Here is a 144,179-nt window from a genome sequence, read left to right as displayed (position 1 = left end):
CATTCTAGTCTCTATTTCTAGGAGTTTGGCTTTTTTTCAGATTCCACAGGTAAGTGAGACCATCCAGTATTTGTCCTTCTCTGTCTGACTTATTTCACTTACCACAGTGCTCTCAGGGGGACCAGGGAGCATTATTCCACACCCCATGCTCTCAACCAGTGAGCAATTTTAAAAATAAAGTTAATTTGGTTTCCCTCATTACAAAATTAATACATAGTTAGGAAAGCAAAAAGGAAAAGAAAATCACTCAAAATTCTCTCCCAAACAAAATCAAAATTAACATTTGGCATCTTACTCCTAGCCATAATTCTACAAGTTTGATTTTAATATAGTTGTGATCATACTGTAAGAACCAGTCTGTGTTCTGTTTAACACTTTTAACACAGGCATTTCCAATATCCCCAAACTTTTGATACTTGTTATCATTGATTTGTTCATTATTATTACCTGAGTAATGCCTAGTATGGGTCGGGTACTGGTGTGAGGAATTTCTATGTAGTCATTCCTTTAATCTTTACAACTCCATAGAGGCTGTTCTTAGCCCTATTTTGAATGAGGACACTGAGGCACCGCTGGTAAGTGACAGAGCTTGGACGTGAAGCCAGGCAACCTGGCTCCAGAGTGTATGCCATCATCTAACTGTGGAAGCAAGGATTTAAACTGTTTATATCTGAATCAATTGCTAAAAACCATGTGGAGAAGCACTAAAACAGTCTTTTAATAACTATTAAGTTGTAAGAAAATTTTCTACAAATAATAATAATGGTAGTTAATGGGTTGCTTATTAAGAAGGCAAATTTTGCATATAATTAGATAAAGCCCGGAAAATACAGGAGAGTATTAATAGTCACCATTTATAAAGGGCTAACTGTATACTTTTACAGACACTGTCTCTAATCTGCATCAACCCTGTGAATTGGTTGCTCTTACTCTGTTCACATCATGTGGAAAGGAATCCAGAGAAGAGTAATTTGCTCAAGATCACAAAGCTGATCTGTGCTGAAGTGAGGTTCAAACACAGATTTTGTTCATTTGAACCTTAATCTCTGTGCCAAACTCCAGAGCTATGTTGTCTAATACTGTAGCGCTAGCTGCGTGGCTGCTGAACACTTGAAATGAGGCTGTGGTGAAGTGTGCTGGAAGGGTAAGATATACACTGAATTTCAAAAACTCACTACGAAAAAAGGAGCGTAAACTATTCCAGGAATTTTCATATGCGTTACACGCTGAAATTATAAGAGTCTGGATTTACATTGCGTTAAAGGAACAATATGATGACAATGAATTTCACTTGTTTCTTGTCATGTTTTTAACGTGGCTACTAGAAATTTCAAATTACACGTGTGGGCCACACTGTATCCCTGTTGGATGGTGCTGCTGTAGACCAGCACCTCTTCAACTTTAACGTGCAGATGAGTCACTTGGGGATCTTAATAAAAATGCAGATTCTGATGCAGGAAGGGCAGGGTGGGATCTAAGGGTCCGCGTTTCTAACAGGCTCTCAGTGAGGCCAGTGCTGCCGGTGCAGGTGGAGCCCGTTTAGGAGCAGGTTCTAGACGGGAGGGAGGTGGGGGGAGAGCAGTGTTAGAACCTCAGCAGCACTCGTGTTTGGGGGCTAAAAGGAGGCTCTGATATGGGGAAGGGGAGAAGTGGCCTCAGGGTCCTTGGGGACCTGGAGGCACAGTGTGTTGTTGGGGAGGCCAGGATGGAAGCATGACAAGGCGACAGAACCAGCCGCCGCGCATGCGAAGGGACGAAACGGGGCCCAGCTGGTTTCTCAACGAAAAGGCCCCTGCTGAATGCAGCCGGGACAGTTTCTGTGAGTAAAGGAAACTGCTTTTACAGTGCTGGGGATTTTACAATGTTGGGGAGTAGGAGAAGTGGACCAAGTCACTCTCTTTTCGGAGAAAGAGGAAAAACAGTAGCCAAGGCCGCGGTCAAGGGCAAGTGAGAGAAAATGGGAATATTATGGGGACACTGGTTTGGTTTTGCAGGGATGAGGCATGAGTCTAAGATTCATGCAAAAAGGCAGGAATGCGATGATGTCTGCCCACAGAACACAGGCAGCTTCTCTCCTAAATAGACAAACATGTTTACTGAATGTCAGCTGTGTGGCCACTCCAGGAAGAAATGTGACAGAGCTTCAAGCCTCAAAGGTCTTGTTGGCCCCTGTCCTTGATGAGTCGAATAACCCAGAGACAAGGTCTTGGAGCTTAGAAGGAAAAAGGCAATTTTTTTGCTTTGCTGGGCAAAGGGGACTCACAGCAGGCTAGTGCCTTCAAAACTGTGAACCCACCTTGGGGAGGGGGTTAGGGTGGTCATATAACCATAGCTCAAACACTAAGTCTTCAATAACAATCAACAGAATCGTTTTCTCATCAGAAGACTTAGAGCGGCATCATGATGCCTCCAAGCGACCAGTTCTGTAAAGGCTAGTGGTTGTCACTGTTTGCATCTCTTTATCTTACAAGAACACCCAAGGTGTGGTCTTCTTGGTAATTCAGGTTATTTTGTAAGGTTACAGTCCTGTGACCTTCTCCTTGGAGAATGACTCAAAGACCAAGCATGATTATTACTTTCAATTACTGGAATAAAGTAGAAACAGTAAGATCAATAGCTTTAGTTTAAACAGTGGGCCTGAGCTGTGGGTAGCAACCTGTTGGTCAGGTTTGTTGACCGTTCTAAGGGCAAGCATAAGAATAAGCAATCTGGGGGAAGCTACAGCTGAGTGGTAGAGTGTGTGCTTAGCATGCAGGAGGTCCTGGGTTCAGTCCCAAGTACCTCAGCTGAAATAAGTAAATAAACCTAATTACCTCCCCCCCTCAAAAAAAACTAAAGCAAAAATTAAAGAATAAGCAATCTGTTAGCCTAAGTGTGGCCATTTTATTAATCCTCCTTCAGTGTCACAGTCTTGAGTACATAGAGACCTTGAGAAGGCAGTGCAGCCAGCATGGATTAGTGATGGGCAATCATTTTTACATGAGGCCCAATTCAGGAGAGATGTGTACGGTCCCCAGTTCCCCTTGCAACTACCTTTAAGCATTCTTTATTTCTCCATCATGGAAGGGGTTCATTTTTAGACTAAAAATTCACAACCTCACTCATAGCACCTGTTGCTGGTGGATGCAACCGGTGTTCCAGGTTCTTGTCCCGTCCCAGAAAGAATTCAGAGACAAGACTTAGAGGTTAAAAAAAGTAAGGTAAGGATTTATTAAAAGATGGACAGTACACTCTCAAGGGGACAGTGGGCAGGCTCAGGTGAGCGGCTGCCCTGTATTTCTTTGGCGAGTTAGCTACATAGGGTGTAAAAATGAATGGGCGGAATATTCATTGAGGAGGAAAGGGTTTGGGGTCATATTCCCTGATTATCATCCCAACTCCACCTTCCCAAAGGAAAGAGGGATTTTTTTCCTTACTTAGTCTGGATTGGAAGTGTCATGGCGTCGGTGTATGCTGGGTACTTCTGATCTGCAAGGTTAATTTTATTGAAATGAGGGTATAATGAGCAAAAGGTTACATTCGGACACTGGAAATTCCTGCCTTTTCTCACCTTTCTTTGTTTCCAGGCCACCCAAAAGGTGTGATCCCTTATCAGCCCCAAGTTTCCTGCTTTTCTTTCTTTGCCCAGGGACCCCTGGTGCTTACATGCTGTGTGGTTCCCTGCATTTGGCCTGTGCCCCTCCTTTCTGCCCAATTCCTGCCATTTGACCTATGTCCTCCTTTCTCTGCTCATATCTAACTATCTGCCTGCTCTAACACACCCACTGCAGTGACCTTGGTGACAACACAACGTGCTTGAAGAAATGTCATGTGAGGTGACACTCATGGGGTTGGTGAAGACTTTACGATATAGATGCAGGGAAGAGAGCTGGGATCAGGATATAAACATAGACCAGGAGCAAGCAAAAAACTCTGGCCCCTTGGAAAAGTCTACATTTGGAAAAATCTATGTTTGGTGGCAACTGGAGGAAGGGGGCTGACCTTTGAGTGGGAGCACGTAGCGGGTGTGGAGTAAAGTGGCCATGTGCAGGGTCACAGTGAAGGGGAGAGGGGATGCTGGAGCCAAAGAGAAATTTCATCCTCCCTTATCTCCTTGGCCTAAAAACAATTAAAAGAAAAACCTGTGTCAATCTCGACCCAGCCCATCTTCGGAATAAGTTCTGTAGTCCTTTAGCTTGTTCCAGAGATTCCCAGAAGAGTTAAAGGTCAATTCTCCTCCAAGTCCATCCAGAAATCAGCCCACCTGGGGTTTGCGTAATCATTGAGCCATTGTGTCTCATTCTTATGCAAATATTCAGAAGCACAGCAATCAAAGAACCAGCCCCAGGGAGTAAACTAGCTTTAGACACACAATGAAGATGCTTTCTTTGCTTCATGATGTAAGAGGGCCTATCAGAGCACAGAATCATGGAGTTCATTAGAGATTGAGGGACGCCTCCAGTATGTCGGTTTCCTGGGGCGTCAACTACCGTGTAGCCCTGGCCAGCCCTCCTCCCCTGGCACTGTGTATCCGTCTTCCTCCTCAGGGCAGTCTCAGCCATTTTAAAGCAGCCTAGGTCAAATAAAGGAAGACCCATTCCAGTTCTTTCCTTCCTTCAAGGATAGGTATTTACGCAGGCAGAGGTGGTATGTTTAGAAGTGGCTCTTTTAAGACGTCTCTAGACAGTGATGTTCTACCTTCTGTAATGACCTGTCCAATACATCTAGGAAGCCTTTCAATAGTTTTCTGACACCTTAATAATTAAGGCCCCTGGACCTCACCAAGGTGGCTTTAAAAGCCTTTGCTTTCTTAAAACTTTCCTGCCTGAAGCTCTGCCTCACCCGGGTAAGCTTTCTTCCTTCAGTCTCCTCCCCGCCTTCAAAGCTCACCTTCGTCTCCAAAACCCTGGCTCCAGTTTGCCAGCATGTAGAAGCTCTGTGAAGCCTTGGTCCTTCTATGAAGTGTGTCTGACGTTTCAACATTCTCCAAAAGGCACCCCTAGTCCTCATGAATGACTTTCTCTTCACTCCTGTGGTTACTTGGTAGCACATCCACTCACACTCCTTAATTCAGAAAATAGTTATGAAGACTTACTGCATGCTGGAGATTTTTGTAAGGTGCTAACAACTCCAAGATGTATAAAGCGGGCAGTCCTATTCCCATGGAGCGGTTGGAGATAACATGTAAACATTACTGTATGGTAGGTGCTATTGTTGAAGGTGATACAGGAAAATGAATGTGGGGCAAGAGGATGGTCATGTCCCAGGTCTCAGTTGAGTCCCTGGGATGTACCCGCCAAGTGTGGGTCCTTGGCTTTGTGCAGGAAAGAATTCAAGAGTGAGCCACAGTTGAGTAACTGTAGATTTATCCAGAGAGATACATCCTGCATAGACAGAATGCAGGAGGTTTCAGAAGGCAAGAGAAAGGTCACGAGGTGGGGAATTGGGTGCTCAGTAGACACACACTCCATAGACGGAGTGTGGTCTGTCTCACTCGGAAGGCAGAGTGGCAAAGTCCCTTTTGCCATATGAGGTAAGAGTCACAGGTTCTGGACGTTAGGACATTGATGTGACTAGGGGTTAATCAGCATATGACAGTGACCAGCATATGAGGTAGTTACTGGGTTCTTGAGTTGAGCCCCCACTGAGGTTGGTAGGACTGAACCTCTTCACCTGAAAGGCAGGGAAACAGTGTTGAGGAGAACAACCTGGAGCCAGAGTGCCCAGAACCAAAGCTCTGCTACTCACTAGTTGTGTGACCTTGGGTAAGTTACTTGATCTCTCCGTGCCCCCTAAGTTTCCTGGAATGAGCTAATGCGTAAAAGCTGGTAGACTAGTGCCAGTTACACAGTCAGCCCTCAGGAAGTGTTCACTACTTGGGATAGCCCACAGGGAAAACCTGGGGATGCCCTGAACCCACTTCTCAGCATGAGGTTGTGTCAGCAGCTCAACCCTGAAGACGCTAACTACACTGGGCACCTGAAGTCTCGCCTATTTGTGGGAGACTGAGTGACTTGGTGGTGGTGAAGGAGGACTCCGTGTTGCTACTCAGAACTCATCTATTGAATCTGTCTTCAGTATCAACATCTCCCCATTTTAGATAACCTTTCTACAATAAAAGTCAACACTAAAAAAAGCACTTACTGTATGCCAGGTGCTAGCCTAATTACTTTCAGTATTTGAATCCAAGTAATTCTCACAACAACCCTGAATTATAGGACTTGTTATTATCTCCCTTTTATAGATGGAAATCTTAGTCTCTGGTCCTCAATTTTCCTTGCAGAAACAGTCTAGCCAAGAAGCTGTCATTGGTACCTCTGCTGTAGGACACTCAGGGCAGCCACTGTGAAGAATCATTTCTCAACTATCCCTACATCTTTAAGTCACTAGACCCCAGGCCGTTTCTGGATAGGCTGTGCCCACATATGACCACATGTGCCCACACTCATGAGGAATTGAGGACAGATCATATCTGGCTCCTTTCAACACCCATGATGGAGGCTAAGCCATGCCTTCAACCAAAGCTCAAATAATGGATAACTTGCCCCTGTGTTAGTTATCTTTGCTGTGTAACAAATTACCCTAATTCACAGCAACTTAAAACAACAAACATCTCAGTTTCTCTGGGACAGGAACTTGGATATGGTGTTGCTGGGTCTTTTGGCTCAGGATCTCTTACAAGGAAGCAATTACGTTGTCAGCCAGGAGCATTGTCATCTCAAGGCTCAACCAGGTGAGGATCCACTTCCAAGCTCACTCATGTGGCTGTTGTCAGGCCTCTGGTCTTTGTCGACTGTTAGAGTCACCCATTTCTGGCCATGCAGGCTTCTCCATAGGGCTACTTAGACCAGCAGCTGGCTTCCCCCAGAGTGAAGGCTGAGATAGAGAGGAGTGTAAATACCTCCTCAATGCAGTATTTTGGAAGAGAGTAGAGAAGAGCAGAAAGAAGGAATTAAAGTAGGAGGCAAGGGCAACCCAGAGGACTGGTGAAAAGGCTTGATCTTCAACTCTTTTTTTGTCTTTCTATATGGTAAGCAGATTCAATATGGAAAAAAAATTATAGCTTAAAACTAAAGGAAAAATAACATAGTCAAAGATCAGGAATCCACCATGTAGCAAGAAATGAATAAATTCTCAATATGAAAAACAGGCAAGCATCATCTTAAAATGGATAAAACTGAAGAATTTGAAGAGTTGCCATGGGATACAGGATCATTAGAACAGATGGAAATCATCAATGATGCTATGCAGCAGGTAGTGAGAGGGAAGTTAACCCCTGGAAAAAATGAGTCAGAGTTTGAAGCCTGTAGGTTGTGACATACATTTTAATGGAGAAAAGTTGTACCTTTCTGTTTCAGTGTTAGGGTTCACAATTACAGATGCTCTCAGGAGCCTTCTGTATGTACAGAATTACTTTCCATATTCCTTGAATCCTGTGCACTAGTCGCTTTCAAACTCTTGATGTGAACAAAGAGAAATAAATTTTACACAGCAGCTAATGTGCACACACACACATACAACTGAAGTACAAGTTTTATGAAAGAAATACACACCCCCACTATGCACAATGCCCTCATATTTTCATATTCTATTATATGTCATTTAAAAATTCTAGTCAAATCCACTACACAGATTTCATGACCCATACAATATGTTGTGACATGCAGGTTGAAAAATACTGCTCTGTAAGACTTTCCCAGTTTTATCCTGAATTACAGGGAATGGTTAGAGTAAAGACAAGAGCCCAAATTTAAATCACAATTTTACATCAGCTCATTTCCTCATAGGAAAAAGAAGGGAATCAAATGTGAAATATTTTCTTTTAAAGATTTTTAAATGCGTGTAGTTGAACCAAGCACTTAATTTTAAAAAAATCCGTCTTTATTTCTCCTTTCTCATTTCTTATTTTGTGTGTTATGCTTTCTTTTTTATTTTTTAGGTTAATTAGTAGTTTATTGCTTTTCAAAGGATCAGTTCTTGGATTTACTAGTTCTACCACTTTTTAATTCTCTAATTTGTTAATATTTGTATTTGATCTTTGTATCTGTATTCCTTAGGTTATCCTGTTTTTCTTTTAAATTTTTTAACTTCAATGACTAATTTATTATTTAAATGTATCTTATTTATTGGTTATCTATAGCTAATTATTGCTAGTAAATTACCCTAAAATTCGGTGACTTAAAACAGCATACATCTATCATCTCACAGTGTCTGTGGGTCAGAACTCCACTGAGCCCTCTGCTTCACCATCCATCACAAGGCACCAATCAAGGTGTCAGGCAAGGACAGACACAGTCATCTCCAATCACCTTCTTGTACACCAGAAACTAACACAACATTGTAAATCAACTATACTTCAATAAATAAATAAATATATATCCTTTTAAATTGTTAACATAGTCCCGAACTCAAAAGATACAGAGAGCATACAGTGAAAAGTCTTTCTTACCAGCGACTCAGCTCTTTGAAGTAATCAACATTACAGGTTTCTCTGTGTCCTTCTAGAGATAGTTTCTGCATATAAAGCAAAATCATATACATCTCCCCCACCCCTCCGCCCATACAAGTTGCCTTTTGTCTGTACTTCCCACACTGTTCTACACCTGGCTTTTGTCATTTAACTATATATCCTGGAGATCATTAAACATCAGTACATTAAATATTAGCTTCTTTATTCATTCCAATGGCTACATACTGTTCCACTATATACAGGCACTGTGATTTATTCAGTTAGTCCTCTGTTGATGTTTGGCTTGTTTCCATTCTTTTGCCTTTATATAAACTAAGGTGCAGAATAACCATGTACATGTATCAGTACAAGTATGTCTATAATGTAAATTCCTGGATGTAAAATTTCTGAGTCAGAGGGTTTATAATTTTGTATTGTAATTTTGAAAAATGTTGATAATATATCCTTCAGCAATATTCCACAGAGACTGCACCAATTTAGAGGAAATACATTTTAGCACAGTTTTTCCTTTATCTCCTTTATACTACATGCAATGCCTGTGAAAAAGAAATCTGAAAATAGTGTTAACCCCAAAAGATTCTAAGGGAGTGGGTTTTCCAAAAATGATATATTTAATATTGCAAAATATAATCCTTATGTTTCAAAGACTTACTAGATGTGGCTGGAATTTTAGTTTAATTCTTGTAAAGTCTACTGTTTCTCCCACTCTGAAATCTTACTATTTGGCTTAATTTTTTACTTTGATGATGTACGTATTTCTAGGTCTGCTATAAACAACTGAGTACAAACTCAGGGAGGTAGCAAATAGTTCATCTGTTTCACAGGCCTGAGCCCTGGCAGAGGCAAAGAGGGAAAAGGGCTTTCAGCTGGACACTCCTGCCGGCTTTTACCGTCCTTAAAGCAGTTTCCGTGCCTGAATAAGACGGAAAATTATTTTCCAGTCTTAAATTGGGTGCCAAATTTATTCTTCAAATTGCTCCCTTAATCTTTCAGTTTCATTTTTCCCAGAGAGGTATGATCAGGGCAGCCAAATCTTCCCAGTCAAATCGGGGTTGGAACTTGATTGCTCCCACAGATAGCTGGTTTGGACAAACTCCCTGCAAGGTGATTTCATTAAGTGGCCAGAAACATCAGAGAGCTGGTACTAGGATCTGAAGCTCTAATCGTACATGTAACTTCAGTCTTTCTACAGTGCTAGCAACTAACAGACAAAGGCATGAATCACCTGCAGGGACTTCTTAGAAAAGAAAAGACTGAGGAATCAAATTCCAAGACTCCTCAGTGTTGGTCTCTAGCCCACTTCCCAAGTTCTTCACTTTCATTCTCTTTCCTAGTCTACTCTGGTCAGGAGTGTGGGCTTTGGTGCCAGACACACTTCAGCTCACATCCAAGCTTTGTCCTTTGCTGGTCTGAACTACAGATGAGGGACAAAGTGTCCTCACTGATTAAACTGGGATCACACTGCCTTCCTTGGTGTGTTGATACAAGGATTAAAGGAAGTCAAGTTCCAATGAGTGTGTACATGTCCATGAATGACTGAAAAATTTTGCTGAACACTGGAATTTGACACAACATTGTAAAATGATTATAAATCAATAAAAAATGTTAAAAAAAAATAAAGGAAGTCAAGTTCATGGGCACAGTGCCTAGCACAGTCCTGACAAATAAGCCTCAGTAAATGTTAGTTTTTCCTGTTATCACCTTGCTACCTCTCTGACAATGGACAGAAACTCATTCTTCTGGAGCTTATAGTCTTGACTAATATTAAATTAGGGGGAAAAAATTGTGATAAGGTAATCTGAGTGGAAACACCAGGCTTTAACTGGGCCTCACTTAAAATTTAGAAATTTTGAAATATCTATTCCTTGCTAGGTGGTAAGATTTCAAACCCTCAGAGATACATTTTGCAGTGTTGACAGCCACCCTGTTAGGAAATCCATGCCTTTGGGGTCAACTGTGGCAGGTTTTGTAATCTAGTCAAAAATATAGTTTATATGTAAACTTGTCACAGTCTTGTGAAACAATTTATATACAAATGAAATTTTTGCAAAAATCAAGTTCAGGTTTCTCTTCTTTCCTCTCCCTGGAGAATATAAAAGGCAGCTCTCAAGGAAAGGGAATGGTTTTATCATAGAGGGAGACTTTGGAAATTCTCTGAAACAAATGGTTTCTAGACTTTAAAAGCACAAATATACAGTAATGAATGATTTTACTCTGAACTCTTTATTTATAGATGTGTAACAGGGACCACCTCATTTAACCACAGTGGCAGGGATTGTTTAGCTGTTCACCAGATGTGTTCTGTTCTCCTGGGCACACACCTAGACTGTATTTCCAAACCTCCCTTACACTTAGCTGTGCCAAGTGGCATGTGGTCAAAAGTGATACATAGCACTTCCAGGTCTGGCCCATTAAATCTCCTCTGTGTTGTCCTCCATGCCCTTGAACCCTCCCAGCTGACAGGGAGGGAGATGGCTCCCAGGGCGATCTTGGGAGCCACATTTTGCATGTGGAAGGAGCCTGGATCCCCGAATCACTACTTGGAGGAAAACCCCCTAACCAGGAACATCTGCATTAGATGATTTTGTGAATGAGAAATAAGGTTTTTGTGATGAGCTACTGAGATTTGGGGGGTGGGGCAAGATATCTCTTATAGGAGCTAGTATTACCAATACAGGCTTAAACACAAAAAGCCAATTCAAAGTCCTCAAATGTCTGTATCCCAGTCTCCTTCTTTCCTCCCTCCCTGCTTCCCTCCTGCCTTCCTCTCTTTCTCTCTTTCCTAGTACTAATTGATCATCTAGGACATTCCTTCCAGGCACTGTTCTAGGCACTGGGGATTTAGACGAATAAAGCAGATAAATCTTTGCCCTCATGAAGCTCACATTATAATGGAGGAGACAGGCAATAAACAAGTAAATAAAATGGTTGCCAGCACTGAAAATTGCCTAGAAGAAAACTAAGGAGGGGGTCGATACAACTCAGTGGCAGAGCGCGTGCTTATCATGCGTGAGGTCCTGAGTTCAGGTCCCAGCACCCCCATGAAAAACAAATAAAAAATTGAAAAAAAAAAAAAAAAGAAAACTAAGAAGAAATAAAGAGAGAGTGACAGGGAGGATATTTTAGACAAGGTAGTTAGCAAAGGGCTTTCTGAGGAGGTGGCATTTGACCAGAGACCTGAATGATACCAAGAAGCTAATCATACAAAGATCTAAAGAGACGAAGAACTCCATCATTTCTCTGAAAGCAGTCATCTGTAGAAGAAAAACAAACATGACCACCATACAAAAAGAAAAACTAAAATGATTCAGCTTAGCCGAAGATCAGTCAAAGAGAGATGGAACTCAAACCCCGGATTTACGTACTCCTAACCTGACTTTGCCCTTGGTCAAGACTCTTTAACATCATCTGTAAACTTCTCTTTCCATTTCTGGCTGACTAGTGCCATACCTCCCAGTCCCAATCTGAAGTTTGCCCATGTATTCAGGCAACTCAAAAAAATACAGTCATATGTCAGGCTCCATCCTTAGACATTTATAAACACTGGGAGCTCCAGCAGGTTATCTAATTTCTCCAGTTTTTAATTTCCTCAGCTTCATAAATGGAAAGTCCTAGTAACTAAGTTACTTCACAGGTTTGTTCTTTTAATAGATGAGATTGTACATGTAAAATGCTAGCACAGAGTAAGTGCTAAAGAAATGTTTTTATAAAGGTCAAGTTAACCTGCTGCACACCATTCAAAGCCCATCTATCAAATACCCAAGTCCATGTTCTTCTTTTTTTTTTTTTAATGGAGTTACTGGAGCTTGAACCCAGGACCTCATTCATGCCTCACTCTACCACTGAGCTATACCCTCCCTCCACCCAAAGTCTATGATCTTAAACACTAAGATATTTCTGCCCTTTTACTGGCACATTCCAATTGATCTGAAGGGAAAGGATAGTCTTCCCCAGAGCCTTTGAGTTGGAGGCAGCCGGCAGTTGGTTCTAGTATGCAGGAAGCTTTATGTTAAGGATGCTTTTACACAAACAGCTGACCTGAGATACCCATCCAGCTGTCTGAGGCAAGATCACCACCAGCCACTGTCCTATACAGCCCCATCAGGTACCATTCACATAGAACTGTAAATTACAATCTGTGGGTTGGGAAATCAATCTCTGGGTCATTGTTGGCTTCTTTAAAAATGTTATTGAAATGTAACCTAAAAGCAGAAAAGTGCATACGTCAAAAGTTGAACTCAGATTTTTACAGAATAGCCACAACTGTGCAGCCAGCCTGACACGAAGAAACAGAACATTGCTAGCATCTCAGAAACCCTCCTTACACACCCTCCCAGTCACTACCTCCTTCCAGAGCTAACCATTACCCTGGTTTCCAGCACTAGATATAAGTTTTGTCCTTTTGGAATTTCATAAAAATAAAATCATATGGTATGTATTCTTTTGTATTTGGCTTCTTTTGTTCAGCATTGTATTTGTAAAACTCATCCATGTTGTTTTGTGTATCAATTAGTTCTCACTGCCATAGAATATTCCATTACATGGATAACTGCAACATATTATTTAGTTGGGTGGGTACGTCTCAGTGGTAAAGTATATGCATGCACGAGGTCCTGGGTTCAACAGTTGAAAAAAAAAACAAAAGCAAAAATACCTAATTACCTCCCCCCTGCTCCCCCCACAAAAAAAAGAATGCCCACTTTATCATGCTCATAGATGCTATGAGCCAGGAGTTTGGAAAGGGCATTGTGGGAATGGTTTATGTTTGCTGCAGTGAGGTCTGGGGCCTCGGCTGAAAAGACTCAGTGGTTGAGAGTGAGATGACAGTGGCATCAGCACACATCTGGCACCTGGGCCAAGAGGACTCTAAGACTGAGTACTGCCCATTGGGTCACCTATATGTGGACTCTCCTGGTCACTTGGCTTCCTCACAGCATGGTGGCCTCAGGGCAGCTGGACTTCTTACATGGTAGCTCAGAATGCCAAGCATGAGTGTCCCCCGGAAGAAAGAAGAAGCTGCGGGCTTTTTCTAACGTAAAGGAGGGAAAGCTCTTTTGCCTCTACTCATCTTAGGTTCATTTGAACCTAAGCCCTGTAAATTAGACTGACAAAAAACCAGATTAACAGAGAAAAACACAAGTTTATTAACATGTGCATTAAAGTATATATGGGAATTCTCAGTGATGAGTATCACAAAGGGCAGTTAGAACATGGGCTTCTAGAGCATCTTAACAAAAGAACAAAAATTTTTAGAGAAGTAACAAGACAAAAGAAAAGGACCACAAGTTTTTAGGACAGAAAATTGTGGTAAAATAATATATGGGGAGGTAAGGGCTGGGCTGATAGGTCTACGGTTATCTCTGGTAATTAACTTCTGTTCTGCCTGGCAGAGAGGAGAGACAGGAGACACCATCATAGATTTATCTCCTGTATTTAGGCAAGTAGGAGGAAGGCAGAGAGCTTTTCTGATATGTGCTTTTTTCTCAATTGCCTTTGGCTCAAAGAATACTGTCAAAGTGGTATATTATGGGGTGACATGTCCTTCTACCCTCCACTGACTTAACTTTGGAAGTCACATGGCATCGCTTACACAATATTTTCTTGTTCCAAATGAGTCACAAGCCTGCCTGGGTTCAAAGGGAGGAGACCGATTCTATCTCTCCTAGGGAAGAATCTCTAGGCTATATTATAGGAAAACATGCTACAAGTGAGGTTGTCACAGCCATCTTTGGAAAATACAATCTACTTCTGTGACCATTTTTGGTCATTTTCATGACCGTCTATACATTTCTGTTAGGTATGTATCTTGGAGCTCAACTACCGGGTCAAAGTGTATATGTATGCTGAGCTTTGGTAGATAATGCTAAATAGTTGTTTTTAGCTTGTGTCAATTTATACTCCCATAAATAATGTACGAGAGTTCCAGTTGCTCCATATCCTTGCTGAAAATTGGCATTGTTTTTCTCAGTTTAGCCATTTGACTGGGTAGACAGTGGCATCGCATTATGGTTTAAATTTATATTTCTCTAATGACTAATGAAGTTGAGAACATTTTCATTTGTTTATTGGCTATTTGAATATCTTCTTTTGTGAAGTGCTGGTTCAGAGGGCCAATATTTTTTTTAATGGAATAGAATAGTATCATCAGAGTATATCATATGATAAACGTTAACAACAGTAGCCAAGATTCTTTGGTAAATCACTTATTTGAATTACAAATGCAAAATACAAACTCACTATAAAAGGTTCAGATAATACAGAAGTACAGAGACCGAACGAGAAAAGCCCCCTCTATCAACTCCCTACGCTCCTCAGCCCCACATCACTTCCCTTAGAGGAGGCGTTGGCATTTTTGTGTACCATCTTTCAGCCCCTTTTCTATAGCATGGATGCCTCATGGTTTCTTCCTTGTTTTTACCATCAGTACCTTGTATATTTCTCAAGTGTTTATTTCATTATATTTTGTCTTAATGATTTATTATTTTTTATGAGTTTATATTTTTATTTTTGTTTTAGGTTCCACATATAAATGAGATCACACAGTATTACTCTTTTTCTACCTGATTTATCTCATTTAGCATAACGCCCTCAAGGTCCAACCATGATGTTGCTAATGGCAAGATTTCATTCTTTTTATGGATAAGTGACCATTATTCCACTGATGAACATTTAGGTTGTTTCCATGTTTTGGATATTGTAAATAATGCTGCAGTGGACATGCATATATTTTTTTGAGTGTTTTTGTTTCTGTCATATAAATACTCAGAAGTGGATGTGGAATCATATGGTAGTTCAATTCTAATTTTTTGAGGAACCTCTGTACTATTTTCCAAATGGAATAATTTGTTGTTTTCTTCAGGGGCAGCTTCATGGATGTGTGAGCTGTGCAATCACATGGGGCCTCATAATTAGAAGAGCCTTGTGCTTGATCTAATGCTCTGCAGTCATTGTCCTGAAATTTGCAAAAATATTTTAACAAGGAGACCCATATTTTCATTTTATACTGTCCCTGATTTTTAGGCTTATCTTTCCCCAAACTACAAAGACAGGAACCTAGAGCAGCGACCTGGTCATGGATGTCTTTTAATTCCTTACAGCACCTTGGGAATACCCACAGTAAACCTTTGTTACTGCAAAGGGAAATTTTCTTCTCTCCGAAGGACTTTTTTCTTATTTGTTGTTTTGTGAAGCCATACATAGATATCATTAATGATGATCAACAAACACACACAGAATAATCCAGAGCTGTTATTATTGTGGTGGAGTCCCATTTTCTCTCTGATTTTTGCATGCTACTCTGAGCTTCATTTGTTCCAGGAAAGGAACAAAGAAGAATACCATTCTCTGTTTCTCATTTAGAGAGATCTATAAACACATTCTTAAGAAGCAAGAACTTCAGCCCCTTGCAGCCTGCAAGTTCCGTGTTTCCACAATATCTGTACTCAAAGAAGTGTTGTGAGCCAGGCACAATGAAGTTCATGTTTTCAGGCAAGCAGTCAGCAGGAGCAAGTGAATATGGAATGGAGCATATAGCTGTGATACTCAAATTTTTTCATCCATCCATACTTCAGTCAGTGATTCCTCTGGTCATTTCAGGTGTTCAATGTTCCTTGAATTTCAGTCATGGGAAGATTTACCATGATTTCTGTTGGGGAACAAGGCAGCCCAGTGTCGCAGGCAGTAAAAGAATTTACCAAAGACAAAGAAAAGTTTAAAAGACAAAGAGAAGTTTAATAGATATGCTGCTGTGGACCACAGTGGGCCACACAGATGGGAGGTGTCTGTGTGGGCACTGAGGGGTAGTTGCTGAGGCCTTTTACCAGGGGGAGGAGTTGGTGAACACAGTGGATAGGGGGCTGTGCGATAGCCTTGCACACAGCTCTTTGATTGGCTGTAGCTGAGGAAAGTTTAGGGTCCTCGAAGGGTGGTGGGGTTTATGACTCTGATGAGGTGGGCTGAAACAAACCAGCCTGAGTTATTGTAAGATTAGGCATTACCCAAGGCTATCCAGTAAAGAAGGTACTTTTATCTTCTGAGGATTCGCAGGCAGATATCTAACAGCACAGGAATGGGGGTCATTGGACTTTGAACTACACCAGTTGGCCCCACAACTTTCTGAAAAAAAAAAAAAGTTAGATTTCAAGTTGTTCCAGTTAACTTTTGAGAACAGCTTATTTAAGATCAAATGCTCGACTTTTCCAAATTTATATTTGGAGATTGTTTATGTTTTTTTAAGCCATACCCCTGAAGTATTAAAAGAATTTTTCCCCAATTTTTATATTACTTAAATTTTAATGCTTTTTAAGAATGTATCTTCTATGTTATTTTTAAATAGAGTAAACTACAAATTCAGGGAAGTAAAATAGTAAAAATTTAATATAGTATTAATCTTATCATTTAAAATGAAATTTCTGTTATTCATTCAATCATTCATTTAACAAAGGTCTGTAAAAGTCCCACTATGTGCCCGGCATTATTTCAGACATGGGAGCATCCAGCAAGTTCTCCACATGCATTATGGTGGGAGAACATGACAATCAATAGAAATAAGGAGAAGATGGATAAGTAACATAATAGAATGTTTGATTTGAGCTAGTGATATGTGATATGAAGAAAAAATACAAATTTAGATATTTATTGATATGAAAAGATCTTCAGAGTACAGTTGACCCTTGAACAATGTGAGTTTAAACAACATGGGTTCACTTATATGTGGATTTTTCAATGAACATGTACTACAGTACTACACACTCTGTGATTGTTCGAATACATTGATGTGGAAACATAGATGCAGAGAATCATCTGTAAAGTTGTACATGGATTTTGACTGCACAGAGGGTCAGTGCCAATAACCTGCAAGGTTCAAGGGTCAACTGTATATTGTTAAAAAAAAATGGGAGTTGCAAAATAATAAGGCACAGAGATCTCAATTTTAGGGATATGTAGCTGTATTACCAGAATGAGAAAGTTGAGAAGTACACTAAAATATAAGGATATAAAATACTGAAAAAAAAAGAGAGAAAGAGAGAGAAAGAGACCATTTGAACTAGGGATCTATTTCCTAATATTAAGAACAAGAAAAATGGACCTTAATTCTCTGGGACCTTCAAAACATCTATCAGATTTAATGGCCACATAGAGAGGTATTTTTCCTGATGGCCTGGAGCCATACTGACAAAAGTAATTGACAAGGTGATAAGTAATCTAAGATCTCTGGTTTGCATTAATGTGCTCCCTTGCCCATATCTATGGTCAAATTTTTATGTTACCTGGAGCAATGCTTTGCGCTTAGTAGGTGCTGCATAACTGTTGCAAACTGGCAGGAAGGAATATACGAACTTACTGTCAAATGGAAAACAGATGTGACTACTTTGGAAATGTAACCAAACAGCTTTTGAGGTACCAGGAAGGAGTGCATTTGCAAATCAGGAAATACTCAACCCTAGGAAGCAGATGCTGGTATGCTTTTGGTCAAAATATCTTTTTCATAGAAAGCTCTGGGGTCACACTTTTACTTTGGTAACTATCAAAATGTTTAATCTGTCCAGGGAATTTATTTCCAAAATGACATTCTGAGTGATTGCTTCCATTCACAGCAACCTGGGGTTTGCTATAATTGCCTTTGATGTCTGTTCTGTGGCTTTTCTCCCTCTCCTAACCCTTGTCACTGACAATTACCCTGGGAGGCTGCTCGTGACAATGGAGACTATTGCCTCAATGAAAGTATCCACGGAGCCAGAGGCTGCAGACACTGCTGAAGGTACACTGAGAACTAAGGGAAATCCCAGGGGTTTGCTCACACTGAAATACATGATTTTCTTCTCTACAGTGTATGTCCATTGTCACAAGATTTTGGGCAGCAGTTCCATCTCAGATCTCCATTGGATCCCCAAGCTGCCTCTGTTACAGGCAAAGTGATTCTTAATATTGCAAGCCTGAAGCTGGGGAATTCTGAGGACAGATAGAGAAAAGAGAGGGTCCTGGCTAGTGTGATGACAGTGCCCTAGAGGCTGTCTTCCATTTCTGCCTTCTACACCCAGCAATCTTTCTTGAAGGATCAAGATATTTTATTAGCTGCCAGAGAGAGAAAGGAACTAACATTTGCTGAGTAATGAGTATGGGCTACTGGCTGAACAGATCGGTCTTATTCCTACCATATATAAGACGTATTATCACTTTCCTTTGCATATGAGAAAAATGGGGCTCCCTTAGGGTATAAACTTGGATCTCTTGACCCTAAATTCACATTCTTTCTACTACTAGGAGCTTTGAGAGAGTAGGGAATGGGAATCAAGATTACTGGCTTATTTGGAGCAGTACACTCAGTAAATGACACCAGGACAGGGCTTCATGGAGATGAGCATAAAATAGTATAATCCAATACATTAGTTTAATTATATTGGAGCAAAATACTCCCCTTTAATGCATCCTGATTTGGGGGAAACACCTGAAATTTTAAGATTATTGAAAGTACCTCATTATGAACTTTTTAACAGTTTAGTATGTGTCCTGATCCTCAGCCCATCACACCACAACAGTTAGTTAAGAACCATGAAACAGAGCCAGGACCCTGTGTGGCCCTCCAGGATTCAAGTCCTTTCCATGTCCTCTGTTTCTATTGATAGGAAATATGCTTCATTCAGCCTCCTAGACCTTCCCTGAATTCCAAATGGTGGATTCAAAGAGTTGCTAATCAGGAAAGGAAGGGAATGCAGGAACAAAGGAGGAGCAGTCAAGGAACAATCCTGCGTCCTTGGGGCATTGTCCTTGTTCCTCCTCAAGGAATATACATAACAGTATCTTTGAGCTCTTCTTCAGGAACTAAGGACCACCCCTCCCCCATGTGGAAGATGGCAACTTCAGGTTGGAGCACGGCCCTGTTACCTTGCCACCAACCAATGAGAAGAAAGTCATAGACCCTGTAGCCCTCACTCCAAATTTTGCCTATAAAAACTTCTCCCAGAAAACCCATCAGGGAGTATGGGGTTTGAGGCACAAGCCCCTCATTCTCCTTGGTTGGCCACGTTTTGGTTCATTTGGCCTCACTGTGTCTCAGGCACATGTACTTGCATTTGCATTTGGTCACAGTCAGAAGCTCCTTTTTCAAATCCTAATTTTCCAGCTTTCCACTGTTGGCCACTTCCTGGAAAGGTATGCAAAAAAGGCCAGCCATACTGGATAAAGTTGTACTCGGGGCTCCTGCTGCCTTCCATAATTAGTCACGTTTCAAATATGCCCAAGTAGGGGAATAGGGGAGCATAGCTTAGTGGTAGACTGAGTGCTTGCCATGCACAGGGCCCTGGGTTCAATCCCCAGTGCCTCTGTTAAGGGCGGGGAAAATAAAGCAAAAACAAAAATACTCAAGTAAGATAAATTATACTCATCATCATGAACTTCTCAATGTCTTTATGAGCCCAGTCCCAATATTATTTAAAATTGACAAACTGTTCCTGATAAATGATACTAAAATGTACTTGTAAGCCTGAAAAAGAGTTGTAGGTAGAAGTGGTTACAAAGAATTCCTTGAAACCAAGAAGTTCACAGAAAGGAAATTTAAATTGTCAAACTCTTGACTATGTGGAATAGTATAAGAATAAATTGTCATAGAGGACACTTGGTTGTCTACAAGCAGTGAAAGATGAGTTTTTTAGAAACATAAAAAGAGTTTTTAAAGTGTCTACTATTGATTCTGGAAGGAAAAAAGATATGGCAATAGAAGACATTTCACTTCTTCTGTTTGACTCATATTCTTGGAGATGACTTTGTCTGAGGGCTGAGTTTAAAATAAAGAATGTGTCCTTTCCATTGTCATTATTTAAGACCTTTTTTTTTTTTTTGGTTTAAACAAAAGAAATTTATTGTCTCACAGTTTTGGAGGCCAGAAGCCTGCAAGCAAGATGGCAGCAAGTTGGTTCCTTTTGAGGGCTGTGAGGAAGAATTTGTTCTTTGTCTCTCCCCTACAAATTTCCTCTTTTTTTAAAAAATTTTTGAAACATTTTTTATTGAGTTATAGTCATTTTACAATATTGTGTCAAATTCCAATGTAGAGCACAATTTTTCAATTATACATGCACATACATATATTCATTGTCACATTTTTAAGACCTTCTTGTCGATGTGAATGTTCAGTTCTCTGAAAAGAGTTGAGTACTTAAAAAGGACCTTAAACTCTGTAGCAAGCCACTTGAATGAATATACCAAATGTCAAATCTGATTTTGAAAAAACTGATTTTGGAAAACATTTCCATAGTAGTTTTGATTTTCTCTACTTCTGAGCAAAAAGCTCTTGGATTCCTGAAGTTTTCCTAAGTTCCTTTTATCTCTTTCATAACAGTGCTTCTTAAGTTTTAATGTACATTGACAGCTTGTCAAAATAAAATTTCTGATTCAGTAGGTCTGGGTTGGGCTTCAGATTCTGCATTTTTACTAAGCTCTCAGGTGATGACAGTGTTGCTAATTGATGTATTACACTCTGTGTGAAACTTCAGATCACAGAATTCTTAAAACTCAGTGGGACCAGGTCTCAAAAGCAAGAACTAAATGGAAGGCTTTTCATAAGGGGAAATTTAAGAATAAAAAGAATACAAATAGAAACTATCTTAAACCAGGACTTACTGAGGGCTTTACCATGAAGGAACATTGATTTTTTGTTTGTTTGTTTTGAGGGGAATAATGTTAGGTTAATTTAAATTTATTTATTTTATATATATATATTTTAAATTTTTATATGTTTTTAAATGGAGGTACTGGGGATTGAACCCAGGGCCTCATGCATGTTAAGCAGCAGCTCTACCACTGAACCATACCCTCCCCTCCATGGGCTTTTAATGAGGAGGAACTTGACTAGATTGGTTTACTATCACTCCTTTCTTACTAAATAGAAGTTTATATTAACAACACACAAGCCTCTGCTGGGGAAAATAGTCAGATAATGGCAGTAAAGGCCTAGCAAAATCTTTATCTCTCCCTATCTCCCTACCTCCTGACAGTTAAGTGGAAGTTGAGAAATTTCATAAGCACAGGCTAAGAGATACAGTCATTGCTCAAGATATATATGATCTCAAAGCTACAAACTCCCAGGCCTTCACAGTTCTGTAGAATACAAGAAAAATTCTGTAAAGAAGCTTCCTGTCCATAACAAACTGCAACATCTTTTCTGATTCTTTTTAAGCTTCGGTATCGTTGCAGTGTATCCTCATAGGGTCATCATGAGAAAAAACTGTATAGTCCAGACAGAGATCGAGTTGAGACAGGATGGAAGAGGGCAGGGCACAGCTTTTTAAGGAATGACAGCAGTTAACACCAAAATGGTGGAAGGTTCAACTCCCAATTGGCCTCGAGGATTGAGATGGTGGGAGGTTTGACTTCTAGTGGAACTTGAGCTTCATTATATGCTCATTGTAACATATTAGTGTGATCAATAACATGCCCACAGGTGCCATGAGAGTCCCAAGGCTAACCACAAAAGGTCAAAGAGTGGGTGGTGGCCAAATTGCTGGCAATCCCAGCCCCTTCCCCAGGGTATCTGGAATGGTCCCACCTGTAGGCATGTGAAGATACTGAGCCCATAAAAACTGGCAACACCATGCCTGGCAGCCCTTTTTCGCTCCCTCCTCTTCAGAGATGGCCCGCACTCTGTCTATGAAGTGTGTACCTACTTTTACTTTAACTTGAGCACCCAATTCCCACACCTTTTCCCTTGCCTTTCTCTTGCCTTACACTCTATGCAGTATGTATCTCTCTAAATAAATCTACCTTTACTCAGCTGTGCCTCACACTTGAATTCTTTCCTGCATGAAGCCAAGGACCCATACCTGGTGGGGCACATCCCAGGGGCTCCACAAAGACCTGGGGCACGGGCCTCCTCACGTCCCACATCCATTTTCCTGCATCTGAGTCACCCCAATGGGAAGGATTCCTGAGCCCTTACTGGGCCAAGCAATTCCTCTGGGCTCTCATAACCCTAATGCCTGCTTTGATCATGACACTTAATATCTTGCATTTAGAAATCGTATAAACTATTTTCTCACCTAAAATATCTCCTTAGAAAAAGTAATAATAAAGGTAATCTTTACTGAGCACTTACTTTGTGCAGGCATATTCTAAACACTTTTTATCTCTACAACAGCCTTATGAAGTAGGTGCTACTATCCACCCCCATGTTACAGATAAAGAAACTGAGGCTCAGAGTTGTAAAAATCGCCCAAGGTCATTGAGCTAGTTAGTGAAAGAGCTGGGATAGTAACCCAGGCAGTCAGGCTCTAGAACCCACATTCTACTTGAGTGGAAGCTTCCCAAGTATTCTGTCAGTAGTTCTATAACATAGCACAGTGTGGTAGCGGGCATCTGTTTTTGTTGGATTTCACTTTGGTGAAATCATCTGAATCATGCTAAGAATGTAATAAATGCTTGTAGAGTCTTAATCTCTTCTCCCAGAAGTCTCAGGTACAAATATAGCTACAAAGTATAAGTTTTCTACTTGTGCTGTCTTCACATCTTCAGCTTCTGTTCAGCCTTCAACCCATACAAAGCCAGCCAGGTGTCTGTCCTCATCACTCTACCCAAAGTGACCTTTTCAAAGTCATGGCTATCTTCCATGCTGCCATATCTAATATATACATTCTACTCCTTAGACATAGCCTCTCAGCAGCTTTTGACCCAGGCTTCTGGTTTCTTTGACACTATACTCTTTTGTTCTCTGATGTATCTGTTCCCTCTCCAGTCTCCTTTGCTACTTCTCCTCCATGGGTCTCTAAATATTGGAGTTCCAATTTGGGATTGTATCATGTCAACTATTCTGTGTCTGTCTTTATTTCTTCTCTCATTCTTTCCTCCACTCCTTTTCCCATCCCCGTCTATCCTCATGACTTTAAATATCTTCTTGGTGATACAAATGACTCCTAAACTTACACCGTCAGCCCAGGCCTCTCCCCTGAACTCTAAGCTTAGAGCTTCTTTAACATCTCCACTGGGATGTGCCATGGGCATTTTCAACTCCATATGTTCAAAACTAAACTTCATTGTCACGTATAAGCAGAAAAAAATAAGCCCCATAAGCTGTGGCAACTGGGCCAATCTTTTGCCAGAGAAAAGGTCTTTTCCCGCATAACATTGACTACAAAGGAGAAACTCAGGGGTAAGGAAAATGATATTTTTAGTTGCTTGTTCAAAGTTAAAATATGGGGGTGTAGGATATGGCTCAAGTGATAGAGTGCATGCCTAGCAAGCACAAGGTCCTGCGTTTAATCCCCAGTACCTCCTCTAAATAAATAATACACCTAATTCCCCCCCAAAGAAAAATTAAGTTAAAAAAAATTAAAAATCAAATCTCTGGCCGTGAAAGAAAACCATAAATCTTGATCCAAAGTTATAATATGGCTCCCACAGAAATGTGTGTGTATATGTCTGCCTGAAAGATTTGTCTAACTTATCAGTAAAGGAACCAGCAGATGATAAAGCTGTTTCAAAGAACATTTGATAAGTAGAGACCAGGAAAGACACGCTAAATAAATTTGCTAGGTGAGAGACACAGCTAATTAATGTCCTACCGGGAAAAAAAGACTCTAAATAGCCATTTGTGGTATCTTTCTGCTGGAGAGGAATCAGTTGCCTCTCTACCAAACAAAAATCTACAAGCTAACAAGTACCTTCACAGATCCTGGGCCTAAACAATATCAAGTAGCATAGCAAAAGTTGTCATTTCCTTAGAGAACTGAATCATCCTTTGGCGAGCCTGTTAAGATAGAATTCAAGCATGACATTGGAAAAACAGACAGCCTTCTTTTTGCCTATTTCCGTGTTTTGGATAATTTTTCTTAATACATGCAGAATATTTACACATTTTATTCTTTTCTTAACTTTTTTTATTGATTTATAATCATTTTACAATGTTGTGTCAAATTTCAGTGTTCAGCACAATTTTTCAGTCATTCATGGACATATACACACTCACTGTCACATTTTTTTCTCTGTGAGTTATCATACCATTTTGTGTATATTTCCCTGTGCTATACAGTATAATCTTGTTTATCTATTCTACAATTTTGAAATCCCAGTCTATCCCTTCCCACCCTCCACCCCCCTGGCAACCACAAGTCTGTATTCTCTGTCTATGAGTCTATTTCTGTCCTGTACTTACGCTTTGCTTTTGTTTGTTGGTTTGTTTTTGTTTTTGTTTTTTAGATTCCACATATGAGCGATCTCATATAGTATTTTTCTTTCTCTTTCTGGCTTACTTCACTTAGAATGACATTCTCCAGGAGCATCCATGTTGCTGCAAATGGCATTATGTTGTCGGTTTTTACGGCTGAGTAGTATTCCGTTGTATAAATATACCACCTATTCTTTATCCAGTCACCTGTTGATGGACATTTAGGCTGTTTCCATGTTTTGGCTATTGTAAATAGTGCTGCTGAGAACATTGGGGTGCAGATGTCATCCTGAAGTAGGGTTCCTTCTGGATACAAGCCCAGGAGTGGGATTCCTGGGTCATATGGTAAGTCTATTCCTAGTCTTTTGAGGAATCCCCACACTGTTTTCCATAGTGGCTCCACCAAACTGCATTCCCACCAGCAGTGTAGGAGGGTTCCCCTTTCTCCACAGTCTCTCCAGCATTTGTCATTTGTGGATTTTTGAATGACGGCCATTCTGACTGGTATGAGGTGATACCTCATTGTAGTTTTGATTTGCATTTCTCTGATAATTAGTGATATTGAGCATTTTTTCATGTGCTTTTTGATCATTTGTATGTCATCCTTGGAGAATTGCTTGTTTAGGTCTTCTGCCCATTTTTGGATTGAGTTGTTTATTTTTTTCTTATTGAGTCATATGAGCTGCTTATATATTCTGGAGATCAAGCCTTTGTCGGTTTCACTTGCAAAAATTTTCTCCCATTCCGTAGGTTTTCTTCTTGTTTTACTTCTGGTTTCCTTTGCTGTGCAGAAGCTTGTAAGTTTCATTAGGTCCCATTTGTTTATTCTTGCTTTTATTTCTTGTAGGAGAAAATTTTTGAAATGTATGTCAGATAATGTTTTGCCTATGTTTTCCTCTAGGAGGTTTATTGTATCTTGTCTTATGTTTAAGTCTTTGATCCATTTTGAGTTTATTTTTGTGTATGGTGTAAGGGAGTGTTCTAGCTTCATTGTTTTACATGCTGCTGTCCAGTTTTCCCAACACCATTTGCTGAAGAGACTGTCTTTATTCCATTGTATATTCTTGCCTCCTTTGTCGAAGATGAGTTGACCAAAAGTTTGTGGGTTCATTTCTGGGCCCTCTATTCTGTTCCATTGGTCTATATGTCTGTTTTTGTACCAATACCATGCTGTCTTGATGACTGTAGCTCTATAGTATTGTCTGAAGTCTGGAAGAGTTATTCCTCCAGCCTCTTTCTTTCTCTTCAGTAATGCTTTGGCAATTCTAGGTCTTTGATGGTTCCATATAAATCTTATTATGATTTGTTCTAGTTCTGTGAAATATGTCCTGGGTAATTTAATAGGGATTGCATTAAATCTGTAGATTGCCTTGGGCAGTGTGACCATTTTAACAATATTGATTCTTCCAATCCAAGAGCATGGAATATCTTTCCATTTTTTAAAGTCTTCTTTAATTTCCTTCATCAATGGTTTATAGTTTTCTGTGTGTAATTCTTTCACCTCCTTGGTTAGATTTATTCCCAGATATTTTATTACTTTGGGTGCTAATTTAAAGGGGATTGTTTCTTTACTTTCTTTTTCTGTTGAATCATCGTTAGTGTAAAGAAATGCAACTGATTTTTGAAAGTTAATTTTGTAACCTGCTACCTTGCTGAATTCTTCAATCAGCTCTAGTAGCTTTTGTGTGGACCTTTCAGGGTTTTCTATATATAGTAACATGTCGTCAGCATATAGTGACACTTTTACCTCTTCTTTTCCAATCTGGATCCCTTTTATTTCTTTCTCTTGCCTGATTGCTGTGGCTAGGACTTCCAGGACTATGTTGAATAGGAGTGGTGATAGTGGGCATCGTTGTCTTGTCCCAGATTTTAGTGGGAAGCTTTTGAGTTTTTCATCATTGAGTACAATGCTGGCTGTAGGTTTTACACACTTTATTCTTGAGCACACAGTTTATAACAAATGGACAGAGCTGGGATTTTGATTTCAAAGCTCATGCATACCTCTTATTTAGAAGGGGTACTATGGAGATTTTCAGGGCGGACAACGGAATATCCATTACCAGGACCATGCTCTTAGAACTCTGAAGATTAAGCTTCATTTTTGGATTTTTTTCAAAGCCTACTCTCTTGAGTCTTACTGAGTTTTCTCTTCCCCCAAACCTGGCAAATATCTCAAGTTTATATCATTCATTTACCAGTTTACCCAATGTTTTATTTAATGTTATTTACCTTTATGTGCATGTCCAGTTTCCTCAGATAAGCATCTCAAAAGGAGGTTTTTTTCTTAATACATTTGCTGAAGTTACAGCTCCTTGGATATGCTCGACAATGCTCAGTAAGGATTAACAGTAATAGGCCATATATAGGTGAAAATGAAAGCTAAAGATGTTGATAAAAAGAAGACTTACTGTAAAGTAAAATAACATGGAAAAGTTAATTGTAAGAAGAAGTCTAAAATTCATCTAGAAGGAACAGGATATGTACTGATACACTAAGGAGGCCATACTTAACCTTACCTTGAGAACAATTCCTAAGAATGGGAATTTCCAGTGATAACGTCCTATAGGAATTGTTTCATAAGCAAATCACGTATTCAATCAGCAATTTATATTGAGTATCTGCTGTATATTAACTCCTGAGATACAGATATGAGTAAGTCAGAGATGGCCCAAACTTTGTGGAGATTATAGTGTACTGAGAAAGGCTAATACTAATTGCATGAAGATAATTAAATTACTATTAATAGATTGCATGTAAATAAATAGTTTACTTAAAAGTAACATCTGACAATATACCTGACTAGGAATCCTCAAAACTGTCAAGGTTATGAAAAATAAAGAAAGTTTGAGGAACTGTCATCACCTAGAGACATAACAATGAAACATAATGTGGTATCCTGGATGGAACTCTGGAACAGAGAAAGGACATTAGGCAAAAACTACAGAAATCTGAAAAAACTATGGAATTTAGTTAATATTAATGTATCAAAAGTAACAATTGCATATTGATTCATTAATGATAACAAATGTGCTATTTTAATATAATAATAGGGGAAACTACATTGGGCTGAATGTATATGGGATATTGTACTATCTGCTCAATTTTTCTGTAAATCTAAAACTGTTCTAAAAATAAAGTCTCAAAAAATTGTAAATATTTTCACTGTAAATAAAACAAAAATTATTTATGATAAACACTGAGAAGGTAAAACACTAGATGTTGAGTTCCAGTCAAGATGGTGGGGTAGTAAGACCATGAGCTTGCCTCTCCTTATGACTACAATGAAATTGAATGCTAAACAACCATCGAAAAAAGACTGGAACCTAGCAAAAAAGATCTTCTGCAACTGGAAACATAAAGAGGGAACCACAGCAGGAAGGTAGGAGGGGCGTGCTTGTGATATAATTGGGCCCCATACCCCCTGGGTGGGTGACCCACAAGCTGAAGATTTGTTCAGTCACAGAGGCCCTCCCACAGGAGTGAGAGCTCTAAGCCCCACGTCAGTCTCCCCAGCTCAGTTGCTGGCATTGGGAAAAGAAGGAGACCCCAGGACATCTGGTTTTGAAGGCCAGGGGGATTTGGCTCTGGGAATCTCATAGGACTAGGGTAAATGGAGATTCCATTCACTTGAGAAGCCCACACGGAAACTCATGTGCGCCAGGTCCTAGGGCAGAGGCAGTGATTTCACAGGAACCTGGGCCAGACCTGCCTGCTGGATTTGGAGGGTCTCCTGGGGACATGGGGGATGGCTGCGGCTCACTCAGGGGACATAAACTGGTGGCAGACATTCCGGGAGTGTTAATCTACATGAGTTTTCCTGGAAGCTGGCAACTTGATTGGATCATTAGCACCAAGATCTAGTCCCACCCAACAGCCTGTAGAGAAGCCTCAGGCCAAACAATATACAGGGTGGGAACACAGCCACATCCATTATCAGACTTCTTAAGCCACAGAGGCCTCTAGACATGGCCCTACCCACCAGAGGTCCAGGACCATGCTTCACCCAGCAGTGGGCAGGCACTGGCTCCTCCTGCCAGGAAACCTGGATAAGCCCCTAGTCCAGCCTCGTCCACCAGGGACAGATAGTAGAAATAAGAAAACAGTAATCCCACAGCCCATGGAAGGAATCCACAAACACAGAGAAAGACAATATGAGGCCACAAAGGACTATCTCCCAGGCCAAGGCACAAGATAAAATCCTTGAAGAGGAAATAAGTGACGAGGAGATAGGTAATTTATCTGAGAAAGAGTTTAAAGTAGTGATGGCCAAGGTGTTCAGAGAACTCAAGAGGAGTAGAGATGCACAGAGTGAAGTTTTTAGCAAACAGTTGGAAAATATAAAGAATACCCAAACAGAGTTGAAGAATAAAATCACTGAAATGAACAATACACTAGAAGGAACAAAGATAGACTAAATGAAGCAAAAGAACGGATCAGTGAGCTAGAAGACAGATTAGTGGAAATCACTACTTCAGAACAGAAAAAAGAAAAAAGGATAAAAAGGAATGAGGATAGTTTAAGAGAACTCTGGGACAACATGAAGTGCTCTAATCACATTATAGGGGGTCCCAGAAAGAGAAGAGAGAGAGAAAGGACCTGAGAAAATTTTTGGAGAGATAATAACCGAAAACTTGCCCACCTTGGGAAAGGAAACAATCACCCGAGTCCTGGAAGTGCAGAGGGTACCACACAGAATCACCCCAAAGAGGAAAACACCAAGGCAAATAGTCATCAAGTTGACAATTAAGGATAAGGAGAAAATATTAAAATTAGCAAGAGAAAAGCAGTGGATAGCATACAAGGGAACTCCCATAAGGTTATTAGCTGATTTTTCAGCAGAAACTCTACAGACCAGAAGGGAGTGGCAAGATATATTTAAAATGATGCAAGGGGGAACTTACAACCAAGAATACTTGTTCCAGCAAGGCTCTCCTTCAGACTTGATGGAGAAATCAAAAGCTTCACAGATAAAAGCTGAAAGATTTCAGCACCACCAAATCAGCTTTACAACAAATGTTAAAGGAACTTCTCCAGTCATCAAACCATAAGAAAAGAGGACGAAAAGAAAAGAGAGAGAGAAAAAAAGAGATCTACAAAAGATTGCTTTGGCTGTTAGGGGTCTTTTGTGGTTCCTTATAAATTTTGGAATTGTTTGCTCTAGTTTTGTGAGGAATGTTGTGAGTATTTTGATGGGGATTGTGTTGGATCTGTGGACTGCTTTGGGTAGTGTGGCCATTTGAGTATTGATTCTTCCAATCCAAGAGTGCAAGAAATCTTTCCATTTCTTTGTATCACTTCAGTTTTCAGAGTATAGGTAACCTCTTTGGTTAAGTTTATTTCTAGGTATTTTGTTATTTTTGATATAATGGAAATGTCTCTGCCAGTTACAAAATTCTGGTTTTTGAAGTGAAAAAAAAGTGAATGAAGGGCCACAAATGGCAAAATATCATTTTTTATGGGTGAGTTGTATTCCATTATATATATATAAAATGCTGCATCTCCATTACCTATTCAACTATTGATGTACACTTAGGATGCTTCCATATCTGGGCAATTATAAACAATATTGCTGTTAATAGCAGGGTGTATGTATCTTTTTGAGTTAATTCTTACTTTGTGGCTGGCTCTATTCCTTTGATAACTATGTAAGTTTAAAGTGCTAAAGCTCTAAACATTCTTAGAGGGGGAGGGTATAGCTCAAGTGGTAGAATGTGTGCTTAGCATGCAAAAGGTCTTGGGTTCAATCCCCAGTACCTCCTCCAAAAACAAATAAACCTAATTACCTCCCCCACCCCCACCAAAATAAAATAAATAATACAATAACAAATAAATAAAATATATTTTTAAAAAAATAAACATTCTTAGAAACAATGAACAGTACATACATGTACATTTTAAAATATATGTGCAGTAAAACAAAAAAGATTTATCAAGCCATGAAAGACACAGAAGAAACTTAAAAGACATATTACCAAATGAAAGAAGCCAGTCTGAAAAGTCTACAAACTGTATGATTCCAACCAAATGACATTCTGGAAAAGGCACAGCTACAGAAACAATAAAAAGGTTATGGTTTCCAGGGATTTGGGGAGAGGGACAGAGGAATGAATAGATGGAGCACAAGGGATTTTTTAGGGCAATGAAATTATTCTGTACGGTACTATAGTGGTGTGTACATGTCATTATGCAATTGTCAAAACCCATAGAATGTACATCAAGAGTGAACCCTAAGGTAAACTATGGACTTTGGTTGATAATAATGTGCCCGTGTTGGTTCATCGATTGTACCAAATATGCCACCCTGATGAGGGATGCTGAAGGTAGGGGAGTATACATGTGTGGATGGGGAGGGCTATGTGGGAACTCTGTATTTTCTGCTCAATTCTGTTGTGAACCTGAAATTGCTCTAAAAGAATAAAGTCTACTAAAAATTAAAAAAAAAAAAACATCCCAGAGAAACTACACACACACACACACACACAAAATACTAGATGTTTGTTTTTAGAGTCTCTAAAGGTAGTGAGAAAAGATTTCATGTTTGAAAAGGAGAGGCAAAGGGAATTCTAAGACTGAGGAAGTTAAAACAAGCTCAGCTTTGCCACATTTAAGAGCCTGGGGCAAAGATGATAATGTTGCCGTGTCCAGACTCAGTCCAAACTCATTCTACTCGCCCCAGGACAGGCCAGTAAATCAGGAGAGGAGGTGTTGGGGCAAGGAATAGCAAATTTATTCGGAAAGCTAGCAGACCAAGAGGATGGCAGACTAATGTCTTGGAGAACCATCCTGCTCAAGTCAGAATACAGGCTCCTTTTACACAAAAAAACAAGGGAGAGGGTGTGGTTGATTGTTGCAATCTTCTTGCTGCAGGCATTCTTTGTTCTTGCAGCCATCCCCGTGGGCCAGGTCATGGTGTCCCTGGAAACCTCCAACAAAACAAAGGTTATTCTCTACTACAATAAGATGAGGCTGTGACAGCAGGCCCCAGATAGGCCTTGGATACTGGGTTAAGAATTTTCAAATTTATCCTAAAACCAAAGAACTGTCCACTCAGTAACCAGTAGTGTCAGCATGGCCATGTGAAGCTCTGCTGAGCACTGGCCCTATAGCTAAGAACGAAATAATAAAGCCCCTGTCCTAGTGAAGGCCCCACAATTTGTGGCATGTGCTAGAGGGAAGAAGATGGGGAAAGGAACTGAGGACTGAAGAGCCTTTAGTTCTACCCTGAGATGTAGGCTTTTGAGCAAGGAACGACTTGACCTCCACACATTATTTACAAAACTTCACTTAAGCTGCTACTCTTTTGATAATCCATTTCCTCACATCAGCCAAAGTGACCTGCAAACAGAATCAGACCTGGTCATTCTCCTGCTCCTTCTTTAAACCCTCTATTATTTCTCCTTGCAGAGACAAAATTCCAAACTCCAGAAACACTTAAAGAAGCCCCTAGACACTAAAGAAATTTCAGTAAAAATAATGTCAATCTGAAAAGAAAATGTGATTTTTCTTGAAACAGGTTTTTATTACAGTGATTACAGGGGCAAAAAAATTTCCTCTCCAGATTAAACCTGGGCCCAAAGGAATCTTAAAGTTCAATTTGAAGGGATATTTACAAACATTTACAAACCAATGTTCTTAGTTGATCTATTCTGTCAAACCCTTATCTCCATTAAAGACCTCCCTCTTGTAAATGGGAAATTTGTTTTCATTGTATTCCTGAGCAGTTTGTGAAACATCCTCTTCGTTTCTTCCACACTGACTTTTTCTAACCTTCTACCCTCCTAGAACCCTACTTTGAGGAGATTACCTCCAAGAAATTCAATTAGGTCTTTTTATATATAACCAGATTTGATAGGTTTTATATCTGAGCAAATTTTGCCAGAATCTTCCTAGGAGACACAACTGAGTAAAAGCGATAAATAAGTATTTCATTTTTACAACACAATGAAGACAATTTCAGAATGAAAATATTTATTTTTGTTTTTTGGAATGCTGTAAAATTTTTAATGGAATACTGGAAAGTTATTAAAAAGAATTATTAGACAACTCTGCATATAATAACAGGTTTAAGATATTTTTAAAAAGTTTCAGGAAAGAATGAAATAATTTTAGTTTAAAAATATATGTTTATATGTATATTGCATATAAAAAAGAAAAAATCTCACACATGCAACTATTGACACTATTCTTGAGTATGAGTAATATGTGAGATTTTAGCTTTCATATTATACATTTCTCCAAATATTTGACATTTTCTACCAGTTTGTTTAGTTGCAAATAACAAAAAATTAGAGTCTAATATTTATAAAGTATATAGTACTTTAACATTTAAATCTGTATTTATAGAAACTAATAAAATAAAACTAAATTGTTGCATTATCATAAAATGATAGCCAATGATTAGATTAAAACTTCTCTCTAGGTGTGAATGACCCATTTTATTTGGACTTCCATTTCAAGGTAACCTGCACTTGCTGACAAATTATAAGTGATTATTCTGGGGGGAAAAAAAAAGATTTTGCTGACATTTTGCAGCTTAAATTGAGAAGTCTACCTCCTTAATTATAATTTCCACTTCCTGCTTTAAAAAAAGAATGGCTTACCCAGTTCCTACTCCTTATTAAGCCAGCCCAGTTTAGAGCTCACCAATAGTTGCTCTGCTCACCACCCATTCTGAGTAGGAAAAGACAGATGACACGTGACCGCAGGCCAAGTTAGTCTCAGGGAATATCAAATAGAAAGGTCAGCAACCGAGTATTCTAAAAGGTCACTGAGAACTGAATTTCCCTCCTCCCTCACTGTATCGCTCCCCATATGTACAACTCTGTGGGAAGCTGGTTGAATGGATTTCCTGCAAGAAGTCACTGTCTCCCTTAGTAAGCCTATCTTGACCCAGGCTGGGTTAGGTGCTCCTTAAAAAGACTTTGTTGACTGCCCCATATTTATTCACTCATTCTAGCACTATAGAAATGCATTATAATATTTGCATCAAATTCTCCCTTCCCATTAAATTATGAGCTTCTTTTTATCCCTAAAGCCTGTCAGGGACCAGTTATTTGCCCAGAAATATTTATTTGAATGCCCATTCTCTACCAGGCACAGTGCTAGGTGCTGCAATTACAAGGTGACTAAAACAGTAAAACTGACATGGAATTTGTAGTCTGCTAAGGGAAATCAGTTGTTAAATACATACACAAGTAACTACTTATTTAAAATAGTGTTTGGAGCCACAAAATCCAAGTACTAGGTGCTAACAAGCACCTATTGGCTTAGCAGGACTTAACAGTTCAGGTGAAGGCTTCCTGGAGGATGTGACATTTAAGCAGATCCCTGAGGAATGAGAACAAGTTGCCCAAGCAGAGTGTGTCTGTGTTGGGACAGGGGTCAGTGCTGAGGCCCAGAAGGATCCTCCAGGTGGTTGGAACAGCACGTGGAGGTCTTCTGAGACAGGAAATGGCCAGTGTGGTCGTGCTGGTGGGAGGAGAGGTAGCAGCCCAGGTCAGGAAGCTCCTTACAGGACTTGTTAAGCAGCTCAAACATGGCTCTGAAAGAAATGTGAAGGCACTGAGGGGATTTTAGCAGAGGAACGATGTGATCAGGTGATCTTATTTACATTTTTATAGTTGACTTTTTAAGGCTTCTGGATGAAGAATGGAATGTAACGAAGCAGGAATAGGTAAAGGGACATCAGCTAAGGCAAGAGGTACTAGTGGCTTAATGAGTGTAGATAGACTGAGTGATGGAATTTTAGAACCAAAGTATAGGATATAAGGCCTGGAAAGTTCCCACAGATCCCTTCCAGGTTCCAGATTTTATATCTCAGACAACAAGGAAACAAAATCCCAGGGTGGCACCATGAATTATTCAATGCTACACAGCTTATTCATAGCAGAGCTGGAACTACAAATCAAGTGTGCGTTTTTCTCGTTCTGCCTTTTTTCATGGACCACCTCATATGCCTCAGCAAGTTTGTGAACTTTAAAAAAAAGCAGTGCTTTACTAAATTATTGTTATAAGAACTTAATTACACTATTGTCTCTACTTTGTATGTTTGAAAATGTTATAATAAGCAGTTTTATAAGAAGCAGTGCTTTAAAACTGTTGGGGCATAGGTACAAATTCAAGGCCTTGCGTGTAGCAATGGAAACCATTCCAGAGCTTCCCGAGGCTCCCATACTCACATGGCGCCCTCTGGGTCCCAGCCTGGTAGACTCAGCTGAATGGTATTTGGGCTGATTGCCAGCGTCAGAGATAATGCCAGATTGCCGGACACCATGGCATTTGCCTGGGGCAAGACACTTAATGTTTCTTTGAATCTTCTGTAAAATGGGAGTCCATAAGGTCAAATGACAAAAATAATGTGAGCTAACAATGAATCTGTGCTCTATTCAAAGGAAAACAATCCATGGATTGGGGAATACAGTGCCTCACAAGCAGAAAATCACTCTTCCTGAGGGATTTTGGGCAAAAGTGAGTTTTTTTTACAGAGTTTAGAACAGGCAACAAGAAAAAGGGCATGACTGGCTGAGAGGTTGGGGGTTTTCTTTATAAGCCTAGCAGGTCCTGTTTTCCAGGGTAAGGTGAGCTAGCTAAAGCTGAGTTGGAAGATTGTGATTGGTGTGTGTTAGGATTCCTCAACAGTGAGGCATTTCCTGCACATGCAGGCTGGCTTAGGTTTAGATTTGTTACCTGGGCCGGGCTTCTGGGTGGTCTCCATTTTATGGGTCCCCATATGCCAATTATCTTTATCAATATTTCTTATGAAGGGGTTGTTGTGAGAACAAAATGAGACTGCGTTGGTCCTACATTCCCTGGTCACTGAACGTTATTTTTTCTTAACTCTTCCTTGAAATTGAGTAATCAATATTATTACAGCTGTCTGCAAAAACCACCAAGGGTGACCACATAGTTGTCTATTTATGATTTATACTACATGTTAAAAATAAACTTGAAGTTCTGGGTTTGTATTCTTTAAGTCAGGGATTATTATTCATTCAATAGATTCCAAATGTAGAAGGCAGAGATAACAGTTTATATTCACTAAAACAATTAAATGGAAGGTGGGTAAATGGGGAAGTAATCCTATTGACCTTCAGTTAAAGGAATTAGCTTTAGCTGTTAGTTTCACTTCCAAAGTGGCTGGTGTGGCAGACCTTCCTGAGGACAGTGATCAAGGAACTCTTCAAACAGCACCCTCTATTTTGTCTTCTTACCCAGTTTTTCTGCATCATGTAGATTCCTTCGTGCCAGAAAACATTCAATTAGTCATCTCCATATTTTCTCTCCTTTTAAAAATCATTTTTTCACCCTAATCTTACATTAGTGAGGGAAGATTCAAAGGAGTAAGCCTGACACATTGTAAGTACCAAATAATTGTTGAGTGAATGAAGCAGTTCATAAGCAAATTTGAGCCATATCATTTAAATATAACATTATAAGCAGCGTGATACAGAAATGCATATTATAGAAAGTGAAAGTACTCTCCCGTAAGCCCATTCCACAAAATCATCCTGGTTAATATTTTGACCACTAGTTTTACTAAACACACTGGACTGAACCCTTTTATGTGTCACTATGTCCTGTGGACGGTTATGTTGGGTCAAAAGCTTTCTCTGTGTGTGTGTTTATTTTGGCAGGGCCAACCCATTCTCCAAAATAGTTGTAACAATTTTCAGTCCCCCAAACATAGCGTTGTAAAATGGTCTATGATTATTTTTTTTTACTTTAAAAATTCTTATTTTCTAAATTATAAAAGTACACATCCTTTTGAGAAGATTCAGAACAATTTGGGAGCACATAAAGTAGAAAATTAAAGTATTTCCCACCCTCCATCCAATTATTGAAATTATTTTACAACAAACGAGATGACAATATGGTCAAAATAGTAATCTTCCAAAATCAATTTTAGTTTTTTTTTTCTTTTTTCCCCAGCATATGTAAACAATCTGTGTCACTCCTAAGAAATTCTGGGCGAGACCTGCCTAGGTCTCCTGGGCATCAGGTACTCTTGCTTTTCAAGGCCTTACCTCACATCCTACCAATCATCCTCACAGGCACTCATATATATATACGTGTATTAGATAAATTATACAAAAGAGTAGCAATTTAATATTTTTTCTCTTAAAAATACTTGACTATAGGTAACTAATTTATCAGCTATGATTTCTCAGTAATTGTTCTGCATACTCAGGATTTCTTGGGAAGTGAGAAAATTTAGCCTATAGATTAAAAAATATATATAAAGACATTAATGTATAAATTAAGTTGACATAATGTGCTTATAGTCTTTTCATTAGACTTTTGTCAATTTATCTTATAATTCCTTTTTCAAAGCTTGGAGCATAAATCTTTGTGGGGATGGCTGATCAGGCTTAGAAATGATCATACCGGAACAGAAAGACGTGGTTTATACTTCCTACACAAAACTATTTAGTCCGGGAATTCATTCAGAAAAATACTGTTGAGGGGGTACAGCTCAGGGGTAGAGCATTTGACTGCAGAAAAATACTGCTGAGGCAGAGAGGGTATAGCTCAGTGATAGAGTGTGTGCTTAGCATGCAAGAGGCCCTGAGTTTAATCCCCAGTACCTCCATTAAATAAGCACATTTTGTGTGTGTGTGTTTTTTGAGGGGAGGGGTTGGTAATTAGATTTATTGATTTATTGATTTCTAATGGAGGTGCTGGGGATTGAACCAAAGATCTCGTGTGTGCTAACCATGCACTCTATCACTGACGTATACATTCCTCCCTTAAATAAGTAAGTAAATAAATAAATCTAATTACCTACCCCTCCAAAAAAACCCAACAACAACAAAAAAGAAAAATACTGTGGGGGGAAGGTATAGCTCAGTGGTAAAGTGTATGCCCAGCATGCACGAGGTCCTGGGTTCAATCCCCAGTACCTCTATCAAAAGTAATAAATAGATGAATCGAATTACCTCCCACCTAAAAAAGAATTAAAAAAAAAGAAAAGAAAAATACGGTGGAGCTTAGTCTGGATGAGGAAATTTTTGCAAGATACTACTGCTTGTTTGGTGGCAGACAGTACCAGAGACGGAACAGGAAAGTGACTTGGCTTTTTACAGGCTCCCAGTCAGCCCACTGGCTGTGCCTATTTCATAGTAAAGAGAGGACAAAGAAGCAGAGTTTTCTGTATGAAGATTTCTCTTCAGAAAAGTCAAAGCAATGAAGCAGTGTCACACCTAACACCAGTGGGTCTCAACCAGAACAATTTGCTTGCTAGGTAGGGTTGCCAGAAGAGGCAAATAAAAATACTGAATACAGCATGCAAATACTGCATGCAACATACTTATCAAGAATTATTTGCTGTTTATCTGAAACTCAAATTTTACTAGGTTGCTATACAAGTCAACCATATCACTAGGAGACATCTGCAACGTCTGGAGTCACAGTTGGGAAGGACGGGGTGCTTCTAGTATCTAGAACGTAGAAACCAGGATGCTGCTAACATTCTGGAATGCAAGAACAGTGCCCCCACAATGAAGAACTGTCCAGCCAAATATGTCAGTGCTGAGGTTGAGAAACTCTGACCTAAGGTAACTGGCATAGTGCTGTTACTTAGTTTAAATACGATATTTAAGGCATTTGCTGGATTGACCATGTGTGTTACAGGTTATCAAATAATTATACTCATTATAATAAAAAATTCAAATTTATTACTTGAAAAATTCAAAATTATTACTTGAAAGCAGAAGTCTCCTGTCATCTCACTTCCCAAATCATGTAAATAGTCTGAAATATTATTCCAGATATTTTTTCATACCAATATATACCCTTTAAAAAATTGAAAGCTGGCTCATACTATGTGATCTGTACTGAAACCTGCTTTTTAAAAATTGCACAATGTGCCTTAGATATCTTATTATATATAGTACTATTTTGTTACTTTTAGAAACCAAATGTCTATGACTATATTCAAGACCAGTTCCTATTGATGGACATTTGGACTGTGTCCAGTTTTTTCCAATTGCAAATATTGCTGCAATTGCCATCGACATCTATCTATCTATCTATCTATCTATCTATCTATCTATCTATCTATCTATGGATATATATGTATCTTTAAGGATTTTTGCAAATATTTCTGTAGAGTAAATTTGTAGAAGTGGAATTGCTGGGACAAAGGGTATGCACAATGAAGTCTTCAAGAATCTAGGCAAATTACCCTCCCAAGAGGTGATATCAATTTACACTGAAACCTACAATGTATGAGACTGTTTAGAGATTTCTTAAGAAGATTATTAATTTATTTACTGTACAGTTTTCCTCTACTAGAACTGAAAAAAGCAATGGAACACCAGCAAAAAAACATTTTCAAAAGTTCTCATTGTGGCCTCAGATCTAGTCCCTAATCTCCTATGCTCTTCTGCATCTGAAGGCACCTGGCCTTTGCCAGCTTTATTTCCTAGGCTTCTGGTAAGCCAGCAGCTGGCTGGGTTGGCTAATAGGAAGTACTGGCACGACACTGGAGCGGTCAGGAAGGAATTCAGGTATTTATTTCTCCCCCTGTCCTGGGAAGCATCTTAGCAAGGACAGTGGTGTCTCCTTCACTCTGGCTCCTCCATGGCTCCACGTTCTACTAAACAGGCCATGGTGATTCCAACTTCTGTTGTGTGTCTCTTAACTCTTTGGATGCCCTTTTGGCTTCTAAATAATCCCATCACCTCTGCAAAGAATCCCTTGCCTCAGATTTCCTGTTTTAAATACTTAGAAATGAGTTCATTTTCTTGATAGGATCCTGAGACACTCTTTATGTCAATGTTCTAGCATTATTTTCTAAACATATTTTCTTCCACATGCTCACATATTTTTACATTGTCATGGCCATCTTCCTTCCTTTTTCTTTCTTTCTTTCTCTCTTTCTTTCTTTCTGTCTGTCTGTCTTTCTTTTCTTTCCTTCCTCCCTCCCTTCCTCCTTTTCTTTCCTCCCTCCCTTCCTCCCTCCCTTCCTCCCTCCCTTCCTTCCTCCCTTCCTTCCTCCCTTCCTTCCTCCCTTTCTTCCTTCCTTTCTTCCTTTCTTCCTTCCTCCCTTTCTTCCTTTTTTCCTTCCTTCCTCTCTTCCTTCCTCCCTTCCTTCCTTCCTTCCTTCCTTCCTTCCTTCCTTTCTTTCTTTCTTTCTTTCTTTCTTTCTTTCTTTCTTTCTTTCTTTCTTTCTTTCTTTCTTTCTTTCTTTCTTTCTTTCTTTCTTTCTTTCTTTCTTTCTTTCTTTCTCCCAGGACCTTATGCATACTAAGCATGAGCTCCACCACTGCGCTATTCCCTCCCCCCACAATTGTAATTGGATTGTAATGCTCTGGTTTCATTTTTCAGAAAGACTTCATCACTACTTATGTAAGACAGCACTGGAGAAAGCCAAGCCCATACTTAAAAGGGTGTCTGTTCTAGATGGATGCCAAGCACTTCATCTTCAGTCCTGATATGCTCCAACCCCAGCTGGTTGGCCAATCTGCTTTACTTGACTTTCTTGCATCCCTTCTCCTTCCTGCCTCTTCATCTTTCAGCAGAGGAGCAGCCTTCCTGCCTCCTGGGATGACATATTAGGGATTAAGGTAACTGATACCTAGACATTCAACTCTTTCCTTGTAAGTTGTACCCATGGGCTGCTTGGTTTCCTGAAATACATACTCTACCTCTTCCTTGAAGCTTTACCTAGCTAGAAGCCTTTTCTCCTCCAAACTCTTAAAGCTCTTACTGTTTGTACTTTTACTGAAGTAGGGTAAATTTTATTTCCCTAATTAGATTGCAAGCTGGTGAAATTTAAAACCTATGTTATACTTCTTTACTTGCCCTCCACTCTCTCACCACCTTTATGCCTTAAACAGAGAAGGTGTTTGATAAACACCTGTTGAATAAAACAGTTTTAAGGATAGGAAGTCACTTTTTAAATATAAATTGGTAGAGACTCTATCAGGAGGAAAACCAACATTCTTAGAAATAACATTTTGTGAAGTGATTTTGAACATTCCAAAATAATGCAAATAACCAAAATACTGCCACAAAGAAAATGAAATGAATTTCTATTGTTTATAATTCTATTTTTCAGGTTTCAAGTTTATTGAAATATAATTTGTATTTAGTGTAATTTGCCCTTTTAAGTGGTTCATGTCTATGAATTCTGAGAAATTTACACAATTGTGTAGCTATCACAACAGCCAAGATATAGATCTTTCACATCAGCCCCAAAATTTCCTTGTGTCCTTTTATAGTCAATCCACTTCCCACAACCACCAGCCCCTGGCAACTAATGGTCTCATTTGTACCTCTTAGCTTGTCTTTCCCAGAATGCTATATAATTGGAATCTTAAGGTAAGTGGCCGTGTACCTGGCTTCTCTCACTTAGTATAATGCTTTTGAGATCCATCTATGTAGTTACATGTATCAGTAACTAGTTCCTTTTTAATACTTCAGGGGTCAGTCATACATACTCACTGTGGCATAAAAATTATCTTTAGCAGAAGGCATTTGAGTTCCTGAAATCTCATTTTCCTAAAAGGAGAACTATAAAGACCTCAGTTGTCATAAATCCCCTTCCCTGGGATCCACCAGGGATGACTGACTCTTATCATGGGTGATGAAGTCTCCACACATCTAAACAGACATGGTCACAAAACTATCACATCTCCTGTCTGTCCTCCAGAGGCCCAATTATCTTCCCAAAAACTCATTTGTTTTCCCAAGAGTGCCCTTTCTCCTTCCCCTTCTCTTATTGAGAACTGATTTGTTTTCCCATTAGTGTCTTTTTCTCCTTCCTCTTCCCTTTGTTAAAATGATATATAAGCCCCAAATTCTAACTTCTCTTTGAATCACATTTTTCTGTGCACAATCTACATACTTCAACAAAAATATGGTGATTAAATATTATCTTTTGCTAATCTGTTTTTGTCAGTTGAATTCAAAACAGCCCAATCACTAAAGAGAGTACAGGAAAAGTCTTAACTCCCTGACACTTTATTCTATTGTGTGAGTATATTAAAATTAGTTTTATCCATTTGCCACATAGACTTTTGAGTTATTCCCAATTTTTGGACCCTTCCCTACAGGGTCTTTACATGGCATAAATGTTTGATTCTGTCCAGCTAATTCCTGGAATGGTGTATCTAGATAATGTATTAAGTGTCTCTATAGGAAACTTCAAGGCTGTTTCCAAAATGGCTGTCTCAGTTTGCATTTCCATCAACAACATATGAAGTTCTAGTTGCTCAGCATCCTCATTAGCACTTTATATTGTCCACTGTTTTAGCCATTCTGGAAGGCTCAGTGATAATTTGAAGACAAATATGGAAAATACACAGTTCATTCATTGATTGATAAAAACAGTGCCTGGCTTTAGCTTTAGTTGGGTTGATACACTTTGCTGCACGTTTAATTTTGTTGACTGTGTCAGGAATAAGATCATGTGGAGAATATAACATGGTTCCTTATCTCCAGGTCCTCACAGTCAGACATGGAAAAGAAAGTATGTACACAAGTACCCTTCCCACGGCACTTTGGGAACACAGACTAGAAAGATTTTGCCTCTTTCCTGGAGGAAGACAAAGGCTACCGGAAGTTATCTTTTGAGTCAAGTCCCCTTTCACCTAAACTGTGATGAGTTTTGTAGGTTAAAATGTCAATCCTGGGTCTTCAGTATTTTAAAAAGTGATGGAAGTCAATAACATCTCACCTAGCCAGAAGGTAATTAATCTTAACATTAAAAAATTCTTAAGAGTAAGTAAAACGTGGATCTGAAGGGACTTCTTACCTCAAATACCCTGTCTGTATAGCCACTGACCGAAGTAGGTCTTCAGGCCCAGGGAAATAAAAGATATTTTCAGAAAGGGGTGCTGCTGGGACCAGGCAAGAACAGAGGAAGACTGGAGAATTTGAGAGATGTGGAAAGAGCAGCAGACAGGTTGAAAATCTGAGCCCCTGGGTTCTCTTTCCAGCTATGCCCTAACTAGTTGTACAAACCTGGACAAGCCAAATGCTTGCAGGCCCGTCTTCTTTCATCTATAAAGCAAGACCTCTGACCCCTGAGATCTTCTTCAGTTGTGACATTTTGTGGTCTGCACACCATAGGGAGGGAAATTCTGGGAAGAAGGACAACAGGGAAGGCCAGAGCAGAGAGATGGAATACAAGCGAGGGGCAGGGCAATGCAGATGATGGGCTGTGCAGGCAGAGGGGGTGTGGCTTGTATGTAAACAGGAGCAAATGGACAGACCCCTAAGGCCCAGACAGACTGTTAAATTCCACCAAGGAAAATCCAAGGAGAGATTGGTGTGTGGAACTAGGAGTGTGTTAGGAATATAATATGCAGAAGAGCAGGAAGTGAGATTTTCAACAGGAAGGCAGCGCACAGGGACCAGTGATCTAGGAGTATTTATTTATCCATTCAATGAATAGTTATTGAAAAGGAGATATTTTAGGGGCCATTCAAAGAGGCAGACCAGCATTGATCATGAGAAAAGTCTGATGGGGACTGAACTGGGATACCGATGAGGGTATGGAGGGCCCCACTCTGAGAGACTCTGATACCAAGCTAGGATCCTATGAATTAACACACATATGTTGAGCAACTACCATGTTATAGACACTGGAGATAAAGACCAAATTCTCTGCCCTTCCAGAGCTTGGTTCTAGTAAGAAAGGTAAACAATAAAAGGGTAAATAAATAAAATGCATGGCATGTTTGTTAGGGATAAATGGTAGCAAGAAAAACAAAGCAAGGAAGGACAACAGAATTGGATGCAAAGGGGAGGGGCTGAAATTCAAAAGAGTGTGGCCTCTGAGAAGGTGACCTCTGAACCAAGGAGAGGAGGAGATGAGCAGCGTGAACAGAGAGGTACAGGAGAGTCTTTCAGAAAAGGAATAGAAAGCAGAACAAGGGACCTGAGCTGGGAGAGTAGCCAGGGTTCAAGGAGGCCAGTGAGGTGAAGGGAAAAGGAACAAGGGGAAAGTGGTTCAAAATGTGGTCTGGGCTCTGCGAGAAGGCAGGAGGAAGCCCGGCTCATTCTGGGGCTCCCTGGCTCGCCTCCCTCCCTTCTCTCAGCATTTAGGGAGCACCTCTGTGGCTTAAGCTGCAGACACTGTTGTGAGTAAGACACTGTGTTCCATTTCCTGAACCAGAGCAAAAGCTCAGGGCCCAACTGGCAGCAGGGTAGACTAAGGTGCCATCAACAGAACTGGACCAGGGTCTTAAATCCCTGTCTTCAGACATCATCAGTCTTGAAGCCAGTGGGGCTCAAGGCCTACTGGTGGGTCTCCCCACAGAGGGCAAAAGAAGCTACAGAGGGGGTAAGGGTATAGCTCAAGTGGTAGAGCACATGCTTAGCATGCATGAGGTCCTGGGTTCAATCCCCAGAACCTTCTCTAAAAATAAATAAACCTAATTACCTCCCCACCAAAATAAAAAAAAAATTAAATAATAAATAAATAATATTAAAAAAAAAGAAGCTACAGAGAAGATCCTGGGGCTCCCAGATATATTTAACTAAAAGATATACAACTTGTAGAAAATACCTGTGCAAGATTCAAGCTTTAACAGAATAAAATGCACTGTAGATTTCTAAGCTGCTGAGAATTTGAAGTATCACTGGTCTAACCTCTTCATTTTTCAGACAAAACTCAAGATAAGTGATTTCTCAAAGCAACAGAGGGAAGGAGAAACAGTTTTCTAGCCTACCTGGCCAGTGCACTTTCTAGTCTATCACCACTTCTTTCTTTACCTTCATCAAAAGTTTCAGAATAAGGTCGTAGATAGCAGAAAGCACTATTTTAAATTATGTTGTAAGTTTACTGTTAACTAAATGAGAAATAGAAACTGTCCTGACTCAGAGAACAAGAATTTTAGAGTCAGAGTTCAATTGTACAGGATTGGTTATGTCAGGAAGAGATCCCTGGAGGTGCAAGCAGTAACAGGTACTACTGGAAATGTAACGTAAGGAACATGGGAGAAACGCCTGAAACATAAGTCCCTGACAGACAAAAGTCATCTCACTCCAGTGACAGTTAAGAGTGAACCTGAAACCCAATAGCATCAGGATGGAGATACTGTACCCTAATTTTTAATCAACACAAACGTTGAGTAAGATGAAACATTTCAAGCAGATTATTGAACTTCAGTGTAACATTAATGTGGGTTAAGTAAAACTAAGTTCTTTTCTAGAGAGAAAAATGAAGCATGATTAGGAATAAAAAGCACATAGAAGCTTAAAAAACAGTATTTAACCAAACTTGTGAAATAAATTTCTAGAGAAAAATATTACTAAGAACATATGATAATTAAAAATTTTTAAATGATTAATTAAATTTGTTAGAAATAATCCATATTCTCAAAATAAGAAAACAAACACTCATTCACATTTTAACATCTTTATCTTGCAGAAGATCTTAAATTTTGGATGCAGAAAAGTATGGCCTCTTGATAAACAATTAAGAATTCAAGTTCACAGCAACAGCTTCCCTCAAGGACAATTTCTACTGATTTGTAACTTGGCCTTGAATTTGACCTGTGGCCTTCATGTCATGATAATTTGGGTCACTCTGAATATGCCATCTCTTGAACAAGGGCCTCTGCTAATTTTAAATGAACGCAGCTGCCGATTTTCCATTCTTTTATTTGCATCACAATATGTGGGAATAAATTTGCAATTAATAAAACATTTCCAGTAAGCAGTCAGACTGAGGAGTTGAAGGACATTTATCTAGTAAGTTTAAAAAGAGACATTTCATTTTTGCCTTTTTGTACAAGAAAAAAGGAAAGAACGTCTACATCTTCGAGATTGTCTTTGAGACCAGAATTGTTCTCTGGGCTACAGCATCTAAAAAGCCATGCAACCTCAAATTAGGTTTTAGTTTAAAAAAATGAAATAATAAGTTTGAAAAAAAAATGTAGAAAAGTTTGCACCAGGTCTACGAAAGTTTTTTCTCCCTTTTTTCCTTCCTTCACTCTTTCTTTCCTTCCCTCCTCCATTCTTCTCTTTCATTTTTTTCTTTCCCTCTCTTCTATGTTCTTTTTCTTTTCTTTTTCCTTCCTTTCTTCATTTTTTTCATTTCCTCTTTATCTTGATGAAAAGTTTGATTCATGAGGAGGGCTTACATTTAGTATTAAATATTAATACCTTTGGTAGTTAAACATATTAGGGCTTTCATTCCATCTTGAATTTGACACTGGAAAATTAATAATATATTGTCTAGATTTAGGAAAACAGGTTTACTGAAGAAGAGACCAACAAAGTAAGGAGTCTGGAAGCTTTCTCATAAGCTAGACAAGTGAAGGAAGTTGAAAGAGAAGGAACTGAAGGGGCTGGAGGATGAATTAGGGAAGTCTCAATAGATGAGTTTTGAGGCTTGCTGTTTTCACCTTGTATAATGTTCCCTTCTCAGTTTTCCACCTGTTGAAATTCTCCTAATTCCCCAAGGCTAGATTGGATAATCACCTACTGTGAGAATTTTCTAGATCCACTTAGTTAGAAACTATCTCCCTGCTCTGAATTCTCCTGGCACTTGCTGCTGCCTTTATTATAATACTAGTGATAGTCCAGCTTCTCCAGATCTGGTTAGTCAGGGCCTTGAATGGCATACAAAGAGGTTTAAAGGGAGCCACTCATTTTCTGAGGACAGCTGTGATTTAAGGTTATCAAAGGCAGACTAATAAGATGTTTCTGGTGTAAACAAAAGGGAAGGAGTGCATGAGACTACTTTCTCTCAACATACTATGTGCCAGGTAACATGCATGGTTACCCTACTTTATAAATATATGGAGGCAGGGTACTCTCGGAGACTTGCTCACGAAGCAGCCTCTACGTCCTCACCACTCTCTTTATCCTCTGTAATCTGACGGTAAATGCTACACTGAAATCCTGCTTTGAAGGCTAAGCATTGACCTGCTACCTGCCACGTCTAGGTACTTGTCCCTTCTTTCCTCATTCTTTCAACTTTAGTCCCAGACCTTCCCGAAACATTTTCTGACAACTCAGGAACTGCTTGCCTTTTCCTAGCTTACTGTTTAAAATTTGGAAGGTATACCTATTTTTGAATCGTAGACCTTTGAAACGAAGCCTAATTAGTTAAGGGGGGGCTATAGTGGAGACTAGAAGAGATTCTGAAGGGTATTTTCGAGTGCTTTAGACTTGAAAAGGGCGGATAACAATGCTTCTAAAGAGGACGTCAAAGCCTGTACGTTTTTCTTTTAACAGGTCTATTCTCATGCATTCACGCCAGGGCTGGAGGATAACTTTTTTTGTTGTTTGTTTACGAAGGAAATGAAGAAAGGGAGCGGGGCTCGCCTCTTTTTTGACCTAAGAGCTAAGGTGAGGGGGCCGGGCGAATTACGCGCGGCCCCGCCTAAGCGCGCCCCGAGCCCAGCCGGGGCCCAGAGCAACCCCCTTCTCTCAGGGGCGGGGCGGGGCGGGCCAGGCGCGCGCGCCGGCGAGGGGGCGGGTCCCGCGGGCGGCGGCGGCGGCGGCTGCGGCGGCGGCGCGGGCCGGGAGCGCGGCGTAGCCTCCTGTGTTGGAATGTGTGGCTCCCGCGAGCTCGCGGCGCAGCGACCCAGCAAGCGCCGTCGAGGCCCCTGACCCCAGACCCCGGCGGTGGCGGAGGCGGCGACGGCCAGGCGAGAATCGGTGGCCTCAATACTCTGTGCAGCCTCACTCCTGCGTCTTCGCGGGCCTCGACGGCCCCAGCGTCCAACTTTTCCACCCTCCCTCTCCCCTCCCCTGAAACTCCAGCAACAAAGAAAAGTAGTCGGTGTAGGAGCTGCGACGCCGGGTCGTCACCCCTCCTCGTCAGGGAAGGCCGGTAAGCGCGACGCGGTCTGAGGACGGTGGCGGGGAGGGGAGAGGACGGGAGGGCCGTCCGGGCGGCGGCGCGAGGGGGAGGGGGAGGGCGCGGAAGGACGCGGAGCGAGGCGCTGTCCAGGGCTGATTTGCAGATACTATGGCTCCGGCGGCGGCGGCGGCCCGGGCAGGCGGGGGCGAGCAACCGCGCGGGATCGGGTTACACCGCCGCGGCCCGGGGGCTGGGCCGGGGGCGTCCGTGGGGAGCGGCTCGGCGCCAGGACCCCCTCCCCAGCTGAGGCCCGGCCGCCGCCTCCGCGCGGGCCCTGGCGTCCCTCGGAGTCGGGTCCTGGGGCGAGGAGCGGAGCAGCTTGGGGCCCTAGTCCTGAAACTTCCTCTCGTCGTCCTCCGGCTCCAGGTCCCGCCGCAGCCCCTCGCCTGCCGGCGGCCCTCCCGTCCCCCTCCCTCCGGCCTCTCCCTTTCGCCGGAAGGCGCCGTTGAGTGCGGCCGGGCGGGTTGAGTCAGCCCGGGGCCCGGGCGGTTCCGCCAATGGGGCTGGACAGCGGTTTCTGCGCTCCGGCCGCCCGGCCGGCCGGGTCCTCGGCGCCGGGCCACCTCGCGGGCTGGGACGGCGGGGCCGGGGCGCGCGTCCCGCGGGGCGCCGTTGGGGAGTGAGCCCGCAAACTTCCGGGGCGCGGGGGGCGGCCGGCGAGCTTGGGGCCCCCTCCGGCTCTCGGGGCCCAGCGCCCTGGGAGGGCGTTCGCGGAGGCTCCCCGGCCCTCTGCTGAGGGCGAGCCCAGCGCCGGTGAGGAGCCGGGACGGCGCGACGCGGTAACTTTTCTCCCTCTTCCTGGACTCGGGCTCTTGGGCCGGGAGGGGGCAGCCTGAACTGGGGAAGACTGGGTCCGGCCCAGCGGCGCCCCGAGTTTGCCTATCTTGCCTTCTTTAGTGTTGGGGAGCCCAGGAAAAGCTTCAGGACGAGAGTTGGGAAACTCGGCGAGTTGGGGTGTCGGTGTGTGGCAGTGAGTGGGCCGAGCCGAGAGGAAGCGAGAGCGCCCGAGTTTGCAGAGAGCTGCTTTGTGTTTGGTACGTATTTTGAGAAAATGGCCGAATGCCTATTTCAGTCCGGAATGCCGCCGCCGAGGCAGGCGCTGGTGGCAGCAGCACGTAGGAATTCGTGCAGCACGTTGGGTTTCCGGGCTGTGCTTGGACGGTCTTCCTGACCAACGTGCAAATTCCTTTAGAGTTGGTAGGTAGGGTTTGGGGAGTATGAAAAAGTCGATGTTTGGGTAAGTTACCGAGTAGCCTGGCTGTTAAGCACTTGAACAGCTTTTGCTTTGTGTGATGGCATTTGATTCCAACTTTCGTTGGTACATAAAACTCAACCGGTTTGGGCTTGTACAGTCGGTGAAACGGATTACTTTTTTGGGTTTAACGTTATTTTTTTAGTCCTTATCAATTATTTTGCTTTTTCCAATTTGCAAGAGAAGACCTAATTTGAGAATAACACCTTTTAGATTGGAAAGTAACATGGTTAAGGCAGTCTATTAAAAGGTCCAACATGTTTTCAAGGTGATCTTGTAATGGCTCCACTAGGCAGTTGGGCCAAGTCAAGCACAATGCAAGAAAGTTGCTGATTGTGAAGATGAGTTGACCCGTTACTTTATTATAGGGTTTGAAGGTTTCTTTACTTTCATGTGTGAAGTTTTGAATACAAACTTAACCTTTTCAAAGGAAAAAAGTCCATAAGTTTTATTTTAAAGAGATTGTCATTAAAAAAAAGAAACTTAAGTTTTCAAAGCATAGTGGATCCTTGAACAAGAGGAATTTGATCTGCATGGGTCTGATTGTAGATTTTGTTTTCAATAAATATATTGGAAAATTTCTTGGAGATATGCAACATTTTGAAAAAATTTACAGACAATACACATAGCCTAGAAATATCAAAAAGAAAAAGGTGCATCATGAGTGCATAAAGTATATGTAGGTACTGGAATATTTTATCATTCACTACCATTAAATACATACAAATCTAATAAAAAGTTAAAATTGATCAAAACTTACCCAAACACACTACTCATGGCATCATTTCTAATCTAGAGAAATGTAAACAAATGTAAAGATGCAGTATTAACTCATAACGCCATAAAATTAACTATAGTTCGTACTGTACTATTGTAATAATTTTGCGGCTACTTCCTGTTAATAATTCAGTGAGCTCAAGGGTTGTAAGTATCTACTTAAAACATGGGGTGATGCTAATCATTTCCTTGTGAGCAGACTCTCCAGTAAATTGTGAACCTGTTCAGTGCAATACTGAAAACCTTGGATAACACCAGGGACTCATAGTGACATTAGTAATGCTGGAAGTGCTCCCAAAGAAAGAGTAGTTACGACTAAGAAAAAGTTGAATTGCTTGATAATGTACGTAGAGGTTGATGTCTGCACTTGAAGTTGCCCACTACTTCAGGATAAAAGATTCCACACTAAGGACCAATGTTTAAAAAAAAAAAAGAAAATTCGTGAAGTCATCACTGCAGCTATGCCAGCAGGCCTGAAAACCTTGCACATTTTGGGAAATTACTTTTTATCTTGTATTAAAATGTAGCTTTTATGTGGGTGCAGGATTGCTGTAAGAAAGGCATATGTATGGATTCTAAAATGATTTGAGAAAAACCATGAAGAATATCATTGAGAAATAATATCAGCCTCAACAGGTTTTTAATGCAGACAGAAGTGCCCTATTCTGGGAAAAAAGTGCCACAAGGGATATTTATTAATAAGAGAAGCAAACACCAGGGTTTAAGGCAGGAAAGGATAGCCTGACTCAATGTTTTGTTCAACTATAGTGGGGTTTATGATCAGGACTGTACTTATCTGTAAAGCTGCTAGCCCCCAAGCCTTGAAGAGAAAAGATAAACACCAGCTGCCAGTCTTTTGGTTGTGCTACAATAAGAAGGCTTGAACAACGAGAACCCTTTTTTCTGGATTGGTTCCATCAATGCTTAGTCTCTGAAGTCAAGAAATAAATTGCCAGTAAGGGACTACCTTTTAAAGTGTTTTGATTTGGGCAGTACCCCTGGCCATACAAAACCCTATGAGTTTGACACTGAAGCTGTCAGAATGGTCTGCTTGCCCCCAAACACACTGTCTTTAATTCAGCCTGTAGATCTCAGGGGATGTTAAGCATTTTAAAGAGGCTCATTACATGTAGTATTCTGTGGAAAGATTGTCAGTGCTATGGAATGGAACCCAGATAGAACATCATGAAATTCTGGAAGGAGTGCACCGTTGAGGATGCCATTGTTACAGAAAAAGCTGTGAACGTCATTAAGCCTGAAAAAATAAATTCCTGCCATAGAAAACCTTCCAGATACTGTGCATGACTTCACATGATTTATGACAGAGCCAATCAAAGAAATGGGAAAAAGATTCTAGATATGGCCAAAAAAAAAGTGAAGTGTTTCAACATAGGGATAGGGATCCAGAGAAAATTCAGCAGCTAATAAATATGTCAGAGGAATTAAGATGCCTTGATGGAGATGAGTACTTTTCCAACCAATGCCAGACTTTGAAGAATAAGACGTAGAAGAAGCAGTACCAGAAAACAAATTGACATTCTGACAGAAGGGTTCCGATTATTCAAGATTGTTTTTGACCTATAACGTGGACTCTTGTATGATATGGGCACTGAAACTAAAGCAAATGGTAGAAGAAGAATTAGTACCATGTAGAAACGCTTTGGGAGAAATGCTAAGGCAAAAAAGTTAGGCAGAAATTAGGATGTATTTTTGTCAAGTCATGCAAGTATGCCTGCTTCTCCTGCCTTCCCATCCACCTCTTCCACCCCTGAGACTGCAAGACCAGCCTCTTCCTCCTCTTCAGCCTCCATGTGAATGAAGACCACTAGGATACAGACCTTTATGATGACCCACTTCCACATAATGAGTAGCAAATAATCATCATGCTGTACAGTTAATACACTTACTTGGTGTGTGTGTGTGTGTTGTGAAAATCTAGTAACTATGGCTAGAGCCCTGAAATGTTTTTGTCATCATCTTTATCTCCTGAGTGTTCATTGTATAGAACAAGGTTTGCAAGACTTGAAGTGGATAGCCTATCCTTACATAGGTATAAAATGATTGGTATTTAATATAAAAAGTTGACAAATATAAATTTGTTTTCCTACTGTTTTATAACTTTGTTTTCAAATAATTACATTACTGTACAGTATGCTTTTTTCTTAATTGGTCATCTGTTTATCAGCCTGTCATCATAGGTAATTTTTTTTTTAATGTAACATTGTTTACAACACTGTATTATGAATATGGCTGTAATACTGTATGCCATAAAAATGTTAAAAATGATTCATTAATTTGCATGTATGCTAGGCTACCAGGAAGCAATCATATTGCTGCTCACGTCAGTGCATAAATTGTTATACCTCTAAATAAATATGAATTTCTTTTTTACATTGTCTTTATTTTTGATATCTAGTATTTGTACTTTTTTTGACATCTACAGTATTTTGTATCATATAAGACAATATGGATGTAGATACTGATGATTCATCTTGTACACAAACTTATGGTATCATTAAATATAGTACTGTAAATGTATTTTCTCTTATGATTATCTTAAGCTTACTTTGTTGTAAGAATACATATAATATGCAAAATATGTGTTAATCTGCTGTGTTATTGGTAAGGCTTCTGGTCAGCAGTAGGCTATTGGTAGTTAAGTTTTTGTGGAGTCAAAAGTTATCCTCAAAGTGGGAAGGATATAGCTCAAGTGGTAGAATGCAGGCTTAGCAGTCACAGGGGTCATGAGTTCAATCCCCAGTACCTCCTCTAAAAATAAATAAATAAACCTAATTACCACCCCCAACCAAAAAATAAAAATAAAAACCGAAAAAAGTTATTCTCAGATTTTGGACTAAACCAGGAAGTCAGTGCCCCAAACCCTTTGTTGTTCAAGGGTCAGCTCTAGTTTATTCTTTTGTGGTTAATTGGGTTCATATGAGGTTTAAACTATTGACCAATTATTACAGGGTTCTACTTTTCAGACTGTACTTAATAAAATGCAGAGTTGACTTGGATTTTTCACCTTTCTGATTCAGACCAGTAAACTGTTGAAGCAGGAGTTGGGAGGATAGCATGTATGGAATTCATGTATGGAATTTAAAATATAGTTTAAATTAACACTAAAAATGAAGGTAACATTTTTCTATCAGAAAAATTAGAAGTGCTTGAGGGAAGGCACACCCGTAGTAGACCGGGAAGAGTTATGTCAGACAATTGAAAGAATTTTTCTTAGGGGTTGTAGAATTTTTTTCATATATATTAAAAAATATATTTTAAAGGCTTATTTTCAGTAATGAAGCTGATGAGTTTAAAGATTATATCTGAAAATGTATTTAAGTTACAAAGAATTACAGTGATGTTTTGGTTTTAGACCAGTAAAAGTTGTAATTTAAAGTGGTGCTTTTGTGTTTTTTTTTTTTTTACATTTTTTATTGATTCATAATCATTTTACACTGTTGTGTCAAATTCCAGTGTTCAGCACAATTTTTCAGTCATTCATGGACATATACACACTCATTGTCACATTTTTTTCTCTGTGATTTATCATAACATTTTGTGTATATTTCCCTGTGCTATACAGTGTAATCTTGTTTATCCTACAATTTTGAAATCCCAGTCTATCCCTTCCCACCCTCTACCCCCCCCCTCCCCCCCGGTAACCACAAGTCTGTATTCTCTGTCCATGAGTCTATTTCTGTCCTGTATTTATGCTTTGGTGTTTTTTTGTTTTGTTTTGAATACAGAACACAGTTATGGCCACCCAGGTAATGGGACAGTCTTCCGGAGGAGGAGGGCTGTTCCCCAGCAGTGGTAGTATCGGCATGGCCTTGTCTAATGACATGTACGACTTGCCTGATCTCTCCAGAGCAGAACTGGCTGCACCTCAGCTCATCATGTTGGCAAATGTGGCCCTAACTGGAGAAGTAAATGGCAGCTGCTGTGATTACCTGGTTGGCGAAGAAAGACAGATGGCAGAATTGATGCCTGTTGGGGATAACAATTTTTCAGATAGTGATGGAGAAGGACTTGAGGAGTCTCCTGAAGAGAAAGGTGAACACAGTGGACTGGAAAACATGGAACTGGAGAGTTTGGAACTCAGTGTTGTGGAACCACAGCCTGTGTTTGAGGTATCAGCTGCCCCAGAAACGTACAGCTCAAATGAAGATCTTCCTCCAGAAACACCTGTAGCAGAGGACAAATGCAAGAACTTGAAGACCAAACCCTTTCGCTGTAAACCATGCCAATATGAAGCAGAATCTGAAGAACAGTTTGTGCATCACATCCGAGTTCATAGTGCCAAGAAATTTTTTGTGGAAGAAAGTGCAGAGAAGCAAGCAAAAGCCAGGGAATCTGGCTCTTCCACTGCAGAAGAGGGAGATTTCTCCAAGGGCCCCATCCGCTGTGACCGCTGCGGCTACAATACCAATCGATACGATCACTATACCGCTCACCTGAAACACCACACCAGAGCGGGGGATAATGAGCGAGTCTACAAGTGCATCATTTGCACGTACACCACAGTAAGCGAATATCACTGGAGGAAACACTTGAGAAACCATTTTCCAAGGAAAGTATACACATGTGGAAAATGCAACTATTTTTCAGACAGAAAAAACAACTATGTTCAGCATGTTCGAACTCATACGGGTAAGCGGACCTTTCTCCTTTATAGGTGTACTCTATCCAAAAAAATGGAACAGTCTCAAAAATGTGAGAAATTTCAAACACCTCAGAAGTAAACAGAATGCCCCACTGCACCCACAGGTACCCATCACCTATACTTAAGTTATCTGTATTTTGTCACATTTGGCAATTCATTTTTTAAACATAATAGCTTTATTAAGATGTACTCCACTACCTCAGAATTCATCCATTTAAAATTGGAACGCATTGGTTTTAGTATAGTCACAGAATTATACAGCCAACACCCCAATCAGTTTTAGGACATTCTCACCCCAAGAAGGAACCCCTATCAGTGGTCATTCCCTTTTCTTCCCATCAGCCCTTTATTATTTCCTTTTAAATTGACTTTCAAATCTTTACAATTCAGGAGTCTCATTATTTAAAAGAAATATTTGTAGCTATTTATAGTTAATTTTCTTATTTACATTACTTTTTCCTGTTATGAATTGGTACTTTTGAGGACTGATTACTGGTCTGAGCGAAATGGATAGGGTAATGTGGTACTGTATCCTTTGCATCACAAGTGAAAAGGGGCTGTGGGATGCTGTTTACATCAGATCCCTTTTGCAGGAGTTAATCACTCTGTGGGATTGAACCCCAGGCTAAGTGGATCATAGTGAGGAGGGGAATTCATGTTGATTTACATGGTAGACATAAATAATAAAACTTGTAGACAAAATTCCATTACAAGAAAGACATTTTCAGCAGGATTCTAAGCCCCAGCAGATGGCTTCTGTGTAATTTAGAGCTTTAAAATCTAGTCAAGTAAAAGAATTTGCATTCTCTTTGGAATTTGTTGTAGCCTGTGATTAATTGTCTCCAGGCTTTAAAACCATTTTATTTCAAAAGTAAAAAAAATTCAAACATGTCAAAACTGCATGACATAGGAAATGAAAGTTGGGAATCTAGACCATTGAAATCCCTTAACAGTTTTAGTTAAACAAACTGCTAGATTTAACTAAACTCACCTGCAATATCCCAGATACCACATATACTTTAGCCATAAGTACTTTATATTCTTTTAACAGTTTTTTTAAAGCCTCGGGAACTAATTTAGAATTGGCTGTAATCTGTAGAGCTTTAAAAAAAGATAGTAACTATGACATAAGGTCAAGTGCATGACTTTTGTGTGTACACCCTCATGAATTTTTTTGATTGAGGTATAATTGACAATGATGAATTACTACAAATATTTGTGTTCATAATCACCATGCAAGTCAACATAAAGAATATTACCAGCCATCCCATTTCCTTTGCCTCATTAAATTTTGATTCTGGGGTGGGGGTCAGTTATATTTTGATGATTTCAAAATTGAGTCGCTGAACAATTTAAAAAATTTTCCAAAAACCTAAAAATATTTTCAACAATAAATCTAAATTATTTGATTTAAGGACTTTTTTTAGAAGAAAAAAAAAGGAAAATGGAGAGAATTGGAGAAATTTCAGTTTTGGTGTGTAATTTCAATTTTTTATGTAAAAAAATTTTTTTAAACAGGAACTCTACTTTTTGCCATTTCTTAATTTTTTTTGTGATAGTGGTTTATTTTAATTTAATTACAGTCTAGGTGACTAATTTTAATGGCTTATTTTATATACTTCATCATCCATTACTTTAGCTCCACATTAATTTAAGGTTTCCACAGTAAGGTTATGACTTACATAGCTAACATTGGTTTTATATATCTCATTACATGTTTTAGCATTAAACTTACTTGGTTTAATACTTTTTAGAAAACTTCCACCTCCTGGTATTACCTTATTTGTGTTTTTTTAAAAATATATTTTTATTGAAGTATAGTCAGTTTACAATGTTATGTCAATTTCTGGTGTGCAGCACAATGCTTCAGTCATATAGGAACATAACATACATACATTCATTTTCATATTCTTTTAAACCATAAGTTACTATAAGATAATAAATATGGTTCCCTATGCTATACAGTATAAACTTTTTTTTTTAAACAATTTGCTGGTGTATAAATAGAAGGATAATATTTTGATTAGTAAATTCTGAGAGGGTCACTGCTGTTAATTGCACAGTTCTGAAAATTGTATTTATGGAAAAATAAATTCATTGAATGCTGTAGAGCAGAGGTAAATGATCATCATTGGAAATCACGTGTTTCTCATTTCTCACTTAGGTGGTAGCCTACTGTAAGATTCACTTAGTAGGTTTCTTATGTTCTTGATTGAGTACTCAGGGTTAGGTCATTTCTTCTCTATACTTATCTTCAGAACAATTTAGTGAAAAAAATAGGGTAAGTGTTCACGAGAGAACCTCCGCCTAAAGTGATTTGCCCAAGGTCACATACAACTAAGATTGAAATTTCCAAATCACTTTTTAATGGGTCATTATCTTGGTAGAGTCTGAGGATTTTCATTTGAGTCTTCAATCAAGAGATTTTTTATTTTGTGGTTTTGATAGTTAACCAGTTCAGAATTTCTGCTTTAAAAAGTGACATTTTTGTCTGTATGTGTGATTGAAAAATTACTAGCTTTTCTAGAGTATTTATGCCTATTTTGGTGAATTGCACAAATAGAAGCAATCTGTTTTGTTATAAAGAATTTAGAAGTAAATTATCCTTAGTTGATCCTTCATGTTAATCTGTAATGCTATTTTTTTTCCTTCCATTAACTTTCTTTGGTAATAACTTAATTGATAGCATTTTACATACCATATAATTAACTGTGGATTGACCTATTCTGGTCATTTCATATAAATGGAATCATATAATATGTGGTCCTTGGTAACTATCTTTTTTCACTTAGTATAATGTTTCAGGATTCATCCATGTCATGTATACAGTACTTGTTTTCCTTTTATTGCCAAATAATATGCTCTTATATGGATAAGTAACATTTTGTTCATCTGTTTATCAGTTAGTAGATATTTGGATCATTTCTACTTTTTGGCTGTTACGACTAATACCGCTGTGACCATTTACATACAAGGTTTTGTTTAGTCACATGTTTTTATTTCTCTTGGGTAAATATACATGTAGGAATGGAATTGCTAGGCCATATAGTAATTACGTTTAATCATTTGAGGAACTGACACTTTTTCCCAAAGTGGTTGCACTATTTTACTATCCCACCAGTATTGTACAAGGGTTCCAAATTCTCCATATCATAACAAATACTTGTAAACATTTGTCATTTTGATTGTAATCATCCTTGGGTGTGAAGTCTTCATGTCTGTGTGGTTTTGATTTGCATTTCCCTTATGGCTAATAATATTGTGCATCTTTTTGTGTGCTTATTGGCCATTTGTATATCTTCTTTACAAAAATACTTTTAACTTTTTTCTTTTACTTTCAACATTTTTTAAGCTGTCTTAAAATTCTTCTGGGTCAAAGTAGGCATTCAAACAAAGTAGGCATTCTATTTACAGCTTATCAGTAACTACTGGCTAATAACGGCTGAATAGTGTCTTGGAACACATTTCACACTCATCAACACATGCTTTTGTTTCTCCACGCTGTCTTTTTCCTTGCCCCTTTTTAAAGACACATCTATTACTATAACTCATATATAGACAAAATGGTAACAGATATTTATTGAGGGTTTTATGTGCCAGACACTGTGTTAAGTGTTCTGCACGTATTATCTTGATTTAAAATTGCACACTTCTGTTATTACTTTTATAGATGAGGAAGCTTGCCCAAGGTCATACTTACTATCTTGTGGCCAAAGAACAGATGAAAGCAAATTATCAAACTATTTTTTTCAATGTTTTGTGGTGACAACCCATGTCCAAAAAATACACCTTTCCTGCTTTTGAGTTTTAAATTCTTTAGTAATAAATCACTTGCCTCCTGTCTTCAGTTGCTCTCAGTCCCTTCCTGTGGCTTTATGATTATAATTTGCTTTAACACTGACTTGACTATTTCATAAATGTCTTATCTACCACTTGAAACTTTTAGCTTAAAACAACAGGCTCCCCACTCAAAAATATTCTTGCTTTAAGCTGACAGTTTCCAGTGGAGATTTATCATTTCAAGGATCAAAAAAAATTATCCAAGCCATAGCATCAGAAAATTTGAGTAGTTTTTTTTGCTTGTTTTTGTTTTTTAAGAGTAATTCTAATTTTTTAAAAAGTTCCTTGATACCTGATCAAGATAACTTTTCAGTTCTTTTATATTTAATGTAATAACATGGCATTACTGTGAAAATTAAAAGGGCTGTGTGGATTCAGAAAGTCAATGATTTTTTTTTTTGTCAGCAAAGCTGAAATAACTAGTTATGTGTATTCTGAATTAAATTGCTTACCTTTCTAATACATGATAAAAATTGGTCATTTTTCCAGGAATAGGGGGGAAAAATTCTTGTGAAAAAATGTTCAGTACTGAATGATGTGTATATTGTTAGTGAGAATTGCATCTGCCTTATTATATATGAACACTAGTTATTATATTTTTACAGGCGAACGCCCATATAAATGTGAACTTTGTCCTTACTCTAGTTCTCAGAAGACTCACCTAACCAGACATATGCGTACTCATTCAGGTTGGTAAGAAATGAAACTTTTCTGTCATTTTTAGTAAACTACCATTATAAGAAGGTTGTTCTAGACTTGGAACTGGGTCCTTATTTATGGTTTATTTTTAATATAATATTGAAATCAGAGTTAAAAATTAGGGATTTACTAGTGTGGAAGCTGTATTTAAACGGAGATTCCTAACCAAGAAGTCCATAGGTGGAATCTCTAACACTGAATGTAAATGTATGTGTGCACCTTTCCTGGGAGGAGGGTCCTTAATTGTTACCAGATCTTACCAAGTTCCACAACTGTAATAAAAGTTGAACAGCTATCATAGACCAAGTCTGGTTTATCCTTTTAAAATAACCTCTACCTCCTCATACTCCTGCCAGACTCTTCTCCACCCCCCACCCCACAATGCTCCCAAACAGTATAATGCCAAGTTTCATAGTGTGTGGTTCTGGTTCCAGGGATTCCTTCTTAGTTGCTCAGGTCCTTAAATTTGGGTTTGTTGTCTTGAGAGTTGATAGGGCTTCTGAGTACTGATTTACAAAAGCCAGACTTTGAAGAATGATAGATATTCCAGGATCCCAATTTATTAACCTATAATAGATAAAATGCAGGACTATAAGTGGGAGATTCATCCACTCAAGTGACTGAAATGATCATGATCACCAAGCAGAACTGGTCCTCTATCAAAATATGTAGAGTGGCAAAGGTAAAAAGCCATAGGCAGCATAGATAGTCTTGAATGGATAATTATTTCATTTTGGCCACACTGACCCTTGGTGAAGAGGCACATCTGATCAGAGTAGTCTCCTGGATTTACAGTATAGACCTCTGTGGAGAAAGTATGCAAAAATCTTGCTGTTTACCAAAGTCTGTCTAGACCCAATCCCCTCAAGTTAACAATTACCAGTTATCTGAAGTTAACAGTTCTATTGTTTCATTAGATAGCCATGAGCCACATGTGGTTGTTGGGCTTGTAAAAGGTGGCTGGTTTGAATTGAGATGTATCAAATATATACCGTAATTTAAACAGTATCAAGAAAATTATGCAAAATATTTTAAATATTAATTACTGAATACTGATACTGAATATATTGGGTTAAGTAAGTAGTAAAATTAATGTTACCTGTTTTTGTTTTTATCTTTGTAATGTGACCGTTAGACAAATTAAAGTTACGTATGTTGCTCGCATTTTATTTCTATTGGATATGGATATTTTTATGTCACTGGTTGAGTAAGACTTGATTACAGTATGGATTCTAAATTGAGCAGCAGTGAGGGGACCCAGCATGCTTGCTGGCCTTTCTTGACCCTACATGCCTATCATGTTATATAAGTTGAATGTTCCTTTTTAATCTCCAAAGCTACTGAATTGCATCACTTACCTGGAAACCTGATTTTAGTATTACTTTTGGGTGCTTCCTGCTTGCTTTTCCTGCAGGTAACATGGATGCTTTGTTGAGGGTAGACATCATGTCCTACTGATAGTCATGCTCTAGCTCTTAAATAAAAAAATATTGAAGTGCTTTTCATGAGTTATCTCATTTTTGTTTTCATAGCTATCTTATGGTGTATAAGTTCTACTTTCCCCATTTTACAGAAGGGGAAACTAAGGCATTGAAGAAATGCCATTTTCTTGTCCAAATGTCCCCTCTTCTGGATTTGTCTTACTTGCTTTCTCATGGCATCATTTCATTTTTTCTCTGTCCCTGTACCTTGTATTATGTGTCCTTGTACACTGGAAATTAAATCTAAATACTTGAATTGTAGTTAATAACATGTCTCACTTGAAGTCATCTCTGGTTGACCTATTATTAGTGTCGCTGGATCAGAATGACAACAGACTTGTGTCTTTTTAATTGAATTGCTAATACTTTAGTCACTGTATAAATGTTTATCTATGGTGTTTCAAGCCAGTCAGTAATTATTGCCTGCGTGTTGCCTACTTTTGAACTTCCTTTGCTATATTTTAAAGGTGATTTTTAGTAGTTGCTGTTACAGTACAGTATTTAAGTAGTAAGTATTTAAAAAGTGTTAATAATGTATAGTACTATCTATCGTATGCATGCTGGGTACTGAAAAATTGGGACTTGTTTTCTCTAATCTTAGTACCACTAGAATACTTAAATCCTGGTTTATAGATTAGGACTCCAGCTTGGAGAAGATAAATGCTTTATCTAAGGTTGTCATTCCTCCAAGTTAGAAGAGTTAGGGTTTGGCTTCAGACTCCCCAACCCTCATTTTCAGTCATCAGCGGTGTTAAAAGGACATAGTGGCTCAGAAAATGGCTCAGGAAGCTACAGCATAATGAAATTGGAATCGCAAAGTACAGATAGCAGAGCCTTTGTCTTTTATTGGATGCTAGTAATTTGTGAGTCACAAAGAGGAAGCAAGCACGGCCAGTCTGTTTTGTGTGTGTGTGCGCCGAATTATTTCTAGTCAATATGGTGTTTTAATAATTTTAGTATAAGTTGCTGATGACATGTGCAAGTCAACTGAGGCTAAGTGAGGTCAAATTGTGTAAGTAGTCTTTCTGACTGGGTTGCATGGAGTGAATATCTTGGGTGCCTTCCCTGTGATCTTTATAGGTCACATTAGGAATTGAGTTTCCTGTTCATGTAAATGTATTTTAGGGGAGAGAAGTGTGTGGTTAGTCTCTTATTTCTGGAAGAGATTAGCTAAAATGACAAAGAAATTGGTTTATGAAGCAAAACCACATTGGTTATTTCCTTGGAGCACTTCGTTAGAGTAGGTCTTCTCCTACCAAAGTAGGTGTTACTCTGCGTTTTATTTTACTTATTTATTTTTTTAATTGAAGTAGTTAGTTACAACATGTCAGTTTCTGGTGTACAGCGCAATGTCCCAGTCATACTCTGCATTTTATTGGTGTTCGTACATAATGGTTTTAAGGTATCTTACTTGGATAGTCTAGAGATCCTGACGTAATCCACAGCTCTCCCTTTCATATTCTCAGGATATGCTACCATTTCATCCTGGATGAAATACATGCAGTTGTACTTGCCATTCTGATATTTTTGTAGATAACACACTGGGTGTGGATAATTCCCCCGATCAGGTAGCATAGGAGTTCATTTTGGATATTTTCCCATTATGAGCAAAATGGATATTTGTTAAGGGAAATTAACGGCTTGCCAAGTTCCACCTCCATTGACTGTTCTTTTTAAGGAGGAAAGAAAAGATTTTTTTTTTCAGCAAAAAAATTTATTTTCCTTTCACCAAATATTTGATGATTATTATGGAGACACTATTTTAAAAGCTGGGCCATTTGAAGCATGGTTTGAGAATCTTCTTGTGAATTTTGAAATAATTTTTAAGCATTATTTTATTATGGTTTAATCTACACACATGAAAATGCACACATTAAGTATATAGGTCGGTGACTTTTATGTGTTTTTTTTCCTGTTTGACTACTGCCTAGGTGAAGACATGAAACGTTTCTACCACCCTCAAAAAGTTCCCTCCTTACCCTTCCTTGACAGTACTGCCAGGCTCCCCTCACCTGATACTCTGACTTCCATCAAAAAACATTATGTTCTTCTGTAAAGTATTTTTGAGATTCATCCCATGCTGCATTATCAGAACTTTGTGTTTAGTGCTGAGTAGTAATCAATTATATGCCCTTCTTACTCTTTAATTAAAAAGTTCCCTTGCTATTTTTTCTGAGCTATTCTTAATAAGAATGTGTAAAGCTTGTAAAAATATTTTTCCTTTTGAATTTGCCTGACATCTATACATTAATTTGGAAAGAATAAAATAGACATCCGACACATTTATAAAGATGAAAAACAGGTAAATATTACTAGAATTGGAAAAGAGAATTAAGTTAAAACTGTTGGTACAGGGCAAAAAAATTTATAATCAGCTAGATACTAATAAACTAAACTTTTGATGACTAGATCTTTTAATACAAGAAAGATTCAATGGCAATAAAACAAAAATGGAGACAGGATGAATGGAGCAAGTAAATGATGCCATCATAGTTTAAAAGAGTCCTGCAAATTCCGATTCCCTGAGCATTTCATAGGTGGAGGCTTGTACCTTGCTTGATGAGGGCTCTATAAATACCATTATTCATTGAGGCTTTTAAAATGGCAACATTTTCATTATAATTTTTTTTATGAGAGCAAATGTTTTCGTAAAGATGTAAAATCCATTTACTAGTTATTTACTTACTCGGAGGTAGGGTTTATTTGGTAAAGCAGGATAAACACATGAAATCTTCCATTTTGTTTACTCATATTGAAAATTACCAGCTCATTCCAAAAGTGATGATTTACAGGTAATGCATAGTGACTGCTTGGCTATCCACTCTGTGCTAAGTCTGTATGTGGATTAGATTATAGCCCACAACACCTAAGATTGTTTCACAGATGAGGAAATCGAGCCTTATAAAGGAGTTTTCAGTAGTTTGCTGAAGATCTCATAGTAAGTTGCAGAGCCCATATTTGCCCCCTGCCGCCCCAGAAATCCTTACTGTAGAACAAGTTCTTAACATCTGTGTCACATATATTTTTCCCATTCTGCGTCTATGTTAAGCAAATGTTTGTCTCCACTGAAATCATTCAGTGGAGAGGACAAGGTAGGGCCAAGTATAGAGTAATAATAGCATGTTGTTAGAAACCTCTGTTTGTGAATCTGTTAGTGGACAAATGCGGAAGAGTTGTCCAGTTAGCTTCATATTCAGTCTGTCATACTTGGGTAAGTTTTTGTTTCTGTGATTGAGTATTTTATTATCAGATATCTTCTAATCATGTAAAGCTTACCATCTACATGGTTTACTTAATGTCTGAGTATTATTGCTTTATGAAAAAAATAAGATTTGATATGAATATGAGAATGTTTGAGAGATGACTTTTTCATAAATGTCAATTTCCATTTTTCTGCTATGCATTCCGTTGGACCAGTGGGGTATGGATACCATTTGGTAATATTTACTAGAGTATGATCTAGATGGGTATGTATTCAGGTAGAATGAGTTAATTTTATGCCTTTAATTTGGGGGTGGGGGGCTTCTGGTCTTGTATGTACCTGTGATTATGACTTTCTTGGCTTATTTTACATACCATATCTATTTGTGTGCCCCTTTTCATTTACCTAGTTTCTTTGCCCATTCTTTAGAAGAAGGTGGGGAAAAAATCAAGAGCAGATTTCTGATTTGTCTGTGTTTGTTGTAAAATAGCGACTCTGTCACTGAAAAAGTCTGCTGAGTGAAACTTGACTCAGCTCTTGCCACAATGGACAAAAGAGTTAAATTTAGAGAGAAAGTCATTTGCTCCCATTTGCTCCTTGAGGTCAAAGGATTGTTTTAAAACTCTGACATGGAAGCTAAGGGAGTGTAACCTAGAATGTAAGATACTTCTTTTGTAGTCTCAAGGTTTATCTTAAATGTATGGAAATTTTATATTTTATTCCATTATACATTTGTTTTAGCTTAACATAAAAAATTAAAAATTATCTTCTCTCTTTGAATGTCCTTGCCCCAAAATTAATATTGGGAGCCCAAGTAACTTTGCCAATAATTGTTGTGTACTTCTTGATGAATCTGTGTTCTTTACTAGTACTCAAGAGCCCTAGCTTGATGACCTTTTTAGAAGATGAGGATTAACTGAGATAATTATTCCTCCATTTGGTGTGAGAATCAATGTCAAGGGATAGGGAAAAGATATACAAATAAATATGGTGAATGTAAATTGCATGATAAAGTCTTCAAGAAATAGTTTTTATGGTTTTTTGTTTGTTTGTTTTTTTAACATGTATCCAATTCCTTGTAAGTATAATTGACTAGATCTTGAATTCATTTCTTCATGTATGTCTTCTGTAACATCTCTTGTTTACTTTCAGGTGAGAAGCCATTTAAGTGTGACCAGTGCAGTTATGTGGCCTCTAATCAACACGAAGTAACCCGCCATGCAAGACAGGTTCACAATGGGCCTAAACCTCTTAACTGCCCACACTGTGACTACAAAACAGCAGATAGAAGTAATTTCAAAAAACACGTAGAGCTACATGTGAATCCACGGCAGTTCAATTGCCCTGTATGCGACTACGCAGCTTCCAAGAAGTGCAATCTGCAGTATCACTTCAAATCTAAGCATCCTACTTGCCCTGATAAAACAATGGATGTCTCAAAAGTGAAACTGAAGAAAACCAAAAAGCGAGAGGCTGACTTGCCTGATAACAAAATTACTGATGAGAAAACAGAAACAGAGCAGACGAAAGTAAAGGGGGATGTGTCTGGGAAGAAAAATGAGAGGTCTGTAAAAGTGGAGAAAAAAGATAATGTTTCAAAAGAGAAAAAGCCTTACAGTAGTGCCTCAACCCAAGTGGCTACCAGAACTCGCAAATCAGCCACGGAAACTAAAGAAGTAGATGTGCATACAGGAAATAACTCAGAAAAAACCTTTAAAACCAAGAAAAGCAAAAGGAAGATGGAAGCTGAAGCCCATTCCTTGCAAGATCCTGTTAATGATGAGGAACCTGTGACAAAAAAGAAAAAGAAGGCAGAAAGCAAATCCAAAAATAGTCAGGAAGTGCCAAAGGGTGACAGCAAAGTAGATGAGAATAAAAAACAAAATATTTACGTGAAAAAAGGTACGAAGAAGAAGACTCTGAAAAATAAACCATGTAAAAAAAGCAGCAAGCCTGCTCAGAGGGAGACTGTTCAGAGGAGGCCTTCTCAGGTGGAGCCTGCGCAGGTGGGGCCTGCGCAGACAGAGCCTCTGCCTCCCACGGCATCTGCTCAGGGGGGGCCTGTTCAGACGGAAGCAACTCCCCCTGTGGGGCCTGCTGAGGTCGAGGTTGTTCAGAAGGGGCCTGTGCACATGGAGCCTCCTCTTCCCATGGGGCCTGCTGAGGTCGAGGTTGTTCAGAAGGGGCTTGTTGAGATGGAGCCTCCTCCCACGGAGCTGATCCCCAAAAGGTCTCCTCGAAAAGATAATAAGGAAAAGTCCAACATGCAGGGTGAAGTGGCACAGAAAGAGCAGGTCCTTATTGAAGTTGGCTTAGTGCCTGTTGCAGATAGGCTGCTTCTAAAGGAAAGCGCTGGTACACAGGATCTCTCAGCACCGTCACCACCTCTGCCAAAGGAAAACGTAAAGGAAGAGAAGACAAAAGACCAAAAATTATTCACTGCAGACGAAGGAGATAAAGAAGCCCCTCTTCAAAAAGTGGAAGCAGAAGAGGCAGATAAGAGTCTGGCTGGTCTTGCTGCTGTTACCAAGGAATCTGCCCCTATTTCATCCTCTGAACAAAACTTGAATTTGCCAGAGGGTGAAACTTCAAATGGTGGACATCAGGCTGACACTGTGCTTTGTGAAATGGAAGTGGATACTGAGGAGAACAAAACAGAGAATCCCTCTGGCAGAGACTTGGCAGTTGAAGAGCCAGTTCCACCACCGCTTCTTCCTCTGCCACTGGAGAAACATGAAGCAGTGTCCAAAACTGCTGTAGCATCACCTCCTGTCACCGTGGCAGTAAATGAGTCTCAGGAAATGGATGAAGACGAAGGCATCCATAGTCACGACGGAAGTGACCTAAGTGACAACTTGTCAGAGGATAGTGATGATTCTGGATTGAATGGGGCTCGGCAACTTCCACAAGAAGCTAGTAGAAAGAATGCAAAGGAAGCCTCGGCAGTCAAGGTGACTGAGGGAGATTTTGTTTGTATCTTCTGTGATCGGTCTTTTAGAAAGGAGAAAGATTACAGCAAACACCTCAATCGCCATTTGGTTAATGTGTACTTCCTTGAAGAGGCAGCTCAAGGGCAGGAGTAGTTAAACTTTGGAGAAAGCTTCAGTTCTTAATTTGTAAGGTCTATGACATTTTATCTTCATTTGTAGTTGCAGACAACTTTTTGTTTTTAAAATTGCTTTAATAAGTGTTCAATCTTGAGTTTTAAATGGCACTCTTAGGACTCTGTATACCTACTGATATGTAAATTTTAGTAAATCCAAGGGAGTTAGTGTGCTAAACCAGCAGATACCTAAATCTGTTAGCTTATGCATTTAATTGAACCAGTAAGGCCCAGGTGATATTACATATTCTATTGCTTTGCCCAGATACAACTTCTCAGTTTTTTTCCCATGTCTGTCTTCCTCTTTCACTTTGTTTATTCTTAGTTCCTTTTTTAGCTCTATAAAAATTGGCATACTCAAGCAATTTGAGTATTTGCCTGCTTTATATAAAGTTAGCACTTTAAAATTGTTTTAGTGATGAGAAGAGACATTTAAATTGAAGAGAAATTCTCCCAACAATGGACATTGTATCAGTCCAGGTATTTACTTCTTGAGTTTTGATCAAATGTACTTATTTGTGTATATGTTAATCATCATAAAAAACATTGATTTTGGTGTGTTTTTTAATTTTGGTGCTTTAATGGCTTAATACGTTGCACATTTAAAAAATCTATGCAGTTACATTTTTTGTAGAAATAGCATTTGTGTTGAACAGTGATACTTTATACATGTATTTGCCTGTATTTTTTTCCTCTTTGGAGGGATGCTTTTAATCTTGTTTGCAAAAGGGCAGGTTTTTTGTTATGTTTTGTTTTGTTTTTCTTTGCTGCAACTTTCTTTTTTTCCAGATTATTAGTGTGTGCATGTTTGTGAGCAAATGAAACATGCAGGTTCAATTCATTGATTCTGATATTCACATCTATGCCAGAACCTGCATTTCATGTAAGTTATTTATTTTAAGTGGATGTTGTGAATTCACAGCTCTCAGTTTGAACTTTACAGTAAATGAACTACTAGGCTGTATGTGGAATGGATTTTTATCCCAAATACCAACCATCAGTAAAAAATTTTGGCCTGTTTTAGTATAACTGCTTCCTACATGTATAGTTGTTAGGTTATATCCTTGAGGAAAATCTTTTTTCATAGATGGTTGGTGTTTATTTGTCTACTCAGCTGAATGAAGAACTGTAAATGATATTTGGAAATACAAACCTGGAATTAGGAGACGTAATTACTCTTTCAGGTTATACAGAATATGTTTGTGAGATTCCAAAGCCATAGCAATTATATGGAAAACCTAGGATAAGAAAGGTAGTGTGAGTGCTGGTAGACCAGCTGCAACTTCCTATGAATACAATGAAAAAAGGCTGGTGAAACTTAAGTACAGTCCAGATTAAAAATCACACTTCTCAGGGATCTCCACCTACTTGTGGGTGTCCTGGCTGTTCCTGTGACTGCCTTTTTCTCCAGGTGAGGCCTCAGTGAATTGCAGCTGTTCTGCTGTTCCTATGGGGACACTTTGTATGGAGGAATATGTACTCCCAGGCTTTGTTGGTAGGTTCTTTAGCCAGTCATCAAAGACTATGAAGGAGTCTAACAAAGAATTTTTCTTGTTGATAGCAGTTATTCATTGTAATCCAGTAAAGTATGATCCCAGTAGGGAACCTTGAACAGTTTAGATCCTCCCATGTTGTATTCTGAAATAACCACTCTGTATTTCATTTATTTTCTTTTGTCTGGTGATCTCTGAGGCAGGATTCAGAGTTTGGCAATGCAACATGAAAGTAGGAAAAGTATTGAAGTGTGGGTGGAAAACTTGTTAAAAATCTGAAAGTTTGAAGTTTAAGCTAAAAGGCATTTGAATTTGGAATTGACTGGGAGGCCAAAGATTTAAAGAAGTGGAAGATTCTCTCAAGACATGAGGAGTAAGTTGTATTTTGCTTGTGTGTTTTGTGTGCATGATGGAGATTTGTAAATGATGTTGAACTCTTGGTGAATTCTCAGCTCCGACAATCATTGTCAACAGAAAATCAAGCTGCAAATATTTATGGTTTAAATCTTAAATTATAAGTCTAGTTAAATCTTTCTAACAACTAGTTTTAATGTTCATGGGTACATTTTGTGTAAGTTACTTTTTACAGTATATATGAAAAGATTCATGCTGAGTACAAATTATAGATTGGAGATCAGTTTGGGGAATAGGTTTTTGTGGATTTGTTGATACTTTAAAAGAAAAAGATTTGATTTCTGAGGAATTGGACCAATTTTCTTATCTAAATTTTAAGGGAGAATGCCCAAAGCAGAAGTATGAAGGAAATTACAACCCTTTATTAAAGTGATCCGTGAAAATATTTTTACTGGAATTTGAGTGGACTTGAGTCCTTGATTCCAGAAAATAAGGATTTGATTGTCAGGCCTATATTAGGTTCTGAACCTTAATGCCATGTATTTGTACTTATTAAAAATTGTTTCAGTGAAAACTATGTTAGTAATATGAACTTCTGGTCTAGTTGGGAGTTCATTTGAAAAATGTGATATTTGCATGGGACTGTTTGAATCTTTTTGTTTTTTCAGTTTCCCCTCCTGGATAGGATTGAAGCTAGAATTTTCCCTTTTGATAAAGGAATAAAAACTAAAGACGTTATTTGTAAATTAATGATTAGTACTAGAGAGAAAGTTGAAATACTTAGAATACATTATAAGCCTCATCCTAGGTAGCCATATAAAAATATCAATTTTAACTGTCTTCTGAACCTGTATTCACATTGGTTTTTCAAGATATTTTAAGTTATATTTTTCCTCTTTTCAGGGCTGCTTCTATGGGACTGTTTTTTTTTTTTTTTTTTTTTTTTTTTGGTAAATTGAGGTGTAATTCACAAAGGGCTGCATTTTTTGTTAAGGTTTTTTTACAACTATGGTTCAGTGTTATACTCTAGTCTTCCAAGAAGGGCCATTTTACTTTATAGAGTCACTTCTAAAGTCATGTGGTCTTTAACTCTGGGGACTATTTTGCATATGAATGCTAATTCAGATTTAAGCTTAAGTCATCACGTATCACCCCATGAATGTTGACAATGGAAGTAATACCTTTCCTGTAGTTTCAGTTCTTGACTGAAAAACTGGAAGGAACTTCATTTTCTTTTTTTGCACATATCAGGAAAACAGCTATTGTGCAGTTACCTTGTTGACCTCAGCAGATAAACTGGACTGATAGTGTTAATTCAGATTTAAGAAATTATCTGAATCTTGGTTTGTGTAGATTTGTGATCTACATGCAATATTAACTAGATTGGATAGATTTTACATTTTCGTATATATGCATAGGCTCTTCCCACTCCTCAGCATCCATTAGTTTATTGAACTTTGTAAGCTGGCATTGAAACGTTATAATGTATTGTTGCACCAGTTTTATAAGCTTCTACAGTGCAATACATGTTATGTTTCAGAGACAAACCAAAGGTTAATTTCTCAAGGTTCTTGCTGTTTGCTTTAGCAGCATTTGATGGAGTTATACATTTATAATAGATGAAAAATAAACCAGATTGCAAATCGGTTTTTTTTTTTTTAAAGCAAACCATGTACCAAGTTTTTGGTCCAAATTGTGTAGGATAAGTTAAATTGCATTCTATTAACCAGTATGAGTGTATTATAAGTATAGTTATGTTGAAATAAAGTGTTAAAAAGCATTTTATGCCTTTGTTTATTATTGGTACATCACGTATCCAGGACATCAAGTTTATTTGGCTGGAATTTCAGGTGTGTTAATTTTTAAAGTCTTTTACCCTAGATAACGCACAGTAGGTAGAAAGGTTGTGGTAATCCTTGTTTGGGGTAGCAATCCAGTAGGTAGTAGTCCAAAACCTGTCTTCCTATAATCTTCCTGGAAGGTGAGGGTGGAGGTAGGGAAGAAGCAACCTATAGTAATTCCTTCCCAATCACAGTTCCCTTTAACATTTTTTTAAAACATTTTTTTTATTGAGTTATACTCAGTCATTTTACAATGTTGTGCCAAATTCCAGTGTAGAGCACAATTTTTCAGTTATACATGAACATACATATATTCATTGTCACATTTTTTTTTCACTGTGAGCTACTACAAAATCTTGTATGTATTTCCCTGTGCTATACAATATAATCTTGTTTATCTATTCTACATATGCCTGTCAGTATCTACAAATTATGAAATCCCAATCTATCCCTTCCCACCCCCCACCCCCTTGGCAACCACAAATTTGTATTCTATGTCTGTGAGTCTGTTTCTCTTTTGTATTCATGTTCTTTTTTTTTTAGATTCCACGTATGAGCGATCTCATATGATACGGTATTTTTCTTTCTCTTTCTGGCTTACTTCACTTAGAATGACATTCTTCAGTGACATCCATGTTGCTGCAGTTGGCGTTATGTTGTCATTTTTATGGCTGAATATTATTCCATTGTATAAATATACCACCTCTTCTTTATCCAGTCATCTGTCAATGGACATTTAGTCTGTTTCCATTTCTTGGCTATTGCAAATAGTGCTGCTATGAACATTGGAGTGCAGGTGTCTTTTTGAAGTAGGGTTCCTTCCGGATAAATGCCCAGGAGCGGGATTCCTGGGTCATACGGTAAGTCTATTCCTAGTCTTTTGAGGAATCTCCATACTGTTTTCCACAGTGGCTGCACTAAACTGCATTCCCATCAGCAGTGTAGTAGGGTTCCCTTTTCTCCACAGCCTCTCCAGCATTTGTTATTTATGGATTCTTGAATGATGGCTAGAGAATTAACTACTGTTAATTGCTTGATACTAACTCTTTACCTCCTTATATGTATGGTATTAATGCTTGATTTCTATGCTTTTTACATAACTGGAATTATTGACATTCTGCAATGAGTAGAATTTGGAGATCTTTGTTGGTATTTAGGACCTTTCTCATTCTTTATAACTATTGCATAATGTTTCATTGTATGGATATATATGATTTAATTACTTTGATTATTGCCAAAATTGGTTAACATTCTGGAATTACTTTGAGAGTGGACACCGTGTGAAGTGAGTGATTCAGGGGACCCATAATACCTGATAACCTTACAGTTATGTTTATGCTTGTGTTCTTAAGATAGAAGTTGTTTCAGATTTGCTGTAGGAATCAGGTCTTGTACTCTTTATGTTGAAGGTTTTTTTTTTTTTGACATAGAATATGTATATATTCAAGATGTTTAATTTAGTGTTGCTTAAATGATGAACAACATGTTCATTTAACATTCAGCATTGATAGAGTAGGGATTAGCCCCATGGCACTCAGCTAACATTACTGAGAGGAATTAATTATCCACATGTTGGTATATTAAGGGATTACAATTTAATGAGACAGAAGTCCCTGCTAGAGCATAAGCTGTAATGGTTGCTGGAATTAGCCATGGCTGGTGGACCAGTGTGGAGAATCCAGCAGGAGTTTTATTTGCATGGAAGAACAGAGATTTTTCTGATGAAATATAGCACAGCTTAAAGATACTGACAGGCAAGTTTGCCCAGTAACAAGCACAGGACCTTCAGTTAGTAATCCTTTTGTAAGTACCAGGCACTCTTCTAAGCACATCACATTAACGCTTAATCTTGTCAACATCCCGAAGAAGTAGATTGTTATTCCCACTTTGCTTCCTACAGACAAATTGCCTGATGCCACACAAGTAGGAAGTGGCAGGTCTGCATCACAGTGCCTTTCAGAGTAAGTGAAGAATGTTATGTGGGGAAATGTGTGCTGTAATAAATACAAGAAGCAATTAGGATGGTGGTCAAAGGGATTTCAGCCTAATGTTAGTGTATTAATTACATTAACATGATATAGAGGGCACTCTTTAAACAGGCCCCCCCTCTATATTGTAACATTTAGCTAGTGTATATTTACTAAAGACCATAAGAAGCTTACCACCAGTAGTCAGATTAATTTTACCTTTTTGAGGTGAAAGAAAACTAGTGTAAAACAGTTGTTCCCTGATTCCATTTATGCCTGGTTTTGACATAAAGCATAAGCTGGCATTTTTAGATACACCATGATATTCATTATGTGGGTAGCTATTTAAAAACATCAGAACGTATCATCATTTAAAGGTAAGAACTGGATTTACTTTAAAACATCCTTGGTTCTTGGGCCCCGTGAGCCTGCTGTATTGTACACCCTGATATTTATCCCATCTAATCTGTTTATTAGAATGTCACTCAAGTTGCAGACCCTTGGCAGCAGGTACCTGTCTCCCGGTCTCCCAGAATCCACTAGGAGTGATGGAGACACACAGCAACAGGCTGTCTACTCTAGACAGCAGGAAGTGGTAAGAGCAACAAACGTGCCCACGTGGGTTTCTGTCTGCTTGTTTGGCATCAGAGATGGAGAAATGCTGGTAGGTGGCCAATGTGAGGGGAGGGACTTTTCCATCCCAGGTCACTCCGCCCCTCCCCTTGGTTGTAGAATCAGGAAAAGGAAGGGTTTGTAGGGCCTCAGTGTTGTCAGTTTGGATTCTGTCTAAAACCTCCTTTCTCCTTGGAGAGTGATAGGATGCTATTTAGAGATGTTACGGTCCTTCATACCTGTGTTCACACTACCTCCTCTAACAAGACCATGCAGGTAACTGACTTCCCGAGGTACTTTCTGCTAGTCTGAGTGCTCCTTGAGGGTTGTTTGGATGGGAGAGGAGATAGCCTAGGTTTGCATCTGAATGGGTTTTTTCTCACTTTAAATCTGTGAGCGTAAGACAAACACAGTTAAGAACAAACTATTCCTAAAAGATGTATGATAAAATCAAAATTCAACAGCTTGATGCTCCCTTGTTTCTGCAGTCATGTAGCTGCTCTATGTATCTTGACTCTTGAAATTAATTGAAGTCGGCATCAATTTTCTCATTTGATAAATAGACAGTGGAGTCTTTTCATATAGGTCAGAACACATAGCATGTTATACTGCATCTTCCTCAAGGTGATGAACATGCTGAGACCTTGTGGTGGACAAAAGTGGCCACAGATTCTTTGCAGTCAGCTTGAATGTGTGCTGCTGTTGCTACTTTCTTTGACCAATACAGCACAGCAGAGTGACACTGTGTGATTTCTGAGCTCCAGCCTCCAGAGGCCTTGCAGCGTCTACTCTCATGCTCTTTCTGAGCGCGATCACCTTGTGCACAAGCCTGAACTGGCCCACTTCAGGAGGAGATCATAGGTGAGAGTGACCCAGGGAAACAGACCCAGGTTTCCCAGCTCTAAGAACATTCCAGCTGAAGTTCCTTACATGGAGTGAGGTATGCAAATGCATGTCCCCATAGAGCAGAAGAACCCCCAGATCAAACTGCCAAACTAAAGGGTGGGAGCAAATGTAAGCTCAAGCCACTAAGTTTTGGGGTGGTTAACTACTCAGCAGTAGATGTGGCTACAAACCTAATTATGCCCTCAATCTAGTTAAAAAAAAGCATTTCCAATTGACAAATGAGCAATTACACCTAGAAGAGACTGAAGCCATGCTGAACAGGGGAGTTCGTGGGTGCATGGGACCATTAAGCATTGTTTTCCTTTGTTGAACTGTCTCATCCACATTCCCATGTTACAAATCTTCAACACATTCCTCAGAATTCCCTCTCCCTAATAGCCTTACTTGTGCACAGAAAAAGATACTCTCTTTAGCTAGTGTTTCAATAAAATCTTCTGTCTGGTATTTTAGGGAAAGTAGTACCCATTTTTCTAATTTTCCTTCCTGTTGAATATTTAACCAGAGTTTCTAAGGAATCATTTTAGGCCTGACGTTAATTGCTGAGGAAAACAGAGATAACTAAAAAGATTTTAACTGGGCAAACAGGATCCCATTTTAGTGAAAGTAAGAAACAAAAAGGAACGGGAAACAAGAGGACTCCTATACAAGTAGAAAAAGCAAGTCATTTAGGCAAGTCCACGGCCAAATTTTTTCCCCCCATTTTATTTATTTATATATTTTTAATTGAAGTATAGTCAGGTACAATGTGTCAATCTCTGGTGTACAGCATAATGTCCCAGTCATACATACACATATATTCAATTCATTTTTATATACTTTTTCACTAAATGTTATTATAAGATACTGAGTATAGTTCCCTGTGCTATACAGAAGAAACTTGTTTTTTTAAAATCTATTTTTACATATAGTAGTTAATATTTGCAAATCTTTATTTAACCCCCAAGTTTATCCCTTCCCACCCCCTTTTCCCCCTGGTAACCATAAGATTGTTTACTATGTCTGCGAGTCTCAAATTTGGTTTTTGAAGCTATTTGATTTGTGAATAAATAGGGACCTCCTGTTTTTCCGTCACTTAATAGGGCCAGGATTTTGAATCACAGCTTTTTTCGGATAGTTTAATGGTGTAATTCTTTGGATGTTTGCATTTCAAATTTACTGTGTATGTAATTTCCTATTTTCTTAATCAGAATTTTGTGGGTCAGGATCTCCACCCATGCTGTGATCTGTCCGTGGTACTTGGCAAAGCTCACCAGCAATGTGAAAAGACTCCCAGCTGGCCATGAAAGCAGGTTTATTTGATTTAAAACTACCTAAGATGGTAAGACAGCATGGAAATTACCCTGGGACCCTAGTTTAGGTTTGGGCAGCATTGCTGGAGTAAGACAGCAAGGATGTAGCACATCAGACACACGCACATACTGGCTTTGAGAAATACTCTTCTCAGGCTGGAATTGTATATGAGGGGATTCAAAGGAAGCTAGAAAGGGAACTAAGAGGCAGTGACAGTGTCTCCAAGGACATTGTGTCATTACCTTTGGAGGTCTTCAAAGTAGGTTGCCTTTCTTTTCTGAAATAACATGTTTCCCTCGTAAGGCTGAATAGTTCCTTCCTTTAGACTTGGGAGGGGCTCTGGTATACAGAGGAAGTATTGTGTGGTGGTTGAAAACCTGGGTGTTGGTGGAACCGTTTTGTATTGTGATTCTGGTGGTTGTTCAATGAACCTATACGTATGTTAAAACTCATAAAACTGTACATTGAAAAGAAAAAACGGTCAGTTTTACTGTATAATTAAACAGCCCCACAGGGTGCTGGGCCTTGTGTCTGAATCAAGCTCTGTTGCTCATTAGTTGCGTGATGCTGGGCAAGTTACTTGTGCCTTGGCTTCCTCATCTCTAAATAGAAGTAGTAACATACATACCTCCTGCATGGGGTTGTTCTAAGGATTCAGGTAACACATGTAAAATGCTTAAAACAGTGCCCAGCCCCTTGTACCTGCCAAATAGGGCTAGTTACTATTATAAGAAAGTAAAGGAATAAAAAGAAGGTATATAGGCTACCGTATGATTACAGCAGCCATGAATATTCTGAAATACAATTATCCTGAAATACTTTCCTTTAGGCAGAAAAGGAAAAAACTTGAGAAAGGTGTCAGTGTTACTAAGCAAATTAAGTCTGCTTTCTTGCTGTTTTTCAGGGAAGGCAAAAACCAACCAAACAAAAAAGCGCCCTTGTTCTAATTCATTCACTCATGCAATGATTACCTGCTATTTTCCAGGCGCTTACTGAAGACCTAGAAGAGATCTTGGCAGTCACTCACTTTCAAAATCACCTGATGATGTGGTCTCTAGTACATGCGTGTCTTTTTTGAGTGTGTGGCCTCAGTTTTCTCAAATTTACCAACACTACTGATCAGAGATACTGACAGTGTCTGTGATTAATATCATACCTATTGCACCTACCAGTGAGAATATTGAGACCAAAGAAACTCTTCCACTAGGCTGATTACTCAGAAGGTAAATTCTGAGAATTATCCAATAACTGAAAGGAAGCTTCTGAAAAACAGGAACCTGAGGTCCAAGCCATGAGTATATTAAGTATGCTCTAGACTTAGGAGTGTTTAGATCATGAAACTCTGGCACTAAATGAGAGACTATTGATGGTCTTTGACATGAAGGGAAAAAGTGAGGCATTATTCCTACATGGTGTTGGAGTATTAATCTTCAGCTGTTCCCCAGCCACTACAGGACATCAATGGGCAGACAACATGACAGAGACATTAAGAGCAAGTAGAGGTGCTATCTGTTCAATTCACATGAGTCTGAAGTCTTGTTTTTTATTGTTTAAACATTACTCTTTGACAGTTGAGAGAAAACAATCCCCCTGGGAGGACGAGAGCAGCCAAGAGAAAATGGAACAGTCTGAGGAGTGGAAATGATTGTATTGCTCCACGAGACAGAGCCAAGTGGGAGGGAAGCCAGGGTAAATGATCAGAGGCTGGTCTACAAAACAGCTCGCCTTAGCTTTAGTGCTGGGTGCCTATGCAGTGGAGCAGTAACCACTCTGCCATGTCTGGCACAGCTGGAGCTCCAAGTTAGTCATCTGTAGGAAACTCGCCTTGATCTCCATTTTGCAAGAAGTGTCTGAATGATCAGGAAACACAAGCACACATGATTGCATCTGTACTCCACTTCTTGGTTATCATGGGAAGTGTCACAAGTAACATAAACAAATTTAGACTCTGGGGAACTATGCAGGTAAGGCCTAATGATTGGTAGGGCTCGCCTTTTGTAGTGATAAAAAATACAAGATCTATGTTAAACTTCACTTTGTCTCTAATGTTGAAGAAAATGCTGTTTTAAAGAGAGGGAAAGAGATATGATGGAACTTTTACGAATAAAACTGCACTTAATGTCACAGAAGTCAAAAAGCCCTTTGATGAATCTTATTTTAGGTATCACGAATACAAAAGCAGTGACATTCTGAACACCACAAGGGTGCAGATCCAAGTAAACAAACTATTATAAACTTGCTTAATGGTTTTCTAGCCCCTCAAAACAACCTCTGTTTTGTGGCAGTGAGGGGGCTGTGCTGACACATTGCCATTAATTTCTCCACTTAAGTAGTTCCTGCATGCTGCCATAGTGTAAATGATAGTGATTCAAGCGCAGTCTTCAAACTAAGATTAATGGATTAAGAAGCATCCATAAACTTACTTAAGCTTAGAAACCAACACAGTAAAAAAAACTTACTTACTGCAAAATCCACTGTTGACCAGTTGGATAGACCAGCCCTGATCCTGGGCTGCATTAGGTAGGCCCAATGTGGAGTAAATTAATAGATCCTAGTGGTGGTTCTCCACTGTCTATGCACAGAGAGTCTTTCGGTCTGAGATACTGTAACCACCCTTTACCTGGCTTTCTTGCCTGTTTTTGCTGAGAATCATGAAACATCAGGATTGAGAAATATCTAGTGTTATTCCCTCATTGTATAGATGAGAAAATTAAAACCCAAAGACATTAATATAACCAGGAAAACTGAAACTAACTTAGTAAATTGCACTATTTGAAACTCCTAGCAATATACCTTGGAACATTTTTAGATATGCTTCAGTCAAGCTTTATAAAACAAAGCCATTAAATTTTAGAGGTAAAAGAGTTTTAAGAATATAAATTATGAATGTTTAAAAACTGAATTTTTGCTAGTCAAGAGGCCAAAAAGCCTAAGGATAAGATAAGGAAGGAGAACTGATTTGCCTTCTAATATACATATTAGTAAGTTATCAGAGTAGAGACAACGTTCGTTTTTGGGTTCTGAATTTCTCCATAAATGCCAAGTTTACCATATTTTCTTCATTTTAATCTAAAGATTTAGGTCTAAGCTCCAGTAAACAGAAGATAGAAATATAATGGCCACAATTTTAATTTGTAAAAATAATGGTATTTCTGTCCAAAATAAACAACTATATATCAACTACCAGTCAATTTTCCCTACTTAGGAGGCCACTGATTGTAGAGGGTGGGTATGGAAACTTCAGGGATATGTCTCAATTGTCGCAATGAGGGATGGGGCAGGAGAGTTGCTACTGGCATTTAGTGTCTAGGGATGAAGAATACTAGAAACACTTACATGTAATTTATACACAAAGAACTACCTTCCCCAAGATACCAATAGTCTTCACCTTGAAACATGATGGAAGTGAGATCTACAAAGTTTTCACGAGTTGCATATGAAAATATTAACCCTTTATTCTAAGATGAGTGACTGAGTGAGGTCAGAGTGTACCCGGTGACAGAGAACAAGGGACTGTCAAGCAGTTCATGATAAACCTGAGTCTACAGGATGCTTCTGGATCTGCGTTTCAGGCCAGTTTACTTTATAAGCATTTATCTCAACAATGAGATCTGGGACTTGACTCAATAATTGTTCATTGTACCACGATATAGTGCCACTTACTCAACTAGGAGTATCTAAATGAAAAGATTTGTGACTGATGTAACTTTTTTTTTAACATTTTTTATTGATTTATAATCATTTTACAATGTTGTTTCAAATTCCAGTGTAAAGCACAATTTTCTGACTGACGTAACGTTATGCCATGTTTACAGGCAAATGTTGATAAAATGGTTAGTGTTCTGATACTTGGAGAATAGACTTCAGATTTCAGGAAGATGTAACTTGAATCCTTTTTTGTCTTAAGGTTTTCAGGTACTTTTAGATTATGTAAGGTAAACTTCTAATTGTTCTCCATCATCTATTCGCCCCTTCTTAATAAAAATCTGAAATCCTCATTTCCCTCCACTCCCCTAGCTTCCCTGTGGGGCATGTGGCCATGTAACTCTTGACCAATGGATGATGTCATGTCTGCAACTTCCAGCTTCCCCCTTCTTTTAAACAGGGGAGCTGTGTGCTCTTCATTCTCTTCTCCTCTTTCCACTTGCTGCAAAAAGATGACAACTTGAGCAACCACCGTGGACCCAGAGATGGAAGCCATGGAGTGCTCCCCCTGTTGGGTCCTGAGGTGACTTCATGAAGCAGAGCCACTTACTTCTATCTCATTTAAGGCAATGTATTTTGGAAAAACTGCTTTTCTGCCAATTCTTTCATATGCTAACTGCTAAGTTGCTCTCTCAACTAGACTCCAAATAAGAAATGCCATCTGGTCTCAGTTAAAAATAGTAGTGGAAGTACATCAAGAGTGAACCCTAATGTAAACTATGGACTTTGGCTGATAATAATGTGCCCATGTTGGTTCATCAATTGTACCAAATATGCCACACTGATGAGGGATGTTGAGGGTAGGGGAGTATGTATGTGTGGATGGGGTTTGCTATGTGCAAACTGTATTTTCTGCTCAATTTTGTTGTGAACCTGAAACTGATCTAAAAGAATAGTCTATTAAAAAACAATAATAGTAAAAAAAAAAAAAAAAAAGTAGCGGGAGAAACCCGAATGTAGCAGAACTCCTTTTTAGGTATATTTGGGTCACAAACACATATATGCACTATACAAAAAAGCAACTTGTGTTTAGAAATTCAGTACTTTTTTAAAGAGAGGCATCATCCAGAGTAGTTTAAAAAGGGGAAGGTGGGGGTTGCTTTATTACGGTGATATTTAACAAAATTCAACGTATGTAATATGTTCTATATGGTTAATCTTCATTGTGAACAAGGTCAGCTTCGTATATTTATCTTCTTTTCTTTTTCTGCAGATTGTACACAAGGGAAGGAGGCTTCTTGGTTTTATAGGCCGCGCTTCTTGGGATGCGCTCTCCTGTGATGTTGACGATATGTGGTAAGAGCAGGGGCCGGACCGTCAGTACTGTTCCTTGAGGTGTATAGCCTCAGAGGTGCAGTCTGTCTTTAAACTGAGGAGGCGTTACTGCGACCCAGCCTATGCAGGCACAGGGCAGAGCACAAACGCTGTTTGCAACCACCTTACCAAAAACACCAAACACAGCTCAGAATGGAGACCCAAAGGAGGCTGCTGTTGTCTTTTACTCATTTTTTTTTTTAAAAACATACAATGCATTTGTGAAAAGGTACAAATTTATTTTCAGAGTAGCTTGCATCTTATGAATAAACTACTATGTATTTCTTAAAATATTCTGCTATGTCATTTAAGGTACATTTGTATAAAAATGTACTATAAGTTAGTAAGGCTACTTTATTTACCTTTTAAAAAGTGCTTGGTGTAAAATTACCTGCAGAGGAGAACTTGGTATCAGCCACTGCTTCAGATTCCCCAGGTCCTTCGTCTAATGTAATGTCTTCAGCAACAAGAGGAGGAAATCCTGCCATTCTTTCCATGAGGAGAAAATGAAGATATTTGGAAGTTCACATTAAACACCTCATAACTCTAAGTAAAGCACTGATAAGATAATTCTGGGAGGGTATCAAGAATAAAATCTTTTTAAACATTAAACTGTTTAACATTTAAACATTTCAAACACTCCCAGTGGGAGGATACAGCTCGGTGGTAATACGTGTGCTTAGCAGGCATGCATGAAGTCCTGCGATCCCCAGTACCTACAGTTAAAAAGAAAGAAAGAAACCTAATTACCTCCTCCCCTCTCAAAATCAAAATCAAAAAACAAAAAACCCCAAACACTCCCAGTGTCAAGGGCCCCATGTGGGCATCCATCTGGTGGTAACTTCCAGATAGCAGAATCTTCCTTTATTAGCTATTTTTACAGCTCTACGACATAATATTGGGCAATTAAGGCAACATCCTTTCAAATACCTTAGCTCTTAAGGGCCTGGCTGGACTGAGATTAATCCCCACCTCATTACAAGTCACGGGTCCATGCATAATGGATAAGATTCAGTTTCTGTTTACAGGTGTTTCCATGGGTTGGAAGTAACTGGATAATAATTTACCTATTTATTAACAGATCTCTCTGTTTTACAGTAAGGACACCAAGACGGATGTTACAATATGGCTTCTGCTCCCAAGTAGATCAGAAGGTGGAAATAACATGTAAACAAATTACAAGGTACGAAATGCAATGAGACATCTATTAAATACTATGGTTGTGGAGGAAGAAGTAATAAGTGTTTCAGTCAAGGAAAACATTGATGAAGAGCAGTATTTTGAAAAACAGGTTGAAGTTACTCAGTGGAAAGGTATTCTGGGTTAGAATCACGTGCAGACACCAAGACTGAAAAGAAGATGAGTTCAGGGAACTGTAGTTTAATTTGTGGGTGTGTGTGTGCACACGTGTATTAGTTATGAGACTTCTCTCAGTACTGTGGAGCTACCAAGGAATTTTAAGTAGGAAAGAAGTAAGGATAAAAAAAGAATACTGTGACTTGTTTCGTATTTTGGAAAAATCTCCCTAGTTCAGGGCTTCTCAACCTCAGTACTGTTGACATTTTTGGCTGAGTAATTCTTTGTCAGGGGGAGGCTGTCCTGTGCATTGCACAATTTTTAGGAGCTTCTGCTCAGCATCCCTTAAATTATGAAACCAAAAGTGTCTCCAGGCTTTGCCAGATGGCCCCTTGGGCTAAGAGTCAACCCTGGTTGAGAACCACAGCTCTAGTGGGGTGGGGTAGGAGGAGGGCAGTAAAAACTGGAAGCTGAGAAAATAAGGATCAAAAACAGCCTAGTGTAAGCAGCTTGCTTAAAGTACAAGGCTGGATTCAGGGATATTAGGAGGCAGGACAGACTTGGACTTAGGAGATGGGTAAGGAGGCAAGAATGAGTTTCAGAGCAGCCCAAGAAACCATTTGTGTTTACACTGGGAGGGAGAGAAGCCTGGGATTCTTGTTCTGAGAAGTATCAGGGATGTCCATTTTGAGAACTACATAGATGCATGAGGGTAGACCACCACAGTGTTCATTTTTATGAGAGCCAAACAAATTAAGGACGTTTCCTTTCCTAGAAATCTCAATCTGCATTTCAACTTGTATGTTATTGTTTTACCCAAAAAGAAAACAAATCTAACAGAACTAAGGTCTTTTATGTAGAAAAGTGGACAGATCCTTTATTGCTCCTTACATTTATATGCTCACTACTCTGCAACTCCTGCATGTCTCTGGAGTATTAACTTTAGGGCAGTTATTTCAAAAGAGTTTTAATTTCACTCTGGCTTCCTTAGGAAATCCAGAGAGAAAGCAGCATTTACTCCTCAAGTCAGGTTGGTTTTATCCTCATTGAAGAGTGTGTGTATATTTTGCATGTTGACTTATTTTCGGTTGCATGAGCATTAGTTAATGGTAAATCACCTCTGCATTGGATGCACCTACTATTTTTGCAGTAAATACATCCCATCATCATCATCAGAGATACTTACATAGCAGTTACAACAGTGCCCTGGAACTTAATCTTCTCCACAACCTTGTGACATAGGTACAAGGGACAGAGGTGAAGGAAACTTGCCTAAAGTCACACAGCTTTGTTAAGTGGTGGAGCAGAGCGGGATTTGAACCCAGTGGTTCCAATGATCTTAACTGTTATACACTAGCCAACAGTGTCTATAGCATGTCTGGTTAGAGCTGAACAGTCCCTACTCAGTCTATGGAGAACTTAGTAAGAACAATTTCAGTGGCACAGAAAGGGCCACAGACTGCAGAGGATGGGATGTGAGGAGCAGGAATAAGCTAGATTGTGAAGAGAAAGAATGAGCAGAACACTGAGTTTTGTTTTGTTTTTTAAAGGTCAGAGAAAAATTTTTTTAATCATGTGAAATAACGTTTATTGCTACCAATTATATAATCAGTATGTTTCTTGAGGAAAATTTGGAAAATATTCACATACACGAAAATAAAAACTATCTCAAATGCTAGTAACCAGAGAGACTAATAGTTAACATTTCATTTAACAGATAACTGTATTTTAGATCAATTACAGTATTATGCAGATAAACTATTTATTTATGCTATGTCAGTTTCAGGTATACAGCAAAGTGATTCAGTTATACATATACATATACATATATATATACTTTTTGGATTCTTTTCCATTATAGGTTATTACAAGATATTGAATATAGTTTCCTGTGCTATACAGTAGGTCCTTGTTGTTTATCCATTTTAATATATAGTAAGTGTGTATCTGTTAATCCCAAATTCCTAATTTATCCCTCCCCCCAGCCCTTTTCCCCTTTGGTAACCATAGTTTGTTTTCTCTGTCTATGAGTCTATTTGTGGTTTCTAAATGAGCTCATTTGTATCTTTTTTTTTTAAATACATATAATGCAATCATACGATGCTTGTCTTTCTAAGATTGGAGAAATTTTAACACACTACTCATGGGCTGAAGTTAGGAACAAGCAGAGCAGGAGAGAAGAGGTACGAAACTCTGTGTCTGGGATTAAGAACCTGGGAGGACAGCTTTTCCACCCCAACGATGACTGCTCAATTTTGGCACTTCTGACATCTTGCACCGGGTAAGTCTTGGCTGTGGGGGCTGTCCTGTGCACTGCAGGATGGTTAGCATCCTCTCTGGGTTCCCCCTCTAGATGCCAGCAGCACCCCAAGTTGTGAGAATACCTGTAACTTCTCTTCACTCAGCACTATCCAATACAACTTTCTCCAATGACGTGGCTGTTGGGCAGTTGAAAAGTGGCCACTACAACAGAAGAATTGAATTTTAAATTTTATTTACTTTTAATCAGTTTATTTAAATAGCCACATATGGATACCATACTGGATACTGTCACCTAGAGAAAACCCAGCTCTGTCACTATTCCAGGATCAGTCCAATCCAACATCTCTTTTCTTGTAAGAGTCCACCTCACTTTATAGCCAAAATCCTCAAGGTGAACAAGGTCAGGGGAGAGCTAGCTGATGGTATAACAAAGTTGGTTCTGTCCAACAAAGGCTTTCTTAACAGGGCTGTGGGACTATCACAGGGGACGTTAACCTAACTGTGCAACTGTCAAAGCCTGTCCTCTCACCTTGAGTAATGTATGACCCACCCGCTTCTGATACAGAGTATCTGCCTTGTCCAAGGAAGTAATGTGCACGGGAAGGAAGTCTGAAGCCACAGCTATAAACCAAGCTGACTGATTTCCCTTAAGAAAGGAAGAAAGAACTTATTTTAAACAATGGAAAACTTGTAAAATTAGTACATTGCAAGGTACAATTTGAAAAAAATCAAACTCCCTTTTAAAATACTGATATGGCATTGTAAAATGACTATAACTCAATAAAAAAGTGTTTAAAAAAATACTGATATGGCAGCTGTAATAAAAGTAATGCCTAAAAAAAAGGGGGGGGGGCAAAATATGGCAGAAGCAGTGCATTTCATCTGTCCATGGAACTATGATTCCTTTCATAGGCTTCCTGATACTTAATAAAAAACAAAAACAAAAACAACCACAACAGCTTCTGTTATAAAAAGGAAAAGGAAATATTGTCTACTTTAACTGTCCCTGTATAAAGTTAGGTTTATAATATTAACATTCTATGAGCTCTAAGGGAATACATACAGGGTTTAAGTGTGTAAGGCCAAATTTCCAGCAAATTATAAACCCACACAAACCCAAGAAGTTGTTCTAGGCAATGGCCTGCAAATTACATTCAGTGCTGTTGGGCATATCCATGTTTCATTTTCCTTTTTCTCTTCACTTTGGCAAAACAGGAATCAATTCTACAGATACTCTAAAATCCCTGAATGATGCTATGTAAATGAATACCAAACAAAAAAATATGTAAAAGTATACATAGCATGGGATATAAAAAGTGTAGAATTTAATTAATGCATATAAGCTCTGTACCTAAACTTGTGACCTCTGACTTCCATGTAAAACAATACCACAGGAGACAGAAAATATCTTTTCTTAATGCCAAGGTGTATGGGGCACTCAACTTCCTATTGAAAATATAGGTTTTAATACCTAGTACTTTTTTTTTCCCCATTTCCTTTTCCTAAGTTTTTATTACAGACGTTTTCAAACACACACATACACACACAAAAGAACAGTATATCAGCCCTACAAAAGGAAGACCTAGTTATCAACATCTTGCCAGTTTTGTTCATCTATCTGCTTCCTTAAAGTAAATCCCAATACTAAGTCATTTTTAGTGGTACAGACTTTCCTCACCTACAGAAAATCTATATGGCCTATGGTACCCAAATATAGAACCATTCCTGGTTTAAGCACAAAAGTTCTTGGAACAATGGAGTGTATTGGCAAAACAATATTTACTTCTTTTTCTGTTATGATTTAAAATCTGTAAAGCAAAGGGCAAATTTTTAAAAGAATTACTTTCAATGAACATATGATATATTGTGATTTACCTTTAAGATAAAAAGTGATGATAAAATATTCCAGATTTCACAATAAAGCAAAGTATATAATTCAGACTTTGCTGCACATAAAATTCATATATTCTTTCTGCTTAAATGAATCATTTTACAAATGGCTCTACTCTGTTTTACAACTTAATCTTGAATAATGGCAAAATAACTTTATAGGAGTGTGAGACAGCAGCATCCTCCAAATTCTGTCAAATTTTGTGTGAACTGAAAGTACTGACGATTCAGTCGCACGTTAGAAAACATGCTGTCTCCATCAAAGGCTTCTGGGGAGCAGCAGTTTTCAGCTAACGGTCAGGCAATGTCCTACATTCTATTCTAGTGGCAAGTATGCATGCATTAGGTGCAAAATGATGAGCAAGTAAAGAGCCTGAAGAACCTTTTCTAAATTCCAGTCTTTGGTTTCCTTATTTCTCCCAAATACTCAGCACAAAAGAGAGAGAGAGATAGAGAGAGAAAGTTATGACTCCTGTGGCTTCTAAGGATAAAGAGCTCCTAAACAGACTAGAGGAAATAGAAAGGAAAGCTAGGCAGTAGAAGATTCTGCTAAGATTTAAGGAATAAAAACCTGGTTAAAAAAATAGAGACAGTAAAAGCAAACAAATAGATAAACTTTTGAGCACTTGCTTCTCACGAGAAAATAACAAGATTAAAAAATGTGTGATACTCAGTGAGGCTCACAAAAAATACATAATGGGGCTGCAATGTTTTTCTTAGTATTTATGTTTGACAAAGCATATTAAAAGCCACCTGCAGTAAAGAAACCTTTTAAGTCTTTTATACCAGAGACCCTAATAATTTCATTTCACAACAGTGTTCCTTGGTTCAGTTTGGGAAACACTGGTTGAAGGCATCAAGTAAATAGATCTCAATAAACTGACACTGAATCCTACTGCCTGAGAGAACTTTTGTATCTAAAACCTTGCAGATCTCACTGCCGGGTTCTTGCCTTTCTGACTAATTGACAAGAGAGTACACATGACCAAAGTAACTGCTATCCCTGACCTGAGTCTAAAGGAAAGAATGAATTGGTGAAGTTAAAGTGACAGAACATTACTAGGAAGCAGTGCAGTTGCTCTGAAGTTCTGGATTGCTAAAGAAGAAAAGACTGGACACAAACAATTATTGCAGAGGGCAAAAAAGGTTAAAAGACCTATATGGGGACACCAGATGGGATACAATTCTGAGAATGAAACTATAAGTGATTCTGATGAGGCAAAGGGAGGAAAAATACTTCAGAATCTAATGTTGTTTCACAGAGCCATACACAGACGATTAGATAAATTAGAACCTGGTCAGTAACCAGATTCAGAGGAAGCTGATTAATGGATCTGTTGTAAGGCGGCATCCTAAATGCACACTTGACTCAATTGATGACTTGGATGATGATCCAAACTGCAAATGAATAAAAGGTTGTGAGATTTAATGAGCATGTAGGATATAGGCTGAATTGAAGATAAAATCAAAGTTGCCCAGGAGATTCTGCAATTGGATTAAAAAGATGTGTAAAAACAAGATAGGTAGAACTAATCCTATTCCAAATTAGGCTCATCCAAGGCACTTATACAAGAAATTTAGTTGTTTATGTCATACTTTGAGAACAAAAACAAATTAGAAATCATTGTGACAAGGGGCCTGTGTTCATCACTAGCCTATCAGAGAGAAGAGCTACAGGAAACGAAGACAAATTGTCTGGATTACATCAGCACAGTTAAGTATTCCATCTTTGTTGGATGAGCCAGTGAAAGAGAAGAAGAGTAGAATGAAGGAGAGAGAGGACATTATACTTTAAAACACTTCAAAGTCTGCCAAAGGAAAGAGGCATTACATTTGTTCTGTACGGCTTTGGGGAACAAGACAAGTGACAAGGAGACTGCTCAGCTCAACACAAAGAACAGGTCAGAGACCAAAGGGGTGACCTTGGAAGGTGTGGTGACACTGCTTCAGCTGAATGTGTCATGCCTTACTTCAGTTCAAGCTGGGTGCACCTCTTGATGGATATGTTACAGAGGGAATTCAAGCATGAAATAGGTGACTGGACTGCAGTGATATGATTTCTTTCAACCTCCAAAATCTAGGATTCTGTAAATGTCTCCCTCACTAAGGAAACCACAAAGATATAAGTAGGTTATCAGCAGTAAAGCATACCAAATGGCATATAGAACTTGATGGCATATAGGTTTTCCCTGTTTTAATTAGTGAAATCAGGATTTAGTTTAAAATGAAAGTATACCTCCTTTTCTGCCAGTTAAGACAGACTCTTGCAACTGAAAGTTATTGTTTCTAAAAGACATCAAAAACATACACAATTTTCTTTTGTAATTCCAGAGGGGTGTCGTAAAACCAGTGGGCATCTTTCCCATCTTGTGGGGTTAATTCTACTCATTTGGTGGATTTATCTCCAACCATAACATGTTGGTTTCCCATGTCAGAGTTAAGGGAATCAGTATCAAACTCAAAGAAGCTTCATCTTTCTGAATACAAGAATGTTCTTTTAATTCTTCCTAGAATAATTTATATTGAAGCTAGTAGTCTCTCCTTTAAAGCTTTTGACTCAAGACGTATAATTCTTATGTTTGCCTCAAACAAATTACTAAGAATGGAGTATGGAATGAGACTACAATGATGCTTTATTTCCAAAGGCAGTGGGAGTCAGACTCTTAATGATTAAGTGTGTGGCTAGCTGTGCACATTGCTCAGGATGGTGGGTAGTGTTGGAAATCAAACTGTTTTTAGTAAAGGAAGACGAAAAGAGGTACCAAGGAAAGGAGGGCAATCTACTTTGAAGCTGCAATAGATCAAAGACCTATACTGGTTTGCAAGGAGATGGCTAGTATCTTAGTGAAAATATTTCTACTGCTGACAGTGGCCAGATGAGCAGTTATTCATGTTTCCTTTCCTAATTTCTCCATGCATCTGCTGTATCAATTTTCTCGTCACAATGAACTCTGGGTTTCCAAACAGCCTTGTCTCTAAAGGACCTTATGTACCCAAATGACTAAGTAATTTCTCCCTCCAAAACTGGCTAGCCCAGAATATAAGCATAGACCCAACAAGAGGTTTCCTATAGAAGGTGCTTACCTACTACATAACCATGTTTTTTCAAGAGAGTAAGTTGATTTTGTTCCTGCCATTCTACTGCTTCTGTTGCATCTTGTTAAAGCCTTCTTTGCCTTTGAAACATCCTGTAAGGAGTTGGATTACAAATAGGAAACTTGAGAAGGTTTTAATGTAGCACCTGAAGCAGCAAAGAATAAATACGTTGTTATAAACATTGTATAAGAAAAGAGAATAAGGAGAGAAAACTTAACATTTAGGAGGAGCTACACTATCTTAGGTACTGTGGTTATTTCACTCAGCTTTCATGACAGCTCTCTACAAAATTATTTCTACTTTACAGACTAGGAAACAGGATCAGAGACTGGCTCACAGGCTTAATTAATAACTAGGAGTTGAATCCCAAATCTGTAGGCCTGATTTCTTTCTATTTCCCCCGTACTACTAACTGGTATTAAAGCACTTCTGCGTATAATTCAACCAAAGTCCGCTACAGGAAAAACAGCTTTTCAAAGTTAAGGACTGGTTTCAAAGGAACAAACGAAGTAGTTAGTTTTGCAGCTGTTAAATACAAACAGGGTTATAGAAGAACCCATTTTACAATTACTATAGATGTGTCTTAAAGTCACAAAGTTGACACTTCTTCTCAATGAAGCCACACATCACATTGCCTTAGCGAATTATTTCAATGTTAAACCTGTTTAGTATTCTTATGAGTAAACTGAAGCCATGAGGGGTAAGACTGAGGGGTGGAGAGAGGCTTAGAAAGTAAATGAAGGACTTTCTGGAGAAACATACAAAGAACTAAAGCTACAACGGAAACCTCCAAGAGAGCAGGAACTTCCTGTGTCCCCTGGTTCATCTATACAGCCAGAACAGTGACTGGAACATGGACTCAATTATTCCTATTGGAAAGTTACCACAACAAATACTGAATTTCCAAGCACTAAACTGCCACGAAAGAGAGATGTGACCAAAGTAGTTTAGTGCATTTTTCCTTTAAAAGGAAAAACTTCTGCTAGCTCCTAGTTGACATTAAGGAAGGATACAGTACTACGTGCCTGAACCATAATCAGACTTCCACTTCAGAAAACAAAGGGGATGAGAGTCCTTATACTCACCAGGCCAAGGGGAATCGGTAGCCCTGTCGATAGCCTCAGTACCCTTGGTGATGCAGTAATCGGACTCCAGGAGTGTGTTGAAGAGAGTGGTCTTGCTAGCGTTGACGGCGCCAACCAAGCGGACGGCGCCGCGGTAGTGCCAGGAGCGCTGGAGCACAGAGATCAATTCTTCGACTCCATAGCCAGTCTTGGCGCTGATGAGCCGCATGTCCCTGAGCACTGTGCGGGAGTTTGGTCGAAGGATTCACATTCTCCGCCCCGTCCTGAGGCTGTTCCTTGTTCGGGTGTTGTGGCCCTCGGTAGCCAGGGGGCGGCAGGATCCCGGCGCGGGCACAGTCGTCCCACAGTCGCTCCTGGAGCCGCTGCCGGTAACCAGCAGTATCCTGGGACAGGAGGTCCACCTTGTTTCCTAGCACGATCAGCTGCTTGGGGCCCACCATCGCGGGCAGGTGAGGCAGCAGGTTGTCCGGCAGATCAAGGAGGTCCACCATACAGAGCACCAGGGAGGGCTCGGGCCGCCGCAGCGCGGCGCTCACCAGCTCCAGGTACCGCTCGCGGCTCATCTGCAGACGCAGGGCGTGCCGGTGATGAATCAGCCGCCAGCAGCGCTGGCACACCTTCAGCGCCAGCCCGCGGTCTTTCTGTGCAGCTCCTCCACGAAACCTGAACAGTTCAGGAGGCTGAGCTGCACCGTCGAGTCCGGATGCCCCACGACCATGTGCACTTGCCCAAGGGCAGGCCATTAACGTCTGCTGTCCCTGCTCCTCCTGCCCTGTTGCATCTGTCGCTCCTTCTCCTCCTCCTCCTGCTGCTGCTGCAGCTTCCGCAGCTGGTCTTGGAGGCTCATTGCGGGAGCCGGCTCCGGGACGTACTCGGGGAACAGAAAATGCTCCTCCATGTCAGCCCTTCCTTCGTAACCCCCAGTCGCTGTCGGGCCACGGGGAGGCCCACGACCCAGACCCGATGGGTGCTGGGAGCAGCCGTCCGCGCATCTTCTCTCGTGGAGCTTCTCCGGCAGTCCATGTCGCACTACCATGAGAGCGGATGGCCGCAGGATCCTGCAGAACAGTGTAAGAGTGAGACGCGCGGGAAGCATGAGAAATGCGAAAGCAGGTAAAGGGGTGGAGCCACCTGTTCGCACGCGCACTGAGGCCCCAGAGTCGCGTTAATTACTGGAGGAAAGCTCGGGACGACCTGAGAGCAGTCATTTGTCAGTTGGCGCACTAGCGCTCCTCCTCCTAAAGCTAATGTGAGTTCTCGCGATGAAAGCTCCGTGGCCTGGAAATCCACTTAACACGGAGGTAAAATTACTAGGGACTTAGAGACTGAGCTGGGTTAGACAATTAGATTAGTTAATGAGAGTGTGTTTACTTTCAGGCTTCTTTAACGCGCCGCAGCTTACCCTACCTGCCGTTAAGAAATCACATTTTTAAAAGCTTTGCGTTTTTTAGTTTTTGGAGCTGGAAAAAAATTGAACATCGAATATCCCAGACACATGGCCATGGTTAGAATCATGGCCATTAATATATTTATTTGGCTTTTTTTCATGGCCACAATTAAAATCTATAATTAATACATCTTCTTGGCTTTTTTGTTTCAGGTGTTACTATTTCTGCAACAATATTAAAAGGCAGAACTCATTGGCTAGATCGGAGTCACAGAGTGTAGGTGTGGTTCTCGCGGTTAGCTCCACGAGGCTTCAACCCACAAATTGCGCATGTGCCGATTAACCCTTCGCGAACTTAGCCCACCCTTCGCGCAGGCGCACACGATATATAGGCGTCTTTGTGGGCGGAGCTTTGCGTGGGACGCAGCGTATTCTGGGAACGCCGGAGACGGAAATTACTTCGCCACACTGCGGTCGTCGGACTCGCTTGAGCGCTTGTCTGTGATTTCTAGAGTTCGGAGCTGGTGAACTGTTTTCTAACCTGTATGACGCGTACTCAGAACTCCCCGCAGCGACCCATCTAAGGAGGGACACGTGAGGAGCTAGACGAATTGAGGATTTGCGGCCTTTCCCCCATCCCGTCGCACAAGTGTCCGCAGTCGTGTGTCCCCCATCCTCCAGACCGGGAACGAAGCTAGGATTTTGGGAGGTGGAGGGTACAGGGATCGTAGCATTTATGTTTCTCGTCACGGTGACTCTATTCCACTGTTCGCTGCTGGATAAATCTGACACTCCGCGTACTGAAATAGCGTGCAGAACTATACGACAAATTCCATTGTTTTGGCTTTGTCTGAAACGACTCCTCCGTTTCCCTTTAAACCAGAATTAGTGGATTTGTTGAATAGTTGAATTTTTGAGCGTCAACCTGTACAAGGCATTGTGCTAGGCTCTGGAAATAAACCGGGGACAAATAATATAAAGTTGATGAGGAGGGGAGAGGGTTGGTCTAGTTTGGCATTCCTAAGTAAATTGTTTTAAAAGATGACCCTTACATTCGCTCTTTCCACAAGGTGACACAGTTCTCAGATAGTATATATTTTACTGAGCAGAGCCAGTATATCTTGTTTTTCTTTTTACATATAGAATCCTAGTCATGTATAGTGTATTTTCTTTATATGTTTTAATGCTCCCTCTTCCATTCTTCGCAGCTGCTATTTCAGACTTCGTTTTCTTCTAGCTCCCAATCTCGTGGCCACCCCTCACATTTCTTCTTATTCTCTCAGCTGTTTCATGGAGATAATAGAAGCAAAAGCTTAAACTCCACTGCGTAAAATTCCGTCCCGTTTTAATCTTGAGTCTGGAAATGTTTTAGCATCATTACATTCTCTTTTTCTTAACTCCTATCTCGGAAAGAAAGTTGAAAAAATTTTAGCTTCATGTTTTTGAGACGGTAGTAGGTTCTCACGGCTCACAAGCTAGAAAATGTAAAAGTGTTAAGTGTAAGGTCTTATTCTTGTTCACCGTCTGTCCTGTGTGAGCCCTCTCCACAGTAGGTAACCACTGTTCTTAGATTCTTATCTTTCCAGGTGCTTTAAGCATTTTCAAGCAAGTATAAATAGCATTCTGTTTTCCCTCTTTTTATTTTTTTTTATTTTTATTTTTATTATTTTTTTTGTTTGTTTGTTTTTTGGCGAGCCAGCCAGGAGACGATGTTTTCCCTCTTTTTACAGACAAAAAGTAACATTTATACTTTGCTGCACTTATTTGTTGCGTTATATATTTGTATCTTTATCCAGGAGATTTTCGTAACAGTATGTAGAGAGCATGTAAATTTTTTTTTTCACAGCTGCTAGTTTGTGTGGATATACCATAACTTAGAGTGTGTCTTCTTGGTTGATATTTGGGTTACTTCCAGTTTTTTCTGATTCAAACAATGCTGTAGTGAGTAACTTTGTACATGTTATTTTGTCTAATACAAGTAAATCTGTAGGATAAATTCCTAGGTATAAAGTTGTCAGGTCAAATGATACGCAAATGTTACAGAAAATATTGATATTTTGTTCGATGGTGCCAATTGACCACCATAGTGATTGTGCTAATTGATATTATCATTAACTATATAATAATCCTGTGGAAAAGGAGTTAATGTTATCTCATTTATTAAATCTGCTCCAGCATTGAGTCTTCATTCTACTCCTGCTTGTGTCCTTTGATACCATTATTAGATAGCCTCTCATTAGTTTTTAAACACTCCTTTTCAGCTGGATTCTTTCTCTGTGAAGTAGATTTCTCTTTTCCTCAAGAAAATAAGTTGAATGCTTTGTTCCCCCCCCCCCAATATTTTAGGAAATCAGAGACTTCTTGATTGATAAATCAGATGGACCTTTTTTAAACCTTCTCTAAACCCTGTAGTAGGCAACATTGTTGATGACTTCCTCGGGGAAACTCACAGGTTCCATCTGCCACATCAGTCTCATTTGATTCTTTTTACCTTTTTGACTTTCTCATTCTTTCTGCTGTTTATATTAACTCAGGATGATTTCATCCATTCTCCATGGCTTCAGTTACAGTCTGTATGTGGATGACTTCTGAGTACAGTTGGCCCTCCGTATCTGTGGGTTTTGCATGTGGAGATTCAACTAATCTTGGATGGAAAATATTTGGAAAAAAGTTCCAGAAAGGACAACTTGAATGTGCCTTGTGCTGACAACTGTTCATGCCTTGTTTTTTTGTTTTTTGGGGGGTTTTTTGCTCCCTTTTTTTGTACTTCACAGTATTGCCTTTTTTTTTTTTTTTTTACAAGTTTAGATTTACGGCAATTCTGTGTTGAGCAGGTCTACTGATGTCATTTTATTAACAACATTTGTTTACTTCATGTCTCTCTCACATTTTGGTAATTCTCACAGTATTTCAAACTTTTTTCATTATTTGTTATGGTGATCTGTGATCAGTGATCTTTGATTTTAGTGTGAGTCACTGAAGGCTCAGATAATGGTTAGCATTTTTTAGCAATAAAATATTTTTAAATTAAGGTATGTACATTTTTTAAGATACAATGTAGTGTACACTTAATAGACTATAGTGTAGTGGAAATATAACTTTTATGTGCTCTGGGAAACCAAAAAATTCACATAACTCAGGGTGGTCTGGAACTAAACCTGTATCTCCGAGGTATGCCTGTGCAAAGCATTTACATTGTATTTATGACTACTGATGTAGCATTTACATTGCATTAGTTATCATAAGTGATCTAGAAATGACTTAAACTATAAGGGAGAAAAGAATTTTTTTTTAATTAAAAAAATATGTAAGGGAGAATGTATGTTGGTTATATGGAAATACTATGCTATATTATGTAAGAGTTTGAGCGACGTCCGATTTGGGTATCCATTGGGCATCCTTGCACCAGTTCCCCATGAATACTGAGGGACAGCTTTATTTCCAATCTAGACGTCTTGCATAGCTAAATGCCACTAGACAACTTCACTTAGATGTCTCCTGGATGCCTCAGTGTTGTACTGCCCAAACTGAGTTGACTATTTTCCTTAACCCACTGCCCCTTCCAAAGCTGCTTCCTCCTGTGTTCTCCATCTTGGTGAATGGTATCACCCTCTTTTGTTGAAGCCAGAAGCTTGGGCATCATTCTTGATTCCTCTTTTCTTGCCCTATGCCTAATGAGTCAGCAAGCACTGAGGGTTCTGTCTCATAAATATAAAATCTGTTCACTTCTCCATCCCCTCTGCCGCAATTCTGGTTCACCATCTCTTGCCTAGATTATGTCCTCAGACTCTTAACTGGTTTGTGTGCTTTCAGTTTTCTTGTCTTTCTGATCCCCTCTCCACACTGGGGCAATAGTGATCTTTCAGAAATGAAAATCTGACCATTCTGCTAAAACCTTAGAATAGTTGCTTGAAGCTCTGTTGGTAAAGCCCAATCTTTTACCACTCCAACTTCACACTCTGTGCTTTGGCTAGACTGGTTTTCTTTTGTTCCTTGTATATCTTTCATTGTGGAGTGTTTTGCACTATTTGTGTTTTCTGCTTGGAATACTTTCTCTCCCCCTCCCACACACACTCCCTCCTTTTGCCTGGCTTACTCTGCATAACTCAGCTTTTGGGAAGTCTTCCCTACTGCCTTAGGTCCTGGTTAAAAGTGTCCATTCACTTTATTCTTCCTTTAATTGACTTCATCTTGTCCATATCTCCACAGTAGGTGACAATCTACCTGAGGATACAGCCATTTTTTTTATCTTGTTGAAGGTAACATCTCGAATGCCTGGGACATAGTAAATGATCACATTCTATAAATATTTGATAAGTGGATGAATGAATAAATGAGCCTCTGCAGATTCATTTTCCTGCACATGACTAACAGTGGTTTTCCCTAATATCCTGTCTTCAGTCTTCATTCTTTATGTTAACTCTCCTTATTTTACCAACTACTTAATAATTCTGAACTCTTGGTAATTTAGACTCCTTATTTGACCTTCATATTTGTATCCATTTGCAAGTATTTAAAGGGATAAATAATCTACAGGTTTATTGAAAACTGACTTCATCATTTCCTTTCCTTTTCCCACCTTCTGCTGTGTGGCTGTGTTATTAACCTCTAGTCTGTCATCAAAGTTAGAAGTCACTGAGCTATTTTAGATACCTTTGTCTTTCTTACCACTCCCCTCGTGTGTAGGGATTGGTAATTTCAGTCCATTCAAGAAGTATTTATTGAATAATTTATTTTGGATATAAAATTTTGAATCAAAATCTTACATTTTATAGACTATATAGGTCAGAATAGAAAGACAAAAATGCAGCACACTTAATATTTTTAAATAAATTACTTTTAAATTTTTCTTGAGGGCAGTGCTTAGGTTTACTTATTTATTTGTTTCTTAGTGGAGGTACTGGGAATTGAACCCAGGATGCTATGCATGCTAAGAACTCTACCACGCAGCTATATCCTACGCCCCACACTTAATCTTTTATATAAGAAGATGACACTAATTTTAAGACCAGTGGAAACTGATTTTTCAAGTGACCTGTTATTTAAGATACTGTTGCTGCATAACTACCTCAAAATGTGGCTGCTTAAAAGTTAATGTAATATATTCATGGATTCAGTGGGTCAGGAATTTAGACAGCATAGTAGGAATGGCTGGTCTGCTGCCTGATGTCAGTGGTTAAACTGGGAAGACTCAAAGGCTGGGTGTTGCCAGCTGGGGGCTAGGTGATCTGGAGTGTTCACTAACATGTCTGGCACCTGACCTGGATGGACTCAAGTACTAGGATTGCTGACTGGAGCAGCTATAAACAGTCTCTCCGTGTGGTTTGGACTTCCCCACGTAAGTAGTATCCTTCACAGTAGTAGAACTTCCTAATGGCAGCTCAGGGCTCCAGAAGTAAGTGTTTTAGCAAACAAGGGGGAACTAACTGCATTAAATTTCCTGGCCTAGCTTCTAAAGTCATGTAGTGTTGCTTCAGCTGTATTCACTTAATTACGGAAGAGAAAAAAAACCCGCCCAGACTCAAGGGGAGGAAACAGACTCCTATATCTTGGTAGTAGGAGTGTCAAGATCACTTTTATTATAAGAAAGCATGTGAAATGGAAGAGATGGTTCTGGCCATCTCTGGAAAATACAGACTGTCATCTCTGCCCATGTATGAAAAGTTGCCTGTAATAGACACCCCTCCTTAATGTATTGCCCAGCAACTGAAATACTTTGGTGACTCCTCCCTCTTACTCTAATCTCTGACTCCAGTCCCTGAGGGACCTTTTGATCAGAGGACTATGAGCTTGCTACAGTTATCATTATAGTTAGCTATTAATGAGCATTCTGGAGAAGATGGAATATTTAAAATTCACACAACTTAAACTGAACTTGGCATGAGGCCCCTTTGTGTATTAGGAGAATACCTATATGATGTAGACATAGACCTATGTATATTATTGCATTACAATTCAATTAATGTAATTGAAATTTTAGAGAAGTGGAGTAAAAATGTTTGTGTTTTATTTAGCAGATGCTAGTTTGTTTCTGGTATTTCCTATCATAGAAACAAGATGTTAACTAGTAGCGTTTTACTGCAAGTGAGAATACTACTTGTGATTTTTACAGATATCTAGTATGATGAGGATGATGATGATGAAATCCCTCAGATTTGTGGCAAGAGGCATGTTGGATTGTAGTCAGGTAGCTTTTTAGACCAAACTGAATAAGCTTTAAAAGTCACTGCAACATGTACAAGGATTTCCTGCTTATTCTGTTCTTGAAAATTAGAAGTTCTATGTAAGTATGCTACTATGAGAGCTGGTTTCTCATTTAATTATTTAAATATTTAACTTTAACATTTGAAGTATTTTGAACCTATGGAAAAGTTACACAAAGAGTTCATGTATACATTTCACTTAGAGTCCCTGAATGTTAACTTTATACTATGTTTTGTCTTTCTCTTTCTCTACAAATTTTTTTTCTGAAACATTTGAGGGTAAGTTGCTTATAGAAGAACATTCTTTTATGTAATCATAAGTCATCAAAATCAGGAAATTAATATTAATGCAATGATCTTATTTAATTTGGAGACCTCATCCAAATTCTTCCGATTGTCCTACTAATATTTTTTATAGCAAAATTAAAAAAAATTTCTTTGATCCTGGATCCAGCATGAGATCACATATTGCATTTAGTTTTCATGTCATTTTTTTGTCTCTTATAATCTACATAGTTATAGTCTACAACAGTTTCTCAGTCTTTTTGTGCTTTTTTTTTCTTTTTTTTGGTTTTTTTTTTTACTTTGATGGTTTTGAATAATACAGGCCAGTTACTTTTTAGAATGCTTCTCAGTTTGGGTTAGTCTGATGTTTCCTCATAATTAGATTCAAATGATTGCTTTTGGCAGCAACAGTGAATTTTCTGCTCTCAGTGCATTTTATCAGGAAGCACATGATGGTTATTTGTTGCATTAATGGTGCTGTTAATTTGATTCCTTAGTCTTCTCATGATTTTCAGTAGGTTAAGTTACCATAAGTTACAGTATTTGAACCCAAATTCCCATCCAATTTGAGGTTAATTAAACTGTAATAAAACTCGATAAGAAGATTTACATATAGGTAAGAAAAGTAACTTTTGAGTAATAAAGTTGACATCCCACTATGTTAGGAATAAAATGCTATAACTTCCCCTCTTACGAAACTGACAGTTGCTTTGTTTGTATTAACATGATGCCCTGAGCCCCACCATCTCCAGGATGCACATTCTCTTGGATGACTCTCTCCCTTTTCAAAGAACACATGCTTCTGAGATTCTCTACCAATTGTACTTGGAGTATAAGTGAATCTTTCTTGAACACTGTTTTGTTAAAGTGTTGAGTTTTGGGGATGTGAGTACCTATCTATATTCCCTATTAAACATGGGCTATAAAAAGCTTGTATTGAGACATTTTTATCTTCTATGGTGTTTCAGTATTAAACACCAAGAGGAGTTTTATTAGGAAACAATAGCCAAGTAGATGTTCTGTGGGGTATCCCTATATTCTGTGATATTCAGGGAGAGAGAATATTTGATCTGTGCCAAAAGAGAATTATTTTCAACATATGTCACAGGTTGCTTGAGGGTAGAATACTCTATTTGAACAATCATTGCACTTAATATTTGTTATAGAATAAACGACTAGATGTTTATACTTTAATTGACTATAGTTGCTTTGGCTATTGTGATGTGACATTTTGTTTTTTCACTATTAACATCAAGTGATCTTTCCCAAACAATGTGAATGTGATACCATTTAATATCACCAGTGACTTCAGTAAAATGACTTCTTGTACAACAGGCACGATAGTAGATACTATAAATATGAGCTATTCATATAGTCAGTTGTTTAAAGGATAGCATTCTAGTGAAGTACTACCATTCTACTGATTTTAGGGAAAGTAGCTATGGTTCATCTTCCTGGGAGAATGAAACTTGTCCATAGTTTTGTAAAGATTTTTCATTATAAATTGTCCATAAAAACCATTGCTATTTATCTTATAGACAGCGCTTTCCATATTCTTCTTACATATCAGTGGGTGACTTAAATGGTTTGAGAAATTTCTTTCTTGTTAGCTCACAGTCTCTACAGAAGGAAATTGCCCCCATCATTCTCAAGGCTGTACCTTTTCCAGGGATGATTGTGTTTTGTGTTCTCCACCGTAGGACCTAACTTCTAATATTGGTGGCCATGGTTGATTGAATCGGGGTGGGACCTTGACCCAAAGCTAGCCACTCTATAGGCAGGCCAGTGACCTATGAGGTGATCTGATGATGCCAAATTGGGAGGCTGATGATTATTTGGGCTATGCACGTTGTCTCAGAAAATTGATGTGAGGTTGGGGGAGTCAGTTACTAAGGAGATAAGAGTAAAAACTAAGTCCAGCCATGCAGCTGTTCCTGGGTGATGGTGTGGGGAGAGATGCCTTTTGCACTTAAATCCACTTGTATCTTTATTATATATTTCCTTACCCATCCCTCACATGAACAAGTGTCTATTCCTTATAAACAATGCATCTACACTCTTAGATTCTCCATCCTTCCTTAGGGCTTCACTGTGTGATTTCTTTATCCATGCTACTAGCTCTGATCGCTCACCCTTGCTCCATCTGTTGTCATCAGTCATTTGCTGAATACTTTCACTTGAATGACTTATTCACATCTTACCTTTAACATACTCAGAATAGAATAATTTTAACCTAAAATTGAAATTCTTATACATTCCTTATTTTAGTCATTGATGTCATCATCCTCCCTCTCATTCGAGTTAGAGTTCTTATTTTTATCTTTTTCAAAATCCCTTTTTAAAATGATATGTTTCAGGAATACAGCATCATATACAGTTTAATATCTGCATATACAACAGAGTGATCACCACCACAGTCTAGTTACTATCCATCACCATACAATTGGCCACCTTCGCTCATTTGGCCTACTTCTCAACCCCCTTCTCCCCTGGTCACCACTAATCTGTTTTTTATATCTGTGGGTTTATTTTTCTATTCTTCTGTTCATTGGTTGGTTTGGGCTTTTTGGCTTTTTTAAGATTCCACATGTGAGTGAAATCATGTGTTATCTTTCTCCATCTGACTTGTTTTACTCAGCATACTAACCTAAATGTCCACCCATGTTGTACTTATTTTTGTCTTTGACTATGCATTTTCTTTAGTTTTCTCTCCTGACATTGTTTTTAGAGAAATGTTTCAAAGAGGCTGGATGAAATTGATCTGTAAAGGACATTTGTAAATTAGAACTTTCTTATAGTTCTTAAGTTGTGCTTTAAATATTTTACCAATAAGTCTCATTTCCTCAAACTTAACAATAAGTTCTATAAAGAAAGTATTCTTAGTCTCATCCCTTTTTTGGATACCTTTATTATTTTATGTAGTGATGGGTGTAGAGTGTTTGGCTTATAATGATTAGTGTTTGTTGACTTTCATAATAATGAAAATGGGGAAGTGTGCTAGCAGAATCACTGAGTTGTAACTGATTATGAACTCAGCTATTTTCTCAGTTCCCATTTTGATGTCAGACAACAGCTGGATTCTTTGGATGAACAGATATCTGTTCAAAGAATTGTGGAAGTTGCTCCACCTATAGACTTACAAGCTGCAGCTCAACATGCTAGTTGGAGAAGTTGAAGAACTGATAAGACAAGTAATTCTGATAAAGTAACAAAAGTAAAATAAGGGTATTGATTTGAAATTTAAAAAAAGAAAAAAATTAGTAGATATTTTTAGCAGTCTTCCAACATCGTCAATCAACAACTAATTTATTCTATCTAATGGAGAGATACATTTTTGCAAGTAATGCAAAACCCTAATCCTTATTCAGATAGTAGGTATTTAATAGCTGGGAACAGAGAATGCAGAAATATGATGAACTACTAAGAGAATCGAGCCAGAAATAGTTATATTGTTTCAGAAATCCCCAGTTTTTTCTTTCACAGTGTAAGGAGTCATAAAAAGAAAAGTATGTGAAGTACTTTTCTCTTGATTATTTGTTGCATTATCACAACAATATAAGAAATAATGAGATAATCACCCAAACATACCAGCTATTTTAATTTTTCTAGGTTCATTGTACTCTTTCTTTTCACATATGCATGTTTTTAGTGTTGTTAAAATCATAGCAAGGATGTAATTTTAGAATCTAGTTTTACATGAGTGATTGTAAAGAAGTATGTAGTCCAGAGTAGTGACTGTCCCCTTATTTGAGAGGTAATGGGCCTTGAGAGACAGGAAAAACTGAACAACAAAGTGGGGCGGGGAGAGCCCCAGAAGTAGAGTTAGAGGGAGAGGTCATTATTTCTAGCCAGTTCAGTCCCTCTTTTCTGTAACTAAGCTTTTAAAAGCTGGTGTATTATTCTCATTCTGATTGGAGATGCTGCATAGGCTTTTGCTGTTAAGAACAAAAGTCATTGGGTCTTCTGGCACTGTGTTGGAAAAGTGGGTATAAAAATGTCTTTTTTATGCTTGATGACATTTTCTCTTCATGATTTTTGCAAAACAGGAGTGATAAATATTGTAATGTAGCATATTCAAAATGCCAGTATCATAAGCACTGTTGGAGGAAGAGATTTCTCACGTGGGATATCAGAGCCTAGAGGAAAAGATGGGAGAGACTTAAACTGATCATGAAGGGTGGGGTAGAACTTAGTACAGAAAAGATTCTTAATCATTTCAGCAAAAAGTACTTGGTATATTTGGCTTGGGGATGGATTGGTGACCACAACAGTCAGTATATGTTATTTGGTTTGATCTGGTTTTTTTTGTGGGGGGTGAGGGGGGTAATTAGGCTTTCTTTGTTTTGTTTTGTTTTATGAGGGGGAGGTAATTTGGTTTATTTATTTATTTATTTATATTTGGAGGAGATACTGGGGATTGAACCCAGGACCTCATGGATCCTAAGCACACACTCTACCACTGACCTATATCCTCCTCCGCTGTTTTTGACAGGTGTTAGGGGGAGATATGAAGTCAGCCAGGGTCCTTGGAATACTCAGTCTCTTGAGGAGAATAGTAATTAGGATTTTCTGTAAATTTAATTGAAGTGTTAGGTCTACTTTTTCTGTGTTCTGTTGATTAGATGAGAGCATGTTTCTTGTTACATGAATTTATCTTTTCTTTGTTTTCTGGACTCTGTACTTCTGACCTGAACTAAGAAGAGGGCACATGAAATGGCTATACAGATCATTAATGCAAATCCATTTTAATTATTTCGTATAAACTCAGAGCATATGATACATGCATAGTCTTTATTTACTTGTGATAAATTAACTTTTTTTCTTACATCTTAAGAAAGTGATGAAGTATAAAACTTAACATCCTTGGAATATAGATGTTGACTTTGCAGGGTTACCCATATTAGTAAAGTGGATTAATTTTGCTAGTTTCTAGAACTTCTACTCAAAATGCTAATGTTGATTAAACTGAAATCATCAGAACCTTTATGAAAAAAAGTTATTTACCCTTTTCATGGTTTTTTTTTGCATTTTTTTCATAATAGAAAATAAATTTGCAGGGGAGGGTATAGCTCAAATGATAGAATGCATGTTTAGCGTGCAAAAGGTCCTGGATTCAATCCCCAGTACCTCCAAAAAAAAAAACCTAATAATAAATGAATAAATAGACCTAATGACCTCCCCAAAAAATAAAATAAAAAAAAATTTAAATTTAAAAAATAAAATGAATTTTATTTTATTTTTTATTGAAGTGTAGCTGATTTACAACATTAGGTTCAGGTATACAGCTAAGTGATTGTTACACATACATATATGATTTCTCGGGCTGGTCTCCTGCATTAGCAGGAGGGGCAAGAACACCCTATGACCTTACCATGTGAACAGTTTTATACATCATGACAAGATCCATACACAAAGCCTGTGGCTGATTTGGAGAAAGTACAGAGTACCCTCGACTTGCAGCTGCTAATCCAACACGTCAATCAATAACGGGACTGAACTCCTGGCCTCTAGGGGTGCAGTGTGCTCTGCCTTGGGAGGAATAGCCAGCTTGGTGCTTGTCAAGGCTTCACTGCCCAACCCCAGGCAGCTTGACCTCTCAGGCTGATTCTGTGTCTAGATGGTTTGTTCTGGACCCAACATGGGACTAGTTTTAAAGGTTACCCCTGTGGTATCTCAAACCAGCTTGGGTTCTGGGAGATATAGGGTGGAAAATGCCAGAGGCCCAGGTTGTGCATCAGAGTAGAGGCTAAATCCTGGCCGTTTGGGGGAATATACTCTGACATGGTCCAGCAGAGTCCTCTGTACCAGGGCCCTGCTAGACCTAGGTGCTTTTTTTTTTTTTTTAATATAGTTGTTTGTTTTGGGCTCTAATATCCTGCAGTATCGGTTTCTGTCAGTTTGTTTTTTTAAAAAAAGCACTTTGAGTAAATAACAGGGGCTGGGATGAAAGTAAAGTAAAATAGGGAGACATAAAAATTGTTTTGTTTTTATATAACTTTAATTTTCACTCAGGGTTAAACAAAGTACTCTTCAGAATGAAGAAATCCCATTGGCTGGCAGGGAGTTTAGGAGCTGGGCGAGAAGTAATGGTAGCCTTGGAGTTGCAGACCCAACCCTATGTTATTGGAGGCTCTTGGTTGCATCTACAGGCTTTAAAACACCAAGAAAGAACATAGAGGAGAGGTGTGCCTTTTTGTAATAAACTAACTGGGTTCCTGAAAAGTTACATGAAAAATTTCTAAAAACTGATTCCTATTCACAATGCAGTAGGTGAACCTTCCAAAGAACCTTCACTAGAAGGTTTTATAAAGCAAGGCCCTTGTAGGACAGGATTAAGGTAAGGCAAGTAAGGAGTGTCAAAAAACCCAGCAATCAAGATGAATAGTATAATAATATAATATTCTAGCAAATCAAAATTAGTGCAAAAAATCCCAAGTGAACAAAAGAAGAAAATCATACCATATACAAATATTAATTCAAAATGTATCAAAAACCTAAATGTAAGAGCTAAAATGATAAGTCTTAGAAGAGGTGCAGATCTTCATGACTTTGTATTTGGCAGTGGTATGTTACGTGTGCACCAAAACCCATAAATGACAGGCAAAAAAATCGGTAAGTTGGATTTTCTCAAAATTAAAAACTTTCATTAGTCAAAGGACACTATTTTTTTTGACAAAGGACACTATCAATATAGCGAAAAGAGAAAACAGAGAGAAAATATTTCCAAATCATATATTTGATAAGGGACTTGTGTCTAGAATATATATAGAATTCTTAAAACTCAACAAAAAAGACAGATATCATAATTAAAAAGTGAGCAAGAATTGGAATAGACATTTCTCCAAAGAACGTAACACAGATGGCCAATATTTGCCCTGTGCAGAACCCTGTACCAGTTACACATACATTAAATATCCAAGATTCAGGGAGATGGAGGGGAATAAACCTTACCCTCAACAGTGACTCCACTCCTCCCTTAGTGAAATTCATCTTTGCCTCAGAGAAAAGGAGCCACGTGACAACAGATATTCAACAGGGAACAGTGATAATTGAAAGCATTGCTGAGTTTATTCCAACCAAATAAAGCAACACACAGGTCATCCTCACAATAACTCAAGTGGCAAAAGCCAAAAACAAGGATTTTTTGTTGTTTTAATTACTAGTCACTGCCTGTAGCTTTCTCCCACATCTCACTTCAGAAAATGTGGGTTAACAAATTGTATGCAAAGAAACACAGGAAAAGAGAGAAAGGGAAAATGAAGTTCATCTAGTGTGCAGTTGAAGGTGTGTTATCCAGTTTCTCTTCTGTAAGCTGCTCCATCAGCATGGTCCACTTCGAATTACTTTAATATCATGGCCATCCTCCCTGCAAATTGAGCAACCCCATAAAAACACATTTATTATTAAATTTCCCCCTCTACCCCTCCTGAGTTTTTGTGGCTGGACTAATAATAAAATGGACATAAAACAGATTAAAAGGAGGAAAAGAAACTTTAATAATGGCACACAGAGGTCTTACAGAAATGGGGCCTAATAAGTGGCCAAAGCGGGCAAGCTTCATACTTTTTAGAATAAGAAACAATAAATCTGTGAGGAATTGACAGGGAAAGAAACTTATGCTTTGGGTGCTTAACTAGTAAAGAATCTAAACAGAGTTTTGGCTCAGGGTAGTAAATTAAACTAACAAAGCTTGTTTATACAGGCTTTTCAGCTCTGAATTCTGTTAGGTGATAAGAGTGTCCTCCCTCCAGATGCAGGGAGTGAACCTTTCTTAGGAGAGATTTATTTCCTGCTCTCAGGGAGATGGAGAGGAGGGTCAAAATGTCCCTCTTGCACTGGATCTTTCTTAAGTAACTTTAATTCAAAATAATTAATATGCCATTGAGGCATATTTTGGGGTGCCCTTCCCTGGGCCTCAACAGTTACTTCCTTTGAAACTTCCCTGGAAGTTTCACATATTAAAAGTTGAGCTGATAGTGTTTTCCATCTCATTGAACCAGTCTCTTAGACTTGACAATAGGTCAGTTCAGTTAAACTTATTTCTGGAGCTGGTAATGCAGATGGGTTCCCAAAGTCGGGTCTATGGTGCAAGCAATCATGTATTTAATAAGAAGCATATCTATGGAAACAAAATAAAACAGAAGTTAATGATTGGAGCAGATTGTAAGCCCACTTCTGAGCCCAGAGGGCAGTCAGTTAAGATTTCTAGATGTTAGAGTTGAAGGATCTTTTGCAATTTGAAATATCTGATGATGTCATCAGGTGTTTAGGTAAACTTTCTGGCTCATACAGCAACAGGCACAAAGGTTGTTTAAACATGAGTTGTTGCAGCAATTTCCCTTAAGTTTGTATCAAGTTGTCTAGCTTCAGTTTGCAGAGCTTCAGGAAAAGAAGGGCAATTTTAGTTCTCAGTGATTCCAAATCAAAAGAACAGGAGAAATTTGGAAAAGTTAGTTTGGAGAGTCATAGCTAGACACTAGAGAATACTAGAAGAATTGACGATACAGTCTAGTTTACAGGTAAATAACAAAAACCTCAAAGACGATGAACAGAACTAGGATCTGGTATCTACAAGTGTGTATTTTAGTTTCTGCCGAAACACAGTTTTTCTCTCTGTAATTACCCACTGTTTTTACCAAAGGTAGCCAAATTAGACTAATTTGTTTGCAAAAGAAGTCTAGATTCAATAAACTTGGCCTGGTTGTTTACATAAGTACGGTAAGAATAGCAATTGACCATATAGGCTGTTTTAAATCTGCTTTGCTTGAACTTCTTATAAGGAATCTCAGATTAAATTTTCAATAGCCTCTCAAGGCTAAGAAACAAAGCCACACATTGACCATCAGCCTTTGCCTGCAATAGGCACGGATTTGGGTGAATTCCTCTCTTCACGAGGTCCCCAAAATATCCTCAGTGTCCTGGGCCTGCCAGGAAGTAACCTTCCTTACTCACCTAGTAAGGCTGCTGTGAACCCTGAAAGCTGTTTTTCTAAGGAGCTTTATTGGCTCTGTAAAGTCAACCTTAGTTTCTCAAAGCTGTCTGGTCATATCTGAGTCTATGCATCTCTGTCAAATATGACATTCCAGTCAAAGCTTTGATAACATGATCAATGTTTCCATTTGTGTCCTGTTATAAGGAGAACAGATTCTTACTGAACGTATGCAAATAACTCTATTGCCAAGAAAATAAGAATACTCACTGATAGTTTCTGAATTCTGGAGGAATCCAGAAGAGAGAAAAAGATAAATGATTCAATTCTGCTTACAAAAGTATATTGTACCAAACTGCTCTAAGTCATAGTAAGCGTAAGAGAAAAGAGAAATGTTTTCCTTAAATCTGGAGAAACAAAACATTTAGGAGAAAAGCAATGTTTCAAATTTTAAAAAATCATAAAACATTATAATTATCTCCCTCAGTTTATTTAGTCCTATGTAATTAATTCTTGCTTCGCTTGATCTTTTGTTAGAAATTTTATGAAGCCATCAGTTTCTCTATTAGAGTTCTGTGAATTCTTACCCAGGTATGATTTGAAAGTCATCAGAAACTTATATTCTAGCATATTTGTTAGATTCCTTTCCATGAATTTCCCTGAAGATAAAACACTTTTTTGCAGGAATCTTTTGTAAAAGCATCTGCATGAAACAATGACTGTGTATAAATGATAAAAGACTTTAAAATGTCCATTATTAAAGATTTGATTCATTATAATGGAACTGATAATGAAGTTTGGTTATCTCTGAGACATATCATTTTAAGATAATAACTAGAACTATGACTAACGTTATACTAGGACATATCCAAATTCTAGGAATTTCATGTATTTTCTATAACATTTATATTAATAATACTTACCCATACAGTATAACATAAGAAGGTTTATCCTCCTTTATTTCACAATGCTTCCCATTATAATTTAACCTACTAAATAAGCTTGATAAGTTTAATATCTCTGTTATAAATGAGAGAAAGTAATTTTTTTGAGGTGTTCCAGGGACCCTCTGGAAATCTCCAAAGTTATTTCCAGGTCGGTAAGTCTTTTTTTGGGAAGTTTGTCAAAAATACCAGAAGTTTTTAAAACACTTGGTCAAATAGGATCATAGGTCACTGTGAAACAATACTTAGCTGTCCATTTAATCAAAGTGACTAAGATTTCCCTGGCAAATACAGAAAGTTGAATAGTTATAAAAAGCCTTAGCTATTTTAGTATTGAAAAGACTTTGTTTTGTCTTCTAACTGATTAAAAACCTGATAAAGACAAAATATAGAATCTTTGTTTTTCTAGACAGATTATATTAAAGGTAAAGAAAACCTTTTTTTTATAATTTCCTCTTAAGACCAGAGCAATGTAAGAAAGCTTTGTTCTTTGAACAGAGAGAAAAACCAAATTTAATTTTGTACTAACTTACTTTTGATATTAAAACTCATTTACTTAATTAAATTCCAAACTTAGCCATTCCTGATTCCACATAAAATTCCTTTCTAAAGAGTCCTTTTTTTACAAACCTTTTTATAATTTTCTATGTGTGTGTGTGTGTGTGTGTGTATATACATACACACATACACATACACATACACATACACATACACATACATATACATATACATATACATATACCTCCCTTGTTTTCTTTCCCATTTAGAAATAACCAGCTTTAGGACAAAATCATTTTCTTTTTTTTCCTTAACAAAAGCACCTCCATACCTTTACTTACCCCCAAACACATCTTATTTCTTTTATTATTTCTAGTACTTTTAATTTTAGTATAGTTAATATATTAATTGGAATTCTTAATCTTTTAAAATCTTAATTTGGGGGGAAATAAAGAAGTAAATAATTGTGAACTGTATTAATATTTTGTGGCTTAGCGAACTTATAAACACATGTTATAATTTCTAGAAATATATTTTACTTTATAGCATAATATTTTCAGTAAAATGGAAAATATATGTACTAATAGACCCAAACATATTTAGTTCCTCTGTAATAAGACATCAAAAGTAGGTAAACTTAGACTTGTTTAGTGATTAATGTTTCAGTATTTTATCTTATTTGGGATTTTTTGGGGGGGGGAGATAATTAGGTTTATTTATTTATATTTAATGGAGAAACTGGGGATTGAACCTAGGACCTTGTGCATGCTAAGCTTGTGCTATACCACTGAGCTATACCTTCCCACTTAATTATCTTATTTAGAAATGATATAGACACCCAGTGAATTCCCATCATTTAATTTAACTTAGCAAAACTCTAAGGGTGTAAATTAAATTACCAAAGAGAATTAGGAAACTAAGTATACAAATCATAAGACAATTGTTTTTGAAAATCTCAGCTAAAAACTCTTACCTCATTTACATCTAGTTAATTCATTTGTTCTTAACAATCGTACATAGATTACTCATGAAAATTTCATGAGTCAACAAAGCAGTCATTATCTTAAGATTCTTTCTTTCTTTCTTTCTTTCTTTCTTTCTTTCTTTCTTTCTTTCTTTCTTCCTTTCTTTCTTTTCTTTCTTTCTTTTCTTCCTTCCTTTCTTCCCTTTCTTTCCTTTCTTTCTTTCTCTCTTTCTTCCTTCCTTCCTTTCTTCCCTTCTTTTTCTTTCTTTCCTTTCTTTCTTTCTCTCTCTTCCTTCCTTCCTTTCTTCCTTTCTTTCTTTGTGACAGAGACAACATAAACCCACTAGACAAGTAAACTCAAGTAGAACAAAATTTTTTATCTGCATTATATTGAATACTGATAACTCTGAAGACATCCAAATACTGATTAAATGAACGAGCTCAAAATTAGTTTTTATTTCCTAAAGATTATCCTAGAACTTGAAAAACATTTGGTTTAGTTTTTATTATATTTTAATGTAAGTTCTTGTAAACAAACAATTTGTTTAAACAAAAAACAATTAAATAGAGCTCTTCTACAAGTTAATTTTGGCAGTACCATCTAGAGGCAGAAGAACATCCATAGCATAGCCATACAGACATATACATAACCAGAGTTTTTTTGGTTTTCATTTTAAAACTTTAGTCATGAAAAAACAACAACAAAAAACTTTAGTCATGAATCAGGTACAATACAAAACTCACTAGTTTATAAACAAAGTTGTAATGAATCAAGTTTACTTGTTCAGATGGCTAACGTTTATTATTTATGGAGAAGACTTAAGATCTGTATTTGCCTTAGACAAGCAATTGTAGAGAGGTTGTAATTTCCTAGAATTTGGGCAAAAGAATCCTTTTAGCAGTCTATGTTTTAAAAGGCCCCTTTCCCTTTTTTTTGGTTTCAAATTCTATCAATTCAGCTAATCTAGGCTCAGTCTTAAGCAAGGTGGGCTATGTTGATATTTCAAAGACATAATAAGATTTATAGCTTTAAGGGACAGAGAAAGAAAATGTAACTTTTCTCCTAGGAGTTTTGGAGTATATTTATTTGTCTATTATCATAAGCCTTAGGATAATTATTATTTTAAAACAATTTTTAAAGTATAGGATAATTTTGCTCCAATATTCTGATCTTTTATAATATCTAGAAGCATTTTGAGAGGAATAGGCAAGGTTTGGGGATTGGTAAAGATAAGTGGGCTTTGGTTTGTTGTGTTTCTGGTTTTGTAGAGGTTTGGAAGCAAAAACAGTTGTTTTGGTTAGCCCTTGAATATTGGTTTCCAGTTGATCTGTTTCCTCTTTATTTGTAGGCGAGCTTGGAGAATTACTGAAGAGATGGGCAATTTTTTTTTTTTTTAGAAGGGGAATTTATGTTGGTCTTACACTTTATTTTTTCCTTTTAATTTGATCTTCTGGTAAGTACCAATACAACAGTTGTTTATGATGAGAATTCTCAAAAGTGTTTTCCTCTTAAATATAGCCAATTTAAAGGATTCTTTGTCTGGCCATTGACTAGTAGGATCTTTAATATTAATTTAAATAGTGACCCAAACCAATCAGCCTTTCTTAAGGCTTAACCAAAGACACAAGAGGCATCTCACAAGAGTATATAGCCCTCACATGATCCAGAAAGTTCACTCCCATGGTCAGTCAAAGAAAGTAAGGCAACAAAGTTTGAGACAACACCAGCTCCTTATGAACTGGGACCCCTTAAGACCAACCACCCTGAGAGCTGGCATGGCCAAACAGAGTGCTAACTTTGTGTCTAAGCACCCCAGTCTATTCAACGGGCTACCAAATGTACCTTCCAAATGGCATAGACCAGGGAGAATATTCTCACTGGACACAAAGCCAAGCTCTCAAGACATGAAACAAAATGGAAGGAAGAACCTCATCTGGTTTTTACATAGAAAAGCCACAGCAAACTTTGTCTAAATAGATGCAGGTCTAGTGTGAACCATCAACTCGCTAGTCTGTGAGACTGGCTCAGACAGTAGGTTTATAGGGCCTGTGCCTGCATTCTGCCCTATGGTTCTTCCTCCTTATGGCAAACAACACGATAGACAGAGACTAAGAAAAACAGTGACCATCTCTAGGAAGAAAAGAATTCTCAAGAGTTGCTAAGTCTAAGGAACTGGCTCAACAAATGTTTTCTCCTGCTAATCTAAATTTAGAGAGGGAGAAAAGGGACTCTCTCCACTTTACCTTCCACGAGACCTTGCAGGCAGAGATCTAGGACGCTGATGTGGTAAGAAATCTTAACTTCTGCTGATCTTTATCAGATGTCCCAGGAACTCTCAGCTGCAGTAGCCTCAGGATGGAAAGTGAGCTCCAGCCAGTCTCCTGGCTGGCTCACCAGCTGCTGGGGTAGAAGAAATACCCCCTCGACTCTCTTGAATTCTTGTGGCTAGACTAATAATAAAACGGACACAAGACAGGCTAACAGGAGAAAAAGAACCAAATTTTTATTCGTGTACGCAGAGGTCTCCTTGAAATGAGACCTAGTAAGTGACCAAAGCAGGCAGCTTTTATATTTTTGAGACGAAAAACCAATAAAATTGTGAGGAATTGACAAGACAAACTTTTTTTTGGGTGCTTAATTAGTAAAGAATCTCAACAGAGTTTCAGCTCCAGGTAGTAAATAAATGAAGTAACAAGGTTTGTTTATCCAAGCTTTTCGGTTCTGAACTCCCTATCTCTGGTGATAAGACTGTCCTTCTACCTTCAGATGAAAGGAGTGCACCTTTCACAAGAGATTAATTTCTTTCTTTCAGGCAAACAGAGAGGAGAGTCAGTGTCCCTTTTGCATTGGCTTGGTCTTAAGTAACTTTAATTCAAAATAATTAATGTGCAGTTGAGGCACATATGGGGGCCCTGCTCAGGGCCACCATATTACAATGTTACCTGCCATATTGAAACTGTTCCACTATTTGTATTAAACAGACTCATGTCATTATCATTAGATTCTTCCAGGGTGACGCTTACTTAATCATTTTTAAAGCTGAATCCAGGAAACAGTGAGGGTGAAAGCCCAACTCTACCATGTTTCCATCACCCCAGGGCACAGGGAGCTACCCCCGAAGTCACTCAGAGAGGGCCTAGTAACTCACCGAGGTCAGAGAACCGAGCCCTGAAACACAAAGCAGCTCACCTGGAGGAGGAGTCACGGCCATCTGAGCTGGTCAGGTGTGCTACGTGGGAGGACATCAGGTGTAATACACTTGTACTGCGCATTCTACCAGGGAGACTTATTAAGACCTGTTTTCTGACTACTAGTGCAAGGTGTGTGGGTCACCTACACATGTCCTCTGAATTTAAAATAACACTTGTTATTTCACACAGTTTAGCTATTAAGTATATTCTTGGGGGGGGAGGGTGGAGGAGGTAATTAGGTTCATTTATTTATTTATAGAGGCAGTACTGGGACTGAACCCAGCACCTTGTGCATGCTAAGCATGCACTGTATCACTTTAGCTATATTCTCCCCCTCTAATATATTCTTAATTTTGGGAAACTTCCCATCCCTGGATAGTAACATCAGTTAATTATCTGGTCTACAATTGATTAATTACATACCTCATTCTCTAACTTTGACCTAGAAAAAGCACTGAAGGATTTCTGTGTCTTTTTAGATATCAGTATTAAAACAGAACTACTTATGTCACGTTTGATTCTTATATCCAACAAAAGAGTCACTACTTCTTAAGTAATGCAAGAAAAGAACTAATGAAAATTTGGCTAGTCTACTCTGTAAAATTATATTACCTGATGTGTGTAAATCGGATCATTATGCTGTACACCTTAAACTTAGACAGTGCTATATGTCAATAAAACTGGAAGGAAGGAAAAGAGGACATATTTTATAAGTACATAAAGGAAGAAAAAATATATTACCAGATTTTCATGCACAGAGTACACTCACTGAGATAAGTGGACATGTCACTTCAACAAATGGGGCTAAAGTCTCTGGGACATCCTGGTAATTTATACTGATTGCAATTTGGCTGGAAAAGAGAAAGGGAGACCAAAATTGGAGAATAACCTGAGGCATTCTCATCACAAAATAGCTGAGGAGAGGACAAAGACCCAAGTCTCCCTGGATTTCCTAGAAACATCCTACAGAAAGGTTTCTGTTCTCCACAAAAAAAATGGTTTTTCTAATGTAAAAATCTGTGCAATGTTGAAGCAATGGATCAATACGTGCTTGTAAGAAAAGGACCTCAGAAGAAGGTTCAGTCTGGCTGATTTTCAAATGAAAGTCCAAGACATGCCACCGTACCTACTTGACTAACCTCCAGCTTCATACTTTGCTCGTCACTACCATCGCCACGTGAATATCCTGCTGCCTGCCACCTCAGTCCCTGGCATAATGCCCAGACGCGCTGGGGAATCTAGTCTTCTTGTCGGGACTTTTAAGATACTGGCATCTAAGCAGCAGTGCTCAAGAAAGCAGTAGGTTCAGAACAGGACTTCAAGGGTTGTCATGGGCTTCATTGTGTCTGCCCCACAGATATGTTAGAGTCCTAACCCCCAGTGCCTCAGAACGTGACCTTATTAGGAAAGAGTGTCTTTATATAGGTAATCGAGTTAAAATGAGGTTAGTAGAGTGGGCTCTAATCCAGTATGACTAGTGTCCTTTTTATAAAAGGGAAAATCTGGACACAGAGTCTTGTGCAGAGGGAAGATCATGTGAAGACACAGAGAGAACGTGGTTTACAAGTCAAGAATTGCCTGAGGCTACCAGAGAGTAGGAGAGAGGAATGGAATAGATTGTCCCTCACACCCCTTGGAAGGAACCAACCCTGCAACACCTTGAGTTGAGACTTCTAGCCTCAGGAACTGTCAGAAGATAAATTTATGTTTTTTAAGGCACCCAGTTTGTGGCTTTATTATGGTGGCCCTAAGACTGATATGGTGTAGTGAAACTCAACTCTCAGATTTGATGGAATTGAGGCCAGAGAGGTCCTATGTCTTGCTCAGAACCACAGCCTCCAGCAGGGCCAAAACTAGAACTGGTCACAGTGAGCAGACCATGGTGTACAGAGTCCCACTTTAATGGAAGGTTAAATATACAGCCTGCTGTATTTCTGGTGTGTGTGTGTGTAATGTTTTAGTAAATGGGGATCACCTTTCATCACTTTGCAGTAAGTCACCGTAAACTGTTTAGCACTCTAAATTAATGAAATATACATTCCTATTAAAATTATCTCAATTTATAAAGACCTAAGCAGGGCTGGCCAATGGCCAAACTCTGAAGGAAAGTTTTCTTTTTTTTCCCCTTTCTATCCACCGTTCAGTCCTCTGTGCTCCACTTAGGAGCCTGATGTGCTCTGGCTGCCCCAGGCTCACTGAGATGCTGCGTTCCAGGGCTGCTCTCACAGGAGAGTAGAGGCCCTCTTACCCCAGCGAGACTGAGACAAGCAATAACTGGTCATTTCATTGAAAAGGTGAATTAAAGCAAGGAAACAATAATAAAAAATAATACATACCCTAAACATTTTATCTTGAAACATATAAATGAAAACAAAAATTGCCAATCTTCTGATGTAAGACAATGACAGGGCACGTGGCCGGCTGGAATGCTACCTACTATAAGATACCCTTTCTTGCAGCTAGGTATGACCATGTGATCCAGGACAGACCAATGGGATATAAGTGGAATTATTGTGCAGTAGCCTCTGGGAACCTCCTTTAAAAGAAAGTTGGCGCCTGTCCTCTGCTTCCTCCAGTTTTTATCCTTCTTTGTCCATTCCTCTGTCCTGCTGGTGGGCGCCTGGAGTTCTCATGTTTATCATACAGACCAGGAGGATGAAGGCCACATTCTAGGATGGGCAGTGCTGTTAGCTGTTACTCTGAGTCATTGTTACTTGCAGCTGAATTTAATCCTAACTGACACAAGACACAAGACCTTTCCTTTGAATGTTTCAACTAGTTAGAGTTCTGTGTGCTATCACTGCAAAAATCATACTCAGAATAAATCACCTGTGATTTCCTGTTTTGGCTTCTTTAAAATGGGATTTCTCGACCCCCTTCGTATTTTGGACGAGGTAACTCTTTGCTGTGTGAGGCTGTCCCGTGCATTGTAGGATGTTTAGTAGCATCTCTGTTCTTTATCCACTAGATGCCAGTAACAACTCCCCAATCATGACAACCAAAATGAGAGTCTGAATATCTGCTGGGGAGTAAAATGTACCTTTGAAAACATGGTGAGAATTTTAAGACACTATCACGACAAGGTAATATACAATTAAAAAAACAATTTCTGAATTATTTACGGTTGCTTCACCTACACCTAATTCAAGGATATTTTTGTTTTGTTTTTATCGATTTGTCTTTTAGCAAGTCTTTCCAAAGCATTTGACACAATTCTCATCTAAACAGCTTTATGTTTTTACACTTACGTTTATGCTCTCTTTCCATTTTTAATTAAAATAAGACTGGAGACTCGCATAGCAGGCTTGTGAACACACACAGTTGAGTTTTGGTGAGAATACAACTTGACTTATGGAAAATAGTCTACAAGAGAGAAGTCTGTCTACAACCAGTGAGTGATTGATCGGCTGTGGGATTTGTTCAGAGAGAAAGGAGAGGGTCCTTTGTTTGTGAGTTGTTTAAATGGAGGTTGGCAGAGTGAGTTTTTGCTGTTTTTATCACCCATTTTCTGACAGAAAATCAAACCCAAGAAAACTGATTCATCTGAACAAAAGTATTATTGGGCACCCACTATGTGTTGAAGGTTGGGTACCAAATAACAAATAAGACATTGTACTTGACCACAAAAATATACAGTTTACTGGGGGGACGTAGACAATTACAATTCAGTGCTATGATGGGCTAGTGAAGAGCACTGGATCTGGAGTCAGACTGCCCGTGTTGCAAACATAGTTCCACCATTTCCATGTGACCTTGACCAGGGGGATAATAATGGTACCTACTTTTAGTGCTGTAAAAGATTAAATGTTTTTTTCTATATAAATCATTTAGAACACTGATGGGTATCTAAGCATTTACTGTTGAAGGAAACCAGATTATGTCACCCATAATATGGCTCTTTGAAATAAAAATCATTTTGAGATAAGGCAGTTAAGATATAGCTGTCTTGTCTTTCTCTTTTTCTGCCTAAAGGTGGGGTATGCATTCTCCTTTACTGGAAGTGGCTCTAGACTCTTATCAGCCCAGAGATGGTGATGCAGGAAATCGGACGTGGGGTGTAAGGAGGGCCGAGTCCCAGGTCTCAGATGAGCCCCTGGGATGTGCCCTGCCAAGTGTGGGTCCTTGGCTTTGCACAGGAAGGAATTCAAGTGTGACCCACCATTGAGTAAAGGTAGATTTTTTTAGAGAGATACATACTGCATAGAGTGTAAGGCAAGAGAAAGGTAAGGAAAGAGGTGTTGGAATTGGGTGCTTAGGTTAGAGTAAAAGTAGGTACACACTCCATAGACAGAGTGTGGGCCATCTCCAAAGGGGAGAGAGAGCGCAAAGGGCAACCAGGCGTGGTGGTGTCACTTTTTGTGGTCTCAGTAGCTTCACATGCCCACAGGTGGGATCAATCCAGCTGCCCTGGGGAAGGGGCTGGCATTCCCAGGGATTGGGCCACCGCCCATTCTTTGGCCTTTTGCGGTTAGCCTTGGGGCTGTCATGGTGCCTGCGGGCATGTTATTTGATCATGCTGTTACAATGAGCATATAATGAAGCTCAAGGTCTATTAGAAGTCAAACCTCTTAATCCTCAAGGCCAACTAGGAGGTGACTCTTCCACCAGTTTGGTTGCTGTCATTCCTTGAGTGGCTGTGCCCTGCCCCCTTCCTTCCTGTCTCATTGACCCCTGAGGAATCTAGAAAGAAACTTTATTTCATTAGGTTTTTCCCATTATTTATCTTCCCACTCTTTGCCCATGGGGCACCCCGTGTCATGTGTCTATGAGATGGGGTGCCCCTCCACCCCCACGCCTGAGGGTGGAGATGAAGTGTGCCTGTATCATGTGTCTCTTTGAGAACGGGTGCCCCTCCATACACAGACCTGGGGTTGGAGGTGAAGTGCACCCATATCATGTGTCTATTAAAGGGGTGCACGTCCATACACAGGTCTAGGGATGGATGTGCACCCGTATTTTGGGTCTGTTTTATGTGTACAAATAAATACACTGGTCTGTGTATGGATATGTATAATATATATATTACATACACACATGTCTGTGTATGGATATGTATGATATGTATATTATATAATATATACATGTATATAAACATATACTATATAATGTAATATATACATATATTATGTTATATATACACATATATGAGATATATATGTATAAAGCATGTATATTATAGAGGTGTACATCCACCTCCAGGCCTAACTTAGACCTCAGCTCATATGAGGGACAAATTATCTTTCATTTATTTATTTATTTATTTACTTACTTACTTACTTAACTTACTTAGTTAAAGGTAGATTTATTTAGAGATACATCAAGAGGCAAGAGAAAGGCCATGAGTTGTGGGGTTTGGGTGCTCAGATTAGAGTAAAAGTAGGTGCACACTCCATAGACAGGGTGGGGGCCATCTTTGAAGAGGGAGAGAGATGGAGTGGTGGCCCCGAGTTTCCCTGTTGCCAGTTTTTATGGGCTCCCTTGCTTTATATGTTAATAAGTGGAAGGATCAGTCTAACTTATCTGGGGAAAGGGCTGGGATTCCCAGGAAATTGGCCATTTCCCACTCTTTGACCTTTTGTGGCTAGCCTTGGGACTGTCATGGTGCCTGTGGGCGTGTTATTCACCATGCCAATATATTACAATGGGCATTTAATGACACTCATGGTCTACAAGAAGTCAAAACTCCTACCATTTTGAGCTTCAAGTCCTACTGGGGGTTGAATCTTTCACCATTCTGGTATCAATTGCTGTGTTATTCCTTGAATGGCTGTGCCCTGCCCCCTTCCTGTCTTATTCCCTTCTCAGAGGTTTTACTCCCATAATCTTACGGAGTTGTAGTGGGGGATGGTCTGTCTTCTGAAACTACTTTCAGGCTGAGTAGGGGCATTGGCCCTGGCTATCAAGGAGTAAAAAGTCTCTGAATGCCTAATCTAGGGGCCCCAGGGGCAGGACAGCCTTTTGTTTTTGGGTCCAGAGAGCTGAGCGTATGGGCTGGAATCTTTGCATAGCCATCACTTGACTTGGGGACTGTTGTAATCCACTGTTTCCATAGACTTCTGATGAATTTTTTTGAAGATGAAGCACCTTTGTAACAACTTGACAGTCTGTAACAACAAAAAGACTTAACAGGCATGGTTGAACATCTGTAATTGATAGAGATTTGTTTGTAATTACTAGAATTAGGACTGATTATATTTAACAAATTAAATAATCCTAGTTAACTTAATATCTGAGATATCTCAGATTTTCTTTAAAGCATCTTAAAGTTAGCTGGGGCTACAAAGAACTTTTTGAATTTGTTAGCTATTTGAAATCCTGATTATGTATGGAATCTTTTTCTTTTTTTCATAGTTTTTTTTTTTTTTACGAAACTCTTACTGCAAACATACATCTTACTTTCCTACTGTATACTGAAATACTTATTTTAGGAGCTTTAATTACATATATTATCATTGTAACCCTCAAAAACCTTAAGTCTCTGGCAGAAACCATTTCCTGACTGGAAACTTATGTTTTAGTTTTTTTTTTTTTTCCTTTCCTAAACCAAAGGTAGATAAACTTAGATTTGCCCAGCAATTAATGTTTTAAAATTTTATAAATGACACAGATAGTCAGTGAACTTTTTAACTTAGTTTTAAGTTTTAAGTACCAAAATTTGGAGAGACACTTTTAGGTAGATACTTTCAAAAGAAAACTCCTATAGAGTTTACCCCAAATCTGTTATTTTGTTTACTTTTTAAAAGTTTTTTCACATTGAGTTACCTCTTTTGTTGACAACTTTGTAACAGATACAATAAAGTTTTGCCTGCCCTCTAGTAAGCCTGGGCCCAACCGCACTATTATACTTAACACTGAGGTCTCTAAAGACATGTGTATGTTAATTAAACCAACAATCTTAAGCTAGCTTCAATACCGATACCAGTACTGAATCCTTTTTAGATAACGTGAACCTGAAATTTATTTTGGCCAATTTTCTCTATGTTTGAGTATTTATAGAAGTACTTAATTTCCTTTCAGCCAGTTAAAGAGCTCTTTTACCATTTAATTGTGCCAATGCCATACATCTGTGACATACAAACCAGACACCTTATAGTTTTCATTTTAAAATTTTAGTCATGAGTCAGATACAACAAATTAAAACCCATTGGCTACAAAAGAGGTTGGATTCAAACTGGGGTTTTTGTCAGATAGGACAAATCAAAGTTACCCATCTAGATGACTAAGCCTTTTTACTAATATTTATGAAAAAGAGATAAAATTTTTACTTGTCCTTAGCAATTAAGTTCCAAATTATTTACCTCTCCCTCTTTTTTTTTTTTTTGAAATTTGCTTTTTAAAATGATGGTGAGATCAGTTCCTGGACAAGGCAAGGTAGAATATTTGAATATTTGTATCTCAAAGGCATAGGCAGGCAAGTTTCTCATAGAAAGACTGTTTTTTAAAGGCCAGGAAAAAAAGCCTCTCTCTCTCTCTCTCTTTTTTTTTTTTTTTTTTTTTTATTATTTAAGATAAATACATAGGGGAGGTGTTGGGAGTGATGGAAGGGTTGGTGGGCTTTGTATCCTTTTTGGAGCCACACCTCTGGTCCTGTAACTAGATTTGTAAAACAAAGGTTTTGTTTTTTCTCATTTAGCTTAGGGGAGAATTTTCCATAAAATTTTATTAGGCTCCGAATTTTGGCTATGGTCAATTTAGTCCAACCGATGGCCTCCCATTTGGCCATCTATTTATGAACATTTTTGAGGAGCCTTCCTGGGTTTGAGAAGTTTTTTAATTTAGGCTCTTGGTTTGGCCTTTGATCTGAAGAGGCCTGCCTGTAGCCTCACGTGGTCCCATTTCTGATGATAACCTGACAACAGTAGCTCTGTCAGGGACCTCAGTTTCCCAGACAGCAGGGTTTACTTGAGAATCAGTATGGGGGGAAGGGAGACCTTCTGGCTTGGGGCTGAGGCAGGCTCCCAAAGCCAAGAGTAGATTTTTTTGGGGGGTGCGTGTCTTTCATTTAAGGGTCTTTGAATGGGATTATTTCTTGGGATTTACTGAGCAAGTAGGTCCTTTCCAAACGAGGGTATGGGGCACAGCCACCAGCAAAAACTCCCGTGTAAAAGTAAATTTTTAGTAAGCACCTTGTTTGGGGCCTTCTGTTGATCCCCATTATTACACAGGATTGGGAGGACAAGGGTCCAGGGAAATCAGTCAGCATACGTAGGTGGCTCCCTTATCTAATAAGAAGATGACTTTTTTACCTGCCACGTCAAGGGTTCCCCAAGGCTCCACCGGAGAAATGACCCGGTGTCCTGTGGGAGCCAGGGAGGGTCCCGGGCCCCCTCAGTCTTTAGTATCTCAGTCATTGGTTTGGGAGCCCCAAGCCCCCTTCGGGACTGGGGGCAGTCTTGCTTCCAGTGGCCTTTTTGTTTGCATATGGGGCAGGGTCCTGGTGGACTTTTCCCATACATGGGGCATTTGTTTTTCCAGTGGCCCTCCTGACTGTACTTAAAGCAGGTCCCTTTTAGGTGAGACAGTGGCTCTGATACAGGCATCCTGGATCCTGTCCTCGCCACGGGTCTTGGTGGAGGGTAACTCTGAGGTGGTGCAGAGATGAAGGCTGCCACTGAGAATTGTGCCTTTCGCTGTTGTCCCTGAATCCTTTTTGCCTCTTTAGCCATCTCTCTATTAAATACTTTAAACACCAGATCCATGAGCTGATTCATGGGGATCTTGGGTCCCCAGCTGCCCAGAAGGGGCCTTAGGGGTAGATGATTGGGAAGACCTCTCCAGTGGGGTCCTTCCCGACAGGAAGCAATGGAAGAATAAAAAAAAAAATCTCCTAGTAAGATCCCTGGCCTTGGGGCTTCCAGATCCCACAAGGCCCTTTCAGTTCTATGTTCATGAGAGAGGAGGAATAGCCTTGGGGGTCCTCACCCAATGGCTGGGTCCTACCCAACAGCCTATGGGATACCTCTCCATGCAGCTAGATCCCACTGCTCAAGGCTGGCCTTCCTGCCTAAGAGTGTTGGGAGCCCTCTGCACTCTCCTGGAGGAAGCTTTTAAGCTAACTCTGGGGGCCCCTATACAAGCATACACTAACCATCAAGTTTCTGACCTTTAAAAGGTAATGGACATTTCTGGCTCTCAGATGCTCGGCTTCTTCAATATCAGGCATTATTACTGGAAAACCCAGATGTCGCTGTCTCTGTTTGTGGCACACTCAATCCGGCTACACACTATTACCATCACCAGAGGAGTCTCTTCCCTTTCACCTGTCATGAGACCCTATCCATTTCTCTAGGAGCTAGAACAGGTCTCAGTGACCAAGGCCTGGAAAACCCTGATGAGATCTGGTTCACTGATGGGAGCCACATATTCTTGTGAACCTCTTAGTGATCTGCGACTGCTTTCCAAGCAACACTCCAGTGAGACTGTTCCATCGCCCTAGGGGACTATGGATCCCTGTTAGATAAACCTCTTTCTTAAATGTCTCCTGGTTCAAATCTTTTCTCTTTTAGGGCCCCCGCCAGACTGTTTAAACACTAACTGAAAATGTCTCTGACATTAGGGTCCCCCTTTTGACTCCTTTAGTTCACTGGACTAACTGCAACATCTGCTTTGTAAAACCTAAACCAACAGAAAGCACAGAAATCAATGTTTTTTAAGACCCTTGTTTGTCCCTTTTGTCCTTTGGCTAGGATTAGCTCTATATATTTGACCTCTATCTTTTCAAACTTCTTATGAAAAGTGTTTCTTGTCTAGAGATAAACTTCAAATGATGATATAACAAGGTAATCAAGCAATCAGCCAAGACCACTTAGATACAAGCCCCTCGATGAACACTGACCCTTCACTCACATCCTGCCCAAGGACAGCCAGCTAGTCTGGGACCCCAGCGAGCTCTATCATCGCCCCAGATGAGCAGGAAGTAGCTAGAGCGGTCCTCGCTCTCCACGTCCCCAAGATTTGGGGTCTTACAACTAGAGGAGGGACTCATTGGTAGCTTAGATTGAAATGAGCATTGGGCAAAGGGAGAGGAAGGGGAAAGGAAAAGGAAAAATCCGGAACACAAGAAACCTGAGCTCTCAATCGACTAGAGTGCAGGGAATCTGAGTTGTTAATCAGTCAATCAGACACCAGGCCTGGGGGTGGAGGGTCACCCTGTGTCATGTGTCTATGAGCAGATGGGTTTCCCCTCCACCCCTGGGCCCAGGGGGCAGAGGTACACCCTCTGTCATGTGTCTATGAGACAGGGTGAGCTTCCACCCCCAGGCCTGGGGGATGCATACACTCAATTTGATCTCCTTTAGAAAACACTCAGGCTCCTAAAAGAATTATTGTTTACATTAACAAATAATTGTTCCCTAGTTTACTGAAAGTAACTTGACATTAGGATATGATTATTAACTTTAAAGGATTGAAATTTTTTTCAACGTTCTTTGTAGTTTTATATTTTTACTTAATTAAAAAATCCTGTTGCTGCTGATATCTTTACATTCACTGTTTTCATCATATTTGAGACTTTGGCATACAAGGGCTCATTTGATTATCATTGTCTCTTCCCCTTTTCTCTATTTGAAAATGTATAAATACTTTTATCTTATCTAGCTTGTACATGAAATTCCACACGTAAGTAATTAGTCCCCTCCTGCAGGTATTTTTTTTAAAGTTTTAATCATAATTAAAAGATTATTGGCTTCATTTCCATAAGCCATTCACTCTAAGTAGTTATTTATAAAACTGAATTCTTAAGGCATATGCCATTAACCCTACTGATAAGGAAGAGCACAGCAAAAATTATATACAAGTAGATCGACAGCATTGTAGAGCAAGGCTTTTATCTGTTTGTTCTTTTGTAATTAAATTTTCCCCAGCCGTTTTATTCCAGTTTTGTTCTTGGCTATTACATTTCTGGGTTTCCTTTTTGGCCACTAGAGGTCCACCCCACCTATCTTGAGAACATGCCCACCTTTGTTAGAGTTCTGCTGTTTGGGGCTTGCCTGAATGTGTCCAGCATGTAATGCATCTTTTCATGCGTTGATTCATTAATTCACTCAGCATCTGTTCATCACTGCTCTGATGCTGCTTTCATAGGAGTAGAGAGTTGTGAAATCCTCCCTGTATCTGCCTCTTTCCTATCCAGCCTGTATACAGAGGACTCCACATCCTACCTCCACGGGTCCTTACTCTATCAGACATCTCCTATCCTCTCTCTTCCTTCTCCCTTTGCCTCTCTTCTCTGTTCTCCACTCATCATCACATTAACTTGCTAATAAGGCTCCCATCCTAAAACCCTTCTTCACCCTGGTTTCCTCTGGCCACTCTTCAAAGTCTCACCACCCATTCACTGATGGTTCTTACAGGGTCCTTAGTGTTTCCTCTGTCACCTCCCACTGCTTCTCTGCTTGGACTCCATTAAAACTGCCCTAATGAAACACTGACATCCTTGATGCTTCCTCTCTTTCTCCTCATACAGAGTGATTACTGAGTCCTGAGGCCCCACCTCTTTAATAGTTCCAGAATCTGGTTGCTTCCTCCTGGTCTCTCCTTCATTCAGGCCCTAGTTGCTTCTTATCTGATTACACCTACAACCTCCAAGTGGCCATATGGCATTAGTCTTGTTCCTCTCCAACATTCTCCACCCTCCCACCAGTGATCTTACTAAAGCATATCTAATCATGTCACCAGCTTGCTAAACTCCTTCCATCATTCCCTGAACCTTCAGATGAAGCCCAAATCCGTTAATCTCTGGGTTTGCAGAAAGCAAAAGTGACAATTCCAAATACGTGAGATCTATTACTTCTAACCATAAAAAAAAAAAATTCAAGAGAAGAACAGTACAGATACCATTAGAGGACAGTGCTTCTTCCCCATGCCTGATGTTTTCTTCCATATGAAGAGATACTTTTTAGGGTAAAACTTCCTAGCCACTGCATCCTCTCACCACACATTTCTCTACTATATCCCATCAACTGCTCCACCTCCCACTCACCTCCAAGAAGAAAAATATGTTATTTGTGAATTTGGAAGGAGAAACTGCATGACTAGCCCAGCTCCTTCCTCTTTCCTTATTCTGGGGAGTGAGAATTCTCTGCTTCCCTGGGAACTCATTCCACTCCTGTTCGGAGAGGTTTGCTGTGGTCCAGTGTTGCTTTGTAGATACACGTGCCTAATTTGGGGATTCAGTCCGAGGTAACTGACTTGCTTACAAACGTAAGCATGTCCTTTCACTGGTCCTTTCAATAACAAGTTGATATTCTGTCCTCTTTCTGCTGAAACTTAGCTTTATTTATCAATTGGTTTAGACCTAGACCAGGCAGGGGGAACTGTTTATTTGTGCCCCCTCAAAGATATCACATTTCAGCAGAAGGTAGTGGCCCATGTTATGGTGGCCAAAGCACTCTTTTCTGCCACTGTCATAAAATAGCAATGGATTCAGTCATTCATTAACAAATATCTTCTGAACATCTATAACGTGCTAGGCCCTGAGGGTACATCAATGAACAAAACAGTCAAATCCCTTTCTTTATGAAATTCTTATTTTAATGAAAGAGAAAAAGGAAGATATAAAAATAATATGTATGGAGGTTTCTTAAAAACTAAAAGTAGATTTACCATGTGATCCAGAAATCCCACTCCTGGGCATACATCCAGAGAAAACTCTAATCCAAAAAGACACATGCACCCCAATGTCCATAACAGCACTATTTACAATAGTCAAGATATGGAAGCAACCTAAATGTCCATCGACAGATGACTGGATAAAGAAAATGTGACATATATATAAACTGGAATACTACTCAGCCATAAAAAGAAATGGAATAATATCATTTGCAGCAACATGGATGGACCTAGAGATTATCATACTAAGTGAAGTAAGTCAAAGAAAGATAAATATATGATATCACTTAAATGTGGACTCTTAGAAAATGGCACAGGCGGATCCCAGCAGCTCGAGTGGTGGGAGGAGTGGCAGCGGCCATGAAGCCCAGCTTCGCGAAGGCTCTCGGTGAGCCGCGGCCCGCAGGCACCCGGCACACGCCTGCCCGGCTGCCATGATGCCCAAGAGGAAGGTCAGTTCCGCCGAGGGGATGGCGAAGGAGGAGCCCAGGGGGAGATCAGCAAGGTTGTCCGCTAAACCTGCTTCTGCAAAAGTGGAAACAAAGCCGAAAAAGGCGGCAGGAAAGGATAAATCTTCAGACAAAGAAGTGCAAACAAAAGGAAAAAGGGGAGCAAAGGGAAAACAGGCCGAAGTGGCTAACCAAGAGACAAAAGATTTACCTGCAGAAAACGGAGAAACCAAAAATGAGAGAAACTAAAAATGAGATGAAGCAGGAGAGAAAGAAGCGAAGTCTGATTAATAGCATACACCTGGTCTTATCAGTCGTCCCTGTCTCCCTTCTTGTACAATCCAGAGGAATATTTTTATCAACTATTTTGTAAATGCAAGTTTTTTAGTAGCTCTAGAAACATTTTCAACAAGGAGGGAATACCACCTCATCCCATTTTTAAAGTGTAAATGCTTTTTTTTTAAGAGGTGAAATAATTTGCTGGTGGTTTATTTTCTGATACAACCAGAAAATAGTGGGATATTGAATATGGGAGGCTTTGATTGTTTTCAGTGTCAGCTTAACATTCCACAGATAGGGGGTTAGTTTTTATATCCTATAATACAGAGCATAATTAAATTGCAGTTTGGAGTCAGTTGTGCATTTAATGTCTTGAACACTTTAAATTACTTCTCTTCCCACATTGTTTTTGGTAGAATTGTTTCCTAAAGCAAACCACTCCTTGATCTTGGCTCTCCTCTATCGGAATTTTGTGTACTCTGTAACATCTTTGGTCGTGGTAGTCCAGTTTTCCTAGTAACTTTGTTAATGTGCTGTGAACGATTGAAAATTTTAGTATGTATGTAGTGTATATGATATTAAATTGTGAATTGGTGGGACTTATGATGTAACAGCATATCAACATTGGTACTTGATACCCTGTTAAGGAAAATTTGCTTTCAGATTTTCAGCTGGAAAGTCACTGGAATAACTGTTTGGAAAAGAGTCACAACTGCATGATTTTTGGTGTGTGTATTAAGAATTGTGTACAAATTGAAATGTTTGTACTGATCCTCAAAACAACCAATAAAATCTCAGTTGTGAAAGAAAAGATAATAAAAAATAATAAAAAATTAAAAAAATGACACAAACGAACTTACTTACAAAATAGAAAGAGACTCATGGATACAGGAGACAAACTTATGGTTACTAGGGGGCACAGGGGAGAGGGAGGGATAATTTAGGAGTTTGGGATTGACTGATACAAACTATGTAAAGAATAAACAACAAGGTCCTACTGCATAGCACAGAGAACTATGTTCAATGTCTTGTAGTAACCTGTAATGAAATAGAATATATATATATATATGAAAGAATCACTATACTATACACCAGAAACTAATACAACACTGCAAATCAAAAACATCGAGAAAAAATAAAATTAATATAAAAAAAGTAAATGGGAAAAAAACATGTTAAAGGGCTGAAGAGTGGAGTAAGATGGAGGTAAAGGGCAGCCTCATTGAAAACATAACATGTGAAACACTTGCACAAAGAATTGAAAAAAATGAGAGGGTAGACAATGGAGATATTTGGTGAAGAGGAGACAGCTCTGAGGCAGGAAGACTGAAGAGGCCAGTGAGGCTGGAGAAGAGGGAGGAAAGGAGAGGGGGGCAGTTTATGGGATAAGAGGTCACAGAGCTGATGGGGAGAGGGAAGCAGGTTCTGTAGAACAGTGAAGGCTGTGATAATGCTTTATGCTTTCACTCAGAGTGATGTGGGCTATCGCTGAAGGATTTAAGCTGAGGAACAACGTTATCTGACTCATGTTTTCAAGGGATTGCTCTTGCTTCTGTGTTGAGACTGAACCTAGAGGGAGCAGTATAGTAACCGGGAAATCAGTTAGATTATGGCAACAATCCAAGTGAGAGGGGATGGTGTCCTGGAAGAGAGGGGGCAGAATGGTAACAAGTTTTAAGATGCTGGATATATTTTACAGATTGAGCCAAGAGGAATTGGCAGTTGGATATGACAGTCTGTGCTATTAACTACTTTCCAAGGTAAATGCCCTCTTAAGAAACCATGAATAAACCTCATAAAGTCCATCAGGGATCCCTGCCTCTGTAGGAATCATATCTCAATCATTTAAGTAGAGCTTTTGCAATTCAAGTTACTGCCAATGTAATTGGGAAGTGAAGTCTGGTCCAGAAGAACTCACTTCAACATACCACTTGGTAGAGAATTTAAATTCTTGCTCTCCTGATATCAATAAACACTTTTAGAATATGCTGTGTATATAAACATATAAAACATATGGCTTTAATGAAAAAATGTATTGATAAATCAATATCCAATCTCATATCCGTAGTAGCTGCTTAAAGAGTATCTCCTATGTACCACATTTAGAGTCTACTAAAAGGAGACAAAGCATCTGATATTTTGTGAAATTCTGTTCAATTTAAATCATTATACATTTTTCAAGAGTACTGGGAAAATGCATCATCCATCTTCTTTTTAAGCTTTTACTTAAAAGACAAAAAGAGGATCCAGCCACTAAACAGGAACATGTTAAAAGACTGTGTTTCTAATTTTTCAATTTATAGGCCATTTAAATCAAGTATGACTTGATGAACTCAACTCAGGAATGACAATTCCAAGATTATGAGATAAAATTCCATAGACATTTCTTGAAAGACTACAACTTGTTTGTCCTGTTCTATCTAATGTAAAGTTGTAAAACTATCAATTTCCAAGGTAAGTAATAAAATATTTGACTAGTCATCTATATTTCCATTAATTATTATTCAAAGGTAACCAAGGTGAATCAAAAAGTACCCTTGTCGTCACAGTATTACCAGGAACATTTGTTGGGAACAAAAGGAAAATGCTAATGTTTACTTGCTATTTGAATAAAGTTATAAATATTAGAACATGAAGGAAAATGACCTATAATCACAAATGTATATAGTGTAATCTCTCCTCCCATTGACAGTTGCCATCCATGCCAACTCCACATGCCATTTCCTTTTATCTGTTACTCTGATGTGTTTGAAGAAACATCCAAGCATCATATCATGAATGACCTTCCCTCCTACCTCCAGAGGCAAAGGTAACAAAGTGGATATCAGTATCTCCCTAGATGAACAGGAAGTATGTCAAGGACCTGTTTTTACAACTAAGTAATCTGGGGGTTTTTTTCATTGAGAGATTCTATTGTTTTTTCCACTTCCATCGGTAACAAAACAGGGAAATGAGGTTTTAAAAAATCAATGTTCAATGTAAACAAATCATCAGGGCTCCACTTGGCTCCTTAGTGTTCTATGTTTACTTTACAGATGTAACCTTTCCAGGCATTGGCCAATTCCGGTGTGATAAATAAAATTATCTTTAAAATTGGAGTATGACGTCACCACATAGTATGATGGAAACAAAGATATAGCCAGTGCCCATTTATTCAGAATGACAGGAAACTGTATAACTGGATAGTCTGATTAGGTAAGAATTATTGTACATAAACCACCAATTTTCCAAGAAATAGAGTAAAAACAGAATATATTTAAACTATAGTAAGTACAAATTAACCCATTTGGTTCACAGCAGTAACTATGCCATGTTATTCAGTAATTCTGAATAACAATTTAGGCTGTTAGATACTACGTTGAATCAATGCTAGCTTTTTTTTTTTTTAAATTGAAGTATAATCAGTTATAATGTGTCAATTTCTGATGTACAGTGTAATGTTTTAGTCATATATATACGTACATATATTCATTTCCATATTTTTTCACTATAGGTTATTGTAAGATATTAAATATAGTTCTCTGTGCTACACAGAAGAAATTTATTTTTTATCTATTTTATGTATAGTAGTTAATATTTGCAAATCTCAAATTCCCAATTTGTCCCCTTCCACCTGCTTTCCCTGCTAACCATAAGTTTGTTTACTATGTCTATGAATCTATTTCTGTTTTGCAGATAAGTTCATTAGTGTCTTCCTTTTTTTTTTTTTTTTAGTTCCATATGTAAATGATATCGTATGGTATTTTTCTCTCTTTCTGGCTTACTTCACTTGGAATGATCATCTCCAGGTCCATCTATGTTGCTGCAAATGGCATTATTTTACTCTTTTTATGGGTGAGTAGTATTCCATTGTATAAACTAATTTAATAAGATACATGCACCCCAATGTTCATTGCAGCACTATATACAATAGCCAAGACATGAAAACAACCTAAATGTCCATCAACAGAGGAGTGGATAAATCTGTGGTATATTTATACAATACTAGCTTTCTAATTTGACTTGAAAGTTGTTAATTTCAACAAGTTTCTGCCACATAAATACATCATTATTTGTCTTTCTTATAGATGTATACAAATGTACACCTTTATAACTCCTGTAATTTGAGATTTTTAAAATATTTTATTTCAGAGAAAGAGGAAGAAAGGAGAGAAAATGACTAGGATAATCCTCACATAAGAATAATAGAGAAAAAGGCACATCTTTTTTCTACATTACTTCTAAATACTAATCATACAGTATTAAGTTTCATGGCTTAAAATATTTTTAAATTCTGATTGAATTTATAAAAATTTATTTAGCTGTATACCCTTGTCCTACACTTGCTTTTATATTGTAGCAAGAATAAACTTTCTAATCAGAAAGATTGAATTTGGAGCATAATAAACCTGAATACAAAATATCCTCGAAATACTTTCCCTTGCTTTGGATACTGATTAGGAAACAGCCTATGCTTTTGAAATCCAAAGATCAATCTTACCTTCATTTTGTGCTTATTAAAGTTTCAAATTCTGTATTCAACGTAGACCTGTATTTTGATAGCAACCAAAAGCTCTCTGCTCCTCTGAAATTTTACTAGCCTCTTAAGAAGTAAAAATACCTTCAGTTTTTGTTGTCTTTGAAAGGTCTATAGCTTCCCAGGAATGCAGGCATTTTAAATTGGCCCAGTAGAGAGAGCCCTGCTAATTCTAGCAAGAAGAAAAAGTCCGAGGAGATTCAGGCAGCCAAAGCATCCCTGCCCAATAGGCATCCGAGGCATGAACATTGAACACGAGGAAGATGCAACGTGAGGCTGCAGTGGACACTCACCTCCCCTGCTCCCTTCTGATCCTCTTTCCCAGCATTCACCGTCTTCTGACTGCAGTGCTGCTAACAGCTGAGCCTGTGACTTTCAGAGGCTCACCCTTGTGTACTGGAGTTACCTTGCCCAGAAGTGCCTGGTAGGTTAGGTCCCCACATACACAGACTGCCAGGTCTACCTGTAGCCAATGGCTGATTCCTAGGTGGGAACAAAATCCCTACTCCTTTCCCCCAGATGAGACAGTCTCTGAAAGCTTATTCATACTCCAGAGCTACCCGTGGGATCAGGCTGAGCCTGAAGATACACCTGAAATCACACCATTGCTTGGCTGCTTCTCCTCCATCTGCTCACTTGTTTCTCCAGGCAGCCCTCCTTTCTAAATCACTTGCACCTGAATCCTTAACTAAACGTTCCCTTGATGTTGTAGATCAAGAGCCCTTGATCTACAACAGAGACAAAGCGCAGTATTCGAGTCACAACCACAGCATTTTAGTTCAGGCAAGTAGGTATCCAAGTTAGAAAATAGATGCAGAAATAGGGGATTTGGGGCAGGTGACATTCAGATCAGGATCTGGGGCTGAAAGGCAGCCTCAGGGAATTCTAATGGCCACAATCAAAAAGGATTACTATTCAGGGGCAGAACTCAGTTCTTTTGGAGGAGAATGGGACTTTCGCAAATTATAAGAATGGCAAATGTGAAGAGGAACCAAAACAGAGGTTAGTTACAAAAAGTGTGGAAAACATTTTAATTTTTTTATGCCTTTTTTTTTTGTCCTTCCACCTGGAATACCTACTCCCAATCTCCCCATATTGCCTTCTGTTGAATCTGAAAATTTGAATTAGTCTTTGAAAACACAGTCCTGATGTCTCCTCCTCTATAAAGCCTTTTCAGTGCCCATAACACAGGCATAATCACTCTTTCCTCTCTACCACCTCTATAATGGGTACATAACTGGGTGCAATTATCATCCAATATTATATAATCACTCTTTTCTCTCTGCCACCTGTATAATGGGTACATAGCTGGGTGCAATTATCATCCAATATTATTGTTCATGTTTCATTTTTCTCCCTTTATAAATTGTGACAGCCGTCTTATTCATCATTTTATCCCTAGAACCTGTCATGATGTTGAAAGCACCTAACGTGAATTGACAGGAATAGCTCCTAGAAAAATGAAGAATCCCAATTACATGACTGAGGGAAAAGTACAAAATAGACGGGAGCTGCTCACATAGATCCCACCAAAGCTGGGCTGGTAAATCAGATCCAGGCAAGTAGTTGAGGAGTAAGAGGCACACCTGAGGGGTCGGGAAAGGCGGTAGCTATCATGGGGCAAAGAACCAGACTGGGTTGGAGAAGTATGTATTTCTGGGTTCATGCCTTTCATACCCTCAAACTGGTGAATTACATAAATATCTTATTTTGTTTTCCTACACATGAAAGACCAAATTTCTTTACATTACATTAAAAAAGTAACTATTAAGATCCTATCAAGTAAAGTTATTTTTTTTCCTTCCCTCTTCTACAGTCTGTTGTTATGATTGTTTAATGGTTGAAGAAATGAAGTTTAAATCCTATTTGCTACCCAGTTAAAGAATTTATTAAAGAAATTCATTCCAATTACTAGCTTAAATGATGATTTTAAATTATCTGTGCATTTTATTCAGTACTTTTCCCCTATAACTTTAGAAAATAGATGGCTGTTGGTTTTGAGAATCCTATCAGTGTTTTGGTATCCTAATTCATACAATTATAGCCAGCTTATCAACTTACTGTAAAAAATAAACCCCATTGATTGCACTTAATCTATTCCCTGGTTCAGCAAGTGTGGAAACAAAAATGATGATTGTTTACTCAGATTTCTGTTTTACAAACACTGCATTTAGGAAGGATGTTATCATAAGACTTCAACAGCTAACTTTATGGCATAATTGTCAATTCAAACAACACACTTAGTTTTCCTGTTTATCACTGTCATGATTCCCCTTCTTAGCACTGCAATTTCTCAATGTCAAGTGGAGTAAAGATAAGTATTATACAACACGTAAACTGACTGTCACTGACTTCAGAATGGTTCATCTTGAAGTACTTGAAGACTGAAGTGCATTCTGAGAGAACAACCTTATCCAGTCTGTGTTTTAACCCATGACCCACATTTTTTGCAGCCAAAAGGGGGTCCTGCTATCTTTCATCCTGAATAGGTTCCATCCTCTCTTTCATATTTGGAAAGTGCCAGTGAACTGGAATCTTCCAACAGTGCTAGCTTCAGTTCACTCCGAACTCTCACACCACGTCCAGATTTGTTGATCCTTCTCTCCTCAGTGTCCTAGTATTTGGTCTTTCTCTCTTCCACCATGCTGAATTCATTAGTTCAGTATTTTATTGTCTAAATGTGGAGCTATTCCCATAGGCTTCTTACCAGATTTCTTACCTGTAGCCTACTCCTGATACAGCCACCAAACTTCTCTTCCTAAAACATGAATTATATCATGTTATACACCCTGGGAAACTTTCAGTGCTTCCCGCTCACTTTTTGTCAGAGTAAGAGTGTTGCCACCTTCCCTGGTAATTCAAGATGTTACTTTCACAGTAGACCGCTTGCTGGCCAGTGGCAAGCATTGCCTTCTACCCTCTTTGGCTTTATTTGCTCCCACAGCCTGTAATTCTCTTTCTCCCAATCAGATTCCTATTCATCCCTCAATGCCCTTCTCAAATGCCATCTTCTCCATTAAATACTTTCCTTTGAGTTTTCTAATCAGAATTCACTACACATTTCATAGGCATCTTAAATTGTAAAGACTGTGTCTTAATCAAGTTTGTCTTGATTGTCCAATTCTGAAAACAATATCTAGCCTATAAAGCATGTTCAATTAATGTTTCTTTAATTAAAGAATTTTCTGAATTTTCTGTCTTGGAATATTATAAGATCCAGCTCAGTCTCAGAGTGACACCTATAAATCTAAACTTTAAACTACTACTAGAATCACTTAGGTAAGACTTAAGTGAGCTTGTCCTTCTAATTACTAAAATGTTTCAATGACCCTCTGTCATTCATTCAAGCAGTTCAATAAATATTCTTGGAGGACCTAGTATACAATAGGCACTGGGAATAAAAGTGTAAGCACAACAGACGTCCTCCAGGTCTTCATGGAGATGAGTCTAGAGCAAGATCTAGTTAAATCACACCCACTTGCACACACACAGGACAAATGATCCTAACCGCCTAGAAGAAAGTGCAAAGTAAACAACAAGGTTCTACTGTATAGCACAGGGAACTATATTCAATATCTTCCAATAACCTATAATAAAAAAGAATATGAAAAGAAATACATGGATATGTATAACCGAATCACTATGCTATACACCAGAAATTAACACAACATTGTAAACCGACTATTCTTCGATTAAAAAAAATTTTTTTTAAAGAAGGAAGTGCAAGATGTATGAAAGAGAACAACAAGAAATCTGGACCTATCTTATTTGCCTTTCAGTCTCCAAAGTCTGAAGAATTATCAGGGTTACCACCAAAGCTTATTACAAGTATATTGAACCAAATAGGATTTTCCGTGCTTTACTGTTACGTAACATCAAACAAATGTCAGGGAAACTGTCAAGAGGCCTATTTATCTTACTCAGTTTATCTTTTTAGTTCATTAGAGGTGAAAAGTTTTCAACACTGCTCATACAGATATGGGTAAATACATCTTCTATGCAAAAAGTCCTTATGCTTTTACATGAACCCCAAATTTAAATTTAAATATAGTGGAAAATGGTGGAAATGTGAAAAATGTGGAAAATGTGGAAAATGTAGAAACAGGTAGAACAGAGATAAATGACAAGAAGCTAGAAACAGAATAATAAAAATGAGCAGGGAGAAATATAAATAAAATTATAAAGAGAAGAGGAAACTTGGAGTGGACATCTAGGGAAGTTTCTTCTACACATCTCTATGCACATTAAAATCTTCACCCAGTAGCTGGCTTTCTTTCTTATTCCTCTGTCAGCACTAAAGAGCTAAATTGAATTTTCATGTTATGAAATTGTTAAAACAGACATGATTTTTTTATAGCTACAGATACCATACCCATGTCTTTGCTTTTTCCTTTAAAAGATCAGATACATATTCGTGTCTTACCAAAATTTTTTGTGGGCCATATAATCACTATTGGAACTACTCACATCCACTGTGTAGTGTGAAAGGAGCCACGAACAATACATAAACAGACGGGGTGTCTGTGTTCTAATAAAACTTTCTTTACAAAAACAAACATCCACTCTATGAGCTGTAATTCACTAACCCCCATCTTAGAGGAAAATATACTGTTTGAACACCCACACACATGTCTATGCAAAGTGCCATGTGTATGTTTGGGTTATATAACATGTCATTCACATGAAGAAAGGTATGTTATTCTAGGGTTCAGTCTTCATTAAATTATTTATATAATATGAAATATATTTTAAATATATTGCAATCTTCATCTTCCACTTTTTATGAGCCAGTATCCAATTCATATATGTATATTAATCTTTGTTTTTTATGATACTCCATTTTTGGTAATCAATGATTCTTTTTATAATTATTTTTTGGAAGAATCCTGCTTTAATGCAAATAGCAAGTTTGAGATATTTGTCTGTGTATGTGTACTACCTAAGCTAATCACTGTTCCCCCACTGTAGTATAACCCTGTAACTTTAACCATGAATGTTAGTCTGTAGAAACAGGTCCAGACACCTAATCCTTCAAATTTACTGTCTTCATCATTGAGAGTTATGCCCTATAGATAGGCCAATAGCTCTTTTTTCCTGTAGGAATGTACCACTGGGTAGTTAACTGATGCCCCCTTTCTAGGAGACAATGCAGACATTTCCAGGAGAGTTACTCTAATAGAAAATGTTTTTATGCCTTTTTTTTCCAGGTAGAAGAGGAAATACACACTTAATTGAAGAACGGCAACGGCCGGCCCATTATCTTAGGCTCCAGCAGTTTTCCCGATTGAGAGTACGATCAGAACTCAGCAGATGCTCCTTTTCCTTTCTTCTTACCAGCTCAGTATGCAGTTTCCACGACTTAGTTACCTTGGTCCTGTCACCGGGGTACATGGCAAGACCAGAGGCCAAGCAAAGATACTTTCAAGACAATAATGATGATTGGATATTTACAGAATGAAAGTCAAAATTGTGCACTGCAGAAAAGAGAGAGGGAGTTTACAGAAAGAGGCCCATAGCCAAATTAATTCCTTCTAAAACTGAGGTTTGTGTTACCTGGTCATTAAGTCTGAGCTCAAAGAACTGAAGCTGACAGCTAAATTATAGGCAAAAGTCACTGTAAGTTACTGATCTCATAGCCTTTTCACACCAATCTATGTATGGGGCTATTTCCTGTGTTTGGTGTGTTAATCTGATCCTGCCGGCTCTACCCAGGTAGAACTCCAGATGAAGCCTGAGAAATCAATGGAGGAATTGTACACAGACAGGATTCAGGAAGGTAGAAAAGCAGGGTGGGGCTTAGGGCCCCTGGAAAGACAGCAGGCTTGAATTGGGCCTTTGATATTATATCCATTAAGTCTGACTAGCATGACTACCAACAACATTCTGGTCCTGGATTTGTAGATTGAGCTATGTCCCCTCTAACCACAAAGTGAGGGAACACAGGCAGCTTTTTCTTCAGTTATAGCAAATAACTGGTTGATCAAGTTAAATATTTATAGAAACACAAGAGAAGAGCATGGCCCAGCAGTCTCTAAGTTTAGCAGTGTTACTAAATGAATTACCTTTATTTCAGTTTTTAAATCTCCTTTCTGCTCACATCCTTAGCAAGATTTAGCAATGCCAGCTAAATTTGAATTTCAGTTAAATAATGAATAGTGCTGTGGAAGTATACCCTCTGCAACAGTTGGGACATATATTCTTTTTTTTTTTTGTCTGAAATTCAAATTTAATTGGGCATCTTGCATTTCATCTGGTAGCTCTAATTCTTAGTAAAGCATGGAAGATGGAACGGGGTGACGCTTCATGTGGGAATATTCATCACTGGATGGATAAATTGGCACTGAGGTTTTCCATGCTATGGTTCATTATAGACCAAATGAGATAAGTTTATTGTTTCTTATACAGACACACATAATTAATTCAGAATAATTGGGGAAGGCTAGTCTGAAATAGTAAAATATTTTAAAGTAAATGATACAGTTTAAGGAAAGGAATCTTACAGACTCCAGTCAATTGACAGGCACTCAAAAATATATATTGAAAGAATTATGTGAGATAAATTGTCTATTACTGTATAGTTGGCTTGGTTATTTAATTAATTCCAATTGAAGCTAATAAAGTAGTAAGTTTATTCCCTTGAATAAAACAGGTAATTGTCATGTAAAGCCACTTGAGATGGAAAGCAACATAGAAAGTAGGAAATAATAGAAGATTATTAGACAAAGATTAAAGGGAAAATCTCTCCTCTTGAAATTAACACAAGATAATAACAACACTATTGAACACTTACTATTTTTCATATATTTGGGTTGCACATTTTGCCAGGCACTTTATATACATCAGCTCATTTTGTCTTTTAATCCTCACAATAACCTTATGCTATAGATACTCCTTCGGTCTCTGTTTTATAGATAAGGAAATCAGGGCTTAAGACTGATTAAGAAAAGTTACACAGAGGCAGGCCCGAGTCCTCAATCCAGATTTCCATAACATTCCACACTCGGAGCCATTAAGTAATATCAACCCCAACAAGTAAAAGACCAATTTGATGTATACTTGACAATAGGACATAGGTTGGAATAAAATAAGAAGTAACTAAGGATGAAAGACTCAGAAATCAGAACACACAAGCATAGAAAATATAAATGAAGAGGACAAATTAAGAACCTGTCAGTCTATTTTCCAATATAACTGGAGATTACTTATGACCATAAGGTGGCTAGACTCTTGTGCTAGAGAAGTGAATGATGTTACTGTGCAGTTCAAAAAGCTCCCAAAGTGAATCAGAAATATCCTACTGGTGGAGAACGACTGCTTTGGACAGATGCGCTTTACTAATACATACAAGTGATTCATTAGGCTGCCATGTGTTGGGAATATTGATTGAGACATAGGGTTGAATGTGACAGGAATGGCCCTTTTGTCATTAATTATCACTATGGAAAATGGCTTCCATTTGGGGTGGCTACCAAGGACTCATTGGGCATGGATAGAGCACATGTTAGGAAAACATCCTTTTGTGAAAATAGAATACGTTATTAAAGTTGCTGATGGCTTAATCAGCTATACGGTGTCAGGAGGAAATAAAAATTTGAGTATCCAAAAAGATCAACACAGGAAAGAAATAAACATCTAAATGAAATAGTATACCTTTCATAAAGTGCGTACTTGCTTTGAAATGAAAGCTTTAATGCCTTGCATGAGTTTTCCCTCCCAAGATTTAGAAGTCACAAAATAGTACCATTCCCTTCCCTTCCTGGGTTCAAAACCACCTGAGACACAGGCACAGAGCTCAGATAGTATGGTATGTTTTATTATAATAAATTTCCGATTGGAAGGCATGACTTGTCTTAGATTTATGGCCACAACAGGCCCTCTCTACTTCACCCTTGAATTAGACAAATGTCCCAGCCAGTAACAAGCAGTTCTGGGCAATCATAGGCCTGATCTTGCAGGTTTATAACATGGAGAAGTAGAAAATTAAAACTTCCGGCAGGCAAGTTGCAACCCAAAGTGAAAGAGGACACATATAGAATGGCACATTCTAAGCAGTTTTTTCAAACTCAATAAACAAACAACTTCTCTTTCCCAGGAACAGTGATGAGGGGCTGGGAAGAGGCCAGGAATGTCACTGGAGCTGAAAAGAAATGGAGATTCTCCCAAAACATGGACCTTTCTCCATCCTATTCAAGCTGAAGCCTCGGTTGATGAAGTCATTCAGCAACTTTAGAGAGTCAAAGCAACTGGAAACTTTGGAATCAAGATTTGATACTATTTGAATTTTGCAGTAAAAATAACTATAGCAGGAACACTTACTTAATGCTTATCATATGGCAGGCCCTATTCTAAACCCTTTACAGATATCATTTCATTTAATCCTTCCAATTATCCTATGAGGGAGATTCTATTATGGTCCACATTTTACAGTTTGGGAAACTGAGGCACAGAACAGTTAAGAATAATCCTCCATATTTTGGGCAGTGGTCCTTCTACTGTAAGTCCCCTTGCCTTCCACCTGTGCGGGATCAGAGACCCAGGAAATTTTGGCACAATTTTCTGCATTTGTTCTTTAGACAACAGGCCTTTGTTTGGTCTCTGTCCTCAAATGCTGCATCCTACATAGGATTTGATAAGCCTTGGGCTTGTTCTAAACCAGGCAGTTTCCTTCCCTGGTCTTTGTATCCACCTTTAATCACAAAGATGCTCCAACTGTTAAAATTTCCCTCAACAGAGGGGCTGTGTATCTGCCTTCTTTCTAATCTTTCTGCATTTGCCCGTCTAACTTTTCTAGATTTCTCTTCCACAAGCATCTGCTCAAGTCGTCTGCATATCTCTCAGGCAAAACAAGATGCTCCAACAGCCCAGCAGGGAATATGAAACGAGCTCTTCTCTGTCTCCTCCATGTGGCACCAATCCCACCGTGTTTAAAATTAGGGCCCACTTACCCTTTCACTGGGTTTGAGTCTCTAAATATACACATTTAAAAATCTAAATGTACTTGCTTCTTGAATTTTTTTTTTCTCTCTGTCCCACCTTGATTTGTTCAAGTCTGTTATTTGAACTTGGTTTGCTATCTGCTGTCCCTTCTCTATTAAGAAATTCCTGATGCCAACTTTGGTCTTTAGTTCTTCCTTCTCAGTCTGGCTTATACTTGTCTGCAGACTGGTATCCCAGTCTTTCCCTGCGATCCTCAAACTACTAGTAGGCATGGCCAGCATTTTCAAATGTAGAATATAATTAAATGGAATCATGTTTAAGAGAATACAATACTCATGTTAATTATGAGTATTTTTATGACTTTTTTCTTCAGATATGTGACAGTGTGTGTGTACATGTGTATATTAGAGACCACAAGGTCAGTGCTGGGTGAGAAGTAGGCTGGCCCAAGGAGGCCATATTCAGGCAGAAAAGCATGACTATATGCTGGGGGAACAGAAGGAGGTCCAAGGCAAGATTGTTTTCCCCCATCAGAAGGAAATGGATGGCAGTGATGACACACACACACTCTGAACTAGAGCTGAGGGACAAAGCTTTTAAAATGTAAAAATATCAGATCACAGAAGAAGGACAGTGAGTTCCAGTGACCTCTAACTTAGTGTAAAATAATTTAGGTCATATATTAGAAGGATTGAGTCTAAGTAGGGCATTTTGAAAAAGTCTGGGACAGCTAACTTCCAAACTATATGCAATTTAAGAAGGCTGAAATGTTAAAAGTCTTGCTGAATAACATGAACCTTGACTTGAAATAAGCACAGAATGACTTCATGTAGCTATGATGTCCCTCATCAGCACTGGGGACCACAGGAAAAGAACTGAGAAAGTGGTAGCTCAAGGTTGGCCACAAGAGGACGTGGCCAAAAAAGGCTAGGGTGTGGGTGAGGGAGTTCAGCATGTGGGATGACAACTACTGTTATGCTGGACAGAAGAGCACTGGAAAAGCTGATCACCAGGTGCAGGCTGTGTATCTGTCCACAATGAGAAGAAGGAGAGGATTCTAGGAAGGTAATCTGCATCACTTATTGGGACTGAAATATTTATTACATATTAATAAATAGGATGCCTGAGGCAAGTAAGTCAGATAGAAGTTTGGGTATCCTTACTTAAATTTCCTGGCTCTGGTCTTCCCTAAATAAATTGGCTATTGCATAGCAACTTAGGTGATGGAGGAAAATAGGAAATCAGAAGTGGGAGGTAATTCTGAAACATAGATTCCTCTCCCTCCATTCTACAGTAGTTCTTGAATCTTCTTTCTGCTTTCTTCTATTTTACAATAGACTTAATTGGTTAATAAGTCTTTTTAAATTATTCAAGTGGTATTGATTAAATCTTGAAAATTATCTTGAAATGAAAAAAATCTGCTCTTTCACTATTGTTCACTGTTCCAGTTATCTACCATGGTGTTAAAAAATACCAACAGTTAGTGACTTAAAATGATGAATTTTGTTCCCAAATATGCAGTTTACGGGGGGGTGGCATCTTGACCCTGCTCTACTCAGCTTCAACTGGGGTGGCTCCAAGGCTGGGGTCTGGAATCATCTAAGGATTCATTCACACCCATGTCTGTCACTTGGCACTAGCTGTTGACTTGGACCTGAGCTGGGATTGCCTACCAGGATCTCTGCACAGGGCCTCTCCATGTGGCCCGGGCTTCCTGACAATATGGTGGTTGGATTTTTAGGGCAAGCATTCCAAAAGAGAGGCAGCCAGATGGAAGCTGTATCACTTTTCATGACTGACCTTCAGAAGCATCACTTCCATGCATTGCAATCATTTGGGCAGTCACAAAGTTCCACCCAAGTTCAAGGGAGAAGAGAAACAGACACGCTAAGTCACTTGTACACATTCTTTTCATCTAGGCAGTCACAAAGGTCTGCCAGGTTTCAAAGGGAAGGGAAGTAGATAGATTCTTCCTCTTGATGGGGAAATGGCAAAGGGCAAACAGCTGATCCTGAGAATATTGCTTTGGCCATTTTTGGAAAATACAGTTTGCCACACTTAGTAAACTTCTTTTCAAAAATAAAAAAGTATGAAAAGTAAAATCCAATTTCATTTAGTTACAGAAAAGAAAGTCTAAAAGCTTTCTCAAATGGAAGCAGTGAGATAGGTATTGTTACCTTTCTTCTGCAAACCACAGATTTCCTGAGGTTTTGCATCAATGGGAATTTTATCCTAGCAGTCAAAGGCATGACTTGACCCTAGGTTTTTCTATGGGTGCGTCTTAGAGCAGAATCTGAGGGTATAAGTAAAATGCTCTTCTGCTGGAAGCTTATTTTAGACATAAGTAACGAATGAATCACTAAATAGCTTATGGTTATGTTTTTATTGATTTATGACTCATCAGGTGCTCCACTCTCTCAGCCAAAAATACTGTCTTTCCATGTAGGTGATTTGCTTTATCAGACCTCGTGGGGGGAAAGAATTCTCTGCTTTATGTTTTACCCTGCTCTTGAGAAGTGACTAAGATGCTCACTTTGGAAGATGCATTAACTTTTCAAGCTATATAAATTCCATTTATGAAATTATGTCTCCTTGGGCATGATTATCTGAAAGAGTTAATGCTCTTTCTCAGCATACGAATTTACTTCTAAGACCCAGGCCTCCCAGTACACACAGGGTACCACAAAAGGGAGATCAGGGATCTGTTCTGGGAAGTTGTGCTCAGGATCAGGAAATGAGTCAGGTGACCGCCAAAGTGCCTGAGCATCTTTGTCCACTGTCAGAAGCAGAGGATGACTCCCTATATCTCATGGCCTTACACTTTTATTCACATCACTTTTTCCCTGCTGAGAGAACCCTACTTCCAACTCAACCATCATCAATTCCAGGAAGCCACGGAAAGCCTCTCTACACTTTGCCAACATTATAATTACTATTCGTCTATCAGAAGGAGCTCAACATCAGATTCAACTACTTATTTATTAATTCCATATAGTACTTTCTATATTGTCTCTTCTTTAGCACTTAACACAGTATGTTAAATTATTCTTCATTTTCCTTTCCCATTGGAGACATCAATAATCTTTCTTCTTCTGGTACCCAAAATAAGCCCTGCCAGATAGAAGTGGCTTTCCAACATTGAATTCATGTTAGACTCCCCAAGGAACTTTTTGAAAATACCAATCCCCGAAACTCACCCCATACGAATTAAGTCACAATTGCAGAGCAGTGGGGAAAGCCAGGCATCGGGGCATCGGGATTTTTAAAAAAGCTTTCCTGGATTATCCAGTGGTCAGTTGAAATAGAGAACCACCAACATAGAGGATACCCAGCGGTGTTTTCCTGAATGAGGTTTGTCCATTGAGCACTAAGTTCTCATTACAGATCCTTGAAGTATCCGCATTCTACAAAATGTAAGAATCCTAGCTGATACATTCAGTAAGTATTTTCCTTTTCCCCCAGCTAGAATAAAGCAGGAACTTCACAGGCAAATGTATTTCAAGTCATTTTACACAAAGGGTTTTACACGAAAATCATTTGTTTCCTAGAGTACAAACTTTAGGTAACAATTTAACCTGATGCGGAAAAAGAAATTAAAGACTCTTCAAATGTTATCATGGCCAACATGTGGTTAATCATAAAATAGAATAATCTAGGCCATGGTTTTCAAATTGTGTTCAGGGGAAATGTTTAAAACAAATCCCATGATTTGTATACAGTTGACCATTGAACAACTCAAGATGGAACTGTGCGGGTCCACTTACATGAGGATATTTTTCAATAGTAAGCACTACAATACTACAAGGTTCAGGGTTGGTTGAATCTGCGAATGTGGAGCGAACCACAGAGGTCAGCTATAAATTAACCCCCCTACATTGTTCAAGGGTCAACTTGTATTTTTATATAGCTTTATATACGCCATATGCCATACTTTAACATATTGGTGATTACTGATATATTAAGATACGTTAGTGGTTAGAATTCCTTTTGTGGTACTTCTGCCATACCATGTGCATGTACACATGCATACACACACACACACACACACAAGTACCTTTTCTGGAAATCAAACCTGCTTAGGTCTGCTCACATAAAACTGTGTAAGTGAGTTCATTACTAAAGCATGTGTGTGCTAGTCTCAACCATATGCTGGCAAGATTTAGGAGCACTAGCTTAGGGGCTGTAGTTCTCCTGGCCAAGAAAAAAATCAATTGTGCAATAAGAACGCATAATAAATCACAATGCAATGCCTTAACGTCATAGATAACTTAATACATTTACACTTTAGGTGTTCCTTTTCAGATGTTCACATTATAGGGAATGCAAACATTATTATATATTGGTGATATAATTTTGATACAAACATATACCAGACACTTCTATTTCACACTTCCAGATCAATTCAGCTGAGGAGTATCTGCTATTTTAAAGTAATCTTTTTTAACGATGATCATTTACCCTTATAACTACTTACTTTCATGAATCCAGTATATACAACTAAAAATGTAGTAAGTTGTATATTGCTGCTGGTAAAGTGCAGTGATTCTTAACTGTAAATAGATTTTATTAGCAAATTTGTCCTAACTAATGAGCTAATACATTGATTTCAGTAATAACGTTTATTACAAGTAAATACATACTTGAACTTATATATTACATTTATTAACCAAATACAACTTTCATATTTTATACATAAGTATTTCAGATGGTTTTCTTAGAGAAGTGGCAGATTCAAATGCTTTAAGAAATAAACAAAAACCTTGAGAATCTACTGATTTACGTGACTGGAATTCAACATCTCTCAAATTTCTCCTCTCCTTTCCATCCTCATTACACACACTTTGCTTCTGTTCAACATGGTCTCCCCCACAAGCTATTCCAAAAATCCCTTAAATGCTGATTTTGTCTCCAGGAATAACTACCAGCATTCCTGCTGCCCACTGCCACCTGAGTAATCCTTCTAAAACCCTGATGTGATCGTGTCACTCTACCAAGTACAAACCTTCAGTGTTTCTCCATTGCCTCCAAGTCAGGTCTGAACTTGGTTAGCATGACTTTCACGACATTCAAGTTTCCTCTTCTAGATTTCCACCCCCAAGAGCTCCTTCTGAGTCTTCTCAGCCTTTGCTTTGTGGGATTCCTCTCCATCACCATGACTGACTCAGGTCATTCCTCTACCTGGAATGTTCTGATCCCTCCTCTTTCTTCCTCAGGTCTAACTAGAGAACACAAATTCATCCTTCAAAACCCTATTTAAGTGCGGCATCCTCTGATGCTTTCCTTTATATCCTCTTAAACCCCTTTATTTATATGGGTCTGTTTCCCTTGCTAAACCACGAACTTTTTAGGAGCTGGGATTAGACTATATATACCTCAGTTTAGTATAGGAAGCACAGCAAATTATGCAATGCTTAGTATATGGTAGGTACTCAGTA

The 144,179-nt window shown here is 38.8% G+C and overlaps 3 protein-coding genes and 1 long non-coding RNA gene across 12 annotated transcripts; 3 read left to right on the top strand and 1 right to left on the bottom strand.

Moving 5' to 3' along the window:
- Positions 1-38,085: 38,085 nt before the first annotated feature.
- LOC140700285 (uncharacterized) lies at positions 38,086-45,274 on the top strand. The gene is made up of 4 exons (XR_012078669.1): positions 38,086-38,152; positions 39,927-40,165; positions 42,045-42,290; positions 44,980-45,274. It is a non-coding gene; the product is annotated as an uncharacterized lncRNA (long non-coding RNA).
- A 1,857-nt stretch (positions 45,275-47,131) lies between these two features.
- LOC102538543 (RE1-silencing transcription factor) lies at positions 47,132-91,982 on the top strand. Of its 9 annotated transcripts, XR_012061359.1 has the most exons (10): positions 47,258-47,394; positions 48,322-48,458; positions 53,200-54,103; positions 58,562-58,645; positions 64,491-66,289; positions 79,010-79,132; positions 79,823-79,905; positions 81,022-81,106; positions 83,337-83,500; positions 91,153-91,982. XR_012061359.1 is itself a non-coding variant. In XM_072943393.1 (9 exons), exons 3-8 carry the CDS (start codon positions 53,209-53,211, stop codon positions 81,092-81,094), a joined length of 3,057 nt encoding a protein of 1,018 aa, XP_072799494.1. In that variant the 5' UTR covers positions 47,258-47,394; positions 48,322-48,458; positions 53,200-53,208; the 3' UTR covers positions 81,095-81,106; positions 83,337-84,029. The 9 variants fall into 9 exon arrangements, 7 of the variants coding, with proteins under 7 accessions (XP_072799508.1, XP_072799494.1, XP_072799528.1 ...); XM_072943393.1 differs by lacking the exon at positions 91,153-91,982 and having other exon boundaries at positions 83,337-84,029; XM_072943398.1 differs by lacking the exons at positions 47,258-47,394; positions 91,153-91,982 and adding an exon at positions 48,067-48,203 and having other exon boundaries at positions 83,337-84,029.
- Positions 79,681-90,656, bottom strand: LOC102538793 (nitric oxide-associated protein 1). Its single transcript, XM_072943458.1, is given in 5 exon segments — positions 79,681-83,682; positions 84,011-84,127; positions 89,553-89,790; positions 89,792-90,195; positions 90,198-90,656. Coding segments are annotated over 5 exon segments (1,266 nt in total). The 5' UTR covers positions 90,649-90,656; the 3' UTR covers positions 79,681-83,626.
- Positions 91,983-124,577: 32,595 nt separating the features above from the next.
- Positions 124,578-125,879, top strand: LOC102532726 (non-histone chromosomal protein HMG-14). The gene has a single exon (XM_015250458.3). The coding sequence runs from the start codon at positions 124,998-125,000 to the stop codon at positions 125,259-125,261; it is 264 nt and encodes an 87-aa protein (XP_015105944.3). The 5' UTR covers positions 124,578-124,997; the 3' UTR covers positions 125,262-125,879.
- The last annotated feature ends 18,300 nt before the right edge of the window (positions 125,880-144,179 follow it).

This window comes from Vicugna pacos, chromosome 2, assembly GCF_048564905.1.
Source record: "Vicugna pacos chromosome 2, VicPac4, whole genome shotgun sequence".
Lineage (NCBI taxonomy): Eukaryota > Metazoa > Chordata > Mammalia > Artiodactyla > Camelidae > Vicugna > Vicugna pacos.
The sequence above is the reverse complement of the archived record's forward strand: the minus strand, read 5'-3'. Positions and strand labels throughout refer to the sequence as shown.

Coding starts and splice junctions, on each gene's coding strand:
- LOC102538543 (XM_072943407.1), top strand. CDS start 53,209: ATGGCCACCCAGGTAATGGGACAGTCTTCCGGAGGAGGAGGGCTGTTC. Junction 58,646..64,490: donor ACATATGCGTACTCATTCAG/GTTGGTAAGAAA, acceptor GTTTACTTTCAG/GTGAGAAGCCATTTAAGTGT. Junction 66,290..79,009: donor AGGAAGCCTCGGCAGTCAAG/GTGACTGAGGGA, acceptor TCTTTTAAACAG/GGGAGCTGTGTGCTCTTCAT.
- LOC102532726 (XM_015250458.3), top strand. CDS start 124,998: ATGATGCCCAAGAGGAAGGTCAGTTCCGCCGAGGGGATGGCGAAGGAG.